Source organism: Salvia hispanica, chromosome 5, assembly GCF_029641045.1.
Source record: "Salvia hispanica isolate PSC_SH4W2 chromosome 5, Shi_PSC_v1, whole genome shotgun sequence".
NCBI lineage: Eukaryota > Viridiplantae > Streptophyta > Magnoliopsida > Lamiales > Lamiaceae > Salvia > Salvia hispanica.
In genome coordinates this window covers 46,839,302-46,980,252 of record NC_142696.1, presented here as the reverse complement: position 1 = coordinate 46,980,252, position 140,951 = coordinate 46,839,302, and the positions used below count along the sequence as shown (strand labels likewise).

Here is a 140,951-nt window from a genome sequence, read left to right as displayed (position 1 = left end):
TATTCCATATAGAGATGTTAAGTGAAACATTTTCTTCTTTAACAATAATTAATATTCTAATCTCCTACTTCGCTTTATTAGCTCATGTTTTAGTTCTCAATTAGATTATTGGTTGTGGGATTCCAAAGTGATAAAATTTGCTAAAAACTTTTATTAGAATTAATTTATTTGTATGACGTGTAAAACTTGAAAACAACACATGAACTCAAATTTGTCCCTTCCAACTGGTCGGAAGTCGAATCATTGTAAATATGTTTATTATTTTCCGAATTGAATCATTAAACCTTATTTGACATTGATAGAGAGTTATATTGCTCAACCTTAGATGTAACGTCGATTCGATTAATAATTAATTAGATTAACGATTAGTTAATTTGAGTTTATGCTTGAGTGAGAATCAAGCCTAATCATGTATATATTGCATATTTAGTTTCTTTTGTAGTAGTTTCTAACTTTTCATCCATAGATTAAACAATCTTACCAACAACATTATTAGAAATATAAAGTTTAAAGTTTAAACACATTAGTTACCAATTTAACGGAAAGAAAAATAGCATTAATACTTTTAATATGATTAAAGTTAAAATTCAAATTCATTATTTACATTAAAAACTATAGGTCCTTTTTACATCTTTCATTAATTAAGTGCACATTGCCTATTTTATCAAAAAAATTGCAAAAAAATTAAATGTAAAAAATACTTTCTGCAAAGAAGGATGAAAAATGAATTTCAGATGTAAAAACTGTCATTATAACATTAATAACATCATTATTTAAATATTGACACTAATACCCCTATGTACATAGATATAAAATTTTACTCTCTCCGTCCGCGAATAGGAGTCCCGTTTTTTCATTTTAGTCCGTCCGCGAATAGGAGTTCTGGTTCACTTTTACCATAAATGGTACTAGGGTCTCACCTCCACCTAACTCATTCCACTCACATTTCATTTATAACTAATATATACAAGTGGGACTTCCATTTCGACTAACTTTTTTCTATCCAATTTTCTTAACATTTCTTAGAACTCGTGCCGCCATTGAATGAGACTCCTAATGACAGACGGAGGGAGTAGACAATTTTGATTACTTTATTTTTTCAAATATTAAAATAACATTTTTTTTTCTGAGGTGTCATGTTTTTGGGAGTAAAGTATCAATTTTGAAGATGATTTCATAACTAAATTAACTACCTTTCCCATTCTTCCCAATTCGGCAATTCCTCAATCCCTTCCTCAGCCTTGACGCCCAAATCATCGAAACGCAGCTATCAAATCGTAGAAAAAACCCACACAAATTCACACACTCAAGCCCCGAAATTCAATCGAAATTGTTCATAAGAGTTTACTTTCATTAATTGATTTGGCCCGCAGCAGTTGTTGACTTCCCCCACACTTGATGAATCTTTCTCTCTAAGCATTGAATTCGTGGGGGCTCATTATTCTAGGGCTTTCTCTTGTCTCAATTTCCCCAATTTCTCAACAATGCCCGCGTTAGGAAATGAGTAGCTGTTTGTTGCTCTTGTTTTGCTGCACAAGTTGTAGTAGATGGCCGATACCGATTCACCCACCTCGGAATTCGATTTACATCTCGAGGTTAGTGTTCATTTCTCTCTCGGAAATTGGAAACTTTTGAAGTGAATTCGTTTAGAATTGTATGTTTAGTGTGTTTACATCAATGTTGTGTGGGAATGATTGCTTAAAATCAAATTTGAGCATTTTATTTAGCAGTTAGGATAGCTTCATCATTATATGTGAGTTCTTTGATGTATGGTGAAAAAACTTGAATAATTATTGATTCTGGCTTCAATATTCATTGTTTGTTTAACCATATGAGATGAAATTATCCAAACAGATGGACTCGTTATCTGGAAAGTCGTCGTTAGGGCTTGAAGGGCTACCTCTTTTCAGCTCTCGGCCTACTGGGAGAAAGATATCTTCAGAGGAGATAACTACAGAGAGCGGTATAGTTGGCCATGGATCAGAAAATTGTGGCTCTCGGTGTATCATACTAAGGAGCATATTTCGCAGTATTAAGATTGTTCTGTTTTCCAATAAATTGAACTTGCTTGTACCTTTTGGTCCTTCGGCGATATTAGTTGACAAAATTACAAAAAATCATGTGAGTTGCAGTTTTGTAGCTCAGTTTGTCTTTGTCAAGGTTCAGTTTTCTCTGTTTTGGACTAATGCATTGAACTGAATCCAGGGATGGGTGTTCTTTTTAAGTTTGATTGGCATCATCCCTTTGGCTGAACGTTTGGGCTGGGCTACAGAGTATGTATGCTATTTACATCTCATCTTAAAGATTTTCATACATCATGTGATGGGCATTCTACTTTATTTGAATATATAAATGCATTTAAAAAAAAAAATCATTCAGTGAGGTTTGATACTTGGAATAAGTGTGCCACAATGCACTTTTTTATGGATATCAAACGATGAAACTACTGCTTGTTCTTGCATACCTGAAGTAAATTTTTTGTGCTAACTCAATGTCTGTAAACATAATAGGGGTTGTGTCTAGCTTGAATCATTGTATGGCTCATTATTTGATATGGTTTTGATTTGCTTTTCTTTTGGTGTAGGCAGCTAGCTTTCTTTACTGGACCAACAGGTTAGGTTATGCTAATTCATTGTCTGTATTTACCATATATGCCAGGATTTATTCCATCTATCTGAAACATTATTCGTCAAAACTTGAATGCATTCATACATGCCCCATTTACTAAACTCACTTGCATCAACTTCTAAATGTAGGTCTGCATAGGAATTTTTTTACGGCATCTCCCATTAACTTTCATGCACACATTATCTTCTCACTTTCAACACGCATCTATCATTTCTTGAAGCACATAGATAAATCCTTGTAAAGGAGATGCTTGCAGTTTTTTCCATCATATAAATATGGCTATGGTTTATTCTTTTTGTATATTCAGTGCTGTCTATGTATTTTGATATCTGCTTTATGATTCTGATTTCCACATGACACTTCACTCACATTTTTCTGAATTCTCAGCTGGCGGTCTTTTGAATGCTACATTTGGTAATGCAACGGAGATGATAATATCCATGCTTGCACTTCGAAATGGCATGATACGTGTTGTCCAGCAGTCGTTGCTGGGATCGATCCTTTCTAATCTGTTATTGGTACTTGGATGTGCACTTTTTGGAGGTGGGCTTGCTCTTAGAAGGGAGCAAGTGTTCAACAAGGTTGGTGCATTGTTATTAGTGTGCTTATCTAAAAGAAATTATGACTCGCTCCGTCCCACTATAACTGACCTGTATGCTGGTTGTCAACTATAAGTGGCCTAGTCCAACTAAGGAAAATTTTTACACAGAAATTTATTCAACTTTAGTCACTTTACACACAAACCATGTAGGCCACTAATAGCGGGACGGATGGCATACCTTTTTTCAGATGCTATACATTAGTTTTGTGTTATTGGTTATCTAACTGCAAGGTTTTTTCATTTCCCCAATCACTTGTAGCCATCGGCAGCAATGAACTCGGGATTGCTCTTGATGGCAGTTATGGGTCTCTTATTTCCTGCAGTTTTACATTACACTCGCACTGAGTTAGACTTTGGCAAATCAGAGCTTGCCCTTTCAAGGTTTAGCAGTTGCATTATGCTGGTGGCATATGTAGCCTACATTTTGTTCCAGCTAACCAGCCAAAAGAATCTGTATATGCCAATAAATGAGGTAGATATCTCCGTCATTGTGGAAACACTATGTATTGATGAAGATTATTGAACTATCTTGTGAAATTTTCCTGATTTATTTATATCTTAAATGTTAAAGCTCAGCTGGTCCCTCACGTTACGTACATTAACCTGTAGGCAGAAACTAGGCAAAGTTTTTACTGTTGTAGCATTCCACATGATATTATGGTGAGACTAATCAATAGTTAACGCAAATCACCAGGCAGCTTCATAATCATATATCTTGGTGTGTTCACTCGATGAATCATACTTCAGTGTCCGATTTTCTACTGTAATAAATGCTCATTAAACGTGTACAGTATATAAGAAGTTAAAGTTCTTTACTAGCAGTTTCATGAGATATTTTGCAAGTCATTTGCATTGCATTGCAGAATTTTCTGTAGTAATCTTTTCCTGGTTAGCTTTATACATTGATCTCGATTCATATAAACCCAGGAGGAACGTCCAACTGGTGGGAACTCTGTTGACGAAGAAGTTCCAGATATATCAAAGTGGGAATCAATCGTGTGGTTATTTACGTTGACTTGCTTCATATCAGTTTTGTCTCAATACCTGGTTAATGCTATAGAGGTAACTACTCTATTTCTGGAACATCCCTATATCTTCAAAGTTTTGACTGGTAACGTCTAACGAACTGCTTCATTTAGGTTACTCTATTTTGTAATCTGTCAACGATATTGGTGGTAATGTGACATGGTATTTTCAGGGGGCATCTGTTGCGATGAACATCCCCGTTGAGTTTATAAGTGTAATTCTGCTCCCAATTGTTGGGAATGCAGCAGAGCATGCGGGTGCTGTCATGTTTGCTGTCAAGGACAAGCTTGTAAGTGTTTGGTTTTTCGTTCTCGACCCTGTGTAAAAATTTGGTTTCTCAAATTTCAAGTACTTGAGCAGGACATTTCTCTAGGAGTGGCGATTGGCTCATCAACACAAATATCAATGTTTGTGGTATGTTTTTACCACATCAAAAAGCTCGTTGATTTACAATAGTTGTTAAGCGAGAATATGATTAAAGCATGATTTGCATTAAAATTCTTCCTAGCATTTTTAGAAGAAACTTCTGATGTTTGTTTCTCTACTAGTTTCAATTACAATCGTCTCAAGTTTTCATGTATGGTTTAGAAACCTCGAAACTTCTATCCCTTCAATCTCTTGTTTGTCACTGCATATTCGAGTTTGTTCTTCCATTTATATATCGGAAGGCGATTACACATTAAAAAAGTTGGTGGTGCAATAACTACAGATACCGTTCACCGTGGTTGTTGGTTGGATCATGGGGCTTCCGATGGACTTGAACTTCAAGCTATTTGAGACGGCTACTCTAATCATGACGGTTCTTGTAGTAGCCTTCATGCTACAGGTGAGATATTTAACTTGCTTTCTCGAAAGTAATCTCGTATTGCAACTCATTCATACAAATACATATATATGCAGGAAGGGACATCAAATTACTTCAAAGGGCTGATGCTTCTTCTGTGCTATCTGATAGTCGCAGCGAGTTTCTTTGTACATATAGACGAAGACTCTTCGCGTAAGTTGTGTGGTTTCTTATCTGAAAACTTGAATATCCTCTCCTTTGTAACACATCTCTAACTCTCATTTTGCAGAGGAGGATCATCCTTAGGAGTTGTACATACAAAAAAAAAAGGAAGAAGAAGAAAAAGAAGCACATCCTCAAGTCTGTTGGAAAATTAAGGCCCCAAATATAGATTCAAGATCTTCAAGAACTATGCATGTGTATATATATACTACTCCATATTATTTGTAAAGTTATCTTGTGAAAGAAGTTTAATAACGATGCTTGTTTTAAGATGTGTTTAATTTGATGCATGGGAAAAGCCAAGAAAAGCCTTGTCTTATAGTACTAGGTTTTATTACTACATGTTTAAGAAAACTAAGAAAAGCATTGTTTTACTTTTTTAACTTCACTTCACAACCTTTCCAAAACTTGGTTAAGTACCAAACTAAAAAGGTTTGTATTTGCCAACATTACTTCCTCTCTTCATTTCTCTAGCATTGAACTTCACACCCTTTTTTCTTAGAAAAAAATTTGATTCGAATTATGCAATATTATTCATTAATGAGAATATAAAATTTTAAATACAGCATTTTTTTTTTGTATCTATGTGCATCAACTATGAATTATAGACCTAAATTTATACTTCATTCGTCCCACAAAATTAGTCGATCTATTCCTCTTCTAGTGTCCCTAAATGTATTCCAATTTTTTAAATTTGAATTGTCTTAATTAATTACTCCTCAATTATTATATTTGATAAACTAGTGAATTATTTGTCAAGAAAAGTTGGTAGCTTATCTACATAAAACTAACCGGGGAGAAAACCATGACTGTTTTTTAAAGGTGTCCCCGAATATGTTCCAATTTTTTAAAATTGAATTGTCTTAATTAATTAGTATAATGGATAAACTAGTTAATTATTTGATAAGAAAAATCGGTAGCTTATCTACATAAAATAAAACTAACCAGGGTGAAAATCATGACTTCTTGTACTAATTCAAGAAGTAGTATCATGCCGTCAAAATCATGTACTAATATGAGAATTGATCAAACCATAATATAACTCCAAGCTTATTAACATGCACAACTTTGATTGGACACACTACTATAACAATTCTAATAAAATTTTAAATTACAGTAATTTGGAAAAAGAGAGTTCATAGATATTTAATTACCTTGAAAAATCAACAATGGTTACAGATATTGGAAAAGTATCCAGGTGCATTTCCTGTGGTCTTATTCAACTTAGAAAAAATAATATACAATTTGGCAGTATTGACCAGCTAAGTAATTCAAATATATAGTTTAATAATTAGTGATGAAAGATGAATCCAACTATATATATCACATAATGTTGCATAAAATTGATAGATACATAGTAGAAAATGGGTAGAGTTATAGGAGGAGGTGTTAAAGAGAGATTGAATCAAGTGTTTGAGGGTTGGGGTTTGATGCTGATTCTTCTTGTCTCCATTTCAGCCATGTCTATCTTCATATTTGCTTGTGCTCAAAAGAAAAAGCCCTCTCACCCTCACAAGAAGAGACGTAATTATGCCGGCACCGCCGTTGCTGGTTCTGTCTTAGCCGGTGCTAGCAGTGGTGGTGCTAGCAGTGCCGGCTGTGGCGCTAGCAGTGGCGGTGGCGGGGTATGTTGAAACACGATTATAAAACATAGAAGATCCTTATTGGAAATTAGTATAATAAATTGGATTTATATGTACGTTTCCAACCATGTTTTTATTATTTCACTTTGCATTCTGTGATATTTTATGTAATTCTTACTACTTATTCAGTTATTTGGATGTTTTAATATGGGTGAAAGGTCATATTTATAATTATTGTCTATTTTTTAATATTCTTGGTAATCAATTCGACGTTGATAATGATAATTTTGATAGAAATGAATGATACAGCAATTTTATTCGCACATTAATTTATTGCATGAATATTATAGTGATCTTTATTTTAATCATAAAAATATAAATCATCAAACTATATACATGTTTATATTATGCAAAAGGTCTATAAATTATGATGTGACACCCCCAACCTTAGTCTATAACATATACATTGTAATAAATAATTAATACGTAGTATAGATAAAAATCACTGATATATTATAATTTCAAATGATATATTATAATTTCAAATAGTTCTAGACCATATATAATCCCATCACTCAATATGACATGTAATGACCGCCCTTTTTATTTCCCAAGTCTTTTGGAAAACAGACTTATTAGTTTTTAGCTTTGCGCCCAGTCTCTTTTACCACGCGTTGTGATCGAGCTTTATGTATGAAGTACGTTCGAACGGTGAATGAAAATAGTGTTATTACAATATTTAATATTCTTATAGTCCGTTTTCGAAGACCGAGCTTCAAATAAAAGTTCGTACACGTTCTACATAGAATTCAACATTAGAGTAAAAATAAATAAAATAAAAAAATACTCTCCATGCTCACCGGATCTTGCTCAATAGTCACGCCTTAAACTCCGATACCTACTTGAAAGGATAAAAAGCATGATAAATCAAGACGAGACGATCGACGAAATCACATCACATCAAGCACGCTTATCAAACGACGGCTCACGTCTTTTTAAGCGACAAGACGTAATATTTTTGCCATTTATGGTATATTGTGAATGATAAAAGTGACAACTTGCCTTATTTGGCAAAAGGTCCACAACTTTTGGACAATGTATTTCTTTCATGAATCAAGCTTTTACCATGCATCCATTTTCTCTATAAATACCATGCCTTCTCCACTCTTAACTCTTTTTGTTCCACCATAAACCACCATCAAAATGTTCAAGTTAGGATTTCGATGAGAGCCTTTAATTTTTTTTCATACCATCAAGAACTTAGAAATATGTACGTATCTAAACAATTTGATTAACTAGAATCCACAATCAAGAGCCTTTAATTTTTTTTCCTTCCTTCCAAGAACAAACATGAAACTATGAACTCATTTTAGCCAAAGTATTATCGAGAATATTATCCACTAATGAGTAAATAAAACTTTTAATTGAACAACTTGTTCTATCTATGTGCATCAAATGCGACTCCCCAGATTTACAGTACTTCATTCGTCCTATGAAAATTGAAATTAGTCCTCTATTCCTTTTTGGGTGACCCTATTAAATTTGAATTGTCTTGATTAATTATTGATAAGCTAGCATTCGTCACCATTTTGAAGTCACTTTTCATGCTATATTGTTGAAAATTTGCATATAAAGATGCATGTTTTGGCAGGAAATGAATGGAGTGGTCCGACGAGCATGCTAATGGAATGGATTCTGGATTACATGCAAAAGTAGAGGCAAATTGGATACAAATTCAGTATTTGGAGAAGGAAGGAATCCACAAGACACAAACTGCCCAGTTTGATGGATTGACCAGTGTCCGAGCAATGCTGACACCTCTTCACAGTCACATTTCAAAGTTAAATTGACGAGTCTTTGTGCTACCAATGGCCACAAGAGACACTTTTGAAGGCAAAAGAAGCCAACTACCATCATTGGGAGTGGAGAAGCCTTCCACATCAGATTGGTTGAAAGATGTGTAAAAAAAAAAAACAACAAAACTTATCTTTTGGCCTAACTTTGGAGACACCACTTTTAGCTAGCTTGAGTTAGTTTTATTTCCTCTCTCTAAGCTTAGTTCTCTCTCATCCTTGAAGTAAATTTCGAACCATAGGCAGCCATTGCCACTTTTGCTCACCATGGGTGAAGCTTGTTGTTATGTAGTGTTTTAATGCTTTGAATGATCTAGTTCCTTGTTTGTACTCATTTTCCAGCATCTTAACTCTCTAGTTAAGGTTGTTGGGCTGATCATAAAGAGCTTTTGGTGTATTTAAATCTCTAGGTGTTTAGCATTTATGGTTGGTTGTTGGTGTTCTTGAGCATTTAGTTAATCTCTTGCTTTGGTTTTACTATTTTCGTTCTCTAGCTAGCCTTTGTCCTTGTTGATTCCTTTGCTTGTTTATTTGAAGTTTTTTATGCTTTTGAAAGGGTCTTGCAGGGGCTGATTCTGGGCTGATTCTACTTGAAGCTTTTGATTGAAGAAAAGAAAAAAGAAATAGTGGTTGTTGCTAGTTTAGTTTTACTTGCTTAGCTTGTTTAGATTTCTCTTTTTGCATCTTATTTCTTTGATCTTTTCTAAGTGTTTAGGTCAGCTAGTTAATCTTTCTTTTCCATCTTTTTAATTTCGAAAATCAGTAAAAAAAAAAAGAAGAGAAAACGTTTGTGTATTTAAGTTGCAATTGTTGGTGATTTTCCCTTGCTTAGTAGCTTTGTTCTTGTATGCTAGCTAATGTGTTTTAGTTGTTGCAGTTTCTTTAGTTATTTCTATCCTCCATTGTTGAATGTTCTTAAGCTTGTTCATCTTCTCCAAGTTGCTAATTTTCAGCTTTTTATTTGGTGTTTTCAAGGCATAATTAGATAGTTAACTTGTTGATCTTGTGTTTCTTTAGCATAGTTAAGTGTGTAGCAGTCTTTTAGTCTCTCTTTTCTCATAGTTTTCGTGCCTTGGTGTATTTAGGAACCCAAAAATCTGATTTCAAATTGCTAATCCTTTTATCCTTTGTTTAGTTTAATTGTCTACTACTTTTGACCATTGGATAATAGCCCATAGCAAGCAACTAGTACAATCCCTTTTCACTCATTGACATGGAGCCTCCAAAAATCAGTTTTAAACTCTCTCTCTCATGCTTTTCATGTCAGTTTAGTCACCTTAGGAAGTCTCCAAACTAGCTAGTTAAGTAGGCTTTTAGAATTACCTTTTAAGTGTCTCTTTCCTAGTAAATTAGCTTCTCTAGCTTTCATTTAGGTATGAACACTTAGAATTTAGTTAGCAGCCTTCTACTTAGTTCTTTTTGCCTCTTTTACTTAGTATTTTTCGTGGCAAAAGCTGGTTCCTTTCCCCTTGTTCCTTTTATTCCCGAAAATGCTATTATACAAAGTGTTGTTATTTTTCTCGCCACTGTTCTGATTTTGCTGCTAAACTGCTCAGTTTACTTACTTGCCCAGTTTAAGTTGCAGTTTGTTGCTTTATCTTAAGTTCATTGTTTGCTTGCATTTTATTTATTTTCAACTTTAGTTCCCACCATGTTCGTAGGTATGGTTTAATTTCTGTAGTTTAGTTTCTTCCTTCTTTAAATTAAAGCGTGGCGGCATCGCCAAACTCTTAAGTGTTGAAATACATAACGGATACGACCGTTCCTCGTGGGATCGACATCCGACTTACCACGTACTAATTAATAGTATTTTGGGAAGTGAGAACGTATAAATATTGTTGAATGGGAAGGGACACGCGCCTACGACACGCGTGCGAAATCCCTCCTTTCAATTATCAATTTTATTACTATATACTAGTACCATAATGGATAAAGTAGTGAAAGTACTGTATTTGACAAGAAAGTACTGTATTTTTTCTCTCCTTTTCTACTAGGGTGAAAAAGAAATGAGTTAATCACCGAGGGTGAAAAATAGCAAAAGAAATTTCCAGGAAGATTCATAATTGTACTAATTGAAGAAACTTGAAGGTATATATCATTCAGTCAAAATCATTCATTAATACGAAAATTCGAGAATTAATCAAAACATAATGTAACTACAAGTCTACAAGTAAGCTCTTTTCGTGAACAGCTTTATATTGACATGCACGGCTTTAATTTTGATTGGATACACTATTAGCAATTTAATTGATACTAGCTAGTAATTTGGAAAAAGAGAGTCATAGACTTGAAAAATCAAACAATGATCATAGGTATACATACCTATATAGGTGCATTTCCTGTGGTGTTAATCAACTTAATTAGAGAAATTAATATAATTGGGCAGTACAGTACTACTGACCAGCTAATTCAAATAAATAGTTTAATAATTAGTGATGAAAGATGAATCCAACTATATATATATATAAGGGTGTATTCAGATTAAAACCATAATGTATATTAAAACATCAAACCATGTAAAATAATGTACATTATACACACTTATAATGTACATTTTATTCATGTATAATGTACTGTCAGCATAATGTACAGAATTCATATAATGTAAATGTACATTATTAGTGTGTACAATATTTAGAACAGTACATTATACATGAATAAAATGTACATTATTAGTGTGTATAATGTACATTATTTACGTGGTTTGATGTTTTAATATACATTATGGTTTTCATCTGAATACACCCCTATATATATATATATATATATATATATATCAACGTAATGTTGCATACATTGATATAAGATACTTACATAGTAGAAAATGGGCAGAGTTATAGGAGGAGTTGTTAAAGAGAGATTGAATCAAGTGTTTGAGGGTTGGGGTTTGGTGCTGAGTCTGCTTGTCTCCATTTCAGCCATGTCTGTCTTCATATTTGCTTGTGCTCAAAAGAAAAAGAAGAAACATAATTATGGCGGTGGCAGTGGCGGTGGCGGTGGTGGTGGTGGTGATGGCGGCTGTGGCGGGGGTGGCGGCGGGGGATGTTGAAATTGTAAGAAATTGTAAGTTGGATTCATATATATATATATACGTTTCCAACCATGTTTTATTATTTCACTTTGCATTCTGTGATACTCCCTCCGTCCCACAAAAGATGTCACACCTCCTAAAATCTCTTACCATCCCACAAGTATGACATTTTTTGTGGGACAGAGGAAGTAGTAGTTATTCAGTTATTTGGATGTTATGGGTGAAAGGTCATATTTATAATTCTTGTCTACTCTTTCTTTCATATTTTTGGTAATCAATTCGACATTGATAACGATAATTTTGATAAAAATGAATGATTATTATTGGTGTGTTTTTAATTTATTGCATGAATATTATGGTGATATTTTATTTTTATCATAAAAATAAATCATCAAACTATATAATATATTAATGACTTAATGTTATTTAGAGGGAAAAAGGTCTAGTAGTTATATATGTGAGACCCCAACCTTAGTGATTAACTACATTTGTAATAAATAAATATAAATAAAATATACTCCATCCGTCCCAAGTTAGTCGCACTATTCTGTTTCGGATTGTCACAAACTACTAGGGGTGAGCAAAAAAACCAAAAACTGAATATTCGAACCGAACCAAACCGAAATTTCAAAATTATGTTCGGTTCAGTTTTAAAAATTTTAAAATTTTGGTTTTTCGGTTCGGATCGGAGAAACAAAAACAACCGAAAAACCAAGTTTGTTTTAATATAATATTATACTCCATATATTATTTAATTATACCTAAATATAAAATCCTAAAAACTAACCCTAATTTAGTTCTGCCTCACTCACGGACGTGCTCTTAGCTAAGAGCAGCGTCGTGCCGCTGGCACGGACGGACAGCTCAAAGAGCACCGCTGCGGATGCTCTTATCGACATAACACTAATTAGGGTGAAAATCACGACTTTTTTTTCCCTCTTTTTTCTTCTAGGGTGAAAAAGAAATGAATTAATCAACGAGGGTGAAAATAGCAAAAGAAATTTCCATGGAAATTCTTAATTGCACATTTGTACTAATTCAAGAAACTTGAAGGTATCATTCAGTCAAAATCATTCATTAATACGAAAATTCGGGAATTGATCAAAACATAATGTAACTTACAAGTAAGCTCTTTTCGTGCACAACTTATTAACATGCACGACTTTGATTGGATACACTATTAGCAATTTTATTGATACTAGTAATTTGGAAAAAGAGAGTCATATAAATTTAATTAACTTGATGCATTCCTGTGGTCTTAATCAACTTAGAGAAATTAATATACAATTGGACAGTATTGACCAGCTAATTCAAATAAATAGTTTAATAATCAGTGATGAAAGATGAACCCAACTATATATATCACATAATGTTGCATAAATTGATAGATACATATTTGAAAATGGGTAGAGTTATAGGAGGAGGTGTTAAAGAGAGATTGAATCAAGTGTTTGAGGGTTGGGGTTTGGTACTGATTCTGCTTGTCTCCATTTCAGCCATGTCTATCTTTGTATTTGCTTGTGCTAAAAAGAAGAAGCCCTCTCACCCTCACAAGAAGAGACGTAATTATGCCGGCGCTGCCGCTGTTGGTTCTGTCTTAGCCGGTGCTAGCGGTGGCGGTGGCGGTGGCGGAGTATGTTGAAACAGGATTATAAAACATAGTAGAAGCATGTTTTATTATTTCACTTTGCATTCTGTGATATTACTTATTGGTCATGTTTGGTTGTTAGGATTCTGTCTGGGAAAGTAATCTGATTTCTCACATTTTAAATTCTTATGTTTGTTTCGGTTTTTAATTAAATTGGGAAAGTAATCAGAATCTAGGAACAAGGAAAGTTAGTACAACTTTCCAGGATTAAGAACCTAGCTTTTCTTAGGTATTAATTCTCTTTCCCAGCTTTAGGATTCTTACAAATTTAATGCAATATTATTATTATTATTATTATTATTATTATTTAAAATTATAAATCATCCATAATTTTAGTAACTATAATTAAATTTATCATAATTATAACTATATTATTATAATTGCTATTATCATAATAGTATTAACTAAAATATAATTATAATGTAAATGATATAATAATAATAATAATAATAATAAAAATAAATAATTATTACTATTATTTTATAAATTAATAATTAATCAATAAAATCGTAGTGAAATTTAAATTATATAATTTATTTAATTATAATATCCATAATTATAATAATATTAATAATAATAATCTATTTATTACTATAACCATTTATGATTATAATACTCCATGTAACTATTATGAAAATTATATTATTATATATTATGATGGACAATTCATATTTAAATTATCCATCATAATAATAAATATAATTATTATCATTACTATAATAATACTGTATTAAAAATTTATATTATTATTTTTTATAAATAAAAAATAATAAGTAGTAGTATATTTTTAGTTTGGTGTTTAAATTAAATATAAAATATAAAATCTTGATATTTTCCAAACACTGGAAAGTAAAGTTATTAGGAATCATATTCCGATGATTCATTTTCCCAAGAATCATTTTTCTTTCCAACATTATTTTCCCATCAACCAAACATGGCCATTCAGTAATTTAGATGTTTTAATATGGGTGAAAGGTCCTATATATAATTATTGTCTATTCTTTCTTTAATACTTTTGGTAATCAATTCGATGTTGCTAATGATAATTTTGATAAAAATGAATGATTACATAAACTGCTGCAATTTTATTCGCACACTAATTTGTTGCATGAATATTATGGTGATATTTTATTGTTATCATAAAAATATAAATCATCAAACTATATAATATATTAATGACTTAATGTTACTTAGAGGGGAAAAGGTCTAAAAATTATATATGTGACACCCCAACCTTAGTAAGTACATTTGTAATAAATAAATATAAATAAAATATACTCCATCCGTGCTAAGTTAGCTGCACTATTCTGTTTCGGGTTGTCGCCATGGGCGGACACATGTGGAAGTGGGGTGGGGCTAAAGCCCTTAATAAAAATATTTTTTAAACATTTTTCTTTTATAAATTTTTAAAATTTATCCAAGTTTAATGAAAATTATTGTATAAAAACCCTTACAAAGTCTAAAACACCAAAAAGTATAACTTGGAAGAAAATTTAGAAATTACAGCCCCTATCAATATTTTTTTATGCATCCACCCTTGGTTGGTCGCAAACTACTTACACTATTATGAAATAAATATGTCTATTATGAAAGCTTAATTAACCCAATTCCTGTAGTAATAAATATAGACATATAGACATGCTTAGTATGATAAAATAGAATAGTGGAATATTGAAATATGATTCCTACTTTCATTCTATTCATTTTCTATGATAGAATGAATAAAAGAATTGAATGAAAATGTAAAATAAATTAAAAAAAATTGTTACTTATTTCATTCCTATCTTCATTCCATTTCACCAATATTATTCTATTCCATCGTACCAAACTAGCAAGCATGGTGCAATTGCAATTGATATTCTTGAGAAATTACATAATTATGTATTTTGCCTACGTCCCTAGCGTAAGCCAATTTTTTTTATTTGAATTGTTTTAATTTATTTTTAATTACTAGGAGTATAATGGATATAATTAGTAAAGAAAACTGGTATCAATATTCTATGAATGTCAAATCAATCATTACTCCACATGCGAACACGTTTGCTCTTCTACATCAACGAATTATCCTCCAAGAAATATATAAAGACAAGTCAACATGAAAATTCAACAAATTAAAGATATTTTTGGATTATTCAAAACATCAAATCATCACACAACCACAAGCAATTATATATGACTATTATAAAATTACTCTGAAAAATAAGTCATTAGATATTGGAAAAGCACAGAGATTTTCCATCAAATTTCCGATGGTCTTATTCAATTTTTTCAACTGGCGCGTATTGAAATAGTCTATGTTGATGCAACTATATATATACATGCATGCACACATATATTGTGCATAGTGATAAAATTAAAATGGGAAGAGTTATAGGAGTTTTTGGAGAGGGAAGGAATGAAGTGTTTAAGGGTTGGGGATTTGGGCTTATGCTTCTACTTGTGTCCATTTCAGCCATGTCTATGATCTTATTTGCTTGCGCCGATCACAAGAAGAAGCCTCCTAAGAATAAGAAGAAGAAGAAACGTGATGCCGGTGCCGTCGATTGTGGCTGTGGCGATTGCTTTGGAGGCGGCGATGGTGGCGGTGATGGCGGGGGTGGGGGATGTGGCGGAGGCGGGGGATGTGGCGGAGGTGGGGGTGGAGGCGGCGGATGTGGCGGAGGCGGTGGTGGCGGCGGGTAGATGCAATGGTTGGGTTTGGAGGCATCTATTTTTGCATATCGTTTCATTTTCTATATAGTTTATTCATGATATATTAATCAAATAAGTGTGATACTATTATTCGTGAACATGTAACAATTATGAGTGACCATAGGAGAATACATCCCAAAACATGCATGATTACGATAGAAGATCTTATATGTATATATATAAGTGGAGTACTATATAAGTAGGATTCATATATACATTTTCAACCATGTCACACCATTCTATCTTAGTACTTATTTGGATGTTTTTAGTGCGGGTGTACCCTCTCGATTCCCATAGCTTCACATATACTCCCTCCGCCCCGGATAATTCGTCTCACTTTGACCGGGCACAGATTTTAAGAAATAATGAAAAATGAGTTGAAAAAGTGGGTCCTACTTTTATATATTAGTTTTATAATAAAATATGAGTAGGAATGAGTTAGTGGAATATGGGTCCACTACCAAATATGGTAAAAGTGAAATGAGATAAATTATGTGGGATAGATCGAAATAGAAAAGTGGGACAAATTATCCAGGACGGAAGGAGTATTATTTAATATCACAAAATTTTCTAAAAAGTTATTTTTCTCTTCAAATTTTAAATTTGGGACAATCGGAATATCGGCGTGGTAATGAGTGTAATTCCAACCAAATTAAAAGAAAATCATAAACATAAAACCGCCTCTTCCAAATCAAAACATTTCTCTTATATTAAGAACGAAATCGTAAGGATCTTTCATATGTATCATAAACTTAATGTAAACCATTCGTTACAAAGTCAAAATTAGTAAGCTACCCATGTTAATTACACATTTTCCTTTAAATTTCCGATGGTTTTAATCAATTTTTAAGAGATATCAATTCAACTAGCTCGTCTTGACCAGCAATGTCAAATGTATATAGTCAATAATCAGTGATAAAAAATTAATGCAACTAAATTATACTACTAATATAGGGATATATATTACATCACATATTTAAGTGCATTAATATGAAATACTCCTTAATATGTATTGGTATTTGTACGTACATGGGATGACATTAGTATTTAGTGGCGGAGGTAGGTGAGGTCCGGCAGAGTCGGCCGACCTACCACCGGTCCCGGAGAACTGTGGGAAACGCTAAATCGTCAATTGAAATGAAAAGTAAGGATGGAAAGGATTAAGAGGGTGTGAAAATCTGTGGTTTAGCTTAATTGAAATGAAAGGAGAAGGATAGTGAAGGAGTTAAGAGAGTGTAAAATTCTGCTGCTTAACATAATTATACTACTAATTCAATAGTATGAATAATACAATAGCAATTATTTCATGATAAAATTTTATTTCATAATAGGGGCGAAACTCATTTTATACTCCCTCCGTCCCTAAAAATTTGTCACCTTTCACTTTTACCATTTTTAGTAGTGGATCCTACATTCCACTAACTCATTCACACTCATATTTTATTATAAAACTAATATATAAAAGCAGGATCCACGTGCCACCAACTTTACCAACACACTTTTTTATTACATTTCTTAAAACTCGTGTCGGGTCAAATGGTGACGAATTATTAGGGACAAAGGGAGTACATTTTATATCACAAATGTAATGTAGTTCTAGTGCAAACGGTCTATCTTGTGTTCCTAAGGATGTAGGTTCAATCTCTCTAACCAATTTTATTATTCAACTATTTATCTATTTATGCTTGATTGTTTTATTTTGTGTTTTATACGTTTCTTTTTAATTTTTCTCTCTTTTTATTTACCTTTTTTGTGTTGTTTTATTTTTATATTCTTTTCATTTTTATGTTGTTATAATTTTGTTCTACTATTATCATTCATAAAACTCTATTGTTTTACACTCTACTAATTAATTTATTCCAAATACTAATCATTATTAAGAATAGTACATTAAAAATTGTCTTTGATTTATATTTTTATCATTTATAGGATTAAGTTTTATGGAGTTATATAAGTATTAAGTAAAGATGTTTAAGAAAAATTATTGAAAGAATATTGTAAGATTTGTACAAATTACTCATCTTTCCTATATCCTCTATCGTCAATGTTGCAATTGTTCAGTGACATTGACGCCATTAAATAGTCCACAATTATTAACATTGACTTGGGCTCCATATCGGCAAAATCCTTGCCATATAGTTGAGATAATAGATTGCTTGGCATTTTAGGATTGGTGAGACGAAAAACATGTCATAAATATAATAAGACATGTGGTCAAAATCAAGCATTAATATGAGCATTGATGAAACAGAATATGAACGCCTATTATCCAAACATTCAAGTAATTAGTGCACAATATGATCATGATTATTAGTATGAGTAAGATAGTAAATTAGTACTACTCCTCTATGAAAAACTGGTATCACTATCCTAAAAAAAAAACTGGCATCATTATCCTCTAAAAAATACTCCCCCTTATTAAAAAAATATAGAAACATTTGAAACGACAAGAGTTTTAATGTATAATTGGTAAAGTAAATGAGAAAGTTTAGTGAAAATAAGAGAAATGAAAAGAAAAATGAGTAAAGTAAGAGACAAGAAGAAAAAAAGTAGTGAAAGTAGAGTTAGTAGATTTTGGGGTCCGTGTTCTAAAGTAGAAAGATTCTAAAGTGTTTATTTTTAAGGAATGACCCAAAATGTAAATAGTTACTATTTTTAAAAAACGGAGAGATTACTCCATCTGTCCTTAAAAAATAGTCTCGTTTGTGAATTACACATGTTTTAATGAGAAAGAATCACCCGTCCGTATGAAAATTCATCAAAGATATTTTTTTTGGATAATCGAAAACATCAAAATCATAATACAACTACAATTCATTATGATAGGAAATTACTCCGAAATACAACAATGACTATACATAGTTATTGGAAATCACACATATTTTCCTTCAAATTGCCGGTTTTCTTAATAAAAATAGTCTCATTTGTGGATGACACATATTTTAATGAGAAAGAATCACCCGTCTGTATGAAAATTCATCAAAGACATTTACGGATGACTCCAAAACATCAAAATCATAATACAACTACAATTCATATGATAGGAAATTACTGCGAAAAACAACAATGACTATACATAATTACATATTTTCCTTCAAATTGCCGATTTTCTTAACCAATTTAAAATTGAATTGGCGACTATTGACTTAGTCTATCTTAATGCAACTATATATGTACATACATACATACATAATATTGTGTATAGTGATAAAATGGGAAGAGTTTTTGAAGAGAGTCTCAATGAAGGGTTTGAGGGTTGGGGGTTTGGAGTGATGCTTCTACTTGTCTCAATTTCAGTCATGTCTATGCTCTTATTTGCTTGTGCCGATGGCGGTGACGACAGTAGCACTCATAAAGCTGGAGCTGCAGGCGGAGCCGCGATATGGACCAGTGGTGGAGGGGGATGTGGTGGAGGCGGTGGCTGTGGCGGAGGCGGGGGATGTGGCGGAGGCGGGGGATGTGGCGGAGGCGGTGGCTGCTAGATGCACTTGCTGAAGATATATATATGCATGTAATGATACTAGTTCGTGTATAATTTTGAGTTTAGAGTCATCTATTTTTTATAGTGTTTTATTTTCTGTTTAGTTTGTTCGTGATACTGCCTTTCATTTTCAATTTAGTTTATTCATGATAAATTAATGAAATAAGTGTGATACTATTATTATTTGTGCACATGTAATGTAACAATTTGTGATCATAAGGGAATACATCTCAAAACATATGGTTACGATGGAAGCGCTTATGTATATATTCCCCTCGTTTCGTCATAGTTGAGTCATTTTACCATTTCGGGAAGTTTCTTTATAGTTGAGTCATTTCCATATATAATAACTTTTTCTATTTCTTACTTTATTCTCTCTTACTTTATTCTCTCTACTTTATTCACTTTATACTTTATTATCTCTATCTTTTCCTCTCTTAATATTTTATCTATTTATTTAACACACTTAATATTCATTTCTAAAACTCCGTGCCCAAAAGTTTCACCTCAACTATAGCTAAACAGAGAGAGTATATATAACTAGGATTCATATACACGTTTTCCAACATGTCACATCTCATGTTTTATTGGACTCTTTGTTTCATTGCAATTCTTAATTTAGTGGAGTAGTATTTATTTGGATGTTTTTAATGTGGATGTACAACCTGCATTCTTGATGGCCCCACATATTATAAAATAGGGATATCGACGACTAATATCAACGGCTAATATCAGTAAAGAAGACGGTCATTTCAAAATTGGCTACTTACAAATGCTCATCCGAAATCCAACAGAGAGTTCGTTGACAACTTTATTTGTAGGTAATTCGTCAATAATTAATGATGGCATGATATCCATTGATAAATCGTTGGTTAACACACCATTTAGTGACATGCGTCTTTTTTTTAGGTTAAATGCTTAATTTGTCTCAGCATTTGGAGTGTTTACTAAAAAATCCCTCATTGTACCATGTAGTACTTATCATTTCTTGTAAATAAAATGTGCTCTCACAAAAAAAAAATCGACAATCAGAATATCAACATGGCAATGAGTGTATGAACTGTAATTCCAACCAAATTAAAGGAAATAAAAAACATAAAACCGCCTCTTCCAAATCTAAACATTTCTCTTATATATAAAGAACGAAAGAGTTAGGGATTTTTCATACTATAAACTTAGGACATGATTGGTAGCTCTTATTAAGCCATAAAAACTCAAATGTATATAGTCAATAATCAGTGATAAAAAAAATGCAACTATATAGTATATCACATAGCTGTAATATAGGGATATATATTAAAGCACGCATTTAGGTGCATTAATATGATTCTGGTATTAAGGGGTGTCATCAGTTGCTAACTTTTTCTTAAGTTGCTAACTCATCAATGCAATATATTAAAAATGTCAACACGATGATACTGAAATGTTAACATACACTTAAGTTACGTTGATATTTTAATACATTATGTTGACATTGATATTTAAATGTCAACACAAATATGTGTTGACAATTTTAATATGATCGTATTGACATTTTTAATAAACTAAATTAGCATTTTAACGCACCCACTAGTATTAAACATGTATTGGTATTTGTATATATGTACATGGGATGACATTAGTGGCGGAGGTAGGTGGGGTTTGGCAGAGTCGGCCTACCTACCGGCCACCACCGGTCCCGGAGAACTGCGGGAAACGCTTCGTCAATTGAAATGAAAAGTTAAAGGATGGAAAGGATTAAGATCTGTGGCTTAGCTTAATTGAAATGAAAAGGATAGGAAAGTGAGGAGTTAAAGAGAGTGTAAAAATCTGCGGCTTAACTTAATTATACTACTAATTCAAGAAACTTAGAGTTATCATACATTCAAGATAATGCTTTATATATGGGAGTTGATCAAAAATATTTTTGAAGAAAGTATCAACACTGATTATCCATATTAATAATATATACAACTATAAGCAATTTTCAGTAGGGGGTTCGAGAAGAGATGAATAGTAAGAGAAAAATATCTAGATGATAGATCAATAGAATAAATAATACTACTAGTCCTATAGCAATTATTTCCTGATAAGATTTTAACATATTTGGAAAACTTATAACTTTACAATTGGGGCAGAAAAGTAAGTCATATGGAGTATATAATAAGACAAGTAGTCCAAATCATGCATGCATTAATATGAGCATTGATGAAAGATAGTATTTCTGAAGAATATATCAACGCCGATTATCCAAACATCGAACCATAATACAAGTAAATTATGCACAATATGTTCATGATTTTCAATAAAAAATGCCAATATGATCATGATTTTCAATAAATATATTATACATCCACTGATGTATACACTATGAAAACTGAACCCAATGCTTAAAAGTTATAAATATGGAGTAGTGATCTAGGAAAATCACTACTTAAATGCATAACTAGCTAGAGAATACGAATTTAGTTCACTATAAGAGCGATTTAGTTCACCACACGAAGGAGTGACCCAAAACGCGATTACGGTGAACTAAATCCTTGACAGAGTAAATACTTCACTATAAAGGTATTTTGGTTCACTCCTTGTTTTTAAATTCATATAGTGAACTAAATCGTTTTGATCTAATGACTGAGATTCGTTCTATAGTTATGCACTTAATATTAGCTATACTTTGATCGTAATTGAAATTATCTTAAGATTGCACATTCTTTTGAGGATGTCCGTACTAGTTTGAATTGTCTTGATTTAGTATTTGTCTATGAGAAACTGGTATCATTCCATGAATGTCAAGATCATGAACACGATTGATTTTCTACATCACAGAATTATCATTATCATCTCATAAATATATAAAGAAGAATCACCAGTCAATATGCAAATTCATCAAAGATATTTTTGATAAAATCCAAAACATACTTAAAATCATAAGAGAAAATTGTCAATTTATAAGAGAAAATTGAATTGGCGCGCATTGACTCAGTCTCTGTTAGTGCAACTATATATGTACATACAAACATACAATTGTGTAGAGTGACAAAATGGGAAGAGTTTTGGGAGAGATAAGTAATGAGGGTTGGGGGTTTGGAGTGATGCTTCTGCTTGTCTCCATTTCACTCATGTCTATGCTCTTATTCGCTTGCGCCGATCACAACAAGAAGAAAAAGAAGAAGAAGAGACATCAAGGTCATGGCGGAGGTGGAGGCGGAGGTGGGGGATGTGGTGGTGGAGGTGGAGGTGGAGGATGTGGTGGAGGCGGAGGTGGGGGATGTGGCGGAGATGGTGCCGGGGGATGTGGCGGAGATTGTGGCGGAGGCAGTCCTTTTTAGATGTGCGAATGGTTGGGTTTGGAGTCGTCTATAGTAGTACTATATGTGTTTCGTTTTCCGTTTAAGGGCTCGTTTGGTTTGTCGATTTTCGCGATCCATGAGAAAATGTTTAGAGTGAGATAGGGTACATGTTTGGTTTGTCATTTTATAAGTTTGTATTGCTTAAAACTTTAGTTTTGATTATTGTGCAAGAGCATATAACTATTGCCCACAAATTCCTCTGCATGCGAGGTGAAGCCGGTCTTATGTTGCATGGATTGAAAATTTAGATTGGGTGGCAAAAGGGTGGGGTATTATAGTAAATGAACATGGATTACTTTTTTAAAATGAGATATCCTAACTCTATAACTTGATCTTGCATATAAAAGATGTCCAACCAAACATTAGATAACTCCATGTAAACACCCACTAATTAGTTTGTTAGTGCTAAATAAGCAGTGTGATAGTACCGCTGTCCGTCAACACAAGTTGACTCGGCTCGGATTTTAAAAAATATAAAAAAATATATTAAAAAAGTTACTGGAGTGGGAGTATTATTTTTATAATGGAAATGTGAGTGAAATTAGTTAGTGAAATTTGAGTTTCATTACCAAAAGTATGAGTGCTACTAATGGTAAAAAGTCCATTACCAATAGTAATAGTAGTAGTGGTGGTGGTAAAAAGTAAGTGCAATAAATATTTATGGATGGTCCCTAAAAGAAATATTAACAAATAATGGCGGACGGAGGGAATATTATTTATGCACATGTGGCAATTATGAGTGATGATAGGAGAATACATCACGAAACATGATTATAGATTATGATCAAATGCTGAACTAATTTCTAGTGCAGTATCATCGAACCCTTCATTTTTAGTTCATTTTTGAACATTGTCAGATAACAGGGAGTTATTAATTGATATTAAGGCAATAGTTCGCCGATAAACAATTTTTCTTCATTTAAAATTAAATTTTACTCTTCTCATCTCATATTATTAGCACTTTCTTTTTGGAGGATTGAGTAATTAGCATTGTAAGGATTGTTCAGTTTGCAAATTGTACCTCTAATTAAATATGGTGTACGGTTCATGAGATTGAATCTTACGACTCAATTCTAAATTGGAAATCATGTGATAATTAGTCATAGCCAACCCCTTCAACTAATCTCACAAAATCATAGTACTCGTATTTAAATGTGTAAGAGAATTAAAGTAAATTGAAATGTTTGAACATAGGAACCGACAATTTTCATTCAAAAATTTGAATAGTGCATATTACAATGTCTATTCAACTTCAGCCAAGATAAGAAACACAAACTAAAGACAAGTATTTGTAATGGTTGAAAATAATTTTTCATCTAAACCAAAATACAAACCAATGTTCAGAGTCAAAATTAGTAAGCTCTATGTAATATGATTTCACTCAAGGAATAAATGAATAACATTATAGTATCCCAATATGCTCTTTAATGAATGAAAACAAGATTTTATTAGTATTAGCTTAAAAGAGGACTTACCGAATCAATTCAACTTTCCCATAATCTCATAGGCTAAGCCTCGACCCTTTCAAGCCTCAGCTGCAAGTTTTATCCGTTGGTGATGCTCCGCAACTTTGTAGTCCACAATCTCATGGAACAGAATCGAGTCAAGAACACAGTCGAGCCTTCCATACACGGCTGCTTGAACGCTTGCCATCAGTTTTGCAATCTCACGGCCTGAGAAGCCTTCAGTCCTTCTGGCAGCTTCTCGTAATACATCATCTGATAGGTCTTTTACGGTTATCTTCTGTGGCGTATTCTTAATGAATCTGCCCCATCTTGAATCTTTATCACCTTCACCGCATAGATACTTTGTCAGGTAAAGCTTCAACAGTTTGAAGCGCTCATCCTCCCGGGGAATTGGGAACTCAATAACTTCATCAATGCGATCTGTCACAGCACTATCAAGATCCCCCGGCCTGTTTGTGGCAAGAACAAGGGCAATGTCTCTAGATTGGTCACCAGTGCGGAATAGCAAGGCGTTCAGAGCACTTCGCTGAGCTTCACTCATGTAAGTGCTGTTACGCCTGGTGAGAACGAATATTAAAGAATTTTAAGCTTATAAGGGAACACAGAACTAGTTTTGTTCAAACAAAATATCGCATAGAGACAAGAACATAGAAGTGATATCCGGCCAATGTTTGGTTGAGGAAATTAGAAAATGAAAATTAAGGCAGTTGCCTTATCAACTAGGTTAATGGTTGATGGTTGGGTTGGAGTCATCTATTGCATATCATGTTTCGTTAATTTTCTGTTTAGTTTGTTAGTGCTAAATAAGCAGTGTGATACTCCCTTGTCAGTTGTTAATTTGAGTTTTAAGAAATGTAAATAACGTTGAGTTGGTTTAAAAGTAAGTAGATTGTTAATGCTACTTTTTTATAAGGACATGTGAATGGCTCGAATTTTAAGAAAAACTAGATTGAAATAGTTAGTGCAATGTGGATTCTACTTTTTAGTACAAGTATTATTTTTATTATAACATATGAGTCGGCTTGGATTTTGAGAAATATTAAGAAAAATGAGTTGAAAAAGCTAGTGCAATGTGGATCATAATTTTTTATAACAAAATGGGAGTGAAATGAATTAGTGAAATGTGACGTTCATTACCAAAAGTAGTGATAGTAAAAAATAAGTGTAACAAGTATTGACAGACGAACCGAAAATAAAACTATTACTCCCTCTCCGTCCCACTTTAGAAGCCCCAATTGACCATTTTTGTATGATCACCATTTTGGTAGTGGCCCCAGGCTAGAGGCGGAGGTAGGTGGGGTCCGGCAGGGTTGGCCGACCCACCACCGGTCCCAGAGAACTATGGAAAACGCTCAATTGTCATTTGAAATGAAAAGTTAAGGATGGAAAGGACTAAGAGGGTGTGAAAATTTGTGGCTTGGATTAATTGAAATGAAAAGGAGAGGAAAGTGAAGGAGTTAAGAGACTGTAAGAACATTCTCATCCGTGCTCTTAGCTAAGAGCACGGAAGTGGACCCTGACCCACTTTTACTCCTTGTCCTTAGCTAAGAGCACAACACCCACATCCGTGCTCTTAGCTAAGGACAAATTCAAGGGTCCCACCATTCTATTATTCAATTAAAATACTCCAATTATTAAAAACATTTCTACATTATAAAAATACATTAAAAAATAAAAATTACATAATTAAAATCCTAAAAAATAAAAATTACATAATTAAAATACTAAAAAATAAAAATACATAATTAAAATCCTAGAAAATAAAAAAAATACATAATTAAAATCCTACAAATTAAAAATTACACACGTGGAAGACTAGTCCTCTAACCCAATTGCCTCTTGAGACCCCGGATCATTTGCTCATGTGTTGCAAGTTGATCCAGAGTCATCTTAGACGTATCCTTCAAATAGAGTTGACCCAAGAGGGTCCACAACGTGTTGTTCGGGGGTGGAGGAGGCACAAAGGGAGCGGGGGCGGGGGCGGATGGAGTCGAGGCGCGGCGGCGGGTGGTCGCCGCCTTCTTCTTTCCTTGCGGCCGGCGGAAACTGCTCGGGCCAGCGTCGGGGCTACCCAAGTTAACTCCGGCAAGCTGGGTAGCCACATCATCGGAGGCGCCATCGGATAGGACTACCGACCTCGACCGTTTGGAGAAGCTGGAGGAGGATGCTACTATGCCGCCCCTATACTTTGGATGTTGGCGCCCCTCCTTCCAACAATCGAGGTACTTGAACGGATTGAACTCCGTGCGTTGGTAGGTCGCCAAGGCGGCAGTGATGATGTCGAGCTCGCTCGTGCGGCAGTGATGAGGAGTAGGAGTAGGAATAGAAGTAGGAGTAGGAGTAGAGCTGCTGCTCCCTCCAGATCCGGGTTCGGGTGCCCACCCGAACCTGGAGGCATTTAGGTCGTGCACCGGGTAAGGACGGTAGCCACCCGGAGCTTGCGAACCTTGGGTTTGAGGAGGGGCCGTAAATTGTGTTTCCGGACTAGGGAATTCGCCGGAGTCGAACCAATCGCGGTTCCAACCACGATTGCCGCAGGGGTGATCGCTGGAGCCGGACATTGTGTAGTGTGGTGGGAATTTAGATGAGAGAGTATGAGGAAAAAAGATAAGAGAATGTAGATGATGATAGAATAGATGAGAATGTGATTTTTTTGTGTTGAAGTGATGGTATTTACAGATGAAAATGTGAATTTTGGGGGAAAAAATTGAAAAATAAATTAAAAGTGGGAAGAAAACGGATATATTTTTTTTGGGAAGTGGGAAAATATTTTTTTTATTTAAAAACATTTTTTTCAATTAATTTCGAATTTTAAAAAAAAATTAAATAAGCCAACGGCTATGCCGTTGGCGAATGAGGCGTCGCCACGTGTGCTGCTCAGCGGCACGGACGTGCTCTTAGCTAAGGACAGCGCCGTGCCGCTGGCACGGACGGACGAGCACCGCAGCCTTCACCGCTGCGGATGCTCTAAAATTCTGCTGTTTTACTTAGTCATACTAATTCAAGAAACTTAATTGGAGGTATATCATGCATATGTGAGTTGATCACATATAAAAAATTGTCTTTGATTTATATTTTTATCATTTATAGTATTAAGTTTTATGCAGTTATATAAGTTTACAGTAAAGATGTGTAGAAAAATTATTGAAAGAATATTGTAACTAGATTGTATTCCACAAATTACTCGTCTATTGTCAATATCGCAATTAATTGTTTTAAATAGTCCACAATTATTAACACTGACCTGGGCTTTTTATCGGCAAAATCCTGGCTTTGGCACTGTATACAGATATAGTTGGGATAATGGATTGCTTGGCATGTTACGATTGGTGGGCAGAAAATAATGTCATAAATATAATAAGACATGTCGTCAAAATCATGCTGAAGAAAATATGAATGACGATTATTCAAACCCTTCATTCATTATCCTCTAAACAATACTACCTTCGTCCTAAAATAAATAGTCATATTTGTGGATGACACATGTTTTAATGAGAAAGAATCACCAGTATGTATGAAAATTTATCAAAGATATTTTCGGATAATCCAAAACATCAAAATCATAATACAACTACAATTCATTATGACATAGTTATTAGAAACCACACACATATTTTCCTTCAAATTGCCGATTTTCTTAATCAATTTAAAATTGAATTGGCGGCTATTGACTCAGTCTATCTTAATGCAACTATATATGTACATGCATACATACATAATATTGTGTACAGTGATAAAATGGGAAGAGTTTTTGAAGAGAGTATATATAATGAATGAAGGGTTTGAGGGTTGGGGGTTTGGAGTGATCAGTGGCGGAGCCAGGAATTTTGCGGTGGGGGGTCCAAGAAGAAGAAAAGTTTTAGCGCTCACTGTTAATAAATATGGGTATCTCTCGATGATTTTGTTATCGAAATTAATCGTAGGAAGACCCTTTTATGTTATGCCTTATTTCATCATTTAGAATTAGATCATCGAAATTAGTCGTAAGAAGACCCTTTTATATTTTGCCTTTTTTCATCATTTAGAATTAGAATATCTTAAAAATAAAGGAATGTTTTCAGATATTTAGTACAAAGAAATAAATGCATATCAAGAAAATTTAATCTAATCAAGAATATTGATATAATAACTTTGTGATGATCTAAAAAAAAAATTACCTACTAATAAAATTAAGTTTTTTATAAGTAAAGCAATTGTTTAAGTGTACATATTAAATTTTTTTGATAAAACCATTAATTATATTACAATACTAATAAAAAAAAGTAGATAAAAATGTATATTACAATATTGACAAGTTATTGAACAAATAATATCCTTTCAAACTAATACTCTTCAAAAGTCATGAATTAAACACATCTCTAAAAAATTAATTGACAGTAAAAGTTATTGAATAAATATAGCACATCTCTAAGATATAAAACTGGGCGAAATTTAAAACTGGAAGGCGTGCTAGCTGAGAATCAAACCCAGTACCTCCACCTCAACTATGGTCTGTAGCTAGCTTCACTTTCCAACTGCACTAACAAGTAATATTAGTAATGCCTCTGAATATATATAATATACTTAAAACTCGAATGGCTGGGGGGCCCAAGGGCCCCCCATGCCCCAGCGTGGCTCCGCCACTCCGAGTGATGCTTCTACTTGTCTCCATTTCAGTCATGTCTATGCTCTTATTTGCTTGTGCCGATGGCGGTGACAACAAACGCAAACATAATGCTCGAGGCAGTGGCGGGGGATGTGGCGGGGGGTGTGGCGGAGACTGAGGCGGTGGCTGCTAGATGCACTGGTTGAAAATATATATGCATGTAACAATATTAGTTCGTGTTTAGTTTTCAGTTTAGAGTCATCTATTTCTTGTTGGCAGGAGCTCCACTTGTATGGACTATTATTATCTAAGAAATGATATGATATCTTACATACCATATGTGACAATCAATCGTGAGCATCATGCTCGTGTAATGCACATTAACTATATTCCTTCCAGCAATATTATACTTATTAATGTTCAAACACATGTGACGATATTGTTAAAAATGTAGAATTGATTTGGAGCAAAAGAGAAAACTACAAAAGATGAGAGAAACCGTCGACCGTGGAGATGGAGAGAAAAGGAGAAATTTTATTAATGGGCTACATTTTTGCTAAGTGTTAATTGCAAAATACAAAGAAGGCTTAGGCACAAATACAAACAAATAAAATGCTAAACACTAACTAATAAAGGAAAACAATATCAACTAATTACATTTTTATTTTTAATTTCAACAGTTATTTTTGAAAAAATATAAGGACCGCAAAAGATACTATGGCAAATTTTAAGGACTGAAAATATAGCTCTCTATTTTAATAAATTATTAAACCATATGGAGGTCTTCGGTTTGCAAGATTGTATCCCGGATTAAATTAGTAGAATAGTAGTGAGTTTGGTTCATGAGATTTAGTCTCTAGACTCAAGAATTTCATTTTTTTGTGTTCGTAATATATAAGACAATAATCAGTAAGCAATCAAACTCAATGCCAACAATTGCGAGAGTAATATTTCATTGAAAATTGTGAATAGTAGTAGACATATTACAATGTTAAGGTATATGTTACTATATGCTTTTACTCAAGGAATGAATAAACAAAATTATAGTATCCCAATATGCTCTTTAGGGAATGAAAACAAGATTTTATTATTAGCTTAAAAGAGGACTTAACCAAATCAATTCAATTTTCCAATAATCTCATAGGCTAAGCCTTGACCCCTTCAAGCCTCAGCTGCAAGTTTTATCCGTTGGTGATGCTCCGCAACTTTGTAGTCCACAATCTCATGGAACAGAATCGAGTCAAGAACACAGTCGAGCCTTCCATACACGGCTGCTTGAACGCTTGCCATCAGTTTTGCAATCTCACGGCCTGAGAAGCCTTCAGTCCTTCTGGCAGCTTCTCGTAATACATCATCTGATAGGTCTTTCACGGTTATCTTCTGTGGCGTATTCTTAATGAATCTGCCACATCTTGAATCTTTATCACCTTCACCGCATAGATACTTTGTCAGGTAAAGCTTCAACAGTTTGAAGCGCTCATCCTCCCGGGGAATTGGGAACTCAATAACTTCATCAATGCGATCTGTCACAGCACTATCAAGATCCCCCGGCCTGTTTGTGGCAAGAACAAGGGCAATGTCTCTAGATTGGTCACCAGTGCGGAATAGCAAGGCGTTCAGAGCACTTCGCTGAGCTTCACTCATGTAAGTGCTGTTACGCCTGGTGAGAACGAATATTAAAGAATTTTAAGCTTATAAGGGAACACAGAACTAGTTTTGTTCAAACATAATATCGCATAGAGACAAGAACATAGAAGTGATATCCGGCCAATGTTTGGTTGAGGAAATTAGAAAATGAAAATTAAGGCAGTTGCCTAATCAATTAGGTTGATATATCTCCTTCATTTAGTAAACAAATACTTACTCGCATAGGAAAGCATCAGCCTCGTCGATAAACAGGAGTAAACCTCTCTTTGACTTTTTCGCCCAATCAAATATGTCATGTATTTTTGTAACAGCTTGAGGACCCAAGGGTGCTACATCTCCACCAGTCATCATGGCATAATCCAGACCCTGAGAAAATAAATCTCAAATCCATCAATTTAAAAGTACTAGAATGGAGATGAAGCAGGCACCTATAGCACCTAGTTGGTGTCATTCTCAGAATATTTGAGGTCTCTGCAGCTTGAGTTCAGCAAGTAAATTACTTATAATAGAAGACCAAAATTTTATAGATCATGAAGCAAAAGATTCTCTTAAATGGAGAATAACAATGCTCTGTCACATTCCCTCATCGTACAGCTGAGATAAGGGACATCAGGGCAGGCTAGCTATTATTTTAAACGTTTGAGATTAAAAAAAAATCAATGCTAAGACATATACTGTACCGATTTTCTAGCTATTTCCCTTGCAACCATGGTTTTGCCAGTACCAGGAGGCCCATAAAAGAGCATGTTTCGAAATGGCGCCTGATTGATTTTCGTATTTGATGTAGCCCGAGCAAGGTGCTCTATTCTTTTCTGCAATGAAGGATGCAAGACAACATCCCCAACAGCAGATTTACGTTGAGTAGCTGCTGCGCCAGCTGCAGTACTATAGCTTAGCACCTTATTGGCTACTCGAGAACCTACTCCAGACCATGGATATTTTGCCAGAGATGATTCCCGAATCAGAGATGGCTGACCAAGAATTCTGTTGACATATCCCCACATTACTCTCGCTCCTTCCCTGAGAGAGAAAAAGTATTTAGAAGTGATGTGTCATTTTCTGAAAAGTATTAGGCGTTTTCACTTGAGCATAACCCAAAAATTTTAACAGGATTCCATGATAAGAGTACTGTATTCTTCGCAACAGAATTTAGGCATGGATAGAAGAGAACTAAACTCTTTTATCTGAAACATGCAATAGTCCGTGCAGATTTCACATAAAAGACTTCAATGCACACAAATGCACAACTATAGCAGAAAGTCACACCAACCAACTAGTAAACAAATCAGTCCTGTTTGAAAATCAAGTATAAATACAAAGGAATCGCACGACCAGACCTAGTGGTATAAACTCCAGCAGCTAAGGCAGTAGCTCCTCCAACAGTCATGACCAACCTACTTCTGTCAGTCAACAGAACCCTAAAGCCACCTGCATAAATAAGTACTTTAAACAGAATTGCTGCAACAAAATTTACAAGGAACCTGAATATTGAAAAGTTATATACTTTTCAAGGAAAACTTGGATTCTCTACTACTAAAGGGTGCGATAATATTTTACAGTACAGATGCCTAACTTAGAAAACCATAGTGAAAAAACTGTAATCCAGACACTAAGGTAGATCCAAACCTTCAATATGACTGAAAGTTGCATTTATTGCAGCAAGCCACTTGTCTCTTTCACCATTTACTCTTTCCAGAAGCATCCTCCTATTATGGTCTTCAGTCAATTTTGCTTCATGAGCACGTCCTTCTGCTTCAGCCATAGCCTTCACTCTTATTGTTTCCCGCTCTATCTCAGCTCTCTCTTTCTCAGTCTGTCTTTGCTGAGCTTGTATCTGTTCTTCAGTAGCTCGTCTTGCTTGTTCTTTTCTTAAGGATGACTGCTCTTGCATTTGGACTAACTCAACATTATTGCGTCTTTGAGCTTCATTGTCCGTCTGAGGTTTACAGCAGATAATAAGTTAAAACTGCGTTGATTATTGCAGCCGCCCACCCCCAATTTCTATTCATATTACATGTTACAGTCAGGCTTCAGTTATGGGATGACATCATGAATGAGATTAATGGCCACATGTACAGCTATACATTGACTAAAATGCTCTTTTAAGTTTCATAAATCTTCATCATATATTCATAATCAAATAAAAAATCAGTAGAGAAAATGGGGATTGTCCATACCTGCATTCTTTTGTGAGTCAATTCATCTTCGTATCTCATCATTTGTGCCTTACCTTGCCCCTGCTGCTGATATAGATTCCTTTGCTCTTCAGCCCACATTCGCTGCTTCTCCTGTAGGTTCCAGCCAGCATTTAGGTCAAGACATACCAGATAAACCGATGAATTTAGCTTTTCACAATCTGGTTGGGTTTAACAAGGTAAGAAGGTTCAAGACCAAAAGCATAGCAGAGCTCAGGTGAATCATGTAACACAAATTTCCACATGGGGTTCAACATTTGACAACATTACGCTACGGAGAACTTTGAAGAATAAGCATTTCGTTATGATTCGATTAAAACGCACAATGAACAACTGCATGCATTTGTCAGGATGAAAATAACTAGATAGATATTAATGCCTCTTTTTGGGAACACTTAACAAAAACATTGATCTAAAGCTATTAATTTCATTATTCTAAGAACATAGAAGGAAATTATTTAGAGCATTTCAACGGCACTAACTAGATCCCTAAAGCCTTACACTGAAAGCTAAAACAAATTCAAACACCTTAAGCTTAAAGTTCACAAATTTAGTTTTACTCAGTTGAATTTTCATATGAGAAGTCATTGAATTTCCATTTAGTGTTCCCCAATATCCCAAATATCTAATGAAATGCATCTCCACAGCTCTAGCCATGATCCAAATCTTCATAATTTAGCAAAGATTACCCAAATTTGAAAGCCTAGACAGGAGATAAGAACCAATTTCAAATCAACTCAAAACCATATTAACACTCACAATATCGCCATGTGCTTGAATAGCCTCATAATTAGCCTTCTCAGCTTCCAACTCCGCCAGCCGCGTCTGCTCCTGCTTCCTCATAACCTCAAAAACCTTCAGCACAAGAAACACCAAAACTGTCAAAACAACCGCATTTCACAATAGAAATGACAGTGAAAAAAAAAAAAAAAAACCTGTTTGGCATGAGGAGAGTTATTGATTTCCCTAAGCGCCTTGGCGCCCCTCTCCAGCTCTTCTGGATCAAAACTGCCCATTGATGAAATCGATTGAGCTCAAACAGAAGCAATTGAATGTATAATTGATTTAAATATGAATGCAGGAAGTTGACATTGATTCTGAGAGAAATTTGGAAGGAAGGGTTTAAGGGGAGTGGCGCCATCAAAATTGATTTTGCTAAACCCTGTATTTAGGGCTTAAACCACCGATGGATTGCTACCCAAGTAAATTAAAGTGTTGATATAAATCATTATTCATTAACATGTTTTTCTTAGATTAATAGGTTGTGGTTTAAATTATCAAAATCACAATATTAAGATATTTCACTCTATATTCACTTCGATCAAGTCATGTTAGTTGAGTATGTAGCACACTGTTTCTCGAATTAATAAATTATTGTTGAAGTCACCTCAACCGATGAATTACTCCCCCCTTTCCACAAAGATTGTCCCATTTTTTCATTTCGGTCCGTCCCACAAAGTTTGTCTCATTTCACTTTTTACTATTTTTGGTAGTGGACCTCATATTCCACTAACTCATTCATACTCACATTTTATAAAACTAATAGTAGAACCCACATTCCACTAACTTTTTCAACTCACTTTTCATTATATTTCTTAAAACCTATGCCCGGTCAGAGTGTGACAATCTTTGTGGGACGGAGGGAGTACATTTTTCTTCCCACAAAATCCCTAATATTCAAATATTATAAGTTACATGCAATTATTCTACTATGCCACTACTTAAATCACTTCAATCTAATAAAGTAAATTTCACCTTGAAACATTGAAACAAGGAATAGATGATTAATTGCATGGAAGTACTATAAATTTAGGTGGTCTAATCGATTTTAGAATTGAAGATTCATCACTTAAAAATGCAACACAATTATTACAACTCATCAAATAACAAGAATCAAGAAAATACTAAATCAAAAAATGAATTGAAATGTATACAAAATGTTAAAATGAGTAGTATCATCATATTATTACACAGCTCTGAAAGAATGATTTTACAAAAAATTACACGTATATGTATATATATTTGCAGCCTCTAGAAGTATATATAAGAGGAAGAGTCGATTCTGTTTGTTGTGTCTCTTGACAAAATCGACCGAGCTTCTGTAATGGAACGAGGAGCCTCCAAATCTTTCTCGTGCAACGCATTTCCCAGCAATCTCTGCATCTGAGATGCATATGTATCATCCACAATCTGTCAAAAAAATTAACACAAAAACGGTTAACAACGTTGATTCAGTTAATAGTTTTGTGTAGAATACGAACACGAACACTTACCCCGAGGGCGTGATATGATCCGGTATACCATACCCGGTTTTCCTTCCTGCCTTCCAGGAACTTCAACACAATCTTAACAAGTGAAAAAAATTAATGTAAATCACAGCTTAAGAAGGGGGTGTTGTTTAAGTGTTCGAACGGGTAGCTTACTTGTCCCATTTTGTCCCAGGAAGCGCGGGTGATTGCAACGAATATTTGGCTTGTAAAAGTTTCGTGCAGCTTGGAGATGCAATCAGTGAGCTGTGTGCACAGAAGTTGCATCCTCTCCCGAATCTGAGCTTCCCCGTCAGCTTCCTTTGTTTCTTCCAAGATCCTCTGAAGCCGGGTGCTCTTGTTCGCTTGCATCTGGAAAGATTTAAACAAAAGTATCGCGTAAACTGCAATTTATTAATGCAATGGGCAGTGAGCTCGGGAATGAGTGCTTACGTTGCCAGCAAGCTTGACCACGATGGCTTGGATGTAGTTCTTATATTTGGTTCGCAGAAGAACAGTTATAGTGTTCATCTGCTCTCCAAAGCTAGTTTTACTGTCTCCATTCGCGGGCAGATAGGAAGCCCATGACTTCAGTTTGTCCTCGATCCTACAATGTAGAACGTCCAAAATTCTCTTGATCGTGTTCAGAAATATTCCAAGCTGCCAAACACACAAAATCGGGAAATCAGACCAGCTGCGTTCGCGTGGATGTATTAAAAGCTCAGACAAATAAAACCATCAACCACCAACAAGAATATTTTGTTTAATATGCTTATGAATGGAACTCACCTGGCTAGGAATGGCGTAGTGAGCCGTTGATTGCCTCCTCGCCAATTTCTGGACCTGCATACCGAGCCTCTTTGGTATGCTATCGCGGAGAGGGGTTAAAATGTCGTGGTATTGCCTCTCCATCGCTTTAATTATCGCCCTTTCCACATTTGCAGCAGCCTTTTAATCAACAGTTAGTGAAAAGGAAACGAATTAGGAGCAAGTCGGTTTGGTAATTTTAACCAGATAGTAGACTATGCATAAACGTTCTAGTATGTCGATGTGATGAACTAATGGCAACATGAATTCATAACCCCAGTACCAGTTTTCAAATATATAGCCAAATTAGCGGAGACTGAAACATAGAACTTACATTTTCCAAAATTAGTGTGTATTGAGGCCATCGATTGATAACGACTTCATACTCACTAAGCATTCTCTCCAACTTCTCGAACATATCCTCAGCAAAAGGAGACGTTGAGTATTTGGTAAATACTCCCCATGGAACCTACAGTAGGAAACAAAATATGCAATGTCAGTAAATTTTATCAGAAATCAGAATAATAATACAATCACGAGTCAGCTATATGACACAATCACAATGGTGAAGTAGAACCTTTTCTGCTTTGCAAAGATCGAGCAACGTAAGTTGTAAATCTTGTATCCAAACCATGATGTAACCGTGGTACAAGTTTCTGGAGTCAACGCCACCTTCGACAATGCTGACGACAGAAGGTTCATATTACATTAGTATGAAGTCTTAAGAAAGTTGTACTGGTAATTCGATTTTGTGAGGTACTCAGATATCACATAAACCTGATATTCCATGATTCGAGATTTCTCTCAAAGTCCGACATAGCTATCAAGAGGTCATTCACATGCGGCAGGGGACTTGATGGGGGCCACATAGCAAGGAAGCATCCCAGTCTCTTGCTCAACTCAGTGCTGTAAACTGCTGCGGTTATGGCAGACAATTCTATCGAACTGAAACGGAAAAAATTCACTTTTGTTATCAGAATTGTAGTTTTCGTAGAGTATAGAGAAATATGCTGATTATAAGGTACCTGGGAAATATATGCAGATTATGGATTTTAAGATCAGTCTGGATTTCATTGCTAATGTTAATGCAAAGATTCTTCATCTTCGAATAAGCTTTGGTGATCGTATCTGAGTCCATAACAAAACCCTCTGAGTTGCCCGACACAAACTCATCAGTCTCCAGCATGTGTCTACGGCATCTTTTCGTTGCTGCAGTCTGGAGGAAATCATTCAAATTACCGAACTTATCCACATATACAAAATGAAGGAATCATATTAGTTAAGAGTTACCTTTAGATAGTTTCGCATCGTAGTCTGAGCATCTTGAGCAAGTATGTCATGTAGCAAGGTATAAAGTTGCACAGCAGGAGCTAGTGCCGGCGATGCAGTTTCAGATGCTGGAGCCGAAGCATCTGCTAAGCCGGTTGGAGAATTATCATCGAGTGACTTGTAATTCTGGAAGGCCGTAGCCAAGAGCCTTTCGACTTGTGTCTCACAATCCAATAAGATGCTTTTCTGTGCATCCATAAATACATAACAGTTAAGAAGGACGATGAAATTTTGCTCTACTGGAACTAATGAGTGTAAATACTCTCGGATAAATAAGCTCTAGCTAGTTTATAGCTGTCATGCTCACCTCTTGTCTTGTTAAATTTCTGTCGCTTCGTGCCTTCAGGACTGGGACGAGCAACTCATGCAAAACCTCTAAGCAATCTTTCGTAGGAGTGGCAACATTCATGACATACGAGAGGTATCTGCACAACGTTCATGACATAAGTAAACACGTCTCTTCGTTTCCTAAGCTGGATACAAGATTCACGAGGCAGGATATGTGTGTACGTACCTCAGTTTAGTATATGAGTCGGACACTCCATAATATTCCGAGAATTCTGCCAGGATCCACTTCCAAGGCCCATTTATGCGTAAATTCCGTGCATGAAACTGTTGAGCGCGCATGGCAGCCTCCAGCAGCAGATCATATGCTAGGGTCTCCACAATAGATCCACTCTATCATGATCACAGCGGAAAAACAGCACATTAGAATTTAGAACCGTGTTAGATCGTTCACATAATCTATTTGAAAATCAGGTAAGATGGTAAACGATACCTTCATAAGCACTGTCTCGTCACTTGTAAATGTGCTTCCAATGGAGAGCAAGACCTTACCGACACATTCTTGATCACTGTGATAGATTGGCCACCACCGAACTCTTTCATTCTACAAAGGTAAAGCTAATGTTAGACCGATTATGGTTGAGAAGAATATATCCCAAACCGATACTGATCTGGCTGGTTATAAAGGGCACTTACAGGATTATCAGACAGCGAAGAAATCGGAATTGTAGCGCAGCCTTGAACATTTTTCATTACATCTTGAACTTCGAGTAAAAGTGCATCCCCTTGGCTCTCGGGAAAACTGTAAGCCAGATTCTCGTTATCATTTCTACGGACATGATCAAAATAGATGGATATCCAGATGCAAAACTATGAAATTTCATCAGAATTAAGTAATATCGCCGACTTACAATTCATGATATTCACCACCTCCGGGCCGAAGTGAGATGGCAGAACCTGCTTCAGCTTCATTCTCTTCAGCAGAACTCTTTAGTTGAATCACACACGATAATGTTTCTGTAGGCGATCAACAATAATAAATCTACGAGTTCAATATCTGCTAATCTTAAGCCAGCTACTCAATATTTAATGTTCTATATCAGCAAACATATGTATTTTGTTTCCATGAGGAGGAATTAGAGACGAACCTTCAGATGGAAACGACAAGGGGCTGAATTTAAGTGTGTTGATTCTGTGTTTTACGATTGAGGAAACATGACGGACATACTCAGCTCCAGCTTGCAAGTAAATAGCAGTTCTCATTGATTTTGTGTTCTTTAACTTTCTTCTCGGAATTATACGGAGCTTTTTCACTGCAAAATAAAAGTTCACGATGTTGCATTAGGAAAAGGGCTACCAAAATCTGATGAAAATGTCATACTACATGAGTTTTAAGAGTCAAAGGTAAGGCCTAAAACCTTCCACACAAATCTTCCCAACTGTCCGCTTGACTTTTGAGGCCATTGCTTGTTCGGTGGTCTTCTCGTTCATGTCTGCGTGCTGTACGCCTCGAGGTTGAAGCAAGAGTTTGTGTAGTCTAAAAAAGGAGAAGTCAATGATAAGTTACATTATACTATTAGTGAAGCAAGATCTAGGAAACCTTGCAAGTCATCATGATATGTAAGACATACCCAAAAGCATTGCGAAGAAGCAGGCACTCATCTCGCAGAAATTCTGGTGCCTCAGCACAACCTCTCGCCCATGAATTTAGACATAAACGAACACAGGCATCATAAGCAACAAGTGCTTGATATGCATTTTGACTGCTGTCATATAATTAAGGTGTAGCGTTTTAGTATCTAGGTGATTGGATAGAGATCACATTGGCAAAAACACGTGCCACCATCATTGGTAACGCAATATGCCGGATTAACTAAAAAGGAGACAGTAACATATTTACAGGTGCTTCTAGACAATGCAAAGCAGTACCAAAACAGATAAAGATCGAAAGTTTTGGCGTACAGGCAGTTATTAGTTCAACTAAACATGTTTTAACATAAACCTAGGGATAGTTTGTTCATGTGGCTGCATTTGATCATTTAGGATAAAGAAACAAATTCAAAAAACAATTAGATGCTCTCCTTCACTAGGCAATCTGCTAGTAACGACGGAGAAAATGCAGAACCAATAGTCTCAAAGGATAACAATATGATACAACCTACTGTGACCTTGAGGAACTAATTTTAGCTATAGAAAGAAAGAATAAAGAGAATAAGAACTCGTAAGAAGTATAACCTGGCACAGTAGTATGGTATGTGGTTAACGGAATTTGCCTGCCAGACAGGAACCGGATGTTCATTTTCCCCAAGTAATTTTTTGCTATCCCTACAAACAACGATGATCAAATAACGAAACATGAACAACAGCTAAACTATCATAATGTACTTCCACACTCTCATCATACCTGTGGTCCGCTTCCGTCTTCACTGATTTGTTACTTTCCTCTGCAAATCCTTTATCACCACAAATACCCTGCTGCAGTTCTTGGCATTGGCCATCAATGCTTTTCTCGCTTCCGGTCTCACAGTCATGAGCATGCCCAATATCCATGAAGGGTGGTGCACTAGGAGTACCAAGATCAACATTTTCACTCAATCTGCCAATGGGAGTACCCTGCATCAAATCAAAAACTCATAAACTTAATTAACCAAGAACATTCAAGCTAACAACCTCAATTTTCCATTCATACCAAATCATGAATAACAATGTCACTTACATAAGCACTGTTAGTATCCTTTCTATCATTCAACCGGCAACTTCCAGCCGAAACTGCACTGCTCGGACCATATCCCCTCGAACCCCATTCCCCATCCGTGAATCTCCTCACACCCCCCGGAACTTCAACCCGAAGATCCTCTTGCAACTGCCCTCTCTTAATAGTAGACTTATGCTTACCACCATTCAACCTGTTTCCAGCACTGAAGTGGAACATTTCCTCTTCAAACCCCCTAATCACCGGCCCATCCACCGCATCATCATCCGAGTTATTCCCGTGTGGAGCAGAGCCCACGCTCTCGCCCTCATCATCGTTGTCATCATTGTAATAATCGGACTCATCCTCGTTACTCTCGACACTTAAATTCACCGAACTCAGGGGTTTCACCAATCCAGAATGAAATTTCAACGGAGGCAAAACATGGGAGGAAGCATAACTGCTCGAATTGTAAGCTAATGGCGACCTAGGGAGATGGAATTTTGTATCAATCCTCTCAGACAACGGCGATCGAGATGGATACTGTTCAGAACCCGATCCCTGCGGGCAAACGGGGGCTAAAGTTTCAATCTTTATCACAAAATTTCAGTAAACAACAAGGGAAATATATGTAATGTCATCAAATTCATAAACAAAGCAGATTAAAAAAGTGAAGAATTGATGAATTAGCAGAAAGGTTGAAGGAATTTGTTGGTGGGTCATGAAAAAGGTACCTTCTTGATCCAGTCAATGGCGCTTTCATCAAGCCCTTCGGTAAACATTGCCGGAGAATTTCAACTTCTCACACTCACTGGGTGGGTGAGAAGGTTTGGTGATTTGAGGAGTTTTTTCTGATTACTGACAAATGGGTATTTCCAGAAGAATGTGAATTCAGAGAGAGAGAGAGAAATGATAGAGAGAGCGCGTCGTCGGTGGAGAGCTGGCTGAATTTGTTCGCAAAATCAAGCGCAACGGCTAGTTTGAAACTGGAGCTTGCTTTTTCTGTTTCACCAGCTAATTATTTAATTATTTTTTATTTTTGGTGGGCCCGGAGTGAAAATTATTATTTTAATAGAAAAGAGAACTGAGAACAAATTTGTTGGTTTAACACATTAATACAGTTTTATATACAATCACAATTGCGAAATAGAGAAAAAAAATTATGAAAAAAAAATATTTTGATAAATATGATTGGTTGGATATGTCAAGTGGTAATATGTCCATATTACTACATTTTTATTTATATTTTATGGTGACATTCAAATCAAGCTTTTCTTTCCTTTTTTTTATGACCTTCAAATTTAAATCTTGATTTGCTTCCAAGAATATAATGGAGTGCATGCATCCGAGTCGCATCTCGTTAAATTTTTAGATTAAAATTTATTAGGATAAACTTAGGATAAATTTGAGATATCAAATTCAAATTTCAATCAACACATTATGCTTTTTGAAAACACACTAATCAATTGATTTTTTTTTTTCTGTTGAAATTTTGAAAAATAGTTTTTGTGTCTTCAAATCTAATACTAGTAACTTTTTTTTTATCATGGGTAGAGTTAGAAATGAGCACATGTATTAATTGTGTGGGCTTAAAAAAGATTAAATGGAAAGGTATGGTAGAATTTTATTTACTACTAGAATTCTATTTAGGCCATGTTCGGGTTAGGCTGATTGTCACAAGATTAGCTTGGCTCAACTATATAGTCTTCTGTAGGTTGCCAAATTACAATTAGAGGGTTGGCATCTAACAACATGATAAATATTTCGACCCCTACCCTAGTTCATATAATTAGATTTTCATATACTCCTATATCGAATTCATGTAGTGTTTTAGGCATTGAGAAGTAGTACTCCCTCCATCTCAAGATATTAGATTCCTATTCCACTTTGGTGTGTCCCAATACACTTGAACCATTTCTATTTATGGTATAAATTTACTCTACTACCAACTCCACTTACACCACTAAACAACTATCTCCTAAATTCATGTATCCAAAAGAAAGGGGTCTAATATGTTGGGATGGAGGGAGTAACATATTATTCTATCATTCCACTACTATCATTCCACTACAAAACCTAACACCTCAACTAAGGCTCAATTATTCACTTTTCATATTATTTCTCCACTTTAGCCTCAAATATTACTAACTTAGTACTCCCTACGTTTCTTCAAAGTTGAAACGGTATTTTTTGGCACTGAGTTTTAGAAATGAATGTTGGGTGTGTTAAATAAATAGATAAAAAAGTAAGAGAGAAAATAAAGTATAAAGTGAATAAAGTAGAGAGACTAAAGTAAGAAAGAGAAAAATGTTATCATATAGTATAAAAATGACTCAACTATGAAGAAACTTACAGAAATAAATAAAATGACTCAACTATGAAAAAACGGATAGAGTAATATAATGCCTTAAAATAGAACTCCCAAGCCTTTTGTTCAAGGCATCAACAACTACACACACTAAAATGCAATATAATCCCTTAAAAAAATTGTTTCAACTAGATACAAACGTAGGAAAGAAAAGATTGGTAGTAGTAGCGATGCTATGCATTCTAATATTTATTCAAAAACATAGAGTAAAATCAATTTAGATCATTGACATAGATTTTGTATAATGGTTTACTTAAAATTTCAATAAAAAATTAGTTTGGCAAGGACTTAAACCTCTGTCTACCCTACACGTGTCCACCTATTATTTAAACAAATGGCAAATCGGAAAAAGCACCCATATTGGTGTGCGTGAGCATCTCCTCCAACGTGGCACGCTCAATGTGCCCCTTCATGCTCCGTTGCCGATACTCTTATACAGGTAATCTACGTTTCATCACAAAATTAAAAAAAAAAAAATCGTATGCTCAGATAATCTCACGACTTAATAGCCATTTATTCCTTATTCATCCTTCTTCATCCTTGCCATGCCAATTATTAACTAATATTACAAGTGTAAAACACAAGATGGGATCAATAATCAAGCAATAATCAAGATGGTTTTCCCTTTCCAAACTAATTATTCCTATAGGCAATGAAATCAGCCAAGGCAAGCAAAGGCGCCGCCTTGGCCTCATCAAACACCGCCATCTGCTCATACGCCTCCCTCTTCAGCTCCTCCGCGAACTCCCTCGACCTCTCCAGCCCCATCAGCTTCGGATACGTCGCCTTGTCCGTCGCCACGTCCTTCCCCGCCGTCTTCCCGAGCTCCTCCGACGACTTCGTCACGTCCAGAATGTCGTCCACCACCTGAAACAGCAGCCCCACGCGCCGCGCGAACTTCCTCAGCCTCTCCACCGCCTCGTCCCCGGCGCCGCCGACGATCGCCCCCATCACCACCGCCGCCTCCAGCAGCACCGCCGTCTTGTGCAGGTGGATGTACTCCAGCTGCTCCAGCCCCACCCCGGACACCCCTTCTGAAGAGATGTCCGCCACCTGCCCTCCCACCAGCCCCTCTGAGCCGACGCTGCGTCCGAGCTCCGCGATGGCCCGGACGACTCTGTCCGGGCTGACGCCGGGCGTGGCGGACGCAACGTGCTCGAAGGAGAGGGACAGGAGGGCGTCCCCTGCGAGGACGGCGACGGCCTCGCCGAAGGCCCGGTGGCTGGTGGGGCGGCCGCGGCGGAGGTCGTCGTCGTCCATGCAGGGGAGGTCGTCGTGGATGAGGGACATGGTGTGGACCATCTCCACGGCGCAGGCGGACGGCATCGCGGCGCGCTCGGGCCCGCCCACGAGCTCGCACGCGGCCAGGCAGAGGATGGGGCGCACGCGCTTGCCGCCCGCCAGGAGCGAGTAGCGCATGGCCTCGTGCACCAGGCGCGGCTCGCGGAGGGGCACGCTCGCGTCGAGGGCGCGCTCCACGCGCGCGGCCTTCTCCTCCATGTAGCGCGTGAAGTCGAAGGTGGCCTTCTCCTGGGAGAGGGCGGCGGCGATCGCGGGAGGGCGGCGCGTGGGGTTGAACATGAGCTTGTTGGTGCGGATTGTGTTCGGAATCGGACTCCAAATTAGGCTCATTTCGCCGAACTCGAGAGAGAGAGAGATTTAAATTGAAAAAAGATGCATGCAAAATAAATAGGTGGAAACTCAAAGAAATGTCGTATTCGTATTTAGGCAACGAATTACCAACATGCTTTCCACGAAGTCTACACTCAGGTGCTATGTGTTGCATAATCAAGTACTCCCTCCGTTCCACAAAGATGGTCCCACTCTGACCCGGCACGGATTTTAAGAAATGTAATAAAAAGTGAGTTGAAAAAGTTGGTGGGATGTGGGTCCTACTTTTAAAGTATTAGTTTTATAATAAAATGTGAGTAGGAATGAGTTGATGGAATATGAGGTCCACTACCAAAAATAGTAAAAATGAAATGGGACGAACAGAAATGGAAAAATGGGACAATCTTTGTGAGACGGGGGAGTACTCTTTTAAGTGCCCAATAAATATCTCATATTTGATCAGTTTGATTTTAAAAAATTATTTAACTTTATGAGAAAAAATTGATAAAAGAAATTAGTGGAATGTGATTTTAATTCATCCATACCCTAATAAAATTTCACTTTTGCTTGTTTTCTCAATAGACAAATAGTAGAAGTTAATTATACATTTTGAAGTGGTGTGACACGAGATTTAATGCATAAATGATAAAATAAGAGAGATATAGACAAAAATTGATTCAAGTATTATCAGCGGAAAACGAGAGTCTGGCCTTGTCAGAGAAAAAAAAATCCTAAATGAGAAGTGCATAGATACAAGAGATGGAATAAAATGAAAATAGTGATACGTATCTTTAGGGGACAAATGAGGTATATAAAAGTGGATAATTCACATTCCACTGTTCTACTAATTGTATTACTCATATTTTTCACATTTGTTAAAATATTGCAACGTGAAATATTACGAGACTCGTATTCATGAATAATGTAAGCATCATGACACCATTTTTCCATGTGCAACACTCTCGTTTAGTCCATCACTTTAAAAAATTGCATATTACCAATGGCGTAAACACAAAAAGTTTGCTAGTAAAATATAAGAATTTAAAATTTAAGGAATCAGATTACTTTTTTAGACAGAATTCTGGCAACCTAATATGGCCTTAATGGATTATTGGTACTCCCTCCGTCCACGATTAAGAGTCTCATTTCTAAATGGCGCGGGTTTTAAGAAATATTAAGAAAAGTAGGTGGAAGAAAGTTAGTGGAATAGGGGTTCCACTTGTATATATTAGTTTTAAATGATATGTGAGTGGAATGAGTTAGTGGAATGTGGGGTCTCTTTACCATTTATAGTAATTATAAACCGGAACTCTTATTCGTGGACGGACTAAAATGGAAAAACGAGACTTTTATTCGTGGACAGAGGGAGTAACATTTTGCGACAAAAAAGCCAACGTCGAGATTTACCGAACAACTTAATCAGCAAAAGGCACTCGTGATGACTATTTTGTTTGGTTTTATTTTATTTTATTTAATTCTAAGGTTGAAAATTGTTATTGATATTATTAATTAATTTCACAAATTATTCACTCAGAGTTATGATTTACATGTAATTTTTATAAATAAGTATGTCAATAATAATTTTAATGTATTTGAATTGTACAACAAATATACTATACAACAAAAGAAAAGATGCTAAATACGATGCTCAATGACCACAAATAATGTTAAATGGACTAAACGAGAACAAACCTCAATAACGATGTTCATTCACATAAAGTATGTAACATAATATTTCTCTTATATTATGATCTTCAATTTTCTTTAAAGTTATAGAGGAAGAAACAAAGGCTTTTGTGGATGAGATTGTGTAGTAGTACATTTTTAACTCCTTTAAAAAAAATTACTCTTCTAACAAAAATCGTCCCCTATTATTCAGTGCGTGACTTGCCATTATGCTTCGGTGCAAAAATTGGGCATAACTTATAGCAACATTTATTTAATTTCGTAACTTACATATATAGCTTGGTACTGAGCGAGATTAAATATATTTTGAAGATTTGTCAACTAATTTATTATTTTTAAAGAGTTGAATAAATGAATCACAGCAAAACATCTCCTCCTTTTTAATTCAAAGCAAACTTCAGAATAAATTACTTCATACAGTCCTCGAATGTCACATATTTGACCAGTACAGAAGAAGAAGTTAGTAAAGTGTGAGTTATACTTTTATACGTTATACTTTTATATACTCCTTCTGTCCACTATTTGAAGAGCTATTTTGACTTAGTACGAATTTTAAGAAATCGTTTAACTTTGTGAAAGAAAACACAAAATTTTAAAAAAATTATACTCTCTCCGTCTCCTATTAGGAGTCACTCTTTGACCGGGCACGAGTTTTAAGAAATGTAAAGAAAAGTTGGTTGAAAAAGTTAGTGGAATGTGGGACCCATTTTTTTATATTGGTTTTATAATAAAATGTGAATGAATTGAGTTAGTGGAATGTGGGACCTACTTACTATTTATGGTAAAAATGAAGTGGGACTCTTAATTGAGGATGGACCGAAATGGAAAAATGTGACTCTTAATGGGGACCGAGGGAGTAATACATTTTTTCACCACATTCAAAGTTGATGATAAAGACCAGAATTAACCTCTAATTGTGTACTTTCCGGCGATTAGCCGTTTAGTCTATAAAATAAGTACTAATACCATTTTTTGAATGCTTACATAGACTACAATTTTGGGCCATACCTACGTTATTCATATATCACATTAGATTTTGGATTGTGATACGAACACCCACGACCCATAACCAAAATTTAGATCATGCCACAAAAATGTAAACCACAAACAGAGAAAAAAAAAACGGAAAAGAAGGTTCAAAATTCAATTTTTTTTATTCTGTTAGCACGAATTGGCCAATTTCATCCGACCTAGACCAATATGCAGTTTGCGCAAGCGGCCCCATCTGCAGCCCGACTCGGCCCCTATAATAGGCGATCCCCGCACATGCATCTAAGGCACAGCTAAATTAGGCAGTTTTCCCTCTGTTCCTTGTTAATAGAGGCGTTTCTTTTCGGCACAGGGTTTAAGAAAAATGTGTTAAATGGAGAAGAAAGTAAAAGAGACGAAGAGAGACTAAAGTAAAAAGAGATAGTAGTTTTTGCCAAAAATAAAATTGACTCAATTAACTTGAAACTTTCCAAAATAGAAAAATGACTCTATTAACCTAGAACGGGGGAGTACTAATATTTGTTCAATCAATGAGTTGAACTACTAATAATGTACCTAATTGGCTTAGAGACATGTTAAAAATGATTTCCTAATCTAGTCGATGAATCTATCTTCCTTTTATTAAAAACAAAGGCATGCCAAATTCCTCCAAAGCTAGTGTTCGGTCGACCGCACGCAATCAATAATTAAATGTTGACAAACATTTATTAAAGTTTATTAATTTTCAGTAATTAGTTTATTAAAATTTAATGCAATATATCATCCTTCTTTGGATAGATCCTTTTATTTTAACAAAATAATTAAATTCACTCACAATTAATTTTTATTTGGATTATTTATTTAGAAATCTAAAGCAAATAAAACAAGAACATTTTATAAATTAAGAACAGGCAACAAAATTTCAGACATATAAACTAGCTAGAAATTTTAAATCGATCACTACATAATTATACTAGATCAAAAGACTCAGAAATCGGACAGTTAATAAATTAAAATTAATAAAATCTGATTTTTTGGTACAAAACCCAAACACATAAAGACATCCAAATTATTATTTAATCCCTAATTATGCACTATTTTTGGTTTAATTTAAAATTTCATGCCCAACTTTGACATTTTTTTTATTTAGATGCGTGTTCCTACTCAAGAGTTTGGCACGTCATCTCAATATTTTAGTATCGGAATTTATTATATTCCAGTAAAATATGATAAATATCCGTAACTGAAAGGCTGGATCCTTATTTTCTAAGTGATTTATATCGTATGCCTTGAATTTGTATAGAATTATGGTTTTATATTAGGATGAGATTATGTTTTATAGGCCCAGTTCTTCTCATGTTTGCCTATTTATACGGGAGTATGGCAAGTTATTCTGTGATCTGAAATCCAATCAGATCCAATCTGTAGCTACAATCTGAAAACACCCTGAATAATATATGTTCTCCGTTTTCGCCCGTGGACGTAGCCAACGCAACATTAGTGAACCACATAAATTTGTGTCTTCTTTACGTTTCTGTTTGTCTCGATTACACAATTGTTCTATTCTGTCATGATATAGCTTTTGCCTAACAATTTACATAAAATTGGAAGAAATTTAACTACTTTAGTATGTACTATAAAACACATTTTCTAAAATGCGTTTAAATCCCTTTGTCCATTTATCCATTATATTTATATATGTGTCCATTGCAACCGTGCTTTTACAAGTGATCTACTTTAATTTTCATCATCAAATAAAAATGTAGTATGATTATCACAACTTAAGATGTGTTTTCCAAATTAATTGTTTCTGTAAGCAATGTAATTAGCCAAAGCAATCAAGGGAGCAGCCTTGTCCTCATCAAACCATGCCATCTGAGCATACGCCTCTCTCTTCAATTCCTCCGCCAACTCCATCGATTTCTCCAATCCCAGCAGCTTCGGATACGTCGCCTTGTCCGCCGCCACGTCCTTCCCCGCCGTCTTCCCGAGTTCCTCCGACGACCTCGTCACGTCCAGAATGTCGTCCACCACCTGAAACAGCAGCCCCACGCGCCGCGCGAACCTCCTCAGCCTCTCCACCGCCTCATCCCCGGCGCCGCCCACGATCGCCCCCATCACCGCCGCCGCCTCCAGCAGCGCCGCCGTCTTGTGCACGTGGATGTACTCCAGCCGCTCCGGCCCCACCCCGGACACCCCTTCTGAAGAGATGTCCGCCACCTGCCCTCCCACCAGCCCCTCTGAGCCGATGCTGCGTCCGAGCTCTGCGATGGCCCGGACGACCCTGTCCGGGCTGACGCCGAGCGTGGCGGACGCAACGTGCTCGAAGGAGAGGGACAGGAGGGCGTCCCCGGCGAGGACGGCGACGGACTCGCTGAAGGCCCTGTGGCTGGAGGGCCGGCCGCGGCGGAGGTCGTCGCCGTCCATGCACGGGAGGTCGTCGTGCATCAGGGACATGGTGTGGACCATCTCCACCGCGCAGGCGGACGGCATCGCGGCGCGCTCGGGCCCGCCCACGAGCTCGCACGCCGCGATGCAGAGGATGGGGCGCACGCGCTTGCCGCCCGCCAGGAGCGAGTAGCGCATGGCCTCGTGCACCAGGCGCGGCTCGCGGAGGGGCACGCTGGCCTCGAGGGCGCGTTCCACGCGCGCCGCCTTCTCCTCCATGTAGCGCGTGAAGTCGAAGGCGGCGCGCGCCAACACGGGAGGGCGGCGTGGATTGATCACAAGCTTGTTGCTGATGCTGGTGTGGATGGGAATCGAACTCGCAATTAAGCTCATATTGATGAATTCAACGAGAAATTGAGAGAGAGTTCAGAATATTGTATTAACAATTTATACATTTAAAATGTAAAGCCAACATAATTAGGCTATGAAACTATTATGTCGTCGTGTTCATATTTTGGCAAGTAGAGTAACAACGAATATGTTCTCCACGAACTTTGATTTCCAAATTCCGCAGTCACAACTATATATATATACTGGGTAGGGGTGCGTTAAAATGACGAACACGTCCTAAAATAACACCATACCACCATTCTTAGTCAATCATTTGTACACGTGGATGAATAATAAGCTGTCATGTGGCAATAAAAAAAATGCTCAAATGTAAAAATCTCAGTAGCAATATACAATATTGTACACAACAAGTTTTTCTCGGCCAGTAATATCCAACACGCTATACAGCAATCTATAGATTGTTGTGTAGCGTTTATAATATTGCTGGATATGTGGTGTCACGATGTCACTTTAAGAGGTGTTGTCATTTTAACACAAACTTACTGTGTATATATAATGTATTATCAAGATTAATATTTGTTCTTTACCTGTCTTTGGTTGAATCTAACTAATCTTGGGCCGAAAGTGTCCCAACAAGTGGCTGGGTTTGAAGGGTTTGAATATGTAACATCAAGACTCAAGTAATAGTCAATACAGCTCCATATTGCTTACTGAACTACAACTTGTTGATATAGAGATTAATATTTTAATTACATATCAATATATATATCTGTGTGTAACGCTCCCGTTTAACTACTACTACAACCTATTGGTAAAAAGATTACTTCTATTATTTTAATTACATAAACATAAAGAGTCTGCTGGTAAACATAAAGAATCGTGAAAATCATGATTATAATTTATTATGCATACGCAATTTAATAAAATGTCAAGTAATTCAGAATCCTTCAAAATGGTGAGAATCAAGAATAGTTTTCACTTTTCAGTCATTTGATTGCGAAAAATATAGGGTGAGTGCATCTTATGAGTTCGGATCCTATATTTTGCGAAAGTTCACTGCATTTTATTTGTACAGTAATATATCAATGCATTTAATTTAGTGCTGATAATTCGGTCGTTTCGGTTCTAACCGAACCGACAACTCGGTTAACCGAGACCAAATGTAACCTACGTAGAAGCACCGGAACCGAAACCGAATTGGTCTCGGTTCGGTTCGGTTCCTAACCGAATAGTGTCGGTTCGGTTCTAGTTAACCGAACCGATAACCGAGTAGACGCCCAGTTTTGAAACCGAACCGAACCGATAACCGAACGCCGAAAATTATGTTAATCGGTTCAGTCATCGGTTAACCGACTAACCGATGACCGAGTTACATGCCCTAATTTAATTCTTATATCCTCACAAAAAGTACTTTTCGAACAAAATCAATCCCTATTATATTCATAAAATATAATGGTACCGAGCCAAATGAAATTTATTCTTTAACCCCAAGCTTATCAACTGGATTTATTGGACTTTAAGAGTTGAATTGATGGATTTACATCCGTCAAATGATAATCAATTTTTATTGTAATTAAAACCATATTTAATTTATAAAATAAAAACTATTTTAGATTGAATGGCATTTATAACACTCACAATGCATACCAAAAATTCAAATCAAATTTATGTTATTCATAATTCACATCAATTTTCATGTCAATCCTCAAACACCCACAATCCACACCACAAAATTTTATACTTACGAACACAACTAAATAGAAAGAAAAATGGAAAATATATCAAAAATTCAGAATTTTCAAATGATTAATGCCATGTGGTACTCTCGGATGGTATCAATGGTTGCAAGAAATTAAACACCTGATGAAATAGTATGATTAAAAAAAATACTTCTATAAAAATAAGATTAAAATAAGCAAGTAAGCATCCCACCTCCCAAAGTTAGACCATTTAATTTTATAAACATGATACGCACTTACATTAATTTAGCTAAATTAGGTAGTTATACTTCTCGGTCAATGTGTTGAACTAATAATTTCTCTAATTGCTTAGAGCCTAGAGGTATTTTTAAAATGATCTCGCCTAATCTATGAATTGAAATTCCTCTTAAAAAAGACAAAGCCAAGCCAAAATCTTCCATGGTTATACATATATATTGAAAAATAACAAACCTAGTGTTCGGCCAACCACACGCAATCAATGCTGAAATAAAACCAATGTTCAAGAATTGCATAGTTATTATTTAAGTAATTAATGCTAGTAATTAAAGTTTATGAATATTTAATTATAAGCTTAATAAGATTAGATAAGTAAATTTGAAATCTATAGCAAAAAAAACAAGAACAATTTATAAAGGACAAATTGCAAAATGTTATATCATAAAATTCAGTCAAATTAATTTAGATATATTCTCAATTATATCATGATAAAAATGTACAATAAATTATGTGCAATGTATTGCATTTTCTTTATGAATCAACATCATTATAGTCTTATTTATTACAAGAATCGTCCTGAATCTAAAAATTGAATTCTCATTTCTAGACAACATAAAGTGATCCAAAATTTTGAATTATTCCCAATTTTTTCTTTGCTCTATTTTTGGTTTTATTTTTTAATTTCATACACAAAATAAGACATTAAATTTTTTAATAGATGCGTGTTCCTATGCAAGAACTTGCCGATGCCATCTCCATTTTTAGTATCGGAATTTATTATTCCAGGAAAATATGATAAAAACCTAGCTACAAGGTTGGGTTTTTATTTATTTATTTTATCTATTAATCTATGCATCTATATCTAGCATTAATTTAAGAATTTGAAGTTCGACAAAACATTTTTTGAGAAATAGAGTTTGTTGCTAAAAAAAGTTATAAAAGGCATATGTAGCGTTATTTTGGGCGGTATATTGTATTTTTGCGCTATTAAATTTTAGTATAAATCTATTTTCATATTCTAATATTCAATTCTCACGTGGATATAAATTGTGTCACTAATTTGCAGACAAATGTTATATCGATGATAATAGCTGCTCCTAATATGATTTAATTATATTGAGACTAGCCAATATCAAATTATCAATTAAACCATCTCTTGCCAGTTGATTGATCTCATGAGTTTAAACTTTGTAAATAAAATTATATTTATTGAATTGAAAATATATTCCAAGTCATAGGGTGGCTTTGGGTGCGCAGTTTCTTGTCCGAAAAGTAATGGCATTGAGCTACCAATCTAAGTGCACGTTCTCAACATATAATTATTATTATTATACTCGCTCTGTCCTATAAGAATAGGTACTAATTTGACCCAATATTCTATTTCGTGTCGTCCTACATAATTTATCTCATTTTACTTTTACCATTTTTGGTAGTGGATCGATCGCATATTCCACTGACTCATTCTTACTCACATTTTATTATAAAACTAATACTTTAAAAGTAGTACCCACATCCCACTAACTTTTCCAACTCACTTTCCATTAGATTTTTTAAAACTCGTGTCGGATCAAAGTGTTCCAAATTATCTGGGACGGAGGGAATATTGTTTTCCTTTTTAGTTCGTCCCACGACATGTTTTTTTTTTAATTTGGAAACTTTATAAGGCAGAACTCATTTTCCATTAAAAATACTTTAATCACCTTACGTCTCTACTTCTCTCTTACTTTATTAGTTCATTAAAATTCATGTCTAACTAAAAATGCATATTCTTAAAATTCATTTCCAACTAAAAGTACATATTTTTTGGGATATTCTTGGGCGCGGAAGTAGTTATTATTATTATTTATTATTATTATTATTATTATTATTATTATTATTATTATTTTATCATGCAAATGAGTCTCTCAGAAGTCAGAACATTACAAATGACTAATAAAGTAATACTTGTAGTATTAAATTATTGACTAATACACACCTTTCACTGAGTGTAGGCTTATTGGGCTTATTCAAGACTGCAACTTTATTTTGGTTATTGGCCTTCGGCAATTTTAACGCAAAATTTTCATTAATCCATTCTTAGTTTTACAGCCCAGGCCCAATTGTAGTTATCTTCCCCAGTTATCAAGTCAGGCTCAATTTTATTTGTGTTGTTGGGCTTCTGCTTATACAATCAATAGTCTTTTTATATTCATTCTTACACAGCTAAACTTATTCAGCATGGCTGAGCTGTTGCAGTGGCTCTTCCGGGTGGGCCACGCCCCCCGCGGGAGACGAGAATGAGCATCACCCCATTGAACTGGCACTGCCACAGAATCAGCAGGAAACCGATTCGGACTTCCATCAGTAGTTGTGTCCGAAACAGCGGCTAAAGTGGACGACGAGCTGCACGAACAGTTTGTTAAGGCCGTCGCCGAACACGGTGTCGCATGTAGTAATTCTACTTTGTTCTCTCTTTTTTTATGAAATTTTATTTGTTTTGGCTGTCACTCTATATTATAAAATTGAAGATAAAAAATTTTCTATTTTTCAATGCGATAGAAATATGCTTCTACATAAAGATTGGCATGAAATACGCACATAATTATGAAAATTCGACGATGAAACCTATGTCAGCCACAATCACAATGTTAAACTTTTATTTCCAAATAATCTAATAAAATTTGTTTGGTTTCAATATATACGGAATGAGGAAAATTAAAGGTGACTTTTTGAAAAAGTAAGCGTACACTAGCCGCCAATCACTTTAAAGTTTAAACTATGTTTTGTTGTAATTATTATAACTTTTGATGTGTACGGTTAAACTGCATATACTTTTTCATCTGCTATAATTTGACTGAGAATCTTTTGATACTGTCAACTATGTTACAAGTAATTTTTTTTATAATTTCATATACATAATTAGAAATTGGTATCCGAAAGCAGCGCCTACGATGGACGACGGAGCTGCACGAACAGTTTGTTAAGGCCGCTGCAGAACTTGGTGGCGCAAATAGTAATTTTACATTGTTCCCTTTTTTCTCCACGATTTTTTTTTTGGCTGGAGTTGTATATTCTTAAATTGAAGATAAAAAATTTCCTATTTTTCAGTGCGATGAAATATGCTTTTGCGAAAAGATTCACACGGAATACGCACAGAAATATCTATGTTTGCCACAATCACAAATATGATTAGTTACATTGAAACTTATTTGAATAATGTTAAATTAATTTTAAACGCTAATATTTTTGTGTTCATATCTTTTTTCCTTAATTTTGTATGATTGCACATGAACGTCTAACCTAAAGCAATCTCAAAACTGATGGGCGTTGAAGGAATAACTCTTTTTCATCTCAAGAGTCATTTGCAGGTTTTGATATTAAAAAAAATATTACTTATAGCGTAGTTGATAATATCAAAAGATTCTCAGTCAAATTATAGCAGATAGAAAAGTAAACGTGGATTAGCCGTACGCGTCAAAAGTTATAATAATTACAACAGCACCATTAAAATGATTGGCGGGTAGTGTACGTATACTTTTGTAAAACACTGTCTTTATTTTACCATACAGATTTTATAGATAATTTAGAAATTGTGAAAATGAGTTTAGTTGTGCAGTATTATTATCTCATATAGTACGTAATTTGAACTTTGTATTTGAAGCAACGGCTACTATGGACGATAGAGCTGCACGAACAGTTCGTTAAGGTCGTCGCCGAACTTGGGGGCGCAAATAGTAACTTAACTTTGTTTGCCTTTTCTCCACGGAATGGAGTTGTATATTCTTAAATTGAAGATAAAAAATTTTCCTATTTTTCAGTGCGATGAAATATGCTTTTGCAAAAAGATTCACACGGAATACGCACAGAATTACGAAAATTCGACGATGATACCAATGTTTGCCGGCATCACAAATATGATTAGTTTACATTGAAAACTTATTTGAATAATGTTAAATTAATTCCGAATGCTAATTTTTTGTGTTGATATAATTTTTCTTAGTTTTGTATGGTTGCACGAGAACACCTATAGCAATAACAAAATTGATGAGCGTTGAAGGAATAAATCTTTTACATATTAAGAGTCATTTGCAGGTCTTGATATTTAAAAAAATATTACTTGAAGGGTAGTTAACAATATCAAAAGATTCTCGGTCAAATTATAGCAGACGGTAAAGTAAATGGTGATTAGCCGTACACGTCAAAAGTTATACTTATAAGGGCATCTACAACGCATGTGGATGGTATCGTCCCAAACGGATTATATTGGGCGGGATGCGTTGCAAGCATCCCGTACCTTAGGTGTTACTAAGGCAAGGATAGAGGGGGGTTGTCCCTCCACGACCCAACCTATGCCCGGTGAGGTTCGATCAATTTGAGGGTCGATTCGGCCCTTGTCCATGACTATAGTTCATATTATAATTACCTTTTTTATAAAATTATACTACGGGATGGGGGGTACGGAGAAAATATAAAGGAATATAAACAGTAATTAGGAAGGAAAAAATTAAAACTAGAATAAAATTAAGATATAAATAGAAAGATACATGGTTAATGATTGTAGCTTAATTGGGCGTTGGATAAAAACATTGTGCATGATTTCTATAATTAGATGTTAAATTTATTAATTTCATGTTTAGTTAGTAATTATTTTATTACGTATATATTAAAATGATCGAATATTTACTAAAAACAGGCTATTAATTAGATCAATCGTTATTTTCTCATGCTTACCTAACAGTTTAAATATTGGGCCTTTAACAACAAACTGACTATTGCAGTTTTTAAAATTATTTTAAAGCTTCATGTTTTCATTTGAATTTTTCAAACATTAAAATTAGAATTATTTTCTTATTTACTGTCCAAAAATTTGAATTAAAAACTGAATATTAAAAATTTTATTCCGTTGCCGGGACTTGAACCCGGGTCTCTCGGGTGAGAGCCGAGTATCCTAACCAACTAGACTACAACGGATTGATGCTTATTCTAAGTTTTAATTTTATTTATACTTACCGTACTATGATTTTTAGGAGTGAAAGTTCGGGTACCCGCGGGTACCCAAACCCGAAAATTCGGGTACCCGAACCCGAAATCTCAAAAATATCATACCCAATACCCGACCCGTATGTGAATTCGGGTACCCTAATACCCGATGCGGGTACCCGAACCCAACTAATTGGGTACCCACAAACCCGGAATTATTATATTTAAAATTTATTCTTTTATATAAATTAAATTATGATGGGAATAGAAATTATTAAAAATCACGCAATACTTATACTATTTATTGACTATAATTCTATATTATATAAAATAGACCTTAGACAAATAGACACTACTTAATTTTAAAATAATTTTTTTTTGGTATAAATTGAAACATAAAAGGGATTATAAAAGAGATTAAAATAACTTTTTAAGACATTAAATGAACATGTAAATAAAATGGAGAAATCATAACTAATTAACTATATATTTTCAAAAGATAACAAGTAAGAACATAAATAATGCAATATGAACCAAACACGAATGTAAAGAAGAGAGCAAACGGCAAAAAGAGAGCAACAACAGCGGCGTGAAGGAAACTTGAAAAAGTGAGGCATACGAAAAATTTATAAATCTACATGTGATTAAATAAAGTTACCCTAGATTTACCTTACGGGCCATAGGCCCTATACTAAATAAAAATATTTATCACAAATACATAATTAATCGGGTTTAATCGGGTATTAGTCGGGTACCCTAATACGGGTTTCGGGTACCCTAAACCCGAAAAATCCTCACATTAACTACCCAAATCCATACCCGAACCCATTATTTCGGGTTTCGGGTACCCATAACCCGTCGGATATTGGGACTGTGTCGGGAATACCCGAAACCCGCGGATTAAATTTTCAGGCCTAATGATTTTGTATGATTCACAAATGACTTTGTTACTGAAACAAATTGTCATCATCCTTTAAATGCTCTCCACTAAATACAATATTTTACTTTTTAGAAAGAAAAAAAATAATACTACTATGATAAAAGTATGTATATAACGTTGCATCCAAACGAAAAGGTCAAAATAGTTAAATACTTACAGTATAATCAAATGACACTAATATCTTAGCTTGGCTTATGTTGAATTGGCCATGTTTGCCAACATAATTAATAATTACTCCATTAGCATCATATCGAAAAATATCTTTATAATAATTTACAATTTACATGGTCTGCCCCAGCTATTAAAACTACATTATTTTAGATATCATGTTTAGGATTTTGTCTTAGTAGTACAAAAAACATTTAACCTAACACATAGTCAAATTAGTCACAACGTCATAGCCTAATTAAAAATTTCTATCACTCCATATTATGTCACTCTCTATAATTCGGACGAAATGTTTCTTTCTATCTTTCACTTTTAAGTTCTAATTAATAATTTCAGATTGTGAAATTTTGAATAGATAAAATTGCATGGGCATAATATTTACTCATATACACCTTGGAATCAGACGGCCAGTTCGTTAATTACGACTTTATCTCTTTTGACTATCTCATAACAATATATATAAAATACATTATATTTTTGTGTATATATATAGGCCTTGCACCTATGTTTTGCACCACAATAATTCGAATTTACCTCAAGAATGGCAATATCAATGCTATTAATCCTAATTCTTACAACAATCACTAGCACTAATTATCTAACCCTAGCCTATGAATCAAGCCCTCTTCAAGATTTTTGTGTTGCCGATTTCAAAAGTCCAGGTTAGTAATTGTTTTTCGATATAAATCAATAAATCATTATGTGATGTACATATTTTTGTACTAATGGAGTACTAGGTAACTTACATTTTCTGATATTTTTAAATTAAATGTAGTGAGGGTGAACGGCTTCACTTGCCTAGATCCTAAACAAGTGAAGGCCGACCACTTCCATTTCCGGGGCCTACACATCCCTGGAAACACCTCAAATCCCATGGGATCCTTCATAAACCGGCCCACAGTCTTCGAGATCCCCGGGCTCAACACTCTCGGTATCTCCACCGTGCGTGTGGACTACGCGCCCCGAGGGGTGGTCCCGCCCCACCGCCACCCCCGCGCCTCTGAGGTACTGACGGTGCTTGAGGGCACCGTGCTCGTGGGATTTGTTACGTCGGACCCCGAGAACAAGCTAATCTCGAAAGTGCTGCAGAAGGGCGATGTTTTCGCGTTTCCATTTGGATTGATTCATTTTCAACAGAATGTTGGGGAAAACGACGCTGTTACGATTGCGTTTTTGAGCAGCCAAAACCCCGGCGTGATCGCCATCGCAAACTCCGTATTCGGCTCTGATCCATCGATCGATGTTGATGTGTTAGCCAAAGCTTTCCAAGTCGACCATGCCATTGTTGATAAGCTGCAAGCTCCTTATAAATTATAAATGTATTTTTTGTCTTTAGAGTGATTTCCTTATTTTTTTATATTTTTTTTAATTACCAAGGGTATCCATCTGCGGGCCCAATTGTTTTGCACTGTTTCTGTACTTTTACTTTGCTCGCCAATTTTTGGCTTCGAGCATTTTTGTTGTAAAATAAGTGGGAAAAAATAAGTGTATGGATTATAAAAATAGTGGAAGGGTTATGTAAATAAAGAAAAATAAATGTATATTACTACTAGACAGCCATTATTGTTGAATAGTGTGTTTGAAATGACAAAAAAGAGTGTTGCAAATTATATTTAGAAGATGATATGTGAAACACAGTTTAAGATAAATGATCTGATCATCCTATAAATTTTAGTTAAATATGTTTGCAATTGCACGACTGATTAGTTAAAATGTAATCTATTGGATAACATTGTAAATATGGAATAGTTCATACGATGCCCTTTCCATTATATATATTGATAAAAGTCATAAAATTATAATACTGTGTATATAACTTCCGACATAAATCAAGATAAGAAAGAATATATGCCTTTTCTTTTTGTGAAAACAATAGAATGTCCAAAATACTTTTTTTTATATAAAGGAAATGTTCAACAAATTAAGCAAGAGTGCAGAAATAGGCCAGATCAACAGATATATATCAACAAAAAGTCGACAAAATCAAACTTATAAACAAAAGCAAACACTCTATCTAAAATTTAAATAATTCGCTATCTCATGCTTAAGTGCATTTCTTATTATTAGTCACTATATTTGTAATTTATATAAGTTATCTTCAAACGATGTTCATGAATCTCGTGGTAAAGAGAGTGACAACTTATCTTTTAATTAATGCCTGGAGAGAATAATTCAACCAATTACCCAATCTAGTTAGTTCAAACAAGAATTGCATGCTCAAAAAATTATTAATTAGTTACATAAATGTTCAAAGATTAGGTATTTGCCCCATAGAATACGTTAGAATTAAAATTGAGATTCGTATGAGATGTATCCAACCTTTTCAATTCTTTTCTATTCTTTTTCTTTTTTGGGTTGCATCTATTTTCCTTAATGATTAAGACTATACTCAGAACCATACTATGGATTAAAATCGTCTTATCATCAGTTGCTACTTCAGATATTATCTTATCTAATTAACATATGGATCAAGAGAATCTTAATTAATTATTTAATTAATTAAAATATTGGGCATCACGGATAACCTCTCACATGCACCCTAGTCAACACTAGTCATGTGAAATGCTATGCTTTCTTTGACTTACAAGATACAAATATCTTTCACTAATGATTTTTATGTAAAATTGAAAGAAATTTCGTAAAAAGAAAAAAAAAGTGGGGCTGTGAGCCGTGCGTGGTTAAACCAGAATTGTCGATTTGACTCAGATTCTGATCAACGGTTTCAAGATAGAACCTTAATAGTCTCCTATTCTCTTATGGGTTGAATTGGAATTCAAATATTGGTTCTACCAGTCTCATTTCGGTTCCAAGAATTTTGAAACCATAATGAACAAGTAATTGCCGAGTTTGGTCCAAAACAATAGTAATAAAAAAAGAAATAATAAAAATACTAATGAATATAGAGACAAAGCTAGTAAATTAATTCAATTGAGGCAAAAATGTATTAAAATTTTTTAAGAGTTTGAGGTGGAGCGTATATAAAGAAAATTATTTATTTCAAATAAAGAATATAATTGTATAACTAAAATATGTTGAGGCGGACATTTGCCCCTTATTATGTACAAGTGGCTCTTCTTTTGAATGAAAATCACTCAAAAATTTACTGTTTTAAATGGCACATATCACTTCTCAGGTTGACTATAATTTTAGTTTCTATGGAATCAGAACTGCTAATTCTTGAACCGGCATCATTCATATCATCCGAACGTACCAATGATTAATCGCCAATTTTGCCCTAAAATCGAAAAAGGGGTAAAAGACCAACAGAACATACTCCGAAACCATTGAATCGGAACCGAAACCGCTAGTCTAAACCGGTGGCATCCTAAGATAGAGTGGGAGAAATGATAGAGAAAATTAGACAATATTTGATGTTACGTAGGACTAGTGTCACTTTATAGTCACACTTATGAATCCAACCCACCATGAGATAAATGGAAAACATAGCTGTAAAGACAAGCCACGATTCTATTTGAAAAATAGCGTAGTTCAATAATATGCTGTGATTGTGAGGGAGAGGATACTCAAGTCAATGAAGTGGGGATTCTCATTTAATTTGTTCTCTAAAATTATCTTTTTATTAGTATTTTCTTTGTCTTTACAAAGCAATGAGGTGGTGATTTCCCTAGCAGCCTGATCTTTGTCTGCACTTGAACACAAATCTAAAGTGTATTGGCCCCATTAAATGGGATCATTTCAGTACAAAAAGCAGAAATAATAGAGGAATAGATATTTTCAGTGAAGTTCATATTAAGTTAAAGCAAATTAGCAATGGATGGTTATAATGAAAACTTTCTTTATTGGTAATAATGACCAATGTTTCCTCCATTTTAATGATTTACTATATATATTAAAATTAAAAAGATATAGTAATATTTTATCGTTTACTCTCCCATTGGAAAATGATATTTTTAGCAAAAAGTTAAATTTGAAATTTGGTTAATAAAACAAATTAAGAAGCAACAAAGAAGGTTGAATTGAACCACCAACGAAACCAATCAATTGCAAAAATTTCATTCCATTCGGCAGCAACGCGTGGACGACAAACTCAAAACATAGAGAAAAAGTCAATAGAGATAAAGATTGAATTTTGTCAAATTGATTACTACTCCCTCCGTCCCAGAATAAGAGTCACTATTTGTCATAAAAGTCCGTCCCAGTTTAAGAGTCACATTTAAAATTTTTCATATTTGGTCATACAATTTTACCCCATTGTTCATCAAAATTACATCAAAGTGTCATTATCTACATTAAAATAAACCAAAATAAAAATAAAAAACCAAAAAGTCAAAAAGAGACTCACCTTCAACCATCTCACTTCATTTATTACACACTCCACCATCTCACTTCATTTATTACACAATCCAACTATTTCTTAAAATCTTAGCCATAACTATATCTAACTCCTAATCTGGGACGGGGGGAATATAATTTAGTAGTATTAAAGAATTGTTTGAGTGAGTGAATTCGAATGTGCGAATTGTTGAAGAAATAATCAAATTTAGTTAAATTCCGATATTCCAAAACCAAACCGAAAAAACATAAATAAAATTTGAATATATTTTTTAGTTTTCCACAAAGAATTTCACACTCCGTTACAAACCAACCAAAATTTTAACTTTATGATTGAATCAATTTAATCTCAATTAATATCGAACTAATTTAATTTGATCTCAAATTAATCTCCCGTGCCCACAAATGGGAATACCGTGAACACGAAAAAGCAGCAAACTTTACACTTTGCTCATGACATCTCCACGCCTAATCTTTATCAAAAAAGCTAATCAAAAACATTCATCATCAATCATCATATTTCTCAAGATGATCAAATTCAGACAACAAATAGGTTAACTTAAGATTTCCATCTACCAAATTTACATCCGTATGTCATATTCAACATCTGTGCAAACCACAACCAAAACCTTAAAAAATGTTTCTAACTGGACTTAACGTTAAACCACATCATCACTTTCAACACCAACAACCACACCAACGTCAGGACAAGCGCGAAAGGCCGGCCTCCGATGAGGCCAGCCAGCACGATCAGACACAGCACCATGTATCTCCGAGCCTCCACAGAGTTGACCTTATCTTCGCCTTCATCTTCATCTTCATCAATCTTTGCTTCTACTTCACAGATTGAAGTCCTCACATCTTCTTCTCTGTGATCGGAAACCGACGAGGCTATGTTTCCGTTATCCGATTCCTCGGCAATGTGATCATCTCTGTGATCCTTTTTAGCACCTCTGAATTTCTTTGGAATCAGAACAATTTTCCTAATCTTGGAAGAAATCTTTGCTTTTCTTGTTTTTTTGGAGAGGGGAGGCTCTTCTTCTACCTTCATTGCCATCTCCACGGCCTCGATTTCTCGAAATTCAGGTTTCGATTTCTCCTCGGTGATCTCCTTCTCCGGTTGAATCTCCGGTGATTCGAGGACTTGAATTTCTTGAATTAGTAATCTAGAATTAGTTTGCACAATCGGCGGCGCCGCCGGGGAGAGGCGGCGGCGGCGTTTTCCGGCGTATTCGAGGAGGAGGAGGAGGGCCGCCGAGATGGTGATCCCTAAAGCGAGTCTCTTAGTGGAAAACCCCAAAACCACCACCGTGAAAATCTTGAAAATCATCACCAAAACCCCATTCACTTCCCTATCCCTCGCTTCCCCGCCGCTCTCAGCGCCGCCGCGCTCCTCCACAGCCTCATCCGCGTTTCGAATTTCAATCGGCGGAGGCGGAATTGGGGAAACACTTCGCCGCAGCGGCGATCCCACCGGCGACGGCGGCGGCGGAGGGCAGAAAATCGGCGATCCTTCAACCGCCGGATCACAAACGCCGCGCTTCTTCTTCGACGGCTTCTTCAATTTCTCGCGATTCTTGATGAAGAGATCGATCAACGAAGTCGGAAAACCGGTCTCCACCACCAGAGAGGAGCCGTCGCGCCGCTTCTGGGAGATGTGGAGGTGGTCGTTGACCAGTCGGGAAATTCGGCCGCTCTTCACCTTCTTCCACGGGAAAGGCATCGCAGAAACGCGAAATTGATCGAATTTCAATCGATTCTACAAAAACCCCTTCCGAATTTCTGAAATTTCCGCAGAAATCATCCAAATTCCCTTAATTTGAAATCGGGAGAGTTGGGATGAAATGTTAAAAAAGGAGTCTTTATAAAAAGGGGGCAACTTTGATTTCGCCCCTTTCTGATTGAGGGGATTTTGAAACCCTAGAGAGGGATTTAAAAGGAAGGGAAAAGGGGATGATGGCGCGTGGGAACTGGTTTCAACTGTAATAATCGGATCGGAGAAATTAATGAGATCGCTTGTCGGTTTGAGGGCTTGCTGTTCATAGACGGAGTATTTAAGGAAATTTAATCACAGTCGCCTTTTTTGTAATCAATATTTAATTATAGTAATAAATGTGCATAAAAAGGAGCAGTCTATATATGAAGGGACTTTTTAGAAAGTTTACCTTTTAATTCCCTTTTATAAATATTAACTAAATTACGAAATGAATTAATTATTCTCTCCGTCCCAGATAATTCGATTCAATATTCCATTTCGAATTGTCCCATATAATTTGTTTCACTTCACTTTTACTAGTTTTAGTAATGGACCTCATATTTCACTAACTCATTTCTACTAATATTTTATTATAAAACTAATACTACTTTAAAAGTAGGACTCACATCTCACCAACTTTTTCAACTCACTTTCCAATAGATTTCTTAAAACTCGTGCCCGGTCAAAATGTCCCAAATTATCTGGGACGGAGGGAGTAAAAAACTAGAAACAAAAACGTTTCTAAAATTAAATATTTCCAAATTTAAGAAAAGATATATTTTCTGTATATGTAAATCATATTAATTCAATAAAAATAATGCACTAATAAATTGATTTAAATTAAATTTAAGAGCATGTTCGATGTATTCATGTTTGTCTTTATACTTGATGAATAATAAAGAGGATGATTTCGTGGCAATTAATTCCATTCTTTAATTAATAACGAAATGGTGTACTAATTTTCTTTGTAAAATGAACGTTACTCATAAATATAATTTATATTAGGAGATATTTGAGGCTAATCGAATTCTTGGTTTGTATTAAATTAAGATTATTCAGTTTTAATTTTGCTTCCGGCGTGCAAATGAACATTTTAAAAAGTTTAGATACTTTAGTCAAGGTTATATACTAATTAATCCATCTTATGTTTTTTCATCCCTGAAGGGATTTAGAGTAATTTGTTGGTAAGCATTAGACACAGACAGCAGTGTGATTACTCCTATTATTTTTAAATTTCAATATTTATTCGATTTTTATCTGATGATAAAAAGTAATAAAATCTTAAAAATAAGAAAAATAGAGCAATTTTATAGGTTCTTATTATTCTCTGTAATTTTTACATATTCTTTGCCTAATTTCTTATATACTAATATAATAATAGCTATTATTGGTATTATTATTTTTCCAAATTCAAAATTTTATTAATTTTCCTTAATATTTTCAAATGCAAAATAAGTAATCAATCAATAATCATATTCTTAGTAATCATAATCCAAAGAAATATATTCTATAGCAACATTATTTTTTGGACAAATAAAGTGCAACTTCAAAATTTTGGGCAAGACTTGCGAGTACAACAATTTTGGGCACAATTCTATTTTTGCAAAAGTTATGAGCATAGCTTTTTCTGGTGACCAATAATTTACATGAAGCTTCATTATTCACACTCACTCTTGTAATTCTCTAATTCTTAATAGTACTTCGTAGAAAAGTTAAAATACCAAATCAATAATAAAATCATATGTGTATCCTTTAATTGTTGACATATAAAATTTATACAAAATCAAGTTATCAACAACAACAGACATAGCATATAACATAATAATTAATCATACTTAAGCAAATTTATGTGACAAAATCGATTTAGCACCAAAAATTATGTACTATATTTGTTTGTAGTGGCATTTCAGTTCTCCTTCCTACTATTTTGCAAGCGTTAATAATTTGTTCATTTTGCCAATTATTGATTTGTTCCAAAAAAAAAGTTGTCATTTTCAATCCAACCAAATACACTTTATAATTTACTACTACTATAAGTTTGTTGTGGCATAGTGGGGTGTCTAAATCGTAGATATAAGAAATAGATCGTGGGTGATTATTTTATTAGAAATTCCAATTTCAAGAGGACACTCAACATACATAAATGTAATGTTTCCCAACCTAAAGTTAAAGTTCTATTATAAATTAATTTGATATTAATTTAACATGAAATTCAGTGACATAGAAAAGAGATGGTATACATAATTTACAAGATGTATAAAAGTTGATAGTACTTAAAACGCACAAATTTTAATCTACATATAGTTTTACAATCTACATGCAAATTAGCAAACTTCATTTTTAAAATATAAGTATAAATTTTCAAATGTTATTTTTATTCATATATCAATTACCTCAATTAATAATGAGACGGGACACCTGAAATGTCTATGTAGCTCAAATGACTAATGTATAATACGACTTTGTTGCATGTATACATCATTTCATCGGATGACTATGATGTCATTATGACTAGCTAGCCGTCGCGTATCAAATAAAGAAAAAAAAAAGCCTAAAAGTTCTTAGATATTCAGAAGAAGTTAAATTAGATATGCCTGATAGATTATGAATTGCATTTTAAAGCATATCATCCCTTTATTTTACAAATAATCTTATAGTTTAATTAAATAAAACTAAAATCTCATAGAAATAGTAAGATATGATTCCTAAATATGAAATCAAATTATAATTAGCTTGATGTATATTCCTTGAGTAGGACAGACGCAAATATGATTCTTGAAATGCCAAACACATGCATTTTCCTAATTATTATGTCGCTTTCAACTAGTAAAATTTCGTCAACCTTGTAATAGTGTTACAGCACGATTCGAATATGCGCAAATATAAAGTTACTCCTATTTTCGTAAAAAGTTTTATATTAACCACGTTTAGTACTCTATAATATATTAGTACATTTATAGCAATTAGGTAAAAGTTTTGTATGTATTACATTTATAGCAATTAGGTGCAAACTTTTTGTGAACACCATTTATCTATGTTGTCATTAGATTTTTGGATTGTATTTATTGTGTCATTAATTAAATTACAAATTGCATAAAAACATAAAAATCAAATGTTCTTTTATCCATTTATTCGAATTTATTTAGAATTAGAAAATAATATAGATAAAGCTTTGATTTAATATAATTTATAAAACTAATGACTTTCAATAATTATTTTTTAGGTATTCGAATAAAAATATATGGATATATAAAGGGAAAAAACTAATGTTTATATACGATATGTTTCATAATATTTTTCCTATAGTATAATTTTTTTTAGTATTCCCTACATCTATTGGTGAATCAAGCAATGTCGACATTGAGAATCCTATCCTCACTTTCCAAATAGAATATAAAATAAACGCACTTGATTAAGAGAATGTAATGAATGTTAATTATGTGACCAAATTCACGTGGTTTCCCTTCAGTGATTTTTATAATTAATTTGGAGTTCAATACGTGTTCGATCCTCATTTTCGTAACTTCAGAAAATAGAAAAATTATTAAATAAATAAACGAGTTCAATATCATCCAAATACATTGACAGCAACATTATTTCTAGATGATTCTTGTGACCTTCCTGATACGCAGCTGCGGTACAAATTTCATGCAAACTTGAGGTCTTGGTCGGATTTGGTCGGATAGCGTGAGTCTATGATTAATAAAATGGTCAAAACTTAGAAGATTGATTCTTGTTTTTCGATATAGAGTAACTTTAAATTCTTGAATTAATTGTCTCACTTTTTGATATGCCTACAAATTAGTATATGGAATAACCACGGAGTTCGCCGACAAAAAAAATTATTCAAAAATATGATCAGAATTTGTGATGTAATTAGTTACATATGGTTCCGATTAATTAACAGCCACCTAATTAAAACTTAATATCGTACTAATATAGTTCAAACTCTTGTGCTAAACCCAACTTTGAATCAAAATCTTGTGCAGGCGTTCCCATGGGCAACTTTAGTTTTTATTTAGTTTTAGTTACTTAATTTAATCAATCTTCGATTAAATAATTCTCTAGTTAATATCAATTAAAAAAATACGGGTTTACGCATCTGAGCAGCCCATTTATGACATTTCTGGCCCAATATATAGTGTTCCACTAATAAATCTGGGCCTTAATAAACCCAATAGCCCAACTATATATTAATGGGGATAATAGACCCACGAAGTTTATATTTTACTGGAAAATCGTGCAAATTTTAATCAATGAAGATGCAACAATATACTCCCTCCGTCCCGCGTTACTTGAGTCACTTTTTTTTCGCATTCGTTTATTATTATTTTTCCAAAACGAGTGTGAAAAAGAAGTGACTCAAGTAACGTGGGACGACGGGATTATTTAAATAAAGTAAATTCAAAATCATTTTCTATAAACACAATATATACCGAACTAACATTTGCATCAACAAAGCTAACCGTAGGAGATCTATCTGTACATAGTAAGAACATATCCATAATTTAAAAGTAAGATAGTAATAAATAAAATAATGAATTTTAATTAGTGTATCAATTCAAGCTATATATATATATATATATATATATATATATATATATATATATATATATATTCTGCACACTAATGAATAAAGAGAGAAAATATTTTAATCAGATAGCATTACTCATTCAAAAGATGGTATGAAACAAGTGTAATTAGTTGAAACAGGTTCAACTACTTTACTTATAATGACATTAAGTCAATTAAATCACATTTATTTTGCCATTCACCACTAACATGAAACAATATTTGCCAAATTTGTTAAGTTGGATGATAATGACAATCCACCCTAAAATACTCTATAAGAACAAATATACTCCCTCCGTCTTGGATAATTCGAACCAGTTTTCCATTTCGGTCCGTCCCACATAATTTGTTTCATTTCACTTTCATCATTTTTGGTAGTGGACCTCATATTCCACTAACTCATTTCTACACACATTTTATTATAAAATTAATATATAAAGGTAGGACCCACATTCCACTAACTTTTTCAACCCACTTTTCATTACAATTCTTAAAACCCGTGTCCGGTCAAAATGACCCGAATTATTCGGGACGGAGGAAATAGCATGTAGCTATACAAGAACATCTTTATAAACTTAATTAATACAAACCAGTATGATAATAAATTAACATATGTTTTAAGTAAAATAAATACTAGGAGTACTTTACTAAGTTTTCTTGTTTGGAAAAAAATATTATGGAAAATCATATTATAAACTTAATAGAATCTCTCATTTTATAATCTTTGTCCAAAAACATTCTTCTTGGGAAATGCATACAGCACCTAAAAAATTAATAAAATAAAAAAATCAGAATGGCATTTTCGAGAATATAGTGAAATCCGAGACTCAATCTATATCAGAAGCCACCTTCAGCTCATCTCTCATCACTCTACTGAAATTGAAACAGCAACCGATTCCAATTTCAACTCGAAAATCAAAATCCGAAGCAGTTTTTCCACCGATCTACACTCACTAATCACTCTCATTCCCCTCCAGATAAGAAGGAAGTAGATCCACCGCAAAAACCGAGGAAAAATGAGAGAAATCCTGCACATCCAGGGCGGGCAATGCGGCAACCAGATCGGCGCCAAATTCTGGGAGGTGATCTGCGACGAGCACGGCATCGATCAGACGGGGAGATACAACGGCCAATCCGACCTCCAGCTCGAGCGCGTCAACGTCTACTACAACGAGGCCAGCGGCGGGAGGTACGTCCCACGCGCGGTGCTCATGGACCTCGAGCCCGGCACCATGGACTCCGTCAGATCCGGGCCATACGGCCAGATTTTCAGGCCGGATAATTTCGTCTTCGGCCAGTCCGGCGCCGGGAATAATTGGGCGAAGGGGCATTACACCGAGGGAGCGGAGCTCATCGACTCCGTGCTCGACGTCGTGCGCAAGGAGGCGGAGAATTGTGACTGCTTGCAAGGTTGGTGGATTTGATCGTTAGATCTGTTGGTACGGTTTTTGGAAATCTCGTGGATTTTGATTAGTTCTATCTTTGCTTATGAATTAGTACGAGTTTCGCGAACTTTGATCTGTTTAACCTGCTCCATTATATTATGCTTGCCAGTGATTAACTGTTATCTTCAATCTGGTTTTGATGTGATTTAGGCCAATTTTAGTGCAGTGTGTTGATTTGATGCTATGGAATTTCATATTTGCTGGTGTGAATTACATAAATTTAGAGATGCAGAATTTTGGATATCATTTAATGGAACTTGATCTATTTTTTAATATGCCAGATTGTTGGTTTATGGTCTTGCCTGTATATTCATTAATATTTAATAAATGCAAAAGGGGAATGATTATTCTATTGAATTATGACATTGTTATGACATTTCCTCAACAGGATTTCAAGTATGTCACTCCTTGGGTGGAGGCACGGGATCCGGCATGGGAACCCTTCTCATCTCCAAGATCAGAGAGGAGTATCCAGACAGGATGATGTTAACATTCTCTGTCTTTCCATCTCCGAAGGTATCCGACACTGTTGTTGAGCCATACAATGCCACGTTGTCTGTTCATCAGCTCGTTGAGAATGCAGACGAGTGTATGGTTTTGGATAACGAGGCCCTGTATGATATCTGCTTCCGCACTCTTAAGCTTTCAACTCCTACCTGTAAGTTTGGTTTATGCATGTAAATGATTTACTTGGCATTTGACTGCAGTATTTCTGATGCAATTCATTATGTCTATTTTCTCACAGTTGGCGATCTCAACCATCTTATCTCCGCCACCATGAGTGGTGTCACATGCTGTCTCCGTTTCCCAGGCCAACTCAACTCTGACCTCAGGAAACTTGCCGTCAACCTTATCCCCTTCCCACGGCTTCATTTCTTCATGGTTGGGTTCGCGCCCCTGACCTCCCGAGGCTCCCAGCAGTACAGGGCTCTGACAGTACCCGAACTCACTCAGCAGATGTGGGATGCAAAGAACATGATGTGCGCAGCAGACCCACGCCATGGACGCTACTTGACTGCCTCAGCCATGTTCCGTGGCAAGATGAGCACCAAAGAAGTTGACGAGCAGATGATCAACGTGCAGAACAAGAATTCGTCCTATTTTGTCGAGTGGATCCCCAACAACGTGAAGTCCAGTGTCTGTGACATCCCTCCCACAGGTCTGAAAATGGCTTCCACCTTCATCGGAAACTCCACCTCGATCCAGGAGATGTTCAGACGTGTGAGCGAGCAGTTCACTGCAATGTTCAGGCGCAAGGCTTTCTTGCATTGGTACACCGGTGAAGGTATGGACGAGATGGAGTTCACCGAGGCTGAAAGCAACATGAACGACCTTGTGGCAGAGTATCAGCAGTACCAGGATGCGACGGCCGATGATGAGGAGTATGAGGACGAAGAGGAGGAGGAGGAGGAAGCTTGATGTGATTGTATGAGTTCCCATGGTATGTCCAAATCTCATGGTCATTGGTTTTCTATGAGTGTGTTATTATTGTGTCTTAATGTTTAGGAATATACTTAGATGCATTTGTCCATATGTATGATATGATTTGTGGTTCTGTCATGTTTGAGAGAGGTGTGTGATAATGATAATGAATGTTTGTGAATTGTGATCTATTAGATTTTCAACTCATGTGTACAATTTCTTTTTTTCTCCTTAGGATATTTCTTCCTTGAATTATTATAATCTTCTTAGAATTTCAAAGAGTCTATGCTAAAGTGCTGATAAAATGAATGTTGTGAGATGAAATTTAACAGTTTCATAGCAGTCTACATTGGGACAAAGTAAAGAACATATGGAACAAATACTTTGCTTTCATGAACAAATAAATGTGTTTCTGTGTATGTGTGTGTGAGAGAGAAAGAGAGACTAATGAAAGTCATAGTTCCTGGGAACAGCATGGCTTCTGGTCCTGAGAAACATGTGATCACTCCTAAAAGTAACATTTTCTTGAAACTCACACTGCTCATCTTCATCAATGGTGCCTATCTTCCCCAGAGCAATGCTGTAACTTCTGTCTATACCATTACCACCTACATATCCATCATTCCTTCTCTCTCTAAAACGACCAACTCGATCAACTTCACTCGACCTGTACATCTCCCCGAGTCTCTCCCTGTCCTCGTCTTTGCGTCTGTTGGTGTCGAAGTTCTTGCAGAGGTGGGAGGTATTAGTGGCGGGGCAGGTGATGACGCCGACTTTGCTGTCGAAGCTGACGAGGCTGTCCACGTAGAAATCTCTCGCCCTGCGCAGGAATCGCCTTGGAGCACTGATATAATGCCTCAGCCGCTGCCTCTGCTTGTTTTCGGTGATTTTCATGATGATTGGTAATGCCAAGTTTCCAACTTCTTTTGCCTTCCTTTTTTGATTTTCTTCCTCTCTTTGTGTTTTGATGAACAGAAATATTAATGTGTTGGTGACTTGGTGTTGTGTGGGTGTGTTTGTATAAAAGCTGGTCTGGTTTTGATTGCTGTTATTGTTGTTGGGTTTGGGAGGAAATTGTTTTCAAAGTAAGAATGTCAAGTTGAAGTCAAGGATCATATCATTTACTTCTTTTTTGTTTTCTTGTACTATTTATATTGTTCTTATTATTGTTGGATTTGAGAATAAGATTATAGACAAAAGTCTAAATAAAGTAGTTTAATCTGTATTTCTACTTATACTATACGTATTAATACAAGAGTTTTGCTTTACAAAATCTTGGCTTTTCTATTATGTTCCCAATATGTAATTCTATAAATGACAATTGTGTAGTATTCATATATTGTACTACTACTATAGTACTATTTCTTACTCCACACAACAAGAGTTCTATAGGCTTTTGCAATAGTAGCTTAGTGAATATAGTTAATTACTCCCTCCGTCCCTGATTAAGAGTCACACTTTTCCATTTCGGTTCATCCCCAATTAAGAGTCACACTTCATTTTTACCATAAATAGTAAGTAGGTCCCGCATTCCACTAACTCAATTCACTGACATATTATTATAAAACCAATATTATAAAATGGGTTTAACATCCCACTAACTTTTTCAACCAACTTTTCTTTACATTTCTTAAAACTCGTGTCCGGCCAAAGTGTGACTTTAAATCGGGGACGGAGGGAGTATTAGTAATGACATCAATCAAGAAAAAGAAAACAAGAGAGAAGAACCTATAGCTCGTTACGATAATGAAGGATTTGGGACAAACCATAGAAACGAATAAGTTCATGCAAGTAGTAAGATGCTAAAAATTGAGGATTTGTGAATAGAATATGAGAGTTGCGACAAGTTAAAAAATTGTTAGAGATTTTGTGAAACGAAAGAAAACTTAACCTTTTGAAAAATGTGAAAGTTGAAACACAAAAGACTAAAATATTGCAAGGGATTAGTAGGGCCGTGTGTGGAAAGTTGGAAACTTTCTTTTACATACCTTTTTTTTTTTATAATTGTTGATTAAAAATTTGAGAGCTCATTTAATCAGCTATTTTGATTTTTAAATTCCACAATTGGAACGAAAAGAATTATACACAAGTAAATTTATTTTTGTGACAATATTCCACGAGCGAAGAAGACGAACTATACTAGATAATTCAGTGCAATAAGCTAGTGAAGGGAATTGTGGAAGAGATTTTAGATTTCCAAATATGGGAGAGATTTTTTTTATTTTAGAAAGTGGTAGCTAGTTTTTGTGGTTATGCAAGCTTGAGGTGATTGGTGCGTTTGGGAATTTCATCAACGTGCACAATTATTTACTATTGCATTTATTGGTATGTCGGATGGAATTTTAACTACTCCCTCCGTCCCATAAAATTGTCTCATTTTTCTATTTCTGTTTATCCCACAAAATATGTCTCATTTCACTTTTTACTATTTTTGGCAGTGAACCTCATATTCCACCAACTCATTCATACTCACATTTTATTATAAAACTAATACTCCCTCTGTCCCACTTTAGGAGTCCCGGTTGAGTTCGGCACGGATTTTAAGAAATACAAAGGTTTTAAGAAAGTTGGTGAAAAAATATAGTGGAATGTGGGTCCTACTTTTATATATTAGTTTTATAATAAAATGTGAGTGGAATGTGGGGCTTATTACCAATTATAGAATATTACAATCGGGACTCCTAAAGTGGGACATCCAAAAGTAGTAAACCGGGACTCCTAAAGTGAGACGGTGGGATTATATAAAAGTAGGATCCACATCCTATTAACTTTTTCAACTCACTTTTCATTACATTTCTTAAAACCGTGTCCGGTCAAAGTGAGGCCATCTTTGTGGGACGGAGGGAGTAGTTCAACAAAAATTAAATGAATTTGTTTAATCTCCTATAAATCCAAATAATCACTAAAATTGCTTTACCAGTAATGTACATATGGCATCTGGAATCTGCTTCTCAACAGTAGCACTGTGTGCGGTTCTCACAGTTCTAACTGCTTCTGCCAATGCCGCTTCTTCCACTTACGATGAATCCAAGTACTGTAGCTGCAGTGAAGATTCCATTAACCGTAGAGGATTCCCCGACGGCTTCGTCTTCGGCTCTTCTTCAGCCGCTTATCAGGTCTCTTCTTCGCTAATGTGTATAACTCGCACTTCTCTATTTCAGCTCGTTCCAAACTATTTTACACTATTTTTATTTAAGTAAGAATCAGAATATTTAATTAAGTGTTATCTTATTAAGCGGCCTCTCGTTACACTGAAAATATTAGTAATTTTATACTACTAAAAAGTTAATCTCAAATTTATGGCAAAAGTGCGAGTAATATGAGACGGAATGAGCACGTAATACATGATTATTAGGTGGAAGGTGCTTACGATGAAAAGGGCAAAGGATCTTCAATGTGGGATCATTTCACACATACATATCCAGGTCTCTCTCTCCTCTTTTTCCCCTCTCCAAAAAAAAAGGAAGAAAGTTGATGCATAAAGAATCTTGGAAATATGCAGAGAAGATTCTAGATGGTTCGAATGGGGATGTGGCAGTTGATTCTTACCATCTATACAAGGTGTTTCATTACTTTTCCATTTTTCATTGATGTATTAATTAAGGGATAATAAATTATGAAGTTTTACTTCTTTTTCTTCTCAATCGTCTCATTTGTGTACAAAACGATGTCTTTGGTGATGCTCAAAACGAAGTTGTTTAATTAAATCAAGAAAAGAAGAGAAATATTTGTTTAAGGAAATGACATCATCTTGAGCATCACCAAAAGAGATTGTTTTGTAGAAGTATACAAATGAGACAACCGAGAAAAATTGAAACTTCGAGATTTAATATGCTACGTGACTGATCAGAATTTTACCCAACTTTGTGATATAATTATCACATTAATTAATTGTTGTGAAATGTTTAAACTTAATTGGACAGGAAGATGTGAAGCTTCTAAAGAAAATGGGAGCAGATGCATATAGATTCTCCATATCATGGCCTAGGATATTGCCAGGTTCTTTCTATTTGTGTATTGAAATGACACATTTTTGTCAATATTTTTTCATGTTTTGCCAAATACTATAGTTTTAGTTCTTATAATGGCAACAAACAACCTTAATTATCAGGTGGATCAATAAGTAAAGGTGTGAATCAAGATGGGATCAATTACTACAACAACCTTATCAATGAGCTTCTAGCTAATGGTGATGACTAATGATCCATTCCTTCCTATCACATTATCTTGTAATGAATAATCCCACAATCTATAAATAAAAACATTGGTTCATGATGAAGGAATACAACCATGGGTGACTCTTCTCCACTTAGACACTTCACAAGCTCTCCAAGATGCCTATGGTGGCTTTCTAAGCCCCCAAATTGTGTAAGCAAATCAACTTTTATTTCAACCAAAAATTGTATCTTTATACTAATGTTATCTACCATCAAAACCAGGAAAGACTTCCAAGATTTTGCAGATCTATTGTTCAGCCAGTTTGGGGACAGGGTGAAGCACTGGGTCACTATAAACGAACCGTGGGGCCTGAGCTATCTTGGCTACACACTCGGTGTTTTTGCACCGGGACGTTGCTCCAGCTGGATTGATGGCAGCTGCACGGGCGGTGACTCTGCTACTGAGCCCTATGAGATCACGCATAACCAGCTTCTCTCTCACGCTGCTGTTGTGAAGCTGTACCGGGACAAATACCAAGTACTATTGTTATATTACTATATTGAGATTTGAGAGTCGTTTTCATGAACGCATGTTGTTGATATGAGTAGCGCGAAATGCAGGAACTGCAGAAAGGGGAGATTGGAATTGTAGTTAATGCCTTTTGGTTTGTGCCTTATGATGACACTGATGAAAGTGTCAAGGCTAGAGATAGGGGGCTTGCTTTCATGTTAGGATGGTGAGTTTGAAGATGATTCGAAATCTCAAATGCGAAAATAGGCTAATGTTTATTGTTTTGGGTGATGTTGTATGCAGGATCATGGATCCTGTAGTGTATGGTAGGTATCCAGAGATCATGAGAGAGAGAGTTGGAAACCGGCTGCCTAGATTCAGTGAAGACGAAGCAGAGATGGTGAAGGGATCGTTCGATTTCATTGGACTGAATTATTACTCTGGGAAATATGCAGTTAGCACAGATGATGTTTATCACCCTCCTAATGAAGTGAGCTACCTCACTGATTCTGGCTACAATCCAGTAGGTAATGATACTATACTTTTCTTGATGTGTGAATAAACGAAGCAAAAAAGATCGTTCAGTCCCCTTATCTGTTCGTCTCAAAATGAAGGGGACAAAGACGGCATACCTATTGGGGAACAATGGAGCAACCACAGTCAGTACAATGTGTATCCGAAGGGGCTCCGCCTCCTCCTCCAATACATAAAACTACAGTACAAGGATCCTCTAATCTACATTACTGAGAATGGTGAGCTCATGTTTAATTCAGTTGTTACATTCTTTAAAGTGAACAAGCACATCAATTCTATTAGCATGTTATGGATTTTGGTTGCAGGGGTTGAAGAAGACAGGAATGATAATGTGCCGATATCTGAGGCGCTCAAAGATTACACGAGGAAGAAATTCTTCTTCGATCATCTATGCTGTCTGCGTGAAGCAATTGAGTGAGTGATTGTGCGTTTACTAGCACTTTATCTCTGTCTCGGATAAAATGTCACTATTTCACATAGTTTGCTCCTGTCTTTGTTTTGACAGCTTAGATGGTGTTAATGTGAAAGGATTCTTCGCATGGTCGTTGACAGATAACTACGAATGGGCTTCGGGCTATTTGGTTCGTTATGGGCTTAACTATGTCGATTATACAGATAAGCATCTGCGGAGATACCCCAAGCTCTCTGCACAATGGCTCCGAAGCATCTTTGGGCGTGGAGATGAAAAACATCGAGTTAGAGAAGTTTCTGATCATTAAGATGGAATGAGAGTCTAATGCAGTACCAATATTGCAGTATATTTGATTCAGTGTGTTGAAAAGCAGCAATCATGTACAACTGTTATACAATTTGCAGTAGCAATTTGCAGTATATTTGATTCAGTGTGATATATTGTTGTTACAACTATAACATAATATTTGTGCACAATCTCGAAAGAGGAAAATCAAAGCCAGAACTCGGATCTCAGTGTCGAGGACTTGCATGAACACTCGTTATATCCTGGAAAACCTGCAGCCTCCTCAGGTTCTTGGACTTTCCAACACTGATATCTCCGGCTTGGCCTTCAAAGTCGAGAGCTTTTGTTGCCAATGGGGAAGCGCAGCGAACGTTTGGTATGTTGAGGTTGTGGTTCTGATCAAAACACAGAGAACGCCTCAATGGCTGGTTCTTTGGCAGCGCGATTTTCTCTGGCTGAGTCTGATATCCGCCTCCAAGATCGATCGAACCCATCTCCTGACTTACTTCATCATCTGCATCGTGCAGCTTGGGAGTCTCGGGGATTATGTTGGAGTTAACATTCTCATCGTTGAACGGGTCCGTTGAAGCATAAGTTTTCTGACTGATCTTTGGATAATTGTTGCTCCAACTTCCAAACTCTTCTTCGTCTTCTTCTTCGACCATATCAGCCCAGCTCTTCTTATGCTGCTCGCGTCTTGAAATCTCAAGAGTCCGATTCTTGCCTTCTTCTACTTTTCCAAAGTCAGCAGAAGGCAAAGTATTCACCCCTTCTTCATTAGCTTCTAATGGCTTCACACATGTATTCTTCTTCGCCAAAAACTGCGGGAGTATATTCGGCATCTCATCAGGTGCATCATGAGAATAGTAGCCAGCATTTTGGCTTGCAAATGAATGCACAGATTCACTACTGGCAGATGATCCAAACGACAGTTTCCGGCAATAACCTCCATTAGCGTTTTCTGTCAAAACAGCTTTTACTTGATCTCCATAGCGCGTACTTCTCCTTGGTTGAGTGAGTGGAACGTTGGGAGTATTCCGGTAGGGGAAAGAGTTCACTCCTTCCCGGCTCACATTAGGCTCATAATGATTCGCCCTCCAATCCAAATCGGCCCTCTTCTCGTATGGAAAGTCAGTAGATGCTCCTTTGCACATATTGCCAGATGAGGGCAGGGGAGACGAAAGCGTGCCATTTCTATCATTAGTATGTCTCCGAGAACAGAACCTACTGCTTCCCCACTGCCCGCCTAATGACTTAGTTCTACTGATGTGTCCATGTACAAATCCTCGTGCCATCCCACCTTCATTATTCTGCTCCATCTGTTTCATAGGCTTAAGAACACGCTGCGACTCAAACTCGGCCAGTATCTCAGAGGCACGCTCGTATGACTTAACATAAGATTCATCGACAGCACCATTATCAGATGGTATTGATTGGAGGAGAAACTTGGCCTCTGTCAGCTTGTTCATGTGCATCAAGCAGACTGCCAAGTTACACTGCTTGTTCTTATCCGATTCAAAGGATAGCGCTTTTCTGCAGACACGTATATACACGACAAACCCTCAATATTCATAACTACGAAAAACATGATACACATCACTCAAAACTTAGATACCTGTAATGTTCTTCAGCAGATTTGAAATCTTTCTGTTGCATATAGGCCCAAGCTAAATTTCCTAACAACCTGCAGTTTTGTTATCAAAGTTACAAGGTAGTGAAGAAAATACGAGCCCGTTCACAAACTAAAGAAGCAAAGAAGATAGGGAACCTTGAATACTCCTTCTGAATTGTGATCTGAACCTTCTTTCCTTGAGACCTTGCAATCTTCGTTTTCCTCCCAGAAAAAGCCATTCCCTCTTCAACTTGCTTCAGTTTATACTGAAGCAATACAATCTCTTCCTCCATCCTTCCCGATTGCTGCATTAACAAGACCGATGCTCAGACTTCCAATTTCCATCAAGACAGTCGAATTTTTGAAACAAAAATCCAGCTTACCTTATAGAGTTCAAGCAATATATTGTCAAGGGCTTCCTGAGAGTCGGCAGGAGATAGATGGCGAAAGGACTTGATGGCCTCGATAGCTTCATCTGAGCGGTCCAACTGTTTCATGACGACAGCCATGTCTTTCAGAGCACTATCAACCCGATCACCCGAATTTATCGCTTGCCAGAACAGGGAAATCGCCCTGCTTGGATCCTTGTCTACAAGCTGTGATTTCACAATGCAGCAGTAACCATTCCAGAAAGATCATTAGATAAAAACTTTCCATCAGAAACATTTTATATTATCACAGTTTCCGGATCAGAATTCAACCTATAATCATAATACTGATCAGCAGATAAACTCAATGCAGTGGCCATCAAAAAAAGTATTTTCATCATAATTTCCACAGTATAATTCCACTATTCAGTCTGATTTCTTATGCTCTTCCAACTAAATATGCATGGTATCCTCACTAAATTCCATTGAAATCCAATAAACATAAATGAATCCTATGACAATCCACCAGTCTAACTAAAATCAACAAACATCAAATTGAGCTAGAAGCATAGCAATAAAGATCAGCAGATAATAGATTCTACATCAGAAACAGTCTTATAATACCATAATTTCAGATTAGAATTCAACCTAATCTGCTAAATTTTACTGTCTCAACCTGCAATTCAGTAACCATCATAAAAAACTATTTCCATCCTGATTTCCACAGTAAAATTCCAACAATTCAGTCTGATTTCATATGCCTTTCCATCTAAGCACACATGCCATAAACATGACTTATTCCACAAAAATCCAATAAACACAATGCAGATAATAAACAGTCTTATATTATCATAATTTCCAGATCAAAACTCAACCTATTAGCAAAATCTTACTGTTTCAACCTGAAAAGGCAGTAACCATCCAAAAAAGTATTTTCATCATAATTTTCACATGTTCTTCCAATTTAAACATCCCATTACCATTTCTTTCTATCCTCACTATATCCCATCAAAATCCCATAAACACACCAATTCAAGCTAAAATCATAGCAATAAACAACAAAGGCCCAAAATCAAGAAACGAGCTTAGAATCAACAAAAATCAACCTGAACATGTTTGGCTCTAACATAAGGCGAGTCGCCGGAAGGGATCTTGTGAACGACGTGAAACAGATCTCCCTTGGGCTTCATCTCCGACCTCGGCATCGCCGGAGATCCCCGCTCCGCCTTCCATGTCGGCGGCGGCGTCAAGAACCCCCTCGGCTGACAAGAGTTCACGCTGCTGCGATGATCAACGCAACCGCCGCTCAACATCGCCGCTCCCTTTGATCACTTCTTGACGCCCCTTTTGATCAATTTCAACAGAGACTCGATTTTGATCAACAAAAATGCTTTCTTGATAAACCTTCACTTTTAAAAGATGGAAAATTGGAAATGAGTTTAAAAATTATCGCGATGGGAAATCGATTCAGGCGCAGGAAAAATGTGGGCGATTGAGAAGACTGCGAATTGAAATAGGAATTTGATCATCGTCGTCAACATCAGCAGTGGTGGAAAAGTGTGGGACTAGCCGTTATATAATTTGCCGTTGGTGAATTTCTTTATTTGTTTGCTTTTTTATTTATTGCTTTTAACGTTATTTGTATTTATTTATTGCTTTTTAAATTCGCTTTAAGAAAGTGGTTTATGTTCATGGCATGAATGTTATGTGAAAAGTAATTTGGTCATATTCCATATATTATTAAATGTAAAAATTACTACCTCCGTTACCCAAATTTTAACACCCTTTGACCTGCCACGAGTTTTAAGAAATGTAATGGAAAGTGGGTTGAAAAAGTTGGTGAGATGTGTGTCCTACTTTTAAAGTACTCCCTCCGTCCCTTATTATGAGTCACTCTTTGACCGGACACGGGTTTTAAGAAATGTAAACAAAAGTTGGTTGAAAAAGTTAGTGGAATGTGGGACCCGTTTTTTTATATTGATTTTATAATAAAATGTAAGTGAATTGAGTTAGTGGAATGTGGGACCTACTATTATTTATGGTAAAAATTGAAGTGTGACTCTTAATTGGGGACGGACCGAAATGGAAAAGTGTGACTTTTAATGGGGGACGGAGGGAGTATTAGTTTTATAATAAAATGTGAGTAGGAATGAGTTAGTGGAATACGAGGTCTACTAACAAAAATGGTAAAAAGTGAAGTGTGTCAACTTTTCAGGGACGGATCGAAATAGTAAATTGTGTCAAAATTTGAAGAACTGAGGTAGTAATAATTATGGTCTGTGGATGATATAAGTGACTTGATATAACTAATAAATGGATTCAACTTTGCTTATGGTCGGTTTCATAAACTGAAATTTGAATTTAAAATCACAGTGTATTTATAAAATTATCATTTTTGGAGGGAAATTTTTAGCAACACTCCAACCATAACTTATTCTCACTTATTTACACTCGTGTCATTAGCATCAATTAGCATACATTTGATACAAATTTCTGTAACGATTATTGTAAATTGTAATTAAACTAAATTTATTGTATCAAAATAGTTACCTAATAAATCAATGAAATTTATTTGAGAGTTTATTGTAATACGATCGGACTTTAATCCGTGCGGGCGGCCCGAACTACGGTTGGGTGGCGGATTCAACTTATTAACTCTGAATACGCTTCCCGACACCACCTCGCCTCGGAAAGGCATCCTGCATCCTCCACGGCCATCGGCAAACCTTCTAAACCCCAACTAATATAGAACGGAAAAAATTACTATCATTTAACTTTTGGTTGACTTCTGGTCAGTCTCATAACTTATAAAAGTAGATCATTAATCTCATAAATTATCTCATGAAATTATAATTTTGATAAAATTTCAGCAACAAAGAACAATGTATATGGTTTCATTTTTGCAATTTTAATGAAATTTCAAGTATAGATCACATATTCATAATATAAAAAAAAATCAATAAACCACACATCACTGCACTGCAATTGTGCTCTTTCTTCTACTCGCATTCGCAGCTCATTTTATTCGGTTTTGGAGGAAAAGACGCGTTTAACTATCAAGAAATCCGGATCGAGACTAAGCAAAGACTAGTGAACCACAACAGAAACTGAACAACGTACTGAGATATTCACATGTGAGTTCGAGCCTATATCCAGAATTTAGAAACCCGGTGTTTTTAATACACAAGTTCAATTCCTAACCAATGCAACAGATACCAAATACGGAGTAGTACATTGTCTGTTTCAACATAAACCGAGGTTTCTCTGTGCTGTCTAGACATAAACACAATGTATCGAGTTGGAAAACCGCAATAATGAAGCATACTTACGTGCAGAAGCTAGAGCCTCGGCCGGGAAGAGATCCATAAATGGAACTGCTTAAGATCAGACAAAGCAGAGTCATAATAGAGGACAACTTTTCAAGAAGTCGAGTCGAATCAACTCAAAAATCTTGCACAAACTTACCATGAGCGAGTGGTCCGGACCCATTTTTACTTCAACCATTGAGAAAGTCACTTTAAAACACATATTATACAAACAATTCACAGACATTATTTGAAAAAGATAAAAGGAACTGTGTACATTGATTCCCGTTCTTGCTCTACATTACACCTCGTCCTTGCCATGGAAGTAATGGCGAAAGACGCAAGAGAAGTCCTTTGTTTCCAAACCTCCGTTGCAAAGTTCTGTGAATCTACACGGTAAATTGAGGGTTAAAAGGCAATAAAATTAGTAAATGGCTATTCACAATCAAGTAGTGGCTGTGAACTAACTAACATCTTTTGTGCTGAAGATGTCATCGGACTTCTTGCACCGACTTCTTTGGCTGATGTAGCCGCAAGGTTCAGGTCCTTAGCCTACATCGAAAGCGACCAATATAACACTTCTGCAGCCGATTGATTTCCTAAACGAAAATCTAACGGATGTTTTCTTGGAAGCATGATGTTGTCTTAGAAAACACATACCATGAGTTTCGTAGCAAAACCTCCATCGTAATTCCTAGATGCCGGCACCCCTTCCATCACTCCTGGCACGGGATTGTAAGTGTCACTGCCAAAAAAACGGAGAACATTAGCCCCAGTTTTTTCGACAGCTTTATGTTTTAGTTTCTGGTGAACCTGATTCAACAGGTAACAAGTAGTGCATTACCTACTCCAACACCGAGCACTCGAAGAGTTAAAAATCTCGGTCAAAGTAGCTGCTCGGATGCCCAGTGACTGTCCGAGCGAAAAAGCTTCTGAAACCCCGAGCATGCTCACAGCCATCGCCAGATTGTTGCAAATCTTTGCTGCCTAGATAGAAAGGAAAAACAAGTTTTTCAATGGCTGACCGGTTAACCAACCAGATTGTCTCTCGACACATTTTAGGACGCGCCATTTTTCAAGAATATAGGCAAGAACACACCGAACCATTTCCTGGACCTCCGCAGTATATGACGTTTTTCCCCATCGAGAGAAACAAAGGTCTCGCGGACCTATAAGCTTCCTCAGAACCACCAACCTAGTCGAAAGAAAGATCAGATGGTCTCTAAGATTTAAGTTGGAAAGATCATATGATCATTGTATGCAACAAAATAAGTTGAATAATATATCTCAATCGACAAAAGTCAAGCATACGTGTATCAAAACCGCACATAGAAATGTAACCGGTCACTCCCAACAGGAGATCCATCATTCATTATAACTAGAATTGCGATAACACATACCATGAAAGTAAGAGTTCCGTTTTCAGCTGATATGATACCTCCGGATACAGGGGCGTCCAACATAGCAGAGCCACCTTAAACAAACAGTCAAGTGAAATGAAAGAGAAGAAAATCATCTTTCAAAAGAGGGGGAAATAAGGAGTAGACCTTTTAAACTAGTAGCAGCAATGGCTGCAGACAGTTTTCTCGATGTCTGAGGATCGATTGTTGATGAATCGATGAACAACCGCGACCTAACCTGATCTCCATGATTAAGGATACCTTCCGGTCCCGTGTAAACATCCATCACCTACATACAAAGCCAAAACACGTTCCAAGACAATAACTCCATCTGTTCGCCAATACATGTCTCATTTTGTCATTTTGGCTCGTTTCACTTTTACTATGTATGATAAGTATGTTCAACATTCAATTAACTCATTACACTAATTATAAAACTAATGTAGATCACATTCTACTAACTTTTCGCAGCCACATTTCTTAAAACCCGAGTAGGTGCAAATCATGGTGAAGTACTCAAAGCTTACATGGGCAGAAGATGGCAACATTGTGATTACAGCATCACTCTCCTCAGCAACTCCAAGAGGTGAATCCTTTGTAAGAAACCCTTTGTCCGAGAATCCCTTCATCACATCATGGTTACTGTCACAAAAAAACAACATTGTCAAAATTCAAGAAAAAGGGTTAGATAAGAACAAGAACACATAGATATAGCATTACATATCATGAACCACAACAGTGTATCCAGCTTTAAACAAGTTATCAGCCATCCTTGATCCCATGTTTCCAAGTCCTATGAATCCAACTCTCTGTAAGAATATATAAATACAACCAAACCAAGATTACATCAATCACATCAATAAAAGTGAAAACTTGCTTCAATTTCTTGAAAACTCATCAAAATTCCAAAATCAGAAATGATACAACCAAGAAAAAGAGGGGTAAATATGAACACAGCAAATCCCAGAAACAGAAAAGCTTCAATTAGGCTTAAAAGGAAACTAAAAAAAACAAAAATAGAAAACTTTACTTCAAATTGGGAGGGAAGAGATGATGAGCAGAAGTTGCGAGTGTGAGAAAACAGTTCATGGATGCCCAACAGCAACCTCAATCTACAAGCAGCCATTACCAGAGTTATGCGTGTGTCTAGAGAGAGAAAGAGAGCTAAGTGCTACGGTGTTTTCCAGTATGGACATTAACTATGCTCTGTGCTTTATGGCCATTTACGTCATTGATGACTATGTAAGAGGAGTTTTAGCCTTAATTTTAATAATTAGTAAGTTTTAGATATAAATTTAAATATCTAAAAATTCAAATATTGAATACTCCTTCGTCTCAAACTTCGTCCCTTCCACATATTGCATGTAAAATGAGCACCTAAAGTCAACGAAATGACAAAAGTTATAATATAGGATATGTAGTTGATTTTTGTTTGAAATTATTACATAGATGATGAAAATCCGGCTTATGGAATAGATTGTGCTAGTGCAGGACGAGAAAAATGCAGGAAATGATAAGATGTTGGGAAAATGATAGGGTGGAGGGGTATTGGAGTGCAAAGAGAAGTCGGAGACGAATGTTTTAATATGAATGAGTTACTACCTAATAAATTACTTCCTCCGTTTCTTAAAAATAGGGACATTTGAAACGGTACGGGTTTTAATGCAAAATTTGGTAAAGTAAGAGAGAGAAATTTTTTTTTGGTAAAATAAGATAGATGAAGAGAAAAAGGTAATGGAATTAATGTTAATGGATTATGCAACCCACTTTAAGTTGTTAATTGTAATGGTATAAGTGGTAAATAAATTGATGTACAAGGGTATAAAGATTTTCAAAAACAGAAAGTTTGAAAGTTGCTATTTTTAAGAAACGGACTAAAAAAAAGAGTTGTTATTTTTAAGAAACGGGTGGAGTATTTGTTAGCAATACGCTTTTTTATTAGTTGACCAAATTATATAGGTGAAGAGTTTACATGATTATTTTTTTATGAGACATATATGATATAACAAATTCTTATGGATTTATGTGATGACTTGGATTAATGTGATGAAGTTATTGTTTAATACTCCCTCTGTCTCAAGTTACTTGAGTCGTATTCTATTTAGGGTTGTCCCAAGTTACTTGAGTCATTTCTCTTTTTGCCTAAAACAAAACATCTAATCACACTTATTTTATTATATCTTCTACTTTATTTAACTCACTAAACACAATTTTCTTAATTCTCGTGCCGAAAAAAAACGTCTCAAGTAACATGGGTCGAAGGGAGTATAATAAATTAAATCTTTGAAATTGATAAAATATGAATGAAGGTTATATTTATTTTATTTTTCTATGATAATGACTTTCATATTTTGAACATTATAAATTGTATATTAATAACTTCATATCGATGGTGTTGACATTAAATTTTACTAGGGTTTGAATAAGATTGTTCTTTTTATATCCCAAAAAAACGTTTTAATCAATATATGTGCTTTTGTTGTTTTAATATAATTTTAAATATTATACTAATTGCATAATTGGTTTTAACATTTTACTTATATTACTCTAAATCGAGATTATAGTTATTAGTTGTGATTAATTTTACTATATTATAATTTTATTTTTATACTTAATTATTGCTATATTCATATATATATTTAATAAAAAAAAATTGATAGGAGTATTATATATAAATTGTAACCTGCAGAAGCATAATTGTATATGAAATTGAGAAAATCATCTTAAACCTACTTAATCCACAACTTTTACTTATTTTTCGAAAAAAATGATCAATAAAGATACCCTATTTATTCTTGTGATGATCTGAATTCCTAACCTACTGAATTGAGAAAAAATGTTTTATCAAACTGAGTAGTGTTTCATCATCTTCTTATTTTATAGTACTCCCTCCGTTTCTTCATAGTTGAGGCGAAACTTTTCGGCACTGAGTTTTAGAAATGAATGCTGGGTTTGTTAAATAAATAGATAAAAAAGTAAGAGAGAGAAAAAGGTAGAGAGAATAAAGTATAAAGTGAATAAAGTAGAGAGAGTAAAGTAAGAAAAAGTAAAGTAAGAAAGAGGAAAAAGTTACCATATAAGGAAACGACTCAACTATGAAGAAACTTCCCGAAATGGTAAAATGACTCAACTATGAAGAAACGGAGAGAGTATTTTTATTGTACAGAATGTGTTCAAAGAAATAATAAGCCTGCTTTTTTTTAATTAAAAATTGAAGATAATTTATAATAGAAATATTTAGGAATAAATAGAATGTATTAGAAAAAAGTACAGAATTCTAGAAGAGAAAAAAAATAGGATGAAAACTTTAGAAAAAATACATATGGTCTATATATATGACTATTGTAAATATTTTGTAGATGTTAAGTTTCACAAGTTTAGTTTTTTTTTTTGTTTTCAAATTCGAGTGATGATAAAGTAATATATTAAAGAGATATTGGCATCTAATATCACTTTTTCGCACGAACTTTAAAATTGACAAATAATATCACGAACTTTATCCCTTGTTTGTTTTTTCCCACGAATGAAAAAATCTTCAAATAAACGAATTTTTTTTTCATAATTTCTCAACAATAATTTTAAAAGACTTAAAATGTAACATTGAAACTTAAAATGAATGCATTTTAAAAATTAATAGTACACACTTTAATTATTTGAAGTGTTCGACAAATTAAAAGACAGCTGTATACACTTCTGAACTTAATTTCCTTTTTATCACATCCGTGTTATACATGACACATTATAATTTATTTATAAATATAAATGTATATGAATATAGATATATTTTATTTAACATAATAATGCATTAAAACAGAAAATAAATATAATTCATTTATTAAAATTTGAATCTGAATGGGAAAGAATATCCATAAAAGTAATAGACCTAAAATATAGGATTTTTTTATAGAACTATTATGTCTTAAATTATTTAATCAAAAAAAAAATTAAATAGGTAACTCTTCATCCACTATTATGTGTTCCACTTATACCAATATGAATTATAAAAATATAGAACAAAGTGGGTAGAGAAAGTCAGAGGAACGTGAATCTTAGAATGTACCCCTCTATCCCATTAGAAATACAACGTTTTCCTTTTTGGGTTGTCTCATAAAAAATGAATCGTTTCTTAAAATGGAAACATCACTCTCTCTATTTTTCCCTCTCTCTTACTTTACTCTCTCTTCATTAACTCACAAAACAATACTGCATAAAATCTCGTGTCGGAAATCAAATATTTCATATTTATTGGGACGGAGCTCAAAATAGTATGAAGTGAGATAATTAATAAGGAAAGTTAAAATTGAAAACTAACAGGGGATGGAGGAAGTATTATAAATTTTTATATTAAAATTTAAGAAAACTAATTAAATTATAACGTATCTCAATGCCATGGAACTAAACTGAATTTCATCATCCCAAATCGACCTTGTTATCATAACATTGTCTAAAAGCATAGGCATTTTGAATTCTAGATGACCGGAGATTTTCCCGACGAGCCGTCGGAATCTGAAAAAAGAAGCTGGTATACATCAAGATAGTCCCAATATACAACAATTGTTGCAAAAATAAAAAAGAAAAATAACTTTCTACTTCCACTACTCAAAAGCAAAAAAAAAAGAGGTGAAAATTAGATATTTCATCCCCACTTCATATCTTGATCTTCTTCACTAACCAAACCTAAATGGACGATAGATCTTCATACACATTCTTGATCCCCGGCCTCTCCGACACCGATCGGATGCACCGGAGGGCGATCCCGAGCACCTCTTTCATCCCTTTATCAGCTGCCGGGACGCTCATCTCCGCCACCAACGCTGCATCGAAGCACTCCGCTCCTCGCCCTTCCGCCACCTTAAACCGGACCCAATCCGACAGCCCGACCCCTCCATCCGCACCCGAGACGACATCGCCAGCACATTTCCCGGTCAGGAGCTCCAGCATTATGACTCTAAACGACGGGAGGGGCTTCTTGGACGCGGTCAGGGGTTTTTACCAACGGAAATCACATACCGGCGCCATTCCAACTTGGGCCGCCGGTTTTTGCCAACGGAAATCACATACAGGCGCCATTCCAACCTGGGCCGCCGGTTTTTGCCAACGGAAATCACATACCGGCGCCATTCCAACCGGGGCCGCCGGTTTTTGCCAACGGAAATCACATACCGGCGCCATTCCAACCCGGGCCGCCGGTTTTTGCCAACGGAAATCACATACCGGCGCCATTCCAACCTGGGCCGCCGGTTTTTGCGAACGGAAACCACATACCGACGCCATTCCAACCTGGGCCGCCGGTTTTTGCGAACGGAAACCACATACCGGCGCCATTCCAACCTGGGCCACCGGTTTTTGCGAACGGAAACCACATACCGGCGCCATTCCAACCTGGGCCGCCGGTTTTTGCCAACGGAAACCACATACCGGCGCCATTCCAACCTGGGCCGCCGGTTTTTGCCAACGGAAACCACATACCGGCGCCATTCCAACTTGGGCCGCCGGTTTTTGCCAACGGAAATCACATACCGGCGCCATTCCAACCTGGGCCGCCGGTTTTTGCCAACGGAAATCACATACCGGCGCCATTCCAACCTGGGCCGCCGGTTTTTGCCAACGGAAATCACATACCGGCGCCAATCCAACCTGGGCCGCCGGTTTTTGCGAACGGAAATCACATACCGGCGCCATTCCAACCTGGGCCGCCGGTTTTTGCCAACGGAAATCACATACCGGCGCCATTCCAACCTGAGCCGTCGGTTTTTGCGAACGGAAATCACATACCGGCGCCATTCCAACCTGGGCCGCCGGTTTTTGCCAACGGAAATCACATACCGGCGCCATTCCAACCTGGGCCGCCGGATTTTGCGAACGGAAATCACATACCGGCGCCATTCCAACCTGGGCCGCCGGTTTTTGCCAACGGAAATCACATACCGGCGCCATTCCAACCTGAGCCGTCGGTTTTTGCGAACGGAAATCACATACCGGCGCCATTCCAACCTGGGCCGCCGGTTTTTGCCAACGGAAATCACATACCGGCGCCATTCCAACCTGGGCCGCCGGTTTTTGCGAACGGAAATCACATACCGGCGCCATTCCAACCTGGGCCGCCGGTTTTTGCGAACGGAAATCTCATACCGGCGCCATTCCAACCTGGGCCGCCGGTTTTTGCCAACGGAAATCACATAACGGCGCCAATCCAACCTGGGCCGCCGGTTTTTGCCAACGGAAATCACATACCAGCGCCATTCCAACCTGGGCCGCCGGTTTTTGCCAACGGAAATCACATACCGGCGCCATTCCAACCTGGGCCGCCGGTTTTTGCCAACGGAAATCACATAACGGCGCCAATCCAACCTGGGCCGCCGGTTTTTGCCAACGGAAATCACATACCGGCGCCATTCCAACCTGGGCCGCCGGTTTTTGCCAACGGAAATCACATACCGGCGTCATTCCAACCTGGGCCGCCGGTTTTTGCAAACGGAAATCACATACCGGCGCCATTCCAACCTGGGCCGCCGATTTTTGCCAACAGAAATCACATACCGGCGCCATTCCAACTTGGGCCGCCGGTTTTTTCGAACGGAAATCACATACCGGCTCCATTCCAACCTGGGCCGCCGGTTTTTGCGAACGGAAATCACATACCGGCGCCATTCCAACCTGGGCCGCCGGTTTTTGCCAACGGAAATCACATACCGGCGCCATTCCAACCTAGGCCGCCGGTTTTTGCGAACGGAATTCTGCACCAAAATTTGGTGAGTCTTTCTTTTTTTTGGTTATTTGAATCTTTTCTATGCTGCGATTTAATTAAGTGATGCAGTAATTTAGTTTACTGTTTAAGTAATTGAACCCTTTTCTTTGTGAATTGTGAATTGACTACGTAATTTAGTTGAAACGTGACGCAGTAATTGAAATGTTCTAGTGAATTGTAAATTTATGGCAGAAATTTAGTTTTCTTGGTTAATTCTGTGTTTCTTGAATCGGACGTATTTGTGAATTGACTCTGCTAAGTATATTTAGGGTTTTTTCTTGACAAAGACTGTTTTTCTTTCTTAAAATTTGTTTGATTCTTTGGGTTCTACTATTTGGAGAAAATTTGACTACAATTCATTATTGTTGATGTAAAGGTTCTATTCCATATACCGTTAATGTGGTGGGTACCGTACATGATGTTTGTTGATGGCATTCCACAACATGTGTGGATACAAGTTGTACGTAACGAGCCGATCTATGTACCACCATTGGCTGTGTTAGCCCTGGCAGCCCATGGACAACTGCCGCAGGTCGTGTATGCCCCCCCCCCCCCCCAGTTGTGCACGCCGCACCTCCACCATTCAGATATGCCGCGCCACCACAAGTGGCGTACGGACCTCCAGCGGAAGTCCAGGCAGTTCAAGCCCACGCATTGCACGACCCAGAAGGGCAGGACCCGGAAGGGCAGCAAGACCCGGAAGACCCGGAAGGGCAGCAAGACCCGGAAGGGCCGGACCCGGAAGTGCCCCAGGCTCAAGCCCCAGCAGCACCAGCAGCGCCACCGGCTCATGTTAGCCTAGATGCACACTTTTCAGGTTCTGAAGTTACCGAAGCACAGACAGATCCAAATTTAGACTAGTGGTTTTGACAGATCCTAGGAGAACATAATAGATGAAATGCTTGTTGTGTGCATATTACCATGAAGTCGATGTTACAAGCTTTGAACTCAATCCACACTATTTTTTTGAAAGGATATATTTTCCGTTTTGAGAAGAAAAATAGATTCAATGTACATTTCCTTTTTTGGAGATGCTCTAATTGAGAAGGACCTGAGAAGCACATAAGTCTATTGATCCATAAAAATAACCGAGCCAATTTTTTCACTTCATCCTTGTACATAACTTACTCTTAGACTTATTACCTATCGACCGTAATTATAAAATTAAGAACTAATTACATATCTAATATTCCCACCGTGCAAAATTAATTGGCATAAGTTTTCTTTTCTTCCTCAACAATTAATTAATACCTTAATTTTATTAGTTTATGACCTCCCACATTCCACGAACTAATTTCACTCATGTATTAATAAAAGCAAACCTCGTATTCCATGAACTTTTTTCACACACTTTCTAATATAGTATTTCTTAAATTCGAGTCAACTTATATCAGTTAATCGTGAATGGAGGGAGTACTTCACTTTTGACAAGTACAATATATAAATGTACTATTGATCAAATTCAAATATGAACGAAAAGGATTATTAATATGGCTCATGATATGTACTGGAGCAGTATATAAATTCATGTGGGCATTAGATGGGCTGATCACGGGCCTAGTTATAGGTTGATCCTAGATTCATAAAATTGCCTAATTACAAATTCACTATATCTACCGAGCTCGGCCCAAACCCATTCTGTTTCTCTGATCTAGGCCCGGATTGGACTACACCAGTTCGAGCAGAACTCTAGATACAATTGCATAAGTACATTATTGATATTATAATTATTTCTTCAAAAAAAAAAAAAAAAAAAAAAAAACTCAAAGGAAATGAGGCTGTAAATGTATAGAATATCACCTCTAATAGAAAATAATAATAACACTACTAAATACTAATGTTTCGATTTAGAGGCATAACAAATTCGAAGTCCTAAGACGCCACCTCCCCATTATTAATTGCCATTTTAATACTCTATTGAGCAAAAAGGAGATTCCGTCGCCTTGCAACCCCCACACTCCGCTCCAACATTATGTGAGGGGATTAAATCAGGGTACGCAGTAACCCGTTTGGGGAGAGGCCTTAACCACTGACTGCCAGAAGCCCATCTCCAAGGCCTCACACTTGTGCCTGAGAGATGGAAGCAACTACACGACAGCAGTGAGATTCGAACTTAGGCTCATTGCAGCAAGATCTGCTATATAATCGTCTATTTGTAGGAGTTTTGGACGTCGGAGATGGAGTTGACGTGGTGGAGACCGGCGGCAGAGATGGATTTGACCTTACCGGCGGCAGGAAATCCAACCACAATCTCACACATGGGAGGGGAACCACCCTCTCCTTCCCCTTGACACCGGAAAGCTTGGAGGACACTCGTCACTACAACGTCGTAATAAACCCTCGCCGTTTTGCTCATCTTCCGCTCGGTTTTGGCTTTCTGCTGAATCCAGAAGAAGCTGGTGGCGCGGTTGAAGCCAAGCTCTTCGAACTCCGCTGCCTCAACCTCCACCACCTGAAACAGGCACCGAGGCACCGAGAATTCGTCGAGAAGTTCTAGAAACTTCTGCTTGCAGGCGGTGGTAGATCTCGGCGGTCTTGCGCTGAGCTTCGATCTCTTTCGACATTTTCTTAATTTTTGATTGTGATTTTTTGTCTTTCATTCTTTGTTAGGTTTTTATAAATCATTTTTGCGCGGTATTTTTGTGGGCATCACGAATTAATTGAGTTGTTTTTGTACATTGATATTTTATGATTTTTGGGGCTTGATGAGTTAATTAAGTTGTTGGTGGGATTTTAAATTATGTGACTTTCCGAATTTATATGGCTATCTTGAAGTCCCCTAATTTTATCGAAACACTGGAACGTGTTATAAAATTTGTAATTTACAAAAAGTGATACATCATCATCTATAATTAAATTATGTGACGTGAATAAGAACATGACATCACAAGATTTTATTATTTTCTGTTTTCGTCGTTATTAGAGACAATAACAAATTCATTTGTAGGAGTACTAATTTCCATGAAATGTACGCAGTTTTTCGCTTAGAACATGACTCCATGTACAATATAGTTTATATTCAATATTCAAATACTTTTACTTAAATACTACTATCAACTTATATTCTGGCGAGACTCATACGGAGTACTATTTACTCCTTCCGTTCCAGATAATTTGGGACACTTTGATCCGGCATGAGTTTTAAAAAATGTAATAGAAATTGAGTTGAAAAAGTTGGTGGGATGTGGGCCTACTTTTAAAGTATTAGTTTTATAATAAAATGTTAGTAGGAATGAGTTAGTGGAATATGAGTCCACTACCAACAATGGTAAAAATGAAGTAGGACAAATTATATGGGACGGCCCGAAATGAAATACTGGATCGAATTATCTGGGACAGAGGGGATATTTTCTAAAAATATGTGCTCATCAAATATTGCATATTACGGAGTACTCGTTGAAAGGTAGAGTAATATCTAAATACTTTAATAAGCTGTCTTTCTAGAATGCTGTACTGCTGAAAATGATTTTTTACTGAAAATTGGGATCAAAATTTCCTAGGATTAATATACAATATGTCCACTAAAATAAATAGGACTAGTTCCTACTGTTGGCTGTTTTTGAAATAGATCTTAATGGTTTTGTTAAGCAATTTTGACAATTAAGGACCTAAAATAGGTTGGCTCAGGTGCGAACGTTTTTTTAATACTCCCTTCCTCCAATAAAAATAGGTCATTTAGGATCTAGCTTTAATATATACTCCTAGACATGGCCAAACCAAACCGGCCCACCGGTTAATCGCCGGTTTTGAACCGGCGGTTCGGAACCGAAACCGAAACCGGACGACGGTTCCGGTTCGAAATCCGGTTACGGTTCGACATACGGTTCGGTTACGGTTCAACAAAATTCAAAACCATAACCGGCGGTTAACTGCCGGTTCGGAACCGCCGGTTAACCGGAAATAAATGGTCATCGCCGGTAGGTTCGTAGGGTTGCAAGGGTAGGGTCGGAAAAGGACGGTTAGCCGCCGGTTTTTGGTCAGAAACCGGCGGTTCGTGTCGGAAAACCGGCGGTTTCTGACACAAAACCGCCGGTTTCCGACGGTTCGGGGGTAGGGTTGCAGGCGTAGGGCGTAGGGTTGCAGCGTAGACCTGAAAAGGTGTCGGAAACCGCCGGTTTTCGGTCAGAAACCGGCGGTTTTCTGACACGAACCGGCGGTTCCGTCAGAAAATCGCCGGTTTCTGACCAAAAACCGGCGGTTCCGACCGTTTTCAAAATTTGAATTTCAAAATTTAAATTTAAGTTGAGCTCAAGTCCTTTTCCTTTTTCTTTTTTTTTTTTTTCTAATTGTTTCAACTTTACTTTTAATATATTTTTTGTAAATTGTAATTTTGTATCTATATTTTAAATTCAAGTGTATAGTTGGATACTTGTATTGTTGTATTTTGTAACTTGTAAGTTGTAACTTGTAATTGTATTGTAGAAATTTACATTCAAAGTTTCAAATCAATAAAATTGCAATTTTTTATCGTTATCAATTTCTCTTTGGATTGTACTATAGAATTTAGAAGTAATAACTATAAGATTTAAAAAAAAAAAAAAAAAAAAAAAAAAAAAAAAAAAAACCGGAACCGAACCAGAACCGGCCCGGATGAACCGGAACCGGCGAAAAACCGGCGGTTATTAACCGGAACCGGAACCGGCGGTTTTACGAACCGTGGCCACGTCTATATACTCCTAATTGATAAAGCAAGAAAAAATAGAAAAAAAATATTGTTGAAATTGTATAGTGGATTGTGAGGCCTATAAATGATAAAGGAAAAAAAAGAATTCTATAAATAGATATGGACTATTTGATGGACGGAAAATGAAATATGACTTATTTCTATGGAACGGAGGGAATAATAAAAAAATCTCAGACCCCTATTGTTGTAAGTGAAATTTAAAAGGTACTCCCTCAGTCTCGCTTTAGCTCGAGTAATAAAAAGAGTAACTAAGCTGCCAGCTTTGGTGGCTTTCTTATTGAGAAACACAATGGAAAAACACCAAAAATGAACGCAAAAGAATTGTATTGACTTGCAATCAAAGAAGATCCAATCTTGGATTGATTACAGAAGAAGAATGAGAGATTGAACAAGAGGGAAAAACGTTTCACACTCTAACTACTTCAGTTAACAAGCATTTTATATCTAACTTTGAATCCAACGGCTAGTTGGATCGGACGATTGAGATTTAATCTCAACTAACCACTTAAATCCTACGGCTCCTGAAGGTCTGGAGCTGCACAGCTTAATTCTTCCTCTCTTGATTCGATTTTTGCCCAACTTCTCAGCAACTCGAGCTAAGTTTCATATCTTCCAACTCTTTTCTCCACCTTGTTTCTAGTAGGAACTAGTATGAGCTCGTGTATACAACATTTACAAGCTCCTACTAGAAACGAAGGAGAAAAAGAAAAAGCAGCGGTCAGTGGTGGGCGGCTGACCGAGAGAATGTTAGATATTTTAGTGTAATTAGATTAACTTGAATGATCGGTTATTGTTATAATGATACATCATTTAAGTATGGAGGTGCGGAGTGCACGCTTATTTGAATTCGTTATAATATTAGGAGCGAAGCTCCTAGATAGATGAACGGGGGTCCGGGGGCAGCGCCCCCGGGTAGCGGGGTCCAAGGGGCAGAGCCCCTGGCTGGGGTCGAAGCTTGGAAATTTTTTATTTCCGACAAAGTTACTGTATCGGAAATTCATCCGAAAATATAATTTCCGAAAGTCGAAGGACTAAATTGCAATTTTGGAAACCTTTGAAATTCGGTTATTTTCGGTTTCATCTCCCAACAGGTGCAATGCTTCATTGCACTGTTTCATCTTCTTCTTCTACTGATCATTTTCTGGTTCAAAATAATCGAAAATAAAACATATGATCTTCTAATACTCTGAATTTTATCCGATCAAACATTTTGGCTGAACCCCGAAATTGATTTGATCTGAAAGTGATAAACACGACTTTCAGATATCCAGTTTTTGTTTCTCTGTTTTATATCTCCCTAACAGAGAACTGTCGGTGTTGGGGAGGCGCCGGCAGGCCGAGGTGGGTGGGATAGGTGAAGCAAGCAGGCATGAGGTAGGACGGAAGAACCTGAGATGCAGGGCGGTGAAGCGGTAATAATAGCAGCTCCAATTAGAAAAAGATAGAGAGAGGGAAATGCGGCAGCCCCTATCAAATATTAGTAGTATTAATTTATGGAGATATAATATTTGGGCTTTGTTTTGGGCCGTTTAATGTATAGTTATATTGGAGTATAATTTTACATTTATCGATATTAAATTTATTAGCTATCGATCTGTAATCATAGGAGGAGTTGAATATTCATGACATATTTTTGTAATTGATTCCCAATTAATTTTAGAAATTAATTATAGCAAGGTCTATATCACTAATTATATTTAATTACATAAGTTATACTATCACTAATTGTCTAAAATTAATTTATATATAATTTTAAAATAAAAATATTTTGAAATATTAAATTCTTAATACACGCTAAACATTTAAATTATGCTTCCTTCGTGAGAACGTAGTTGAATTGTATCCTTTGTAAGAAAAAATAATTTGTTAAAAATTATTATAATAAATGCTTATATATGATTATGCTTTTATCAATCTTTTTGATATATTCATATAATTTATTATTTCATAAATGTTGTTATTGTTACTTTTATATTTATATTACAATAAAATTTAAATAGATTCACGTAAATAAACCAAATTAATTAACAATTTTTATTCTTTTGGATTGTGCCAAAGTAGTTGAGTCATTATAATAATTAGTTACTATAATTTCAACATTAAAGGTGTATCTTTATTTTATTAATTTGTAAATCAAATTGTGGTATAAATAAATTGTTGTAATGGATATTTGTAGATATAATTATTTGTACGATAAAATTGTTAATCGTACTTGTAGATATTTGTAGATATAATTATTTGTTTATAATGCTATGTAGGGTCCTCTTCAAATGCTTATAATACCATAATCCAAAACAAAGACTAAATCTACACCCTTGGATTTTGAAATGAGTGGATGAGATTAAAGCTCACAAATTTCAATAATAGTAGACAAAATATCAACAAAAGGATAATTTTTGTGGGTGTTTTTTTATATCAACATTGTGTATTACAAATATCAACAATATGACATTAGAATATCAACACAACGATAAGAAAATATCAACACATTTTTATTGAGATTGGACATGCATAATATTGAGAATTTGCCTACAATATATTGAGATTTTTTGTTGCATTTGTTGATAAAAGCTGCTTATCAACATATACGAAAATTGAAATATAATTTATCAAATTTCATCACTCGAACATCGTCAGAACATATGCAATTGAGATCTCGTTGGAATCCTTATTAAATTATCTTTAATTTGATATATTTTTTGCGAAAAAATAATTTAAATTGAGAGAGTTACGTAAATTTAAAGATTTGAGATGATTTTAAGGAGAGAGAAAGTAGTTAGTTATAATTACTACATAGGATTTGACATTAATACCCTTTTAATTTAATAATTATTTAAATTTAAAATATATTATTACACTTGGCATTATATTAACCACAAGATCTTCTAATCTAATGGTTAAAAGTTAGTCTCAATTTTGGGTTGATAATTAGTTAACAATTGATCACATCCCATGTTATGTATATTTTTTATAATTAATTTCTATTCTTATTGGTAAATATGGTGTTATATTATTTATTCTATATTCTTTATTTTAATATATTTAGCTGTTATTATATCTTCATAAAATATTTTGTCCCGTGTATAGCACGAGTGTTAACACTAGTTAAATTAAGAGGAGATATGTTGTGAATTCTATAATATTTTGGATGGGAATTTATCAAAAAGTTGAGCGTTGGGAGCTTAACTAATTAAATTCGTGAATAAATGGTTTAAGTTTTCGAAGACTAAAAATGTTGAAGTTCGAAACGCGAGCCCACAACGCGTTGGGTGGCCACAAAAGAAATCGAAAGAAAAAGGAAAACGACATTCTCATGTCACAAAAATAATTAAGAAATGTTATTAATTAAATTTCTGATATGCAAGTTTCAAAATTTTCGTTAAGATGAACGAAGAATAAATGAAATAAATAAGGGGCATGCATTCCGATCCGATAAGTATATGAATTTCTTTAGTCTTATTAGTATGTTGTTTTACTTTCAAGAGGCTATTTCTGCGAGTTAAAGGCGGAGTGATGAAAATTCAAGATAAGGAGTTTTAAGAGAAGGTGGCTTTCTGTGTACTATACAGTTTTTATGAAATGTATTTTGTGGGCTTTTTTTAAAACGCTTGCGAGTATGCTTTCAGTTGTTTATGTTCCAAGTATGTTTTGCAATATGCTTTCGGTTAATTATGTTCCTAGTGTGTAAAAATATGTTTCAAGTATGCTTGCAGTTATTTACTATTCCCTCCATTCAAATTAAATTGAGTCTTATTTCTCTTTGGAATGTCCCAACTAAGTTGAGTCACTTCCTTTTCTTAGCAAAAGAACAAAACATTCATTTACTCTTACTTTATTCCACCATCTACTTTACTCTCTTCTTTTCTTTCATATTTATTCTTCTCTCCTATTTTTCAACACAATTTCTTAATCTTCGTGCCCAAAAGTTTTGTCTTAACTTAGTTGGGACGGAGGGAGTATTATTTAGTTATGTAATATTAATGTGTTCGGTTTTGACTGATAAAAATGAGTTTTGTTTCAAATATGTTTATAAAAAAATTGGAGTTTTGAAAATTATGTCAATCCATGTTTTGTTTTGAACATTGCCTATATGTTTGTCTAGCAAGGGCAACGTCCCTACTAGACCAGTTCAGTTTTAGTTGAATTTCAGGTTGGTAAGTGGGATGAGCCCATACATTCCGATTATAGTATATGTTCCTAGAAAAAAGATCGGCAAATCGCTTTTGATAAAGGAAAAGAAAAATTATTTATTGTTCTATTTGTTTGACTCATAATTCGACACTTTATTAAATATTTTTATAATATAGATAACTATAAAGTAACTTTCAATTTTATATTAAATTTATATATTATATATTTAACTTTTATTAATATAATAATAAGTAAATAAATTGAAGACTTCGAATTCACTAAAAGTACTACTTCCTCCGTTCGCGATTAGGAGTCCCGGTCACTTTTGGACACCTATTTTATAAAAATGATAAAAAATAGTTAAAGTGGAGAAATGGTAAAGTAAAAAAGAGAATAATGTTGAGAAGACTCTTGTCAACGTTATTCTCTCTCTTACTTTACAATTTCTCCACTTTAACTATTTTTTATTATTTTTATAAACGGGTGCGCAAAAGTGACCGGGACTCCTAATCGCGGACGGAGGGAATAGTATTTAAATTTCTAAAACATACTTTAAAACTTATTGAAATATTGTTTCATTTTGTACAAATCTCTGAAATATTAATATTTAATCATATTTATGTTTGAAGCATTTATCTCAAATTTATCATAATTTAATAATTTAGTATTACTTCAGTTCCATTTAAAATGTCCACCTTTCCTTTTTAGTTTGTTTTATTCAAAATGTCTACTTTCTAGTATATTTTAATTTAAATCCTTCTCTTATATCTCCTTATTAAAATATTTAATCACTTTTTCCACTCTTTTTTATCAAAATCAATTATTCCACCTAAAACTCTGTACTACTCAAGAATGTGGTCATCTTGAATGAACGGAAGGAATTCATTTTATAAATATAATTAATAATTAATTTTCATCATTATTTTATTAAATTGATTGTATGTTAATATTATTAGTAGTAAGTTGATTAACCCAATATTGTGAAAAAGATGCATTTATTCGGTTATAGATTTGTTTCACAATAAGACATATCTTCTAAAATGGAAGAAATATAAATCAAGAAAATATAATTTGCTTTAACATGTAATTTGATTTTGGATCCTTCCGCAATAATCTCTTCATATCTCTGTGTCCTACATATCAGGTAACCATAATCAAAACGCCGAATCAAATCAGATCTGTTGAATGTTAGTTCTAATTTTGAGAGATTATAGGATTGGGTTGAATTTTACATTGCTCTATTTACTCCCTCCGTCCAGAAAGATTGTCTCATTTCCTTTTTCACACTTATTTTGCAAAAATAATAATAAATAATTAAAGTAGAGAGAGTAAAGTAAAATAGAGAATAATGTAGAGAATAGTCTTACCTACATTTTTTTTTCTCTTATTTTACTCTCTTTCAATTTTACCTATTTATTATTATTTTTGCAAAATTAAGGCAAAAAATGAACTAGGACAATTTTTCTGGGACGGATGGAGTATTTGGTTTTGGAATCCCCTATAAATCATAGAGACTTTTATTTGATATGATATTCATTGTTTCTCCATTCACTTTTTGGTTTTGGAATCCCCTATAAATCATAGAGACTTTTATTTGATATGATATTCATTGTTTCTCCATTCACTTCCGCCATGGCCAGTTATACTCTACCAACATCCATTCAACTAGTACGATATTGTCACCCATTTTCTCCATATTATTCCCTTCCTTACCTATTCCCTACACATAATCCTTACCAATTCTCTTTGCCACATACTATCCCTTATATCCTTGCCCCCTTCCATACATGGATGCCTCTCTGCATCGGCTGGGTTCCTAGAAATATTGATGTTCCTCCGTCTCCACCTCTTCCACCTCTGCCGCCACCATGGATTGAACTGCCGTGGGATGTAACGGCCAATATACTGCAAAGGCTGGGGTCGGAGGGGATGCTCACAAGTGTGCCGCAAGTGTGTACCACCTGGTGGAAGGTCTGCAAGGATCCCTCCTTGTGGCGAGTCATCGATTTCTCCGACAAAAAGCAAGGTCCTCTCTTCGACAAGTATATGATCATGTGCCGCTGTGCAGTGGATCGTAGCCAGGGACAATTGGTCGACCTCACCATTCAGTATTTCGGCAATGACAAACTCATGGAGTACATCACTGAGCGGTAAAAAACTTTGTTCAAAGTCATTCATGATTTTTAAATTAGTCTAATCTTTTATTGTTTGACAGATCACCAAATCTCAAACGCCTTAAACTTGGAACTTGCTTTAACCTATCAGGAGATGGTGCAACTAGAATGTTTGCAAAGCTTGTACATTTGGAAGAATTGCATCTCACTATTAGAAAAATTATTGGTGCTGCTGACATTGAAGCTATTGGCAATTGTTGCCCAATGTTGAAATCATTCTCATGCAATGGATTTAAGTACGGGGTTAAGACATTGTTAAATGACGATTTTGTTGCAGTGCACCATCGGAATTTGTATGCTTTTGCAATCAGCAAAAGCATGCCTAATCTGCGTCATCTTCAACTCTTTGCACATTGGATTGGGAATGAAGGACTTGAAGCCATCCTTCACGGTTGTCCACATCTCGAATCACTTGACATTCGGCGATGTTTTGATCTCGATCTTGAAGGGGAGTTGGGGAAAAGATGTCGTCGGAAAATTAAACATCTTAAACTCCCCAATGACTCAATCAGTGATATACCATGGCCTAATTGCGATGGCGGAGATCCATTTGATTCTTCTGCCCGCAGATTTGAATTTTACGAATACAACTATTATAAAGATTATGAAGATTATTGTAGACGTTACGGTTACGGTTACAATTTCAACTTATTATGATCATGGTACACTGGTATCTTTCTTCTATCAATTTTCTTTTTCTTAATAAATTTATATGGACAAATAATACTCACGTTGTTTTCCCTTTTTTTTCTTGGTTTATTGTGGACGGATTAGTTGTGATTATTTCCCTTTCTGTACGTCTTTATTTATAATTTATTTAAAACACACATAATAAGTAGTAGACCTTTTAAACTAGTAGCAGCAATGGCTGCAGACAGTTTTCTCGATGTCTGAGGATCGATTGTTGATGAATCAATGAACAACCGCGACCTAACCTGATCTCCATGATTAAGGATACCTTCTGGTCCCGTGTACACATCCATCACCTAGATATGGCCCAAAACACGTTCTAAGACAATAACTCGATCTGCTCGCCAATACATGTCACATTTTGTCATTTTGGTCATCCGCCGTTACTAGTCTCGCTTCACTTCTACTATATATGATAAGTATGCTCAACATTCTGTAACCCATTTCACTCACGTTTAATTACAAAACTAATATTGTACATAAAAGTAGGACTTACATTTCACATTGCTTCACATTTCTTAAAACCTGAGTAATTACCAATATTGCAAATTATGGTGATGTACTTTTAAAGCTTACATTGGCAGAAGACGGCAACATTGTGATTTCAGCATCACTCTCCTCAGCAACTCCAAGAGGTGAATCCTTTGTAAGAAACCCTTTGTCCGAAAATGCCTCCATCACATCATGGTTACTGTCGCAAAAAACAACATTGTAAAAATTCAAGAAAAAGGGTTAGATAACAAGAAGATATGTTGAGAAAAGCAGATAGATGTAGATATAGCATTACATCAAGATTACATCAATCACATCAAGAAAAGTGAAAAACTTACTTCAATTTCTTAGAAACTCATCAAAATTCCAAAATCAGAATAGATACAACCAAGAAAAAGAGGGGTAAACGCAGAGAGATGAACACAACAAATCTCATTTACGCTTAAAAAAGAAACTAAACAATACAAATGAAAACAAAAATAGAAAAGTTTACTTCAAATTGGGAGGGAACAATGATGAGCAGAAGTTGCGAGTGTGAGAAAACAGTTCATGGATGCCTCTGTTAGGAGACAACAGCAACCTCAATCTACAGTGTCTGAAAAGCATCAGCATTTTGAATTCGAGATAACAGGAGATTTTCCCGACAAGCCGTCGGAATCAGAAAAAAGAAGCTAGTATACATCAAGTTATGTCCCAATATACAACAATTGTTGCAAAAATAAAAAGAGAAAAATAAAGCAAAAATAACAAACTTCCTATTTCCATTACTCATAAGCAAAAAAAAAGGAGGTGAAAATGAGATATTTCATCCCCACTTCATATCTTGATCTTCACTAATACAAAAACTAACCAAACCTAAATGGAGGATAGATCTTCATACACATTCTTGATCCCTGGCCTCTCCGACACCGAACGGATGCACCGGAGGGCGATCCCGAGCACCTCTTTCATCCCTTTATCGGCTGCAGGGACACTCATCTCCGCCACCAACGCTGCATCGAAGCACTCCGCTCCTCGCCCTTCCGCCACCTTAAACCGGACCCAATCCGACAGCCCGACCCCTCCATCTGCACCCGAGACGACATCCCCAGCACATTTCCCGGTCAGGAGCTCCAGCATTATGACTCCGAATGCATAGACATCCGATTTGAACGACGGGAGGGGCTTCTTGGACGCGATCAGCTCTGGCGCCCGGTAACCTAGAACGCCAGCGTCGAGGATCTGCTCGATGGTGCCTGACTGGGTCATGAGACGGTGCAGGCAGTAGTCGGCCACTCTGGCGTTGAGGTCGGGCCCTTCGAGTAGTACATTTGCGGCTTTGAGGTTCCCGTGAGGCACGGCTCGGTCGAAATGGAGATAGTTTAGGCCACGTGCAACGTCTACTGCGATCTTGAGCCTCTGCGCCCACGTTAAGGGCGGACCCTTCCTCCCCGGTCGATCTGCAAATAGTAGATTCGTTGAAAACGTAGCACGCTTAGAACCACAAACACAACATAACTTTCCATTGTGCATAATCAGCTATCAAATGTCCAAGAATCTACTTAAAATGTAGTAGTAATTATTTTGACAAGAATTATAGATGTGACCAATCATGCAAAGAAAATCAAGCTCTCATCTAACCAATTAACCATCTACATCAATCAAGACAACATTGTAGGCAAAGTAGCAAACTGGGCTAGGAATCGAGGCTAGGAATTACCGTATAGAAAGCTCGCGAGGCCACCAGGCGATATGTAGTCGGAAAGAATGAGCTTCTCGTGTTGCGTGGGCCCCCAGTAGTAGCCTCTCAACCCTACCACATTTGGATGTCTGATGTTGGAAAACTTCTTTGCTTCTTTAGCAAATTCTTTCCTCTGCTTAGCAACTCCTTCCCTCAGCCACTTCACGGTCAGGAACAGCCCGTTCTCGAGAGTCGCTCTGTACGACGTCCCGTGGCTGCTCCGTCCGAGGACTTCTGCCGGTGCTCGTGACAGCTCCTCAGCGGTGAACGAGATAGTGTCGTCTAGAAAATACAGCTCGCCTGCCAGCCGGTCGGGAGATTTGACGTCTAATCTCGAGAGGCTATCGATAGTGTATGAATCACCGGATTCTGGCGACCACGAGAAGTGGCCTGTCTTCGATGGGGAGAAGCCGGTTACAGCGGCCAGTTTCTCTTCCGGGTCGATTATCTCGGACGACGACCCTTTTCTCGACCTCACTAGATCCTCGGCTGAAACAGTCAAGCCACTAGCACGGTCCCTGCCACCGATGCTAGATGGATTCGTTGAAGGGCGGCTGGCGTCTTTGGTGGTGACAACAGGCAACGGCCTCTTGGATTTCCGCTTGCGACAGATAAAAACGACAAGTAGGATCAGAATGATCAAAGCAGCCACACACGAAACTACTATTGCCACGATAACAATAGTTCTCATACGATTATTACTCGAGTTTCCAGCTTGGCCTTGCCTTGATCCCGGAGGAGGATTAGGGAATTGCAAGTCGGAGTTGCCAGGGTAGAACGAAGACGTCGGGAACCTCCTCAGATTATCAGGGACCACACCGGAGAGATTATTGTATGAAGCATTGAAGCTTTGGAGACTATCAGCCAAATTCTCTGGCAGATGCCCGGTGAAATGATTCCCGGATATGTCCAACGAGTTTAAGTCTGTGAGATTACCAAATGAACTAGGCAAAGGCCCTGAGAAATTGTTTCTTCCGACATTGAGCGTTTGAAGTCCAGTAAACGAACCAAATCCATCAGGCAACTCACCGCTAAGCTTGTTGTCAGCAAGATCAATAACAAGAAAATTTGTAATGTTAGAGAGAGGCGAGAACTCAATCCTCCCAGAGAAGGCATTGCCCTGCAGATAAAGCTCCTTGAGAGTATCTGACGTTAAAAGAGAAGCTAAAAGAGGTCCGTCTAATCCATTGAAGCTGAGATCGAGAGTGGTGAGCTTTGGAAACTGTGTGATAGCTTTAGGAAGAGAGCCATTCAGGGAATTGTGGGAGAGGTTGAGGTGATTCAGACGCAGAAACTGAGCCGTTGCCTCTGGAATAGGCCCTGTCAATTGGTTCCGGCTTAGATCAAGGAACTCGACATTCCCCCATTTAACCAACCTAGTCAAATTTCCTTGAAAGTTGTTTCTTGACAGGTCAATCCCAGCACAGCTTCCTGTCAGCAGAGGAAGCTCACCGGAGAGCTGATTAGAGGACAGGTTAAGAGTGTGCAACGTCGTCGAAGTAATCATACTTATAGGCCCTGTCAAGTAAAACAAGGTGTTAGCAATAGCTTTTGCATCCAATCACAAGTTAATAAGAGCATAAACAGTTACTAAAACAAGAAAATCAACCACTAAACATAACAACAATCAACACTAGAAATTCATAGTCAAAATTATGAACATAAGATAAAATTCACAGTTTTCTAAAAGTAAAAAGACAAGTTGTGAGTAGACAATGTACCTGTAAGGTTATTCCCACTTAGGTCCAGCTCAGTTAGGACCAAAGAGTCTCCTTTCAGAAGGTTGTTCGGGACGGAGCCAGTAAACTTGTTGTTGCCAAGTCTCAAGACTTCGAGATCATAAACGAAATTGAAGCCCGGCAATTCCCCAAACAGCTGATTGTAGCTCAAATCCAAGGCCTTCAAGCTCCCAAAAGCTTGCGCGTCGCCACCACCAACGAGCGATCCCACAATCTGGTTGTGGCTGAGATTCAAATGCTTTAGAGATGGAGAAACTCCTCCTAGAAACTTCTTCTGATCCTCTGCAGCATTTACTAGCAAATTCCCACTAAGATCAACATGGCTAGCTGTAGTGAGCAGCAGGAACAAAGGATCAACCTTGCCATCGAGCATGTTTCCATGTAAGTCGAGCACATCAAGCTCAGTCATCAGCTCCAATCCCTTCGGGACACCCTTTGTGAAGGCATTCAACGACAAATTGAGATACACCAAACCTCCCAGCCTCGTCAAGGATGAAGGCAAGGGCCCCGAGAGCGAATTCCGGCTCATGTCTAGAGACCTAATCGAGGCAAGACCGGATATTGAGTCCGGAATTGCACCAGAGAAGTTATTTCCAGCCAGTGACAGATTCTTTAAGCTAGCAAGATTACCAATCTCAGATGGCAATGAAGAGGACAACAAATTATTCGAAACATCGAGATACTCAAGGCTCTTGAAGTTGCCTAGGCTTTTCTCTAACTTTCCAGAGATGGAATTGTTTGCAATTGACAGCTTCACAAGCATTGTTAGATTAGAGAACACACTCAAATCCACATCAGCAGATAAGCCTAAGTTATCAAGAACAACAGCAGCAACATTACCACCATTACACATGATTCCATTCCAAGAAGAAGGGCAGCCATTGAAATCAATTGACTCATCATTCCATGAGTTCACTACAAAACCAGTTGGATCATGCTTGATTCCTTTCTTGAACTCAAGCAATGCCAAGATGTCCTGAGACGGGAGCTGTCCGAAGCAGGAGACACAACAAAGACTCACAACAAGAAGCCTAAATATCCTCATTCTAACCCCAAGCAAAACAATCTGGTTTATCCACAAATGTACCAAAAGATTTGAAATCTAAGGAAATGTACTGTGTTATACAGCAACCAAACAAAACACCCACAACTGAATTCCACTAAAAATGTGTTCTTTCACTGCAACAAACACAAAGCCAGAGCTTCACACCACATTTTCAGACCACTAACACATTGGAATTGGAAGGAAAAAGACAGCACAAAATGGACTATGGAGATCTAAACAAAGGAAACTTCACCGTTCTATCACCATGGAGGAGTTGGTAACCTTCCTTTTTCAAGATTCAAGCTCCTCCTTCCGACAAAAAAAATTGATAGCTCAAAATGCAACAATGTACCAAGAAAGACAACAATTTCTCACTTTCTATTATCAATGTAGCTTTCACAAACCAAAAAGGGTGTTCAAATTATCTCACAACAAACTACTATGGACACGAAACATCAAAAAAGCTTTGGCCTTTTGAAACCCTAAAGATGTGAGATGGAAAAAGATGGGAGTTTTACACAAGAAAACCACACTCCCACTCACTCTCTCTCTCTCTCCCTCTCCATACACAAAAAAGGCAACACCTTTTGTCTCTTCTTAATTGATTATTTACATCCCTTTTTTAAACTTTTAAATCCTCCAACCAACGCAGCTCACAAGTGGGGAAGCGCAACACATTAATTATGTTTTGTTCCATCGTTAGAAATAGAATTGTGGGAAATTCTAAGCCCAACTTTTATTTCACTTTCATTATTCTACCTTTTTAGTCTAACCACTATTTAATTGCATTAAAACCCCCAAATTAATTCGGGCTATAAGCTCTAATTAAGGGGTTATTCTTTAATCAAGAATCTCTGGTACAAGATAAAAGAAACAGTAAAAAAAACAAAAGCAGCAGAAGAGAGTCAGAAGAGAAAAAAGAGAGGGAAATAGTAGCGGGAAATAAAGTGGGATTAAATGCGTAATTATGCCCGTGAAAAGGGGATTTGGGGAATCTTAGCGTGGTGGACGTCAATGTGAATCATCAAATCTAGTTTTTAAAATTGGTTGGGGTCCATTTATTTGCCATGGAAACTGTGAGCTCATGGAGGAGCAGAGCATCGGAATTCGAAAGTGGTGTTGCAGTATTAGAACAACATTGGGTCCCACCAAATATAGGCTTTGACTAGGGTTTTCGTAGGCCTCTAATTTGGGAAATTGGGATATTTTCAAACCATAGTCTATATAGATCTTGTATAAGAGTTCTTGTTGAATGTTTATTTGAATTATTGTACTACATCCGTCTCTCAAATTTTGTCATCATTTAATTTGACACAGATTTTAAGAAATATAATAGAAAGTGGATTGAAAAAATTAGTTGCATTTGAGTCCTACTTTTATATATTAGTTTTAAAATATAATGTGAGTAAGAATGAGTTAGTGAGATATAGGGTCCACTACCAAAAATGGTAAAAGTAAAAGATGATAAATTTTAAGGGATGGACAAAAATAAAAATAGGTGACAAATTTTCAGAAACAGAGGGAATATTTACTTTTTTTTTTTTGGAATGTAATTTTTGGATTTTTTTAATCTATAAAGCAAACTAGCACATTTAGTATCAGGAATAGAGGGAATATTTACTTTTTTTTTTTTTTTGGAATGTAATTTTTGGATTTTTTAATCTATAAAGCAAACTAGCACATTTAAGTATCAGCGAGTAGATGAGCTTTGATTTTTACTCAATTCTTAATATAAATGTCAATTTGATCATATAATTATAAACTAGTACTCTCTCCTTACCGGATTAATAGTCACACTTTTCCATTTCGGTCCGTCCCCAAGTAAGAGTCACGCTTCATTTTTACCATAAATAGTAAGTAGGTCTTATATTTTACTAACTCAATTCACTCACATTTTATTATAAAACCAATATAAAAAATAGATTTCATATTCCACTAACTTTTTCAACCAACTTTCTTTACATTTACTTTACTTTTCAATTAGTTATTTTTTAGTCATTTTAGTCACTTTTAGCCTACATAGAGTTGAAAAATTAATTTAATATATTGTGTTTAACTTCTATGTTTACTTATATCAAGAATAAGTACTAATGATAATAAAGTTTTTATTTATCTACTTGGAAAATGAAAATGTTGTGATTTAATTTATAAATTTGTTTGTTCTTAGAGAACGACCTAATTGCTTATGGTAATGAGGTCGTTCATTCCGATACGGTCAAAAGAATTTTATTTTGTTTTAAAATCGACTGCAAATGGCACGACACTCCTAATCAACATATTTTTACTCCTAATCAACATATTTTTAAAAAGAAATACATGAATAATAAAACTCAAAATATATTATAATTTAAAATCGATTGCAAATGGCACTGACATTCTCTTAATCTTATCTAAGCTTATGTCAAATAATAGTATTTTTAAAAATTTAGGAATTTATAATTTATACTTCCTCTGTTCCATAGTAATGGAGGTGTTTTTCTTCGGCATAAAGATTAAGATAAATTGTGTTAGGTGAGTTAAGTAAATGGAGAATAAAGTGAAAAATAAAAAAGGTATAAAAATGAAGAGAGAGAAAAATAAGAGAGAGTAAAGAAGGTGTAGAAAAATGTGTTAACTTTACTAAAAAGGGAAATGACTTTACTATTATAGAACGTACTCCCTTCATTCCATAGTAGTGGAGGTATTTCTTTTCGGCACGGAGATTAAGAAAAAATTGTGTTAGGTGAGTTAAGTAAATGAAGAATAAAGTAAGAAATGAAAAAGGTAGAGAGATGTAGAGAGAATAAAGTAAGAGAGAGTAAAGTAGGTGGGAAGAAATGTGTTGACTTTTACCAAAAAAGAAAATAACTCTACTGCTATGGAACATACCAAAATAGCAAAATGACTTTAGAATAGAGAGAGTACCAAATAGCAAATTGACTATATTACTCTAGAACGGAAGGAGCACTCCTTAGCGTTCAATTTCAATTTTATGACCATTTTCATGTCCCCAAATTAGGATGAAAAAAGAACAATTTGAAAGGTGAAAATTTTCAGGTAGAGTGCCTTTTGGAGTTGTAATAATCCAACATCATTCAGTGATGTCAGTGGGCCCATTGCGCTGTCATGTAAATTCCACCGTCGGTTTTTTTAGAAAGTTAAAGCTAGGATTGGATCTGGGTGTGGGTCCAGGTATGCATGGTATGGGCCCACCACTGGCCCAACAAACAGTTACCATAAGTGTTGCACTTTCAAATTTTTAATTAAACTTTTTAATTACTTGGGAAATGAGAAAAATGATGATTAATTATTCATTTATGAGATTTATTTATTTATTCATTTGTTACAAATTCCATTGCAATCAACTTTAACATCCATTGTTATATAAAATTGAAAAGATTAGATTTATATAGCTTATAATTTTATTACTCCTATATAACATGAATGCTAAATTCCTAATAAAAGTAACAACCCATTTCATTGTGGCCTCACACAAAGGCCCAAGTAAGATACTTTTAAATGTTGTTATTTTCTACTCCCTCTGTCCCCTAATAATTGTCCATGTTAATTCCGGCGCGAGTTTTTTAAGATGTAAAGAAAAATGAATTGAAAAAATCAGTAGAATATAAGTCTCACTTTTATATATCTATACAATATATAAAAGGGGAGTTTTTAGGGTATTTAAGAAAATAAGGGGAATTGTGGGAGTATTTAAGAAAATGCTCTTTTTAAATAGATATTATTATTTAAATATAAATATGAAACGCCATTTAAATATTTGATTCAAAGAGTGAGCGGGAGGTTTTAATTAAGTGGAGTGAGTGGGAGGTTAGTAAATGTTAAGCTCGAATGATTTTGAATCAAATGAGTTCAATGCCTCAACGACATGACCAACTTTTGGAGAAACATGCCGCTTTCTTCAGTTGATTATGAATATTCTATGATTCAGTGCAGTAATGAATGTAACCAATTCATACATAATCAATCTGGGATTCATGTCGAATTTCTTCACGGTTCTTCCGTTTTAGATATTACAAATTAATCGAGTTCCTTTATATCTAGCTTGACGGGTTTTTTTTGTGATACTCCATTCATTATCTGAAGTTTCTAAGTTTCTTATGCAGGTATATAAACTATTGTCAGACTGAATACCGTCCTCGTCTCTCAGAGTCTGCAGCATCCAGATTGCAGGACAACTACGTAAAAACCAGACAGGTAGGTGGCATACTGGACTTCGATCTTAATGCTGCAAATATATTCCTATTATTAGCCATTGTAATAATATTATTTAGGAAATTGGAAGAGTACGAATAATATATGTACTTTAATAGGTACACAACTTTAATAAACTATACGGAGTAGTATATTGGATATTAAGTTTGATACCATGTTGATCCCAACCTACCCATACAAGTTTGAGATGTGGCCTTAGTTGAATTAAGTCTATGATGGTCGGAAATCATTAACTTCTTGGTGTTTGTTGCAAAACCATAAACTGTCTAGACATATACAATAAATTATTCACAAATTTAAAATACATATTCAAAATATGATAAAATAATATACGGTATATTATAATTAAATAAATATAGAAAGCATTTGATACATTTTTCTGTTATATGTTGCTGAAGTAGAGTAGATCTTAGACACCCACGCATTATTTGATTATATAGTTTTTATAGGTATAATGAATTGTTATTGTATTTATTTTTGGGTTTAGAACTTAATGTAACGATTTTGTTTCTCACGTCTTAAATATGAATTCACAATTTTGAATAAGTGCAAATAGAAAATTAGTTGGGCCGTGCATAGCACGGGGGAGATACTAGTTAAAATAAAATATGAGTGGAATAAGTTAGTAGAATGTGGTACTTATTTACTAGTTTTGATAAAAGTGAAACAATTAATGGGGACGGACGAAAATAGCAAAAGTGGATAATTAATGTGGGATGGAGAGAGTACTATTTTTCTATTTGATATTAATGGTGGCAAGAGGTTCAGATTATAACTGATACAAATATCCAACTTTGCAACAAATCCTTACAACTCAAACTTACACAAATGGTGTCTGCTATCTGCAGTCACTATAGGAAGATGGCCTGACCTTCCCTCACAACAAAAAGCCGAAACATCATGTAAAAATTCAACAGTTTCAGACATCAAAACAAGAATGAAAGAATTGGGCATAATTATAAGGCTACATAGCAACAAATCTCATAAAAAAAAGCCATTCATAAGGAGCTACATACTAACTATGGTGGCTGCCTTTGTTGCCACCACCTTCGCCTTCGCCTTCGTCCACTGCTTGCGCGTTGCAGATTTTAAACGACGAACCCCCACAGCCTCGAATGCATATGCGCATTCATCCACATGATGGGATTATAAGACAAACCAATCATCATAGTTTTCACCTCCCTTCCTGCTTTAGCATCTGTGAGAATTCATCAGCTCCAACCACCACAGGATCCAACGGATCCCTCGATTCATCGGTCTTTGAAGATGATTCTGCATCCGACTCCACAACAGGCCCGTGCCCCGTCTCATCAATGGTGTGCATACTCTGATCAAGCATTGCTGAGGTGGCCGCCGAGTCTTCTCCGCCAGCATTGTCGCGCAGCCAAGCGTCTTGCAGCTGCAAGACGTATTCCAAGTGCCACAGGACTTCCCCCATGGTCGGCCGGGACTTCCCCTCGTCCGCAAGGCATTTCTCAGCGATCTCGCCAAACTTCACCAGTGATTCCTGCGAGTAGTCGCCTCTCAGCGTTGGATCAAGTATTCTCTCGAGTAAATTCTCCCGTTGCCAACGCATGGCCCACTCTGCAAGATTGATCTGCTCCCTAGGTAGCGTTGGGTTGATCACGGCTCGTGCACAGACAGCTTCGAATAGGACTACGCCAAAGGAGTAGACGTCTGATTTCTCAGTCAGCTGCTGCCTTCTGAAGTACTCGGGATCCAGATAACCGAAGCTTCCCTTCACTGCGGTGCTCACGTGCGTGTGCTCCAACGAAGGGCCGGTTTTGGACAGCCCGAAATCAGCCATTTTGGCGACGAAATCCTCATCCAACAAGATGTTGGTCGTCTTCACGTCTCTGTGGATGATGCCTCTGTCCGAACCAGTATGGAGGTAATGTAGCCCTCTCGCGGCACCAATGCAGATCTCTAGCCGTTGCCTCCAACTCAACGGGGGCAAGTCGCTCCCAAACAGATGGCTCCTGAAAGTTCCATTAGCCATATACTCATACACCAGGATCATCTCGTTCTGTTCATCACAGAATCCAATCAACGAGACTAGATGCCTGTGTCTTAGCTTCGACAGCATCTCAATCTCCGTCTCAAACTCTTTCAACCCCTGCTGAGACTGCGGATTGGCTCGTTTGATCGCTCCAAGAACGCCTTCGCCAATCTCGCCTTTGAACACTTTCCCAAATCCCCCCACTCCAATCACTAGACTCTCATCAAAGTTATTTGTTGCTGATCTAATCTCAGCTAACGTGAAACGCCTCCCTGACCGAATAGTCCCGTTCTGCCCGTTCGTGTTCTGATAGTTCGTTGATGACCCTTTAGCATTCGCAGTACTGAATCCATGGAGGAACAGAGGGCGCCACCCGGGAGGGCCCTTCTTGGTGTCGTTTTCTTCTCTTTTCTTCTTGCAGAACCAAAACACGAGCACCCAAGTAGCTGCAAGAATGGCGATTGAGGCAATGCCTGCTCCAATGCCAATCCACAGGATCAAACTTTTCGAAGCTTTCTTCTCGTTTACATTGGTATAAGTCTCTACATAGGCGAGATTTCCACTCCGGCTAAGCTTGAAAACCTCCAAACCATTCAATATAGCATCGGTCCCAGCAGATCCCGTTGTGGGATCAGGACCAAGCTGTATCCAAAGGAAGTTGCTGCTCGAGGAGATAGAGTCGAGGTAATCCTCATGATACGGCTTGTTCAACCCCCCAGCTCGCGCGTACACATCAAAGTTGTCAGCAGCAGTTTTATTGTCTATGAATATTCTAAACACCCTCTGATTTGCATTGTCAAACACCACTTCACAAAAGTGCAGACGAACCATGTAATCAAAATCCGGATGCACCTCCAGCTTCCACGACATGTTGAATCTCTTCTCCATGACTCCAGCATTCGTCAACACCCTTGCAGACTCATACACCGCGAGAGGAGCCACAACAGTGTCGTTTGGATTGGCATACGTCACATTAGCCTTGGTGTTGGGCACGGTACCAGCATCCACTTTGATCATATAACCCGAATCCATCTCCCAAGTCCTCCACAGAAGCGAATCATGGGAGGGCCTAATAGACGAACCACCAACATTCAACCTATACATCGTCTCCATCCCTCGTTTCCCCAAGTCCAACGCGCCACCCCCACCATTCCCCCCAACTCTTGTCACCGAATCATCAAACAGCCTATCCCCCACCTCAACAACCTCAATAGCACTCACAAAACCAAACGACCCCTTCGATGGGACGAAGCTCACAACCACCACGTTCGACTCCACAGACAAGAAATACTCCTTCAACAAATAGGTATAGCTAGAGTTGGCTGCTTCAGATCCATGCAAGTTCCGATTCTTATCTGCAATCTCACCGGGAACATTGAACTCCGAAACCAACCTCAAACCATTGGCCTCAACAGAAAAGAAAGACTCATTCACATTATATCCATCAACAACCAATGGATAGAAATGCAACCTAAGAAAATAATTCTCATTAGGAACTTGAAAAGTATAGTTCAAATCCTCACTAAAAATCCTAGCCGTTCGATACAACGGCTCGTAGACTCCATCACCATTGAACACACTAGTTGAGGCCTCAATCCCAGCAGGAGAACTAAGGGTGACATTGTTTCCTGCAGCAGCATCACCTGTCCATCTCCTCCCATCCACATTCACACTAGAATTTGTCCCACAATTTATTACAAAAGCCAATTTCTGAGCCTCAACAGAGAAAACAAACATAAAGAAAATCAAATGCAGCAACAAGCCCAAACCCCCTCTAAAATAGCCCTTCATAGTTCAAACCAATCAAGAATCCCTTTTTCTTCTCCAGTTCCCACCTTTCTTCTCCCCCACAAATCACTACAAGATTAAAAACAAAAAAACATATATAAAGTCAAATTAATTCAAAATAATGACTTCAAAATCACCAAATTCCCTCTCAAACAAAAACATCAAGAAAACACAAGACTTACCTTCACCAATTCCAACAGCAGCAGAACAGATCTATGCCAAGAAGGGTGTTGGGGATTTTCACAAAGATTCAATCTTTTTTCCCAAAAATGAAACTATTTGCTAAATTCAGCTGAAAAAATGAATTTATTGAAAACTATTGAAAGAAGTGGAAGATGTGGGTAGGCTGGAAATAAGGTCACAAATACAGTCTGGCGACATTTTGATGCTTATGTTTAATTTAGGAAAAAAGGGAGCCAAGAATCTTGAATAGGCATATCTGTATATGCAAACTTTATCACAAATAAAGTGTAGGCGGCAGTTTTGTTGCAGGTTGTAACTGCTATGCATTTATCAGCAGTCATATGTTTTTTAATTTTTTACAATTTAATAAATTTGTAAATAATAAATTTAAAAAAATGTGAATTTTTATCATATTTGAAAAAAATTTGGGGATGAGTGGCTGTTGGTAATGCCAGAGCATGGACCTCCATTATTGTCACATGTATATGTCTGGAAGATAATCAACAGTTAAATTTGAATTAATTGGAATTTACTAAATTGGCCTTGTTTTGTGTGATTAAATTAAAATATAATCTTGTCGTATTGTTTCTCCGTACCAATAGTACCCTCTGTACCTTTCAGACAATAAAACGCGGAAAATGTAATAAAAACAGTTGAAATTAGCTGTGATTGCTTGTGGATTTATTTATTTTCTTGGACATAAAATATATGGAGTGTGTATTTAATTATCTAGTGTTATATTTTGATGTCTAAGCTGAAGACATGGAAATTTATTGGTTTGTTTGTAAGTTATTTTATTTTATTTTCTTTCAGTATTGTCGAAGAGTTGTCATTATTATTTTATTTTAATTATTAATTATTAATTTTAAATTTTAAATTTTTTTATTTTTAAAATGCAACCAATTTAAATCTCATATACATCATCTTGTGGATTAGCTTTTTTGTAAGCGATGAAGCTACAGAGAAGATGTCTTTAAGAGATTTTGGCCGAATAAGTTGAAAGGTTATATGAACTAGATTATGATAATTAAATTATAATAATAATTAAATTATTTACAATATATATAAGAAAAATAATAGCTTGTTTGTTCAGGACATCTGTGATGATTAAAATATATAGTAAGAGTAGTACATATTTATTGTGATTATAGATAGAGAAACTAATTCATTTGTCACAACAAAAAGTTCTATGAAGATTTTCTAGTTTATTTTTGTAACCCAAAAGTCTCAAAATTAAACCAGTGAAGTAGAATGCAAAATAGTTCGGCAGCAGAATCTAAGAGCATTTTCAACTATTTACACTAAACTCAAATCCATTTTAGTGTAAATGTCACATCAAATATGAATTTACTCCAACCATCCATACTAAACTCAAACTTAAAAGAATATTCTATATATTATTCCTTTTTCACCCACAAAATTTGAAAAAATTTTAAGTTTGAGTTTAGTGTAAACCTAAAGATAAGTATTTTTCTTCCAAAAACCAAAAATGATATTGGTTTTAGAGGACTATTAAAGCTAATTAGCTACCCCATTTTAAGTTTTAGTGTACCTTTGGAGATGGTCTAATACTGTACAAGTGATAAGCATATATAAAAACTGGATCGCATTTTAAATCCGACCAAATCTCACTTTATTTAGTGGAGTGATTGAGAATTTCATTGGGTGAACTATATTGGCAATTTAATTTGTCCCGTGATTCAATTATTTAATTTGAATTTTTTTTAAAAGTAAAATACATGCATCTATTGGTTTTGGAACTTATTTATACATTTTGCTTCATTAGATCTTTATTAATTTATATTTTATTAAATCCTTACATCAATGTATTTTGTTACATTAGGTAATTTACAATTTTCTGTTTTTATACCAATACATTTTTAATGTAAAAGAGTTTTATAGTTTTATTTTTAATTTAATGGGATCTTTATTTAATGGACTTGAGAATTTAATTACGTTTCATTATATTAATTATATTTATTTATTTTTCTTTTCTCCTTCTATTCATTTTGAAATTAATTCAGTTGTAATATAACTCGGATCATTAAAAAATGAAAATTTCATTGATATGATTTCTAACTCTATATCAACTTATAATTTTTAAATTTTTCTAATAATTTTTAGTTAACATTACAGCTAAGTAAATTTTTAAATAAATAATTTTTAACATAAAAATAGTTGATTAAATTTTGAAGTTCAATGCATCAGTACAAGAAACCTGATAATATAAAATATTATAGGATAGGTACTTTTAGATGTGTTTTGCATTTTTTTAAAAATAATATGACATGATAACAGCTACCGTATATGGAGTAAAAATTTGCAATACTCTTTATTAATGACCATATATATAATTTATGGTTTTTTTTAATCTTTTTATAAGTGGCATGCTATAATAAGTATTCCATTTATCCCACTATAACTATAACTGGAGCGTTTTTTTTTTGCCGTTGTTTTAAGAATATGATAATAAATTAGTTAAAGTAGATAGAAAGTAAAGTAAGAGAAAGAATAATAAATGAGAGTCGTATCTATATTATTCCCTTACTTACTTTACTTTCTCTACATTCTAACTATTTTATTTACATTATTCTCTTACTTACTTTACTTTATCTTTACTCTAACTATTTATGATAATAGAAACGTCCCACTTACAATGGAACGGAGGTAGTAATTATCATTGTCAGTAAATATCCCATAACAATACGCGCTAAGTTAAGATCACTATTAAAAAAAAACATCACTATTTGCAAATAAACTATACAAATGGAGTACATGGTGACGTCTAAAAATATCGCTCCAACCCCAATATCCGTTTAATACTCATTAATCTTCCGAACTCATTTACAATATATCTAAATAATTAATCATGACTAGTTGTTATAAAAAGTTTGGGATGAGCACGATTAAATAATTTTTAGACGAGTTTGGTGGTTGAACCATACTAACCAGATGATTTGATTTCAAATAGTCAAACCTACATAAGTTTAAAATTATTTTATAATTTATACTTATACAATAATTTTTTTTAGTAAAAAATCGATTAGATTATACGATAGTTGTCTATATACAAACAAATTCACAAATTTAAGTATTATCATTGTTAAATTTATGTTTAGTCAAAATTCGGCGAATTATACAATAGTACTCTTTATACAAACCTATTCACAACTTAAGTCTTTTTGTGTTAATATATATCCTTTATATGATTATTGTTGGCCTACATTGCATTATGTATATTAAAAAGAAACAATGTCACAAATATGTTATCAAAAGCTTTGATATAACATAAAAAATTACTAGTTCATATTCATAATTTGGTTGAAATAATAACTTTATGAATCATAGACCAATAATTATTTAAGTTTCAATAACACAAACTTTTATTGCAATTCTTTATTGACGAGCGATTATTCGAAGTCCATCTTGATACTTTTTTGCCGGTGGAAATATTTGGACTTCAGTCAAAAATTCCAAAATAAACAATCCATGTGTTTGAATAATTATTTTTGGGCATCTTTGACATTTTTGTTGTGTTGTTTTGTGTTCCTATTTGTTGATGGTTCATCCACCACAATAATTCTTCCCTTTAATTGAGGAAATGGAAATCTCTATTTTTGGGGTTTGAGTTATCCACCGGCGCCATCAATTAGTATGGTAGGTGTAGATGCAGATATCAAATTCATATAAATTGAATGTTATTAATTATCTTATCTTATACAATTATGTTTAATTTGATGTGACCTCGTGATTGACGGTGTCATGCATATTGCAAGTTAATTAATATATATGTAATTATATTGTATACTTATTAGATTAATTAGCCAATGTATTAATTAATTAATTATATGCATCTAGCTCATCTTGTAAAAAGTAACTTAAATAAAAATTTATCTACGTCCTTATAATTAGTCTCGCCCAATTTATCAATTAAACTACAGAATATTCCCTCCGTCCGCCATTAGAAATCTCATTTATAGTTAGCACAAGTTTTAAAAAATGTTAAGAAAAAGTGAGTAAAAAAAAAGTTAGCGTAATAGGGGTTCCACTTATATATATTAGTTAAAAATGAAATGTAAGTAGAATTAATTAGTGAAAGGTAAGATCTTATTACTATTTATGATAAAAGTGAATCGGGACTCCTATTTGTGGACGGACTAAAATAGAAAATAACTTAATTCTAAATTTATTTACTACGTCCTTATAATTAGCCTCGCCCAATTCATCAATTAAATTACGGAGTATATATTACTTCGTGTTCCAATTAATTCAAAATGCAATATATGATGTGTAATTTATACCTATAATTTGTACGGAGGTGTTAATTTTATGTTATGTAATTTATACCTCTAATTTATACGGAAATATCACGATTTAGAGATATTTATGACATTTGAATTAATGACCAAATTTGAAATCGCAATTGTCATTCACACAACGAATTTAGTGTACAACTAACATATGCCGCTTTAATTTGAAAAAAATTACTCCAATACAATTTTCTATTGTTAGTCAATAAGATTATAAAAAGTCTTGTCGTCATGGTTATTCCAATGTCAATTCAGATTATTAAAATTCTAATTGTATCAGGCTGCCATATGGTTAAATTAGATGGGCAATTAAACTTCAATAATAATAGTAGACATTGTCTTCGTAATATAAGTGCTTAAAATAATTAATTTATATACAAAAGAAATATTATACTTACTACACATTTTGTGTAAGCATCATTATTATTTAATTTACACTATTAATATCATTTATTTTACAAATTATAAAAAAAAATAATGCTCAATTTTTCATTTTTCATAACTTAAAAAATAATAAAAGACCGATCCAATTTTGAATTTTGTATAACTTTAACTATATAAATAACAACATTTAAGGTACTGGGTTGCATTAGTGTGCTAACTAATTTACAGTGATAACTAATAACTTTCAATTCTGTGTATTAAAATTATCATCACAAAAATATAATTATATCAATACAACATGTAAATTTTAAATATCAACACAAAGACATAAGTTTATCAACACAAGAATATTGATAAATTTATGTCTTTGTGTTGATATTTTTAACATACAAAATTGATGTTAGTTATTAGTTATTACTATAAATTAGTTAGTATTTAATCATACGCCATTCATTAGAAACGTTCTAAATATATAAAAGAGAAAAGATAAATATACATAAATCATACTTACATGTATAAACATAAATCATACTTACATGTATAAAAATCAAATAAATAATGATTACGAACTAAACAACATTGGTGATCAAGCAATGCATGTAACTATGTAAGTGTAACATTATGTTATTACACGATAAAATTTGTATGAGTGTTCACTATTAATTAGTAATAAAACTATAAAAGCAATAATAATAACAATATAATTAAACAGAAAAAGGATTTATAGCAAATATTTAAACATGTTTTCGATCTTACGTGCTATTTGTACTTGGTTTAAAACTTCATTTAAATAAATATGATTATCTTACGCGATCTAAAAAATATAAATCAACATATATATAAAATATTACTTGCATTCTCCATTACCTATAAAAACAAAAATGATGTCGAGATACTCGATCTTGATTTTGATATATTTATATGTGTGTTTGATAATTGAGATTTGAGATGAAGCATTGTGTAATGTCTGAGACAATGCTGCATGCCTTTGTCGTAACACAATTAGTTGATTTGGGCCTTTCGATGGGAAACATTTTGCAATTGTTATTGTCGTAATTAATGCAGTGGTTTAACTAATCCACTTAATTATGTTGGTCGTTGAATAAATTTTTAAATCATAATTATGAAGGAGTAACATGTAATGTACTCCACCAGCTAATCATGTCAAAATCTTGACGAATAATTATCAACTCTTTCATTTTCATAAAGTCAATTTAGTTTGAATGTATCTTTCCACATTGTGACTTTATTTTTTATATCATTGTCAATTCATTTTATTTTTTTTGTTTCGTAAAAGAAGTTAGAACAATTCATTGTTCTACCAGACTCTGAAGTGTAATTTAGTTGATAAGATAGTTTCTCATATTCAAATAATGAGAGTTCAAATCATGGTAAAAGAAATTATTATTGTATGCAAGACATTTCCAATTTTTCTAAACAAAATTTCTTTTGAAATTGACACAAGAATTAAACACAGTGTACATAGTTTAATATATTGAACAAATATCTCATTTCAAAATTAGGTGAATGATGAGAAATCATTGCTAAAAGACATTTCACACTTTCTTAAGTGAATTTTCCTTTAAAACAAAGATTAAACTTACATAAATTTAACAAATATAAAGAAAGTATCCTAGTTTTGTAATAGTTTCTTTGCATATATTTTGAAACAAAAACAAGTAGGAGTAGTAAAAAGATAAATAGTAAGAATTAGTACTTCTACACCCCATTGTCTTGTGTGTGGGCCTCTAGAATAGGGTTAATTAGACCAAGGATATCTGTTAAATTCTCTCAATTTTGTCTCACATCGACTTGGTGATGATCCAATCTAATCTATATAAATATGGATAATCCTCCCCTTATGAGACATTTTAAGGGGTGAGTGGTCCATTTCTAATATGGTATCAGCGCGGGCCCAAGTCGATGATAGATTTCTCTTTATTTCTTATCTACCTCACGAATGGAACACCGATGTCCTCTCCGGCCTACATCGATGATGGTTCTCTGTAATCTCTTGCATTGTCTATCCACGTGATGGAAGACCGATGTCCTTTCCGGCCCACACGTGAGGGGCGTGTTAAATTCTCCCAATTCTGTCCCACATCAACTTGGTGATGATCCAATCTAATCTATATAAGTGTAGATAACTCTCCCCCTTATGAGGCCTTTTAAGGGGTGAGTGATCCATTTCTAATATCAATTAATGTGGTATTTAAGAAACCGAAACAAATCAAATTAATTTTATTTTCGTTTGTAAATACTCGTATTGCACAATGTGTATATCAAAAATATATTCATTGATAAATCGAAACTATTGATTGTAGCACATATTTTACGCAGTTTGAATTTTGACGGCTCAATTGTTATATGCTGTGTTTCAAATTTCAATGGTTGCATAATCTTATCATAAAAATTATTGAAAGATTCGTCTAACGATTTTTTATTCAATCTACCTAATTAATTTATCTATTAAGTTGATATAAATATAAAGTCAAGCGATCACCTAAATTACTACTATGAGACTATTATGAAGGTCCCAATTTGTTTAACTTTTTTTTTATTGGGAGAAAAATTAAAGTTACGATAAAAATAGAGATTATTTAAATAAAGGATTATAGCCCTCAAGTGAATCAAACGAAATATGATCCAAATGTAGCTCCTTCAATACGGAATACACATTTATATTATCTCAATTCCTTAGAGTTTTCAAATTTATTCAAATTTTTTCTATTTAATTTATTATGTAGAAACCATATATATAAATGATCCGAGTCACCTAATTAATATAGTACATTTTTCATTAAAATTTAAAAATCATAATCGATACTAATATTTTTTATGTGTCCAACTCTACAATCAACCCCAATTTAATTTCATTGAGGACACGAACAAAATTACATTTCCGCATTAACTATGATTCATACTCAATATACAATATATTTGCGTTTTAAGTCATTGCACCCCAAATAAAGTCATAGTTATTATTCATTGACATAAAAAGAAATCAAGATCAACTATATTAATGTCACTATCCGAATTCCAAACCAACAAAAGTTTGTGATTTACAATAAAATTTGCAATTTACAATACTCAAATTATACAATATTAGAAAATAAACAGAAACAACATACGGAAAGTTCAGTGTAACAAAAATAAAAGCGTTTTGCTGGAATAAGAATATAGAAAAAAGCAATAAATTACAACCAGCCATTCTCTGCAGTTCTTTCGATGCAGTTATTTCTTTTTCGAACTATACACCGTGCAATTTTAGTAAAACGTTTTCAACAGCGCAACATAACTGCATTTGGTGGGAATTACTAGCGTTGGATTCCTCCGCCTTCCGTCGCCAATGGAGTAATCACAATTTCAGCAAAACATTCCCAAAATAAAAAATAAAAAAAAGGAAAATAAAATTTCACGCAAAGAAACGATCGGCGATGGGTTCTGAATCGGAGGAGCGTCGTAGCGCCGAACAAGGGGTGATTTTGGGGGTGGACGGCGGCACCACTTCCACCGTGTGCGTTTGTTTGCCGCTTCTGCCCTTCTCCGACCACCGCCAATTGCCCGATCCTATCCCCGTTCTCGGCCGCGCCGCCGCCGGTTGCTCTAACCACAACAGCGTCGGAGGTACTCCTGATTATGCGATTGAATGGATGGATGGATGAAATTCTCATAGCTAATTGCAATTTCAATTAGGAACTAGTGAAATTGGTATCGATCATCTGCACCTAGGTTTCCCGCTTCGTCTCCATATCTTGACTTGTTAAACTTACATGTTCTCCTTTAAGTATTTGGTAATGTCAATTAAGTATATTTTGTTGTAAAATAATGTAGAAGATAAGCTAAGAAGTTTGTTTTTGAATGAAGTCTTTGTATTTTGGAGAAAGGCAATGGAAGAGTAGAATGCTATGGAACATTATTTCTCAGTTTATGAAATCTTTATTGCTTCTTGGCATCGTGCTTACAGAAACTGCAGCCAGAGAAACACTTGAACAAGTTATAAATGAAGCTCTTTCTAGAGCTGGCAAGAATCTTTCAGCAGTTCTTGCTATATGCTTAGGAGTTTCTGGTGTGAATCATCCATCAGATCAGGAAAGGGTCTTGAATTGGATTAGGTATCGTGTCTCTGTTAAATTTGACTAATCTGAATCTTCTTTGACTGAGTAGAAATTTGGTTTTCTTATCGCTTGTTTTAAAAAGGATTAGTGGCATGTGCAATGTGGATGGTTATATTCTTATAAGAGCTGAAGAAATACATCAAGTATATTGATTTCTTGAGAAAATTCAAATGCTAAACTCTGTATACTGTAAACTATGGGGTTTAAGATCTGCTTAAGTCCTCTGTGCATGAGGTTGTGATAGAAACTTATTAAGACACTCATTTGTAGCGAAATAACTGTTTGTTTTAGAATCAAGCTAGCATAATATATTGAAATTTTTATTGTATATTTTGGAGTGAAAATTTGTGAAAAGCTGTATTCGTTGATTTTGTCATTTCCTTTTCATGTTCATAGAACTTGCTAGAGAAAGCTTGAGAACTACTGAAGGCTTAATCTTTCTGAAAAATGAAATGCAATAGTAAAACTGAGTATTGAAGTTCTGGTTCTAACTAGATGCAATTTTATTAGAAACATAAGCTGAAGCTGCTTCTTTTAATGCAAAATAATGTGAAGTACGTCAGGTGTTTTTGTTAATTTTGGATGTATGGTTCCACCATCTTTTGAATTGGTTTTGATTTTGTAATCATTGTTTCAGGAATATATTTCCATGCAATGTAAAGATATATGTGCAGAATGATGCTGTAGTAGCTCTTGCAAGTGGGACAATGGGGAGACTTCATGGGTGTGTTTTGATTGCGGGCACTGGATGTATTGCTTATGGGTTTACTGAAGATGGAAAAGAAGCCCGCTCTGCTGGTGCAGGGCCAGTTTTAGGTGACTGGGGCAGGTAAGCTCAGAGCCTGCTGGCGACTCTTCTTTTTGACTCTCTCTTTCCTGAATGAGCTCTGATAAATTATGATGTTAAAATTCTTTATGGAACTAATTTAGTATTTTAACATTGGATGAGGCATGACCAATTTACAGGTATACTATTGTCAGAAAACTGAAGTTGATCTGTCATTATTGCAGATAGTGTGGATAATCTGTTTCATGCCTTTAATATCCCACTATATATTGAAGAGTTGTGTTTATACTACGTACTTGTTAATGAGTGAACTTGTATAAACTTAAAGTTGGTAATGTTACTGTTCTCATAAAGTTTGAAATGCTGGGTGTAGATGCTTCATATCTTAGTGATACATTGTGCTTGTAGTATATATTATTCTATATGATGAATTAAAACAGTGACTTGCTGATGCTTCCAGTGGTTACGGAATTGCTTCTCGGGCATTGACAGCAGTGATGAAGGCTCATGATGGGCGTGGTCCAGCAACGATGCTAACAAACTTTATTCTGCAGTCACTTGATCTTTCTTCTCCAGATGAAATCATAGGGTATGTCTTTGTAGAAACTTATCCCCTATGCATGCTTTCCATGCTGCTGCTGCCAAACAGGCTACTTATGGTCTTGCTGTTTTTTGCTCTATGTCGAGTTAGATTCCCCCAGCGTGTCTCTTTATAAAATATTTTGCACGGAATGATTGAGTTCATGATGGTATTTTGATTTTTCCGTGGTAGAGATTAGAATGCGCTTTTTGCCTCTGTTTTGCCCTTTTCCAACTTATAAAACTGCATTATTTCTATTGCCAAACAAACAACCATGAAAAATTTGTTCCTCTGGTCCCAAACTTATGTAATGAACAACTAAAGAGCTGTTATAATTTTGCAGGATTTGCTCATGCTAGTAGAGCACTTATGAATTCTAACCTGTATGTTTAGATGTTGCTAGCTGTCTTTCTTGGACTAAGTGAGATCAGAGTTCATGAGGGACAAACTAAGATATTTCAGTGTAAAAGTAACCGCATTATTGTTAAACTTTCAAGGTTATTTTTAATCCATTCGTTTTCGGCATGGTTGGATAGAGTAGTTCCATGTGTATTACAAGATGTTAATCTGTTACTTGAAAATTTACAATGAGTATAACACATATCTTAACTATATCACCATTCTTTTTATTTCTTGCTTATTGGAATTTAGGTGGACCTATGCAGATTCTTCTTGGGCCAGAATTGCAGCGCTAGTCCCTGTTGTGGTATCTTGTGCTGAAGCTGGTGATCAGATTGCAGATGAGATCTTGAGCAATGCAGTCCAAGAACTGGCTTTGAGCGTGACAGCTGTTGTCCAACGACTACATTTGGCTGGAGAAGGTGTGTTCTCATATATCTTTGCATAAAATACATACAGAGTGCTATTAGCATGTGTGATCATATTGTTGCAACTGTAACATGAAGACACGTAATCTTTTGCCGTTACTCCTCCATCGAATCTCTATCTGCTCAACTTACACTGAGCTCTCATACCTCATATACGACAACTGAAAAAGAGTAAAAGTATTGCAGATGAAAAGGGTACTTTCCCCGTTGTCATGGTTGGTGGGGTTCTTGAAGCCAACAAGAGATGGGATATCGGAAATGAAGTTATTAACTTGATTTTGAAGGCTTATCCAGGGGCTTGCCCTATAAGACCAAAGGTTAGCCTTCCTCTAGTATGATCCATTATTGCACATACACATTCCTATAGTTTTATCCATTTTCTTCAAATTATTTCTATCTAGTATGAGATAAATGTCACCCCACCCCCTTTTATGTTTGATGTTGTTACAAATGGCTCTTCGCCCTTTTGCTCTCTCTGCATCTTCCAACTTGCCTGACGGTGTGTCTGATATTCTAAGGTCGAACCTGCCATTGGAGCTGCATTGTTCGCATGGAGCACGATTATGAAAGAAACGGAAGGAAATGGCCATAGATGACACTGCGCGTACAACATGCATCAAACGGAAACAACTCACACAGTCGGTCGTCAACAGAAACAGGGTTATTCTGAACCATCTGCTGATTAATTTGATCCGTTTGCCGATACTTTTTTAACTAAATCACTCTCTAAATGTGTGGTAGAGCTAATCATATGTTAACATGAACCTTAGATTTACAGAGTACATGATATCAATCGTGAGGAATGCATTTTTTTTTTCTAGTTTTGTGAATCCACTCTAAAATTGTTGTTAAAATTTCAATTTCCAATGAACGAATTGCTCTTTAATCACAAATAAGTACACTGTCTATCAATATCATAATCATGATCATTATGATTTCTGAGTTAGTGAGGTGAAAACTAGGCATTTAAAGCCGTCTAAGGTAGTATACCAGCTTTGCTCATCTGTCAAATATATTAATGGAAATGATGACTTTTATGAGAGATAAACTACCACCTCACTTTACAAAATTTATGGCGGCAGTTCAAACTTGTTGGAGTAGCACAGCAATTAACCTGTTCAGACATATCATTAATTCTCTGATGTTGATGTTTGATCACCAGCTCAAGTGGTTTACAGTTGAAACATGAATTAGTTAACTAGCAACATAACTTCACGTGGAACAAGTATCTGGCACGTGTTAGTTGGCTATTGGACAAGTTGTTCGCTGAGGTATTGGCATCCATAGTGAGAAAGAATGGCTTTTTTAAATTTCACAATGTGGGCATAAGAAATTCCAAAAACAATGTCAATTGATATTATGTTATCTCTTTAAAAATTGAACAAATCAAGAGGTAGCCATAGTTTTTTCGACAGATCCTAATCAGAGAAAATGAGGACATTCTGGTGGTTTGAGTGGGGCGGCCAACCCCTCTTGCCCATCCTAAATCCGCCTCTTGAAAGGAGGTATGTAGAACAAGTGTCTGAGCGGGGCGGACACCTCCTCTTGTCCATCCTAAATCTGCCGACTGAAAGGAGATCGTAGAATAAGACCTACATGTATTACTAGGCTAAATCTCGTGACACACAAGAAAATGAGGACATTATGGTGGTTTGAGTGGGGCGGCCGGCCCCTCTTGCCCATCCTAAATCCGCTTCCTGAAAGGAGGTATGTAGAACAAGTGTCTGAGCGGGGCGGACACCTCCTCTTGTCCATCCTAAATCTGCCGACTGAAAGGAGATACGTAGAATAAGAGCTACATGTATTACTAGGCTAAATCTCGTGACACACAAGAAATGTGTTGTGGAGGCATTTAAGGGATGAGCGCCACTTAGTTTAGCAAAATGCTGAGGGTTGTTACTATGACATTGTTATATATTCTATACTGATATATTGAGCTGAAATCATAACAAATTTAGCTTATTTTCATTTTCTTCATTGTTTTTACGTTGTCCTTTTTTTTACTTTGCAATGTGATATACAATAATACAAGGTGGATAAAGAATAATGGGTCGTGTATGCTCTACTCTTAGTCACTACTATTATTTGAAACGTGCTCATGTCGAAATCGTAGTCACTATTAATGTTTCATACCCGATTTCACCCCTTTTATTATTTAATTGAATTTTCTAAATATGCAATCAATTCAATACTTGAATTGCGAAAGACAAAAAAGGTGCAACATAAGCCGATTTGTCCATGATCATAGTTCATTAATAGAGTACACTAAATAATTCAAATTCATTTATGCACATTACCGTAGATACAGTTGGGAGGGCAGCCTCTCCCAACCAATCATAAAGATCCTATAGCCCTTATATGTTTGGCCAAAAACTCTACACCCTTTCACTCAAGAGAGAGAAAAAGAGAGATGAGTCACCCAATTCATGAAGCCAATGAGAAGAGCCCCTACGGCAGCCTCACAAAGGAGGCTTTCTACAAAAAACACAACATCCTCCACCAACAAAGCTCCTTCACCAACCCCCAAAACCTAAACATCTTCACCCAGTCATGGCAACCGAACGACACCTCCCGCCCAGTCGCGGCCTTCCTCGGCATGATCCACGGCTACACCTCCGAGAGCGGCTGGCTCTTCGAGCTCAACGCCGTGGCCGCCGCCAAATCCGGCCTCTTCGTCTGCGCCCTCGACCTCCAGGGCCACGGCCTCTCCGAAGGGCCCCGCGACCACATCACCGACATCCGGCCCCTCCTCGACGACTGCCTCCGCTTCTTCGCCGCCGCCAGGGCCAGACACCCCCCGGGCCTCCCCGCCTTTCTGTACGGGGAGTCCCTGGGAGGCGCCCTGGCCCTCCTGGCCTGCCTGCGCCAGGGGAAGGGTCCTTCTTCCCCTGGCGCAGGCGCGGCCCCCTGGCGCGGCCTCATCCTGAGTGGGGCCATGCTGGAGGTGTCCAAAAAGTTCAAGCCGGTGTGGCCGCTGGAGAAGCTGCTGCCGGCGGCGGCGTACGTGGCGCCGGCGTGGAGGATCGCGGTCACGGCGCCGCCGGGGAGGCGGTCGTACAGGGAGGGGTGGAAGAGGGAGCTGGCGGCGGGGAGCCCGAGTAGGAGGACGTGCGGGCGGCCGACGGCGGCGACGGCGCAGCAGCTGCTGAGTGTCTGCGAGTGGATAAAGAGGGAGTGTGGGGAGCTGGAGGTGGCGATGCTGATCCTGCATGGCGGCGAGGATGTGATCTGCGATCCCGAGGGGGCGAGGCGGCTGTACGAGGCGGCGGCGAGCAAGGACAAGACGATCAAGATATACGACGGCGCGTGGCATCAACTGATCGGAGAGAGTAATGAGGTTGTGGAGGAGGTTTTTGATACAGTGCTGACGTGGATAAAAGTCAGAGCTGATTTGGCAAACATCAATTGAGGAGAATATATTGATTTTTTTTTTGTTATATGTTTTGTGAGATGTATGTACAAAAGCCCAACTGAGGGTTGTTGAAAGTCCAATAATAGCCCATTAACGGCTTGGGCCATGTCAATAAATGTCTAATTTAGTTTAACCGAAATAAAATGTGATATTTAATTATAACTGAGTAGGGGTAGTGATAAAATACAAACTCATATATTGTACAAACTCCAAACTTTTTAGCACAGTATCAACACAATGTTAATACAGTGTAAAACTTTAAGATTTTGATGTCAACACAATTTCAAAACAACATCAACCGTTGACATTGTGTTGACATTTTTTGTTGCTACTACCTCCGTCCCCCAAATATTGGCGCACTTTGACCCGGCACGGGTTTTAAGAAATGTAATGGAAAGTGAGTTGAAAAAGTTGGTGGGATGTGTGTCCTACTTTTAAAGTAGTAGTTTTATAATAAAATGTGAGTATGAATGAGTTAGTGGAATATAAGGTCCACTACAAAAAATGATAAAAAAAAATGAAATGTGTCAAAGTTACAGGGACGAACCGAAATGGTAAATTGTGTCAAACTTTCAGGGACGGAGATAGTATTATTTTATCATCTGTTGATATTTTCTAACGGTTCAGATCATAGTTTTGAGTTTGTATAATATTTAGGGTTTGCATTTGATCACACCCGTAATTGGATTCCTAATTAGGTATTAGATACTTTAATCGAAATAAAATGTGATACTATTTCAAAGTGTATAACACTTCATGAAGATTTGATTTGTATATCAGGAGAATAATATGGCCCATGGTATAATTATATTTGACTTTCCTTATCTATGGAAAATCCAGTTCAGCATTACAAACTTGTTTCTTTTCACATTGATGGACTATTAACGATATTTTATAGAAAAAAAAGAGCACGGATCTAATTATAGACATTGAACTTGAGGATGTGCAAGTGTGTTTTGCGAAATGATAAATAAAAATATGCTTGGTGAAAAATGTTTTTTTCTCTTGATTAGCATGTCAATTTTTTTTCCCTCAACATAAAGTAAGTGTTGAATTTAAAATACAACCATTGTTGGTGAGAAATGATAAATACAGTATTCCTTCACATGAAAGTTAAAACAAATAAGAATTGCACATGCAAGTATGCCAAACGAGATAGAAAAGTCCAAGCAAAGGGACGAGAGGGAATACTTTTTGTGGTAAAAGGTATTCACACTTTTATTCCCGTGCTCATCTTTCTCATTAAACTTGAAAGGTGCGGTAGGTGATAGATTTTATAAGAGTTAGTTAATATTTAAATTACATTCATTGAAGAAAAAATCAATTACACTTTTTGAAATTATACTCTAGGAATAAATGAGTGATAGACAACTCACTCAGTAGTCATTTAAATGTGTAGATAGACAGAAAATCAAGAACTTTAATTAAATTCTAGTCTTTCTTATAACTTTACGATCAATTATTAAACATAAAGTTTAAAATTGTCCACAGATACACCACTAGGTCTGATTTAAGTGAAACCGTATCTGATGCGTCAGATAACAATCGAAATTTAGATTTATATGTTGTTAACAAATACACCACTAGGCCTGAAGCGTTAGATAACAATGGAAATTTGGATTTATATGTTGTTCACAGATATACCACTAGATTTGATTTAAGTGAAACCGTATCTGATGCGTCAAATATCAATCGAAATTTGAATTTAAATGTTGTTCACAGATATACCACCAGATTTGATTTAAGTAGAAACGTATTTGACCCTAAACATCGAAATTTGGATTTATACGTCCATCGGAATCTTCAAAATCAGAATCTACCCATTTAACATCGACTCTGAGACATATATATACTATTTTTTCCCATTAATTTTATATAATAACCCGATAAAATCATTATTTATTCAAAACGAATGGTATTTTTACTATACTTATAAATTATACTCCCTCCGTTCCCGATTAAGAATCACACTTTTCCATTTCGCCCGTCTCCAATTAAGAGTCACACTTCATTTTTACCGTAAATAGTAAATAGGTCCCACGTTCCACTAACTCAATTCACTCACATTTTATTATAAAATCAATATAAAAAATGGGTCCCACATCCCACTAACTTTTTCAATCAACTTTTCTTTACATTTCTCAAAACTCGTGTCCGGTCAAAGTTTGACTCTTAATCGGGACGGATGGAGTAATTTAAATAGAGGTAAATAGTAGGTGCACCGATCACATAGTGTGTAGTAGCTATTTACACCCACAATAATTGCTCTGTCTTCATCCCATAATCCCATTTTGTTCCACTCCGACAAGAATTCACGAGTTCAGTTTCCAAAAACTGATAATTACTTTATTCACTGCAGTTAATAATCACAAAATATAACAGAAAAATCGAATAAAACAACCAACACTCCCAATTTCCCATCACTCATTTCATCTCATTCAATCCAATTCCCAAAAAAATGAACAAAATCCTCCTCCAATTCCTCGCCGCCGTCGCCCTCTCCGCCCTCCTCGCCCGCTCCGCCGCCCGCGACCTCCGCCCGTCGGACCACGGCCTCGACTTCCAGGAGAGCTCCTCGCCGCCGCCGTCTCGCGGCGGCGCCGGCGAGCAGCAGGAAATGATGGCATTCTTCGGCGAAACGACGTCGTCCGCGGCCGCGGCGAGCGTGCAGCTGCCCGAGGCGAAGAACATCAGCGACACGTGGCTGGGGGCACGTGGCGCGGGCGAGAGGGCACGTGACGAGGCGAGGAGAGATCACGTGCGGCTGGGGTTGCTGGTGGCGACGGCGGTGTGCGGGCTGACCGGCGTCGCGCTGCTGGCGATCTCCGGCGCCGTATTTATTTTCCGGCTGAGGAAAACTGACCGGAATTCGTCGGCTTTGGCGCCGGAGAAGAAGATCAGTGGTTAGTGATGGCTAATTTTGATTGATTTGAAAACATAATCCAACTTTTATTTTATTTGTTCATAATAGTTTGGATTAATTGAGTTGATGATGTTGAGATTAAAGTATTAAACCATACGTCTTTAATTAGTGGGTTTAATTTTATTTTGACTGATTGTTGCATATTTAAATTGTACTTGAACTTTAAATAATTATAGGCTGATTTGTGCTTAATTTAGCAGAATTGAAGCTATTAGAAAATAAAAAAATTGTTCGAAAAAGTGACATTTCCTGTTCAATTGGCTTGGGGATGGAATATGAATTTTGATATTGGAATTTTCTTTTATTTTTCTAGTCAAAATTAAATTTCTTGTTGCGTTTGGCTTAGTGAATTAAATATCACCATTACATTTTTATGCCCTTTTATTTGATTGTGTATTGTCGTTTTTTTTTAAGCGATGAGTAGTATTATTGGATTGTAAGATCGAGTGATTAAATCTCAAATATGTAGGTAATTTTATGGTTTGATTCGGTTTGTGCATATGCCTCGATACTCAAACTCGGCCCGCGTCAAGGCCCGTCTCTATGGTAGCTTTTTCACTCTTATATCGCAGTATCAATAGTTGGCCTTTACAATCTCTCTTTCTCCATCTTCCTCTCTTGCGATGCGCCACAACCGATTTTGTCTGTTTTTATTCAATCTGCAACCGATTTTTGATTGACATGCTCGGATACAAGGTTGGTGGGGGGAGAAGAACGGGGAGAACGTTGGATGGGCATCATCCAAGGCGACGATGAATATAATGATTTATTGGAGAGTAATGTTCATTTGCTAAAAAAAAAAAAATACTAAGATGTTATATCACAAACGTACCAAAGTGGAAAAGTGTGATATTATTTCATGGATGAGGAAATTAATAGATAAATTCTATTATTAGTTTTATCTTACACAAAAATCATCTTAATCGACCACCTATAATTTTAACAAACAACTCATCCTTACCTCAAAAAGGGAAAAATCTCATCCCTCTTTAAATGCAGCAATCAAACTGACCTAACCCCATTATCTACACTACCATACCTTTTTCTGAGTTGGATAATATATTTATATACAATAAGAAAGGATATGAAATTATTAATGATAAAGCAATTCCAATATTAGTGAACTAAGTTGCACTAAAATGTGGTCATTCTTCATTGCTCAATAATTCATGAAAATGATACCCTATACCTTTATTACATTATCGAGACGCATTATCTCATATCTTCACAACCCAACCAGGCATGAGTGTTTCATCATGTTTAAATTCGAATTGATATACTTAACTTAGAACAAATTAGAGATATAGTGTTTAAAATGATCAGATTTTTTTTTATGAAAATTACAAGAAAGTTGGTGTATAATTAAATGGAAAAGGACACAACAAAATATATATGTGCCACGAATTTTGACATATATCATTAACAAATTAGTGCATATAGATTCAAATTTCAAATGCAAGAAAACTTAATAGGCATGCCACGAATTTTGACATATATAGAGACAAAAATATTAAAGTCTCTTGTAGATATTTTCTAGAAATAAGAATTCACTTATACAATCAATATTTATCATATATGAAATTTTACTTCTCAAAATAGGATATTTTAATGCATACATAAATATCAATAGTAATGAGCAATTTTAGTGATTGGGTAAATTGTAAGCATCCGCAACGATTACAATATTATTTCTGTAATATTTGATGGACATAAATCGTGCTACTGTTGTTTAAAAAAATATACTGTATTGATTACAATTTCAGGGTGTCCATTAAAATTAAACCAATTCTACTAATCTTACACATAATTTTAAATGTGGACAACATAAACCACTAACAGTCTAACACTACTTCCACCATATTTCTCCTTTTTCTCTCTCCTTTACTAATTGCGTATTAAAACCCGTGTAATTTATAACTTTGTCTATTTTTTTTGGACGAAGATAGTATGTGTAAACACAGTTTTATGATTGCTGATATTTAAAAAATTTCAATTATATTCACAAATTTCAATTTTGTAACTAAGTTAGACACTTTTATTCTTCTGCCACTTAGAAAACAAAACGCACCCAAAAAAAACTTGTTAAAACAAAAAAGTATTCCATCGATCTTTAATTAGAAAAATATTCTTAGTGGGCCAAACAACCAAAGTTATACTCTTGTAGTGTGGAAACATAGTAACGATCAACTTAATATTATCTAAACAATTCATTTATATATTTTGCTAAGTAATTAATCAATTATCTTATAATTTCTCGTACATCTACTATTTAACAAGAAAATATATTGCATACAAAAAGTAATTACTTAAACACAATTATAATCAAACAATATTACACAATACACACAATTGCAATAATATTGTCATGATATTTCTATTTCGACGGCATAAAATTCGAAATCATTAGCTATTATATATAGCAAATCATATGTAGTAGTACATAAATTCAATTTCAATATTATGATGATCACAAATCATCCAATTATATGTGTGCCTAACCATCTCATCTATATAAAGAACGACAGAAATATATGTAAATAACAAAACTCACTTCAATAATAAATACTATCAAAATGGGTCGTCCTATTTTAATATTTTTAGTATTATGTATCATTGTTGAGACTGGTTATGCAAGTTTTCTACCCAAATACAAAATTATGATTGACAATGAAATTAAGAATAGTTCAGTGGGAGTTCATTGTCGATCTTCAGAAGACAATCTTGGATATCATATATTAAGGCCATCTCAGAGCATCCATTGGTCATTCAGACAAAATTTTTGGTTTAGTACTCGATTTTCTTGCCAATTTTCTTGGGGGCAAAAAAGAAGAGATATTATTGTGTTTAATGATCATTTGTCCAAGTTTTGCCGGTCTAAAATGGGAAATCTATGTTTTTGGTCTATAAGACCTGAGGGATTTAACTTAGGCTATACAAGATATATGAAAGATCACATTAGAGTATACACATGGGGGGAGGATCATACGAATGGATTGCGGGCCATAGCCGAGGAACGGCTAGGAGAACGAGAACAGGAAGAAGCCACGGAAGAACTGGAAGTGGATGATGACTCCGGAGGACACGTGGAGGACGAGGGAGTTAGTCCAACTGCAGTAGCACCGAGAATTGGACGCCCGTAAACGTGCGAGACGTCCCCTGGGAGCGCTATCTCGACTACGTGTCTCGTTAATATTGATATTTTTATCTGACATTATGTTTGGATTTATCTTTTTAAAATTAATTTGTTGAGTCGAGCATATTTGTAAATTTCATTCGAGTTTTCTTTGTCAGTTCTTTAGCGAAATGTATTAGAAGGTCGAACTGCATAGGGTCCTAGTCTATAAATAAGACGACTATCATGTATGACTTAAATCCCAAGAAATACAATATCTTATTGCAATTTTTTTTTTTAACTTTTTGCAATTTTTTTTACTTGTTATGTGTTTCAATTATGTTTTCAAATATTGTCATAGACTATGAGCTGAAACTTTGAATCACCAAAAACCAAAAATTATTGACCCGATTGTATACTCCATATGAGATGATAAAAAAAAATAAGTAACCCTAAATCCAAATGTATATTTGGAATTAAAAACAATCAACAGTATAAAATACCAAACATTTTCTGATTTTATTAGTACATCGTTAATAGCCCAAGATCATAAACTCAAAAAACTTCGACTTCATTCATAGAGCATATAATAGCTTCATGCCTTCATCGGCAGAAGAAAAAAAAGGCATATACATGCAAATATATCACAAATCTTGTGAATGATTTGTAGACACGTTCTTCATTCCCAAGAGTTATGTCTTCTATAAATCCATACATGTATTGCATAAAACAACAATCTGCATAAATGACGGTTGAATATTTTTATTAAATTAGTGAAGATTAGGTACCTAATTTGAACGAAAATATGTTCTTTTTCCAAACCCACCAAACTAAACAACAAATCAAACACACGATGGGTTTAGTTACATAACATTATACATCAAACCAAACATCCGGTTGCAATCCATTACTAGCTCATAAGTCATAACCCATCTCTAATGTTAAGTAAATAAGTTAACTACACAAAGCCCATCACTTGAACCAAACGACTAAGTATTTAATTTATATTTAGAAAAGTATTCTTAGTGTGGCCATTGGCCAACCACCAAAGGTATAGAGATCTAATGTAGAAATATCGTAATGATCAACCAATATTATCTTTTTATGGAAGAAATATATGGAGTATCATTTTTGCTAAAATATCATTTTATACAAGTAGAATATCTTTATATTGATATCATTTTTATACATACAAAATATCATATTATAGAATATAATCATTTTATACAAACAGAATATCATTTATATTGATATTATTTTTATATATACAGAATATCATTTTATATAACATAATCATTTTATAAAAACAGAATATCATTTTATTAATTAGCAAAAATGATATATTTCATCCATAAAATGATTAGGTTATTAGATATCACCATAACATGATTAGCACATGATCACATCCCTAATCTAAATAATTCATTTATATATTTTGGTAAGTTAATTGATTATCTTATCCCTTTTTTTTGTACATCTAGCTTGTGACCTACTATTTAACAAGAAAGTATATTGCATACGAAAAGTAATTACTTAAATACAATCATGGTCATGCTATATTACACAAAATTGCAATAATATTGTCATATTTCGAAATCATTAGCTCTTATAAATCGTAAATCATATATATAAATTCAATCTCAATATTATGGAGATCACAAATCATCCAATTATATTTATACGTGTGTCTTACCATCTCATATATATAAACACGACAGAAGTATATGTAAATAACAAAACTCACTTCAATACTATCAAAATGGGTCGTCCTACTTTAATATTTTTAATATTATGTATTATTGTTGAGACTGGTTATGCAGGTATAGTCATTCTACCCAAATACAAAATTATGATTTACAATAAAATTCGGAATAGTTCAGTGGGAGTTCATTGTCGATCCTCAGACGACGATCTTGGATATCATAAATTAAGGCCATTTCAAAGCATCAATTGGTCATTCAGACAAAATATTTGGTTTACTACTCGATTTTCTTGTCAATTTTCTTGGGGACGAAAAAGAAGAGATGTTAATGTGTTCGATTCTAAATTGTCCAAGTCTTGCCATTCTAGAAGTGGAAACTTATGTTTTTGGTCTATAAGACCTGATGGATTTTACTTAAGCAATACAATATATATGAAAGATCACTATAGAGTGTACACATGGGGGAAGGATGATACGAATGGATCGCTGGCCATAGCCGAGGAACGGCTAGGAAAACAAGAACGGGAAGAAGTAAGACTATGTTTATCGGTGGGGTGGGTCGACCGCCACCTCACCCCACCTTTAAAAAAAAAATAAAAAATCAATAATATTGTCTCAATCTCAAGTAGACCACGGTCTCTCTCCACCCAAACACCAACCAGGCGGTCTCCATTCCATCATCCAATGAGATTGTGCCAAATGGCACAATCTCATTGGTTGATATATATATACTTTTAAATTAATATATCTTTAATATAAAATATTATAAAATTATAAAAATTATATCAAAATTCATAATTTTTCTTCCTCTATAAATAGAGACCACATTTGCTATAGTTTGCACACAAAAAAAAATATCTCTTTCCTCCTCCTATAATCTTCTTGTTTGATAAAATTTCATATTTTTAAGCTTACTTTGTTGCTAACTATGGATGATGATGAGAATAATATATTCTCCGATTCCCCAAATTTCTATCCTTCCCAAAACTACAACCCTTCCCAAAATTTTAATCCTTCTCAAGATTATTTCCCTAGTTTTGATGATTTTCCAAATTCTGATCAATTCCAAAATTCATTTCAAAACCAACATTCAAGCCAAGTCATATCACCAACCAACTTGAGTGCTTCAAACACTCCACATGATTGGAGTGAGCAAGAAGACATGTCATTAATGTCTGCTTATTGTTTTGTGAGCAGGGATGCAATTGTTGGCACCAACCAAACTAATGCCCATCTATGGCAAAAGGTTCTTGATCAATATGAGGAAGCAAGAAAAGAAAATCCAGGAATGGGCCAACAAAGAAGTTTAGAGTCATTGAGACAACGCTACAAACGACTCAACACAAATGTCACAAAGTGGATTGCTGCATACAAAAAAGCACATGATCGAGCTACAAGTGGCCAATCTAAAGAGGACATTGAGAAAGCCGCTCAACAACTGTATGGTAAGAGAAAATTTACTCACCATAAGGTGTTTGAGGAGGTGATGAGATACAATCCTAAGTGGGAATTGAAATTGAATAGTACTGGTTCAACGCGTTTCCAGCCAGATGAAGATAGTCTTGAAGAAAGTCGTGGGAGCTCAAAAAGGTCGAGGACTAGTGAGGAAGGAGGACCTCAAATTGACTCCATTCCTGAGAGTCGTTCTTCAACATTGCAGCGTCCTACCGGAAGAGATCAAGCTAAGAGTAAGGCTAAAAGAAGAGGCAAAGAAGTTGCAACGTCTTCATATACAATCCCTAATGATTTCACTGCAGCACTGCGTGAAATGAGAGTTACACGTGAAAGGGAATGTGATATTCAAGAACGGAAGATCAAAGCAGCTAGTGATATTCAGGAACGGAACATCAAGGCAGCTATCCTTACTCCGCTGATGGCTAGGAGGGACTTAACTCCAGAAGAAGAAACGTTGAAACGCAATCTAATAGCAGAATTATTTGGGAATTGATCGTAGTTTATCTGTTTTCAATGTATGTTTCTTATTATGCAAATTTCAACTTCTGTTGCTTAGTGTGTAATCTTCAATTTCTGTTGCTTAGTATGTAATCTTTAATTTATGTTGCTTATGTAATTTCCAGTTTATGTGATAAGCCCTTCAATCAAAGTATGACTACATGACATTACAAGTGGGGGTGGAATCCAATGACATCCCATGTGATCACGAAAATCAAAGTGTGACTATATGACAAGTCATTTTCTATCAAGTGGGGGTGGAATCCAATGACAACCCATGTGATCACGAAAATCAAAGTATGGCTACATGACAAGGCATTTTCTATCACAAATGGTGGTGGAATCTAATGACATCCCATGTGATCACGAAAATCAAAGTATGGCTACATGACAAGGCATTTTCTATCACAAGTGGTGGTGGAATCCAATGATAACCCATGTGATCACGAAAATCAAAGTATGGCTACATGACAAGGCATTTTCTATCACAAATGGTGGTGGAATCTAATGACATCCCATGTGATCACGAAAATCAAAGTATGGCTACATGACAAGGCATTTTCTATCACAAGTGGTGGTGGAATCCAATGATAACCCATGTGATCACGAAAATCAAAGTGTGACTATATGACAAGTCATTTTCTATCAAGTGGGGGTGGAATCCAATGACAACCCATGTGATCACGAAAATCAAAGTATGATTACATGACAAGTCATTTTCTATCACAAGTGGTGGTGGAATCCAAGGACAACCCATGTGATCACAAATGATAGTAGTGGAATCCTATGCTCAACAAATTACTTCTATATATTTACTTATATGCTTCAAGAAAATTATACACAAATCCTCTCACGATTATTGAGCCAACTCTCCCTAAAAAATGTCATCAAGTTCTAATTTTGAAGCTTTCAATCTTCTTGAAGACAATGAATGGGAAGAAAAAATTGTTGAACAAAATCAGCAACTCGATCAACTAATCGAGGATATAGCTATTTGGCCAACAACCTTGCCTTCACAACCTACAACCCAGACGGCTAGAGCTAAAAGGAGATACATTGAAAGGAAACGCGAAGAGGGTCATGATATTATTTTCGAGCAGTACTTTGCTGAAGATCCAATCTATCCTCCAGATATTTTTCGAACAAGGTATCGCATGCGAAAACCTTTGTTCGAAAAAATAATGAACAAGCTCATCGACACCGACAACTTTTTTGTGCAGAAGCGTGATGCTACCGGTCGACTTGGTATGTCTGCAATTCAGAAATGTACAGCAGCGATGAGGATGTTGGCCTACGGGGCGGCGGCCGACTTGCACGACGAATATTTGAGAATGAGCGCACAACTCATTCGCAAATCTCTCATCAAGTTCGTTGAAGGTGTAATCTCTAACTTCGGCGATGAGTACTTGCGAAAGCCCACCGAAGAAGACTTGGCAAGACTTCTGCATATTGGAGAACAACGTGGGTTTCCAGGCATGTTGGGTAGTATTGACTGCATGCATTGGGAATGGAAGAATTGTCCCACTGCATGGGCTGGACAATATGCCGGAAGAAGCGGGAATCCGACAATCATCTTGGAAGCAGTAGCATCTCAAGATTTGTGGATATGGCATGCTTTTTTTGGAACTCCAGGTTCGAGAAATGATATTAATGTGCTTGA

General features: G+C 35.7%; 21 protein-coding genes and 1 non-coding gene across 29 annotated transcripts; 10 read left to right on the top strand and 12 right to left on the bottom strand.

The window, feature by feature from the left end:
- The first annotated feature begins 1,191 nt into the window (after positions 1-1,191).
- Positions 1,192-5,551, top strand: LOC125186780 (vacuolar cation/proton exchanger 3-like). Its single transcript, XM_048083224.2, has 12 exons — positions 1,192-1,595; positions 1,855-2,121; positions 2,206-2,273; positions 2,585-2,613; positions 3,016-3,209; positions 3,489-3,701; positions 4,157-4,291; positions 4,428-4,544; positions 4,616-4,669; positions 4,965-5,081; positions 5,156-5,252; positions 5,329-5,551. Exons 1-12 carry the CDS (start codon positions 1,548-1,550, stop codon positions 5,343-5,345), a joined length of 1,356 nt encoding a protein of 451 aa, XP_047939181.2. The 5' UTR covers positions 1,192-1,547; the 3' UTR covers positions 5,346-5,551.
- An 18,507-nt stretch (positions 5,552-24,058) lies between these two features.
- Positions 24,059-24,994, bottom strand: LOC125186673 (uncharacterized). The gene has a single exon (XM_048083089.2). The coding sequence runs from the start codon at positions 24,882-24,884 to the stop codon at positions 24,402-24,404; it is 483 nt and encodes a 160-aa protein (XP_047939046.2). The 5' UTR covers positions 24,885-24,994; the 3' UTR covers positions 24,059-24,401.
- A 4,878-nt stretch (positions 24,995-29,872) lies between these two features.
- LOC125186672 (uncharacterized) lies at positions 29,873-33,942 on the bottom strand. The gene is made up of 8 exons (XM_048083088.2): positions 33,706-33,942; positions 33,530-33,625; positions 32,753-32,863; positions 32,202-32,511; positions 31,913-32,003; positions 31,256-31,595; positions 30,793-30,941; positions 29,873-30,588 (listed from the first exon to the last, which is right to left on the bottom strand). Exons 1-8 carry the CDS (start codon positions 33,784-33,786, stop codon positions 30,090-30,092), a joined length of 1,677 nt encoding a protein of 558 aa, XP_047939045.1. The 5' UTR covers positions 33,787-33,942; the 3' UTR covers positions 29,873-30,089.
- Positions 33,943-34,654: 712 nt separating this feature from the next.
- LOC125187529 (portal protein) lies at positions 34,655-41,073 on the bottom strand. Of its 2 annotated transcripts, none has more exons than XM_048084134.2 (22): positions 40,864-41,073; positions 40,154-40,690; positions 39,842-40,050; positions 39,673-39,762; positions 39,069-39,203; positions 38,856-38,974; positions 38,586-38,750; positions 38,349-38,454; positions 38,134-38,239; positions 37,931-38,041; positions 37,667-37,830; positions 37,460-37,577; positions 37,114-37,338; positions 36,849-37,039; positions 36,601-36,768; positions 36,401-36,506; positions 36,158-36,292; positions 35,806-35,964; positions 35,470-35,676; positions 35,194-35,388; positions 35,044-35,115; positions 34,655-34,960 (listed from the first exon to the last, which is right to left on the bottom strand). In XM_048084134.2, the coding sequence occupies exons 1-22, from the start codon at positions 40,909-40,911 to the stop codon at positions 34,802-34,804; spliced, it is 3,525 nt and encodes a 1,174-aa protein (XP_047940091.1). In that variant the 5' UTR covers positions 40,912-41,073; the 3' UTR covers positions 34,655-34,801. The 2 variants fall into 2 exon arrangements, with proteins under 2 accessions (XP_047940091.1, XP_047940092.1); XM_048084135.2 differs by having other exon boundaries at positions 39,069-39,200.
- A 1,886-nt stretch (positions 41,074-42,959) lies between these two features.
- On the bottom strand, positions 42,960-44,169 carry LOC125187158 (heterodimeric geranylgeranyl pyrophosphate synthase large subunit 1, chloroplastic-like). Its single transcript, XM_048083692.2, has one exon. The coding sequence runs from the start codon at positions 44,127-44,129 to the stop codon at positions 43,131-43,133; it is 999 nt and encodes a 332-aa protein (XP_047939649.1). The 5' UTR covers positions 44,130-44,169; the 3' UTR covers positions 42,960-43,130.
- A 4,129-nt stretch (positions 44,170-48,298) lies between these two features.
- Positions 48,299-49,686, bottom strand: LOC125187365 (geranylgeranyl pyrophosphate synthase, chloroplastic-like). The gene has a single exon (XM_048083946.2). It carries the CDS (start codon positions 49,542-49,544, stop codon positions 48,564-48,566), a length of 981 nt encoding a protein of 326 aa, XP_047939903.1. The 5' UTR covers positions 49,545-49,686; the 3' UTR covers positions 48,299-48,563.
- Positions 49,687-56,316: 6,630 nt separating this feature from the next.
- On the bottom strand, positions 56,317-56,389 carry TRNAE-CUC (transfer RNA glutamic acid (anticodon CUC)). Its single transcript has one exon. It is a non-coding gene; the product is annotated as a tRNA-Glu (tRNA).
- A 1,658-nt stretch (positions 56,390-58,047) lies between these two features.
- LOC125187366 (putative germin-like protein 2-1) lies at positions 58,048-59,018 on the top strand. Its single transcript, XM_048083947.2, has 2 exons — positions 58,048-58,168; positions 58,282-59,018. The coding sequence occupies exons 1-2, from the start codon at positions 58,048-58,050 to the stop codon at positions 58,821-58,823; spliced, it is 663 nt and encodes a 220-aa protein (XP_047939904.1). The 3' UTR covers positions 58,824-59,018.
- A 3,269-nt stretch (positions 59,019-62,287) lies between these two features.
- Positions 62,288-63,855, bottom strand: LOC125186215 (ethylene-responsive nuclear protein / ethylene-regulated nuclear protein (ERT2)). Its single transcript, XM_048082563.2, has one exon. The coding sequence runs from the start codon at positions 63,520-63,522 to the stop codon at positions 62,443-62,445; it is 1,080 nt and encodes a 359-aa protein (XP_047938520.1). The 5' UTR covers positions 63,523-63,855; the 3' UTR covers positions 62,288-62,442.
- Positions 63,856-68,972: 5,117 nt separating this feature from the next.
- LOC125188556 (tubulin beta-7 chain) lies at positions 68,973-72,109 on the top strand. Of its 3 annotated transcripts, none has more exons than XM_089058869.1 (4): positions 68,973-69,537; positions 69,961-70,230; positions 70,318-71,013; positions 71,568-72,109. In XM_089058869.1, the coding sequence occupies exons 1-3, from the start codon at positions 69,144-69,146 to the stop codon at positions 70,989-70,991; spliced, it is 1,338 nt and encodes a 445-aa protein (XP_088914995.1). In that variant the 5' UTR covers positions 68,973-69,143; the 3' UTR covers positions 70,992-71,013; positions 71,568-72,109. The 3 variants fall into 3 exon arrangements, with proteins under 3 accessions (XP_088914995.1, XP_088914996.1, XP_047941447.2); XM_089058870.1 differs by having other exon boundaries at positions 71,468-72,109; XM_048085490.2 differs by lacking the exon at positions 71,568-72,109 and having other exon boundaries at positions 68,974-69,537; positions 70,318-71,197.
- On the bottom strand, positions 70,673-71,888 carry LOC148926933 (uncharacterized). Its single transcript, XM_089058871.1, has one exon. It carries the CDS (start codon positions 71,886-71,888, stop codon positions 71,439-71,441), a length of 450 nt encoding a protein of 149 aa, XP_088914997.1. The 3' UTR covers positions 70,673-71,438.
- A 1,805-nt stretch (positions 72,110-73,914) lies between the features above and the next one.
- LOC125198295 (beta-glucosidase 13-like) lies at positions 73,915-77,046 on the top strand. Of its 2 annotated transcripts, none has more exons than XM_089058867.1 (12): positions 73,915-74,110; positions 74,350-74,419; positions 74,497-74,555; positions 74,918-74,993; positions 75,106-75,183; positions 75,275-75,362; positions 75,434-75,689; positions 75,773-75,888; positions 75,966-76,189; positions 76,277-76,414; positions 76,502-76,610; positions 76,702-77,046. In XM_089058867.1, exons 1-12 carry the CDS (start codon positions 73,925-73,927, stop codon positions 76,913-76,915), a joined length of 1,614 nt encoding a protein of 537 aa, XP_088914993.1. In that variant the 5' UTR covers positions 73,915-73,924; the 3' UTR covers positions 76,916-77,046. The 2 variants fall into 2 exon arrangements, with proteins under 2 accessions (XP_088914993.1, XP_088914994.1); XM_089058868.1 differs by having other exon boundaries at positions 74,014-74,110; positions 74,502-74,555.
- LOC125188554 (uncharacterized) lies at positions 77,016-80,420 on the bottom strand. The gene is made up of 5 exons (XM_048085487.2): positions 79,980-80,420; positions 78,889-79,101; positions 78,662-78,810; positions 78,509-78,577; positions 77,016-78,426 (listed from the first exon to the last, which is right to left on the bottom strand). The coding sequence occupies exons 1-5, from the start codon at positions 80,184-80,186 to the stop codon at positions 77,121-77,123; spliced, it is 1,944 nt and encodes a 647-aa protein (XP_047941444.2). The 5' UTR covers positions 80,187-80,420; the 3' UTR covers positions 77,016-77,120.
- A 1,555-nt stretch (positions 80,421-81,975) lies between these two features.
- Positions 81,976-103,052, bottom strand: LOC125187469 (6-phosphogluconate dehydrogenase family protein). Of its 4 annotated transcripts, none has more exons than XR_016130622.1 (11): positions 84,609-84,778; positions 84,299-84,387; positions 84,106-84,220; positions 83,726-83,867; positions 83,579-83,652; positions 83,278-83,373; positions 83,023-83,165; positions 82,839-82,923; positions 82,651-82,730; positions 82,339-82,567; positions 81,976-82,250 (listed from the first exon to the last, which is right to left on the bottom strand). XR_016130622.1 is itself a non-coding variant. In XM_089058879.1 (10 exons), exons 2-10 carry the CDS (start codon positions 84,358-84,360, stop codon positions 82,480-82,482), a joined length of 885 nt encoding a protein of 294 aa, XP_088915005.1. In that variant the 5' UTR covers positions 84,361-84,387; positions 102,991-103,052; the 3' UTR covers positions 81,976-82,479. The 4 variants fall into 4 exon arrangements, 2 of the variants coding, with proteins under 2 accessions (XP_088915005.1, XP_088915004.1); XR_016130621.1 differs by having other exon boundaries at positions 81,976-82,247; XM_089058879.1 differs by lacking the exon at positions 84,609-84,778 and adding an exon at positions 102,991-103,052 and having other exon boundaries at positions 81,976-82,567.
- LOC148926932 (uncharacterized) lies at positions 88,260-91,128 on the top strand. Its single transcript, XM_089059301.1, has 3 exons — positions 88,260-88,515; positions 88,562-90,330; positions 90,703-91,128. Exons 1-3 carry the CDS (start codon positions 88,260-88,262, stop codon positions 91,126-91,128), a joined length of 2,451 nt encoding a protein of 816 aa, XP_088915427.1.
- Positions 100,741-102,098, top strand: LOC125188256 (F-box protein SKIP19-like). Its single transcript, XM_048085024.2, has 2 exons — positions 100,741-101,291; positions 101,357-102,098. Exons 1-2 carry the CDS (start codon positions 100,741-100,743, stop codon positions 101,970-101,972), a joined length of 1,167 nt encoding a protein of 388 aa, XP_047940981.2. The 3' UTR covers positions 101,973-102,098.
- Positions 103,033-108,064, bottom strand: GHR1 (Leucine-rich receptor-like protein kinase family protein). The gene is made up of 3 exons (XM_048088295.2): positions 105,939-108,064; positions 104,197-105,735; positions 103,033-103,936 (listed from the first exon to the last, which is right to left on the bottom strand). The coding sequence occupies exons 1-3, from the start codon at positions 106,999-107,001 to the stop codon at positions 103,353-103,355; spliced, it is 3,186 nt and encodes a 1,061-aa protein (XP_047944252.2). The 5' UTR covers positions 107,002-108,064; the 3' UTR covers positions 103,033-103,352.
- Positions 108,065-111,982: 3,918 nt separating this feature from the next.
- On the bottom strand, positions 111,983-115,488 carry HERK2 (hercules receptor kinase 2). The gene is made up of 2 exons (XM_048085658.2): positions 115,183-115,488; positions 111,983-115,069 (listed from the first exon to the last, which is right to left on the bottom strand). Exon 2 carries the CDS (start codon positions 115,001-115,003, stop codon positions 112,388-112,390), a length of 2,616 nt encoding a protein of 871 aa, XP_047941615.2. The 5' UTR covers positions 115,004-115,069; positions 115,183-115,488; the 3' UTR covers positions 111,983-112,387.
- Positions 115,489-123,202: 7,714 nt separating this feature from the next.
- LOC125186769 (Actin-like ATPase superfamily protein) lies at positions 123,203-127,009 on the top strand. Its single transcript, XM_048083214.2, has 7 exons — positions 123,203-123,504; positions 123,845-123,992; positions 124,633-124,824; positions 125,243-125,371; positions 126,014-126,183; positions 126,376-126,506; positions 126,708-127,009. The coding sequence occupies exons 1-7, from the start codon at positions 123,315-123,317 to the stop codon at positions 126,783-126,785; spliced, it is 1,038 nt and encodes a 345-aa protein (XP_047939171.2). The 5' UTR covers positions 123,203-123,314; the 3' UTR covers positions 126,786-127,009.
- A 1,590-nt stretch (positions 127,010-128,599) lies between these two features.
- LOC125187901 (caffeoylshikimate esterase-like) lies at positions 128,600-129,598 on the top strand. The gene has a single exon (XM_048084550.2). The coding sequence runs from the start codon at positions 128,600-128,602 to the stop codon at positions 129,596-129,598; it is 999 nt and encodes a 332-aa protein (XP_047940507.2).
- A 2,257-nt stretch (positions 129,599-131,855) lies between these two features.
- Positions 131,856-133,120, top strand: LOC125187694 (uncharacterized). Its single transcript, XM_048084324.2, has 2 exons — positions 131,856-132,504; positions 132,994-133,120. The coding sequence occupies exons 1-2, from the start codon at positions 132,060-132,062 to the stop codon at positions 133,008-133,010; spliced, it is 462 nt and encodes a 153-aa protein (XP_047940281.1). The 5' UTR covers positions 131,856-132,059; the 3' UTR covers positions 133,011-133,120.
- Positions 133,121-138,266: 5,146 nt separating this feature from the next.
- LOC148926931 (uncharacterized) lies at positions 138,267-139,428 on the top strand. Its single transcript, XM_089057971.1, has one exon. It carries the CDS (start codon positions 138,267-138,269, stop codon positions 139,284-139,286), a length of 1,020 nt encoding a protein of 339 aa, XP_088914097.1. The 3' UTR covers positions 139,287-139,428.
- The last annotated feature ends 1,523 nt before the right edge of the window (positions 139,429-140,951 follow it).

Coding starts and splice junctions, on each gene's coding strand:
- LOC125186780 (XM_048083224.2), top strand. CDS start 1,548: ATGGCCGATACCGATTCACCCACCTCGGAATTCGATTTACATCTCGAG. Junction 3,210..3,488: donor GGGAGCAAGTGTTCAACAAG/GTTGGTGCATTG, acceptor AATCACTTGTAG/CCATCGGCAGCAATGAACTC. Junction 4,670..4,964: donor CACAAATATCAATGTTTGTG/GTATGTTTTTAC, acceptor CAATAACTACAG/ATACCGTTCACCGTGGTTGT.
- LOC125186673 (XM_048083089.2), bottom strand. CDS start 24,884: ATGAGTGAAGCTCAGCGAAGTGCTCTGAACGCCTTGCTATTCCGCACT.
- LOC125186672 (XM_048083088.2), bottom strand. CDS start 33,786: ATGGGCAGTTTTGATCCAGAAGAGCTGGAGAGGGGCGCCAAGGCGCTT. Junction 32,512..32,752: donor TGACTCACAAAAGAATGCAG/GTATGGACAATC, acceptor TGTAAACCTCAG/ACGGACAATGAAGCTCAAAG. Junction 32,004..32,201: donor AACTTTCAGTCATATTGAAG/GTTTGGATCTAC, acceptor TTATTTATGCAG/GTGGCTTTAGGGTTCTGTTG.
- LOC125187529 (XM_048084134.2), bottom strand. CDS start 40,911: ATGTTTACCGAAGGGCTTGATGAAAGCGCCATTGACTGGATCAAGAAG. Junction 37,339..37,459: donor GAAATTTAACAAGACAAGAG/GTGAGCATGACA, acceptor ATGGATGCACAG/AAAAGCATCTTATTGGATTG. Junction 35,965..36,157: donor ACACACTAATTTTGGAAAAT/GTAAGTTCTATG, acceptor GTTGATTAAAAG/GCTGCTGCAAATGTGGAAAG.
- LOC125187158 (XM_048083692.2), bottom strand. CDS start 44,129: ATGAGCCTAATTTGGAGTCCGATTCCGAACACAATCCGCACCAACAAG.
- LOC125187365 (XM_048083946.2), bottom strand. CDS start 49,544: ATGAGCTTAATTGCGAGTTCGATTCCCATCCACACCAGCATCAGCAAC.
- LOC125187366 (XM_048083947.2), top strand. CDS start 58,048: ATGGCAATATCAATGCTATTAATCCTAATTCTTACAACAATCACTAGC. Junction 58,169..58,281: donor TGCCGATTTCAAAAGTCCAG/GTTAGTAATTGT, acceptor AATTAAATGTAG/TGAGGGTGAACGGCTTCACT.
- LOC125186215 (XM_048082563.2), bottom strand. CDS start 63,522: ATGCCTTTCCCGTGGAAGAAGGTGAAGAGCGGCCGAATTTCCCGACTG.
- LOC125188556 (XM_089058869.1), top strand. CDS start 69,144: ATGAGAGAAATCCTGCACATCCAGGGCGGGCAATGCGGCAACCAGATC. Junction 69,538..69,960: donor GAATTGTGACTGCTTGCAAG/GTTGGTGGATTT, acceptor TTTCCTCAACAG/GATTTCAAGTATGTCACTCC. Junction 70,231..70,317: donor TAAGCTTTCAACTCCTACCT/GTAAGTTTGGTT, acceptor ATTTTCTCACAG/TTGGCGATCTCAACCATCTT.
- LOC148926933 (XM_089058871.1), bottom strand. CDS start 71,888: ATGAAAATCACCGAAAACAAGCAGAGGCAGCGGCTGAGGCATTATATC.
- LOC125198295 (XM_089058867.1), top strand. CDS start 73,925: ATGGCATCTGGAATCTGCTTCTCAACAGTAGCACTGTGTGCGGTTCTC. Junction 74,111..74,349: donor CTTCTTCAGCCGCTTATCAG/GTCTCTTCTTCG, acceptor CATGATTATTAG/GTGGAAGGTGCTTACGATGA. Junction 75,690..75,772: donor TGTACCGGGACAAATACCAA/GTACTATTGTTA, acceptor CGCGAAATGCAG/GAACTGCAGAAAGGGGAGAT.
- LOC125188554 (XM_048085487.2), bottom strand. CDS start 80,186: ATGTTGAGCGGCGGTTGCGTTGATCATCGCAGCAGCGTGAACTCTTGT. Junction 78,811..78,888: donor TATTGCTTGAACTCTATAAG/GTAAGCTGGATT, acceptor TTGTTAATGCAG/CAATCGGGAAGGATGGAGGA. Junction 78,427..78,508: donor TCTGCTGAAGAACATTACAG/GTATCTAAGTTT, acceptor ACGTGTCTGCAG/AAAAGCGCTATCCTTTGAAT.
- LOC125187469 (XM_089058878.1), bottom strand. CDS start 84,704: ATGGCTGCTTGTAGATTGAGGTTGCTGTTGGGCATCCATGAACTGTTT. Junction 83,653..83,725: donor TGCTGCTACTAGTTTAAAAG/GTCTACTCCTTA, acceptor TGTTTGTTTAAG/GTGGCTCTGCTATGTTGGAC. Junction 82,924..83,022: donor AGTGCTCGGTGTTGGAGTAG/GTAATGCACTAC, acceptor TTTTTTTGGCAG/TGACACTTACAATCCCGTGC.
- LOC148926932 (XM_089059301.1), top strand. CDS start 88,260: ATGGACGATAGATCTTCATACACATTCTTGATCCCCGGCCTCTCCGAC. Junction 88,516..88,561: donor TTTCCCGGTCAGGAGCTCCA/GCATTATGACTC, acceptor GGACGCGGTCAG/GGGTTTTTACCAACGGAAAT. Junction 90,331..90,702: donor GAATTCTGCACCAAAATTTG/GTGAGTCTTTCT, acceptor GTTGATGTAAAG/GTTCTATTCCATATACCGTT.
- LOC125188256 (XM_048085024.2), top strand. CDS start 100,741: ATGATATTCATTGTTTCTCCATTCACTTCCGCCATGGCCAGTTATACT. Junction 101,292..101,356: donor ATGGAGTACATCACTGAGCG/GTAAAAAACTTT, acceptor ATTGTTTGACAG/ATCACCAAATCTCAAACGCC.
- GHR1 (XM_048088295.2), bottom strand. CDS start 107,001: ATGAGGATATTTAGGCTTCTTGTTGTGAGTCTTTGTTGTGTCTCCTGC. Junction 105,736..105,938: donor AAGTGGGAATAACCTTACAG/GTACATTGTCTA, acceptor TTTACTTGACAG/GGCCTATAAGTATGATTACT. Junction 103,937..104,196: donor CCTCGCGAGCTTTCTATACG/GTAATTCCTAGC, acceptor TACTATTTGCAG/ATCGACCGGGGAGGAAGGGT.
- HERK2 (XM_048085658.2), bottom strand. CDS start 115,003: ATGAAGGGCTATTTTAGAGGGGGTTTGGGCTTGTTGCTGCATTTGATT.
- LOC125186769 (XM_048083214.2), top strand. CDS start 123,315: ATGGGTTCTGAATCGGAGGAGCGTCGTAGCGCCGAACAAGGGGTGATT. Junction 124,825..125,242: donor GTTTTAGGTGACTGGGGCAG/GTAAGCTCAGAG, acceptor TGATGCTTCCAG/TGGTTACGGAATTGCTTCTC. Junction 125,372..126,013: donor TCTCCAGATGAAATCATAGG/GTATGTCTTTGT, acceptor ATTGGAATTTAG/GTGGACCTATGCAGATTCTT.
- LOC125187901 (XM_048084550.2), top strand. CDS start 128,600: ATGAGTCACCCAATTCATGAAGCCAATGAGAAGAGCCCCTACGGCAGC.
- LOC125187694 (XM_048084324.2), top strand. CDS start 132,060: ATGAACAAAATCCTCCTCCAATTCCTCGCCGCCGTCGCCCTCTCCGCC.
- LOC148926931 (XM_089057971.1), top strand. CDS start 138,267: ATGGATGATGATGAGAATAATATATTCTCCGATTCCCCAAATTTCTAT.